This window comes from Callithrix jacchus, chromosome 14 (genome assembly GCF_049354715.1).
Source record: "Callithrix jacchus isolate 240 chromosome 14, calJac240_pri, whole genome shotgun sequence".
Lineage (NCBI taxonomy): Eukaryota > Metazoa > Chordata > Mammalia > Primates > Cebidae > Callithrix > Callithrix jacchus.
Genome location: NC_133515.1, coordinates 76810295 through 76954473, shown reverse-complemented (window position 1 = coordinate 76954473; position 144179 = coordinate 76810295). Strand labels below are relative to the sequence as shown.

The 144179-nt window shown below is 41.8% G+C and overlaps 1 protein-coding gene, 1 long non-coding RNA gene and 1 pseudogene across 6 annotated transcripts; 2 read left to right on the top strand and 1 right to left on the bottom strand.

The window, feature by feature from the left end:
- Positions 1-35660: 35660 nt before the first annotated feature.
- On the bottom strand, positions 35661-44864 carry CYP1B1 (cytochrome P450 family 1 subfamily B member 1). Of its 5 annotated transcripts, none has more exons than XM_035272772.3 (3): positions 43741-44864; positions 42308-43351; positions 35661-39319 (listed from the first exon to the last, which is right to left on the bottom strand). In XM_035272772.3, exons 2-3 carry the CDS (start codon positions 43348-43350, stop codon positions 38731-38733), a joined length of 1632 nt encoding a protein of 543 aa, XP_035128663.1. In that variant the 5' UTR covers position 43351; positions 43741-44864; the 3' UTR covers positions 35661-38730. The 5 variants fall into 5 exon arrangements, with proteins under 5 accessions (XP_035128663.1, XP_054101007.1, XP_054101008.1 ...); XM_054245032.2 differs by having other exon boundaries at positions 44548-44864; XM_054245033.2 differs by having other exon boundaries at positions 44091-44361.
- On the top strand, positions 42854-142822 carry LOC128929643 (uncharacterized). The gene is made up of 4 exons (XR_013526661.1): positions 42854-43137; positions 62548-62690; positions 102648-102732; positions 142134-142822. It is a non-coding gene; the product is annotated as an uncharacterized LOC128929643 (long non-coding RNA).
- LOC118147573 (U6 spliceosomal RNA) lies at positions 112709-112806 on the top strand (annotated as a pseudogene).
- Positions 142823-144179: the final 1357 nt, after the last annotated feature.

Sequence of the window (144179 nt, the reverse complement as noted above, 5' to 3'; positions counted from 1 at the left end):
CTCCCAAGCCTAAACCAGGAGGAAGCCAAAATTATGAATAGACCAATAACAAGGTCTGAAGTTGAGGCAGCAATTAAGAGCCTACCACACGAAAAAAGCCCAGGTCCAGATGGGTTCACAGTCGAATTACACCAGACACACAAAGAGGAATTATGAGCATTCCTTCTGAAACTATTCCAAATAATCCAAAAAGAGGGAATCCTTCCCAAATCATTTTATGAGACGAGCATCATCCTGATACCAAAACCCGACAGAGACTCAACAAGAAAAGAAAACTTCAGGCCAATATCCATGATGAACAGAGATGCAAAAATCTTCAATAAAATACTGGCAAGCTGATCGCAACAGCACATCAAAAGCCTTATCCACCATGATCAAATAGGATTCATCCCAGGGATGCAAGGCTGGTTCAACATATGCAAGTCTATAAATGTAATTCACCACATCAACAGAACCAAAAACAAACACCACACGTTATCTCAATTGATGCAGAGAAAGTCTTTGACAAAGTTCAACAGCCCTTTATGCTAAAAACCCTCAATAAACTCGGTATTGATGGAATGTATCTCAAAATAATAAAAGCTATTTACGACAAACCAACAGCCAATATCATACTGAATGGGCAAAAACTGGAAGAATTCCCTTTGAAATCTGGCACTAGACAAGGATGCCCTCTCTCACCACTCCTATTCAATATAGTACTGGAAGTTCTAGCCAGAGTAATCAGGCAAGAAAAAGAAATAAAGGGTATTCAAATAGGAAAGGAGGAAGTCAAATTGTCTCTATTTGCAGATGACATGATTGTATATCTAGAAGACCCCATCGTCTCAGCCAAAAATTTCCTGAAACTGATAAGCAACTTCAGCAAAGTCTCAGGATACAAAATCAATGTGCAAAAATCACAAGCATTCCTATACACCAATAGACTTAAAGAGAGCCCAATCAAGAATGAACTGCCATTCGTAATTGCTACAAAGAGAATAGAATACCTAGGAATACAACTAACAAGGAACATAAAGTACCTTTTCAAGGAGAACTACAAACCACTGCTCAATGAAATAAGAGAGGACACAAACAGACGGAGAAAGATTCCATGCTCATGGTTAGGAAGAATCAATATTTTGAAAATGGCCATACTGCCCAAAGGAATTTATAGATTCAACACTATCCCCATCAAGCTACCAATGACCCTCTTCACAGAACTGGAGAAGAACCACCCTAAACTTCATATGGAACCAAAAGAGAGTCTGCATAGCCAAGATAATCCTAAGCAGAAAGAACAAAGCTGGAGGCATCATGCTACCTGAATTCAGACTATACTACAAGGCAACAGTAATCAAAACAGCATGGTACTGGTACCAAAACAGAGATATAGACCAATGGAACAGAACAGAGGTCTTGGAAGCAATAACACACATCTACAATCATCTGATCTTTGACAAACCTGACAAAAAAAAAAAAGCAATGGGGAAAGGAGTCCCTGTTTAATAAATGGTGTTGGGAAAACTGGCTAGCCATGTGCAGAAAGCAGAAATTGGACCCCTTCCTGACACCTTACACTAAAATTAACTCCAAATGGATTAAACATTTAAACATAAGACCTAACAACATAAAAGCCCTAGAAGAAAACCTAGGCAAAACCATTCAGGACATAGGAGTAGGCAAGGACTTCATGACAAAAACACCAAAAGCGTTGGCAACAAAAACCAAAATAGACAAATGGGACCTAATTAAACTCCAGAGCTTCTGCACAGCAAAAGAAACAATCATTAGGGTGAACTGGCAACCAACAGAATGGGCAAAATTTTTTGCAATCTACCCATCTGACAAAGGGCTAATATCCAGAATCTACAAAGAACTAAAACAGATTTACAAGAAAAAAACAAACAAGCCAATTCAAAAATGGGCAAAGGATATGAACAGACACTTTACAAAAGAAGACATACATGAGGCCCACAAACATATGAAAAAATGCTCATTACAACTGATCATCAGAGAAATGCAAATCAAAACTACATTGAGATACCATCTCACACCAGTTAGAATGGCGATCATTAAAAAATCTGGAGACAACAGATGCTGGAGAGGATATGGAGAAATAGGAACACTTTTACGCTGCTGGTGGGAGTGTAAATTAGTTCAACCATTGTGGAAGACAGTGTGGTGATTCCTCAAGGACCTAGAAATAGAAATTCCATTTGACTCAGCAATCCCATTACTGGGTATATATCCCAAGGACTATAAATCATTCTACTATAAGGACACATGCACATGAATGTTCATTGCAGCACTGTTTACAATAGCAAAGACCTGGAACCAAACCAAATGCCCATCAATGATAGACTGGACTGGGAAAATATGGCACATATACACCATGGAATATTATGCAGCCATCAAAAATGATGAGTTCGTGTCCTTTGTAGGGACATGGATGAATCTGGAGAACATCATTCTCAGCAAACTGACACAAGAACAGAAAATGAAATACCGCATGTTCTCACTCATAGGTGGGTGATGAACAATGAGAACACATGGACACAGGGAAGGGAGCACCACACACTGGGGTCTATCGGGGGGAATAGGGGAGGGACAGCAGGGGCGGGGAGCTGGGGAGGGATAGCATGGGGAGAAATGCCAGATGTGGGTGAAAGGGAGGAAAGCAGGAAATCACAGTACTATGTGTGTACCTATGCAACTGTCTTGCATGTTCTGCACATGTACCCCCAAACCTAAAATGCAATAAAAAATAAGAAATAAATTAAAAAAGAAACAGCTTTTGGTTTCACTGATTTTCTCTTTTTCTATTGTCTATTCTATTGATTTCCATTCTCAATTTTATTATTTTCTTCCTTCTCCTTACTTTGGGTTTTATTTATACTTCTAATTTCTTAAGGTGGGAGTTGAAGTCATTGATGTAAGACTTTACTTCTCTTCTACTACAAGCATTTAGTGCTATAAATTTCTAAGTACCACTTTAGCAGTATCCTACAAATTTTAATATGTTATGTTTTCATGTTCATTTATTGAAAAATAATTTCTAACTTCCATTTTGCTCTTTTCTTTCATTCATGGGTTATTTAAAAGTCTGTTACCGGCTTTTTTTTTTTCAAGTATCTTTCTGTAATTGATTTCTAATTTAATTTCATTGTGGTCAGCAAACAGTTTGTATGACTTGAATCTGTTCAGACTTGTTAAGACTTGTTCCGTGGCCCAGCATATGTTCTATTTTGGTAAACATTCCATGTACACTGAAACAGAATGCATATTCTTTAAAGGTGAATTACATCAAGTGTCTTTCAAGCCCTCTACCTGCTTTGGTCTCCCCATAGTCTGGCTCTGTCTGTCCTCAGCACAAAGAGATTGCTGGACTCCTTTTGTGTTCCTGCTCCATACACTAATGTGGAAGCTCTCTTGAAGCAGTAAGCTGGGGCAATTGGGAGGTTTATCTTGTTTGTTACCCATCTCTCAAGGGCTCACTGTACTTTCTTTCTTGCTGTCTGATATCTTGAAAACCATTGTTTTTATGTTTTGTCTCTGTTTTAGATTTTGAAAGCCAGAAGTTGTAGCTTTTGAAAGTTGTAACTTTGCAGCATTGTAATATTTTAAAAATCTACTCCTCACCACACTTTCCAGTCCTATAAACCATTATTTTATAGATTTTAAAAAAACTTCAAAAGTATTACATTTCTTTTTTAAACAAGTTTTTGTAATGTTTCAAATTCTTCCCCTAGGTTAAAAAAAAGCAAATTGACAGACTTGTATTATGGAATTACTTATTAAATTAAGACTCTGGTTAGAGCCCTGAGAAGACTTTTCATTTTTACATTTTTTAGTAGTAACCTTGTGCTTTGGCAAAAATTGCATGTGGAGAGTTAAATTATACTTTCCCTCCTTCTTGAATACTTTGTGTTTACACAACCCACCTAATTTAAAATTGGGAAACCTAATTGGGAAAATAATTTGCTGAAAATTGCATGTGGAAATGCCACTGGAAATTATTATTACACATGACTGTGGCATTACTAGCTAAGCCCTAAGTGGACAGCTACTCTCAGTCAGGCAGACTGGCCCCACCATGTAGGGTGTGGAATTCATCTGGAGCCCAACATTGACTGTCCTGATCTTTAAAACGTCCCAGTTATAACGACAATGATTTTCCAGCCAAGCCACTAATTCATTTATATATTTTGTCTCTTAGTTTGAAATGCATTTTATTTCCCTTGTGTTCTTCAGTTCTCGGAGCTCAGTGTACTTTGTAATTGTAATTAATCAAACATTTATTGAGCCAAAATTATGGAGACCATCAGAGGCTGATCCAAGTTTCAGGGATCCCAAAGCTTACAAGAGTTGGAGAATCTTTAAGAAAAAGAATACAAAATTACAAACAGAAAATTAAGTATGAAAGTGACTATTGTTTAGAATGCAAAAGACATCATGACAAATTATAAAATTTTCAAAGCTTGCAAATAACCACAGTTACCACATCCAGAAAAATAACATTCTATTATTATTTAATAATTGCATAGTACAATTCTAGAATACTTTTTTCTACATTTTGCCACATACTCTTTGTTCACTTCATCATATGGCATTCATTTTTAATGTCATTTTCTATTGAAAGGATAGAGGATGAAATATTGGTTTTTCCACTAACACAATTAATTGACTTTTTTTATTATTATGGATCATTTAGAAAAGCTCCTCTTAGCCTCACTTCTTGTTAGTAATAGCATGCAGCAACTTCCTCAGCAGCCCGTCTTCCCAGGGTGAGCCCTCCAAGAACTCCAGTCCTTTGAACCCATTGAGCTGGGTGCATCAGATGGCCCTGCTGCAGCCCCTAGTCCAGCTCTGCCCAGCCTCTGCACCTCCAGTGAGAGGTGCCCATCTCACGTCCAATCATGGGTGGGTTCCAGTGAGCCTTGGAGCCTTAGTCATTGTGGGCTCTGAGCAGGGAACCAAGCAAGCCCCTCTTTATATCCTTCAAAGTCAGTGTCTGAAGCTCAATGCAGGCCCCAGAAACAAGCTGTAACTGGAGCCAGCTGCTGTGGAGGTTGGAAACTGCCTGCTGATCATCCCCAGAGCCAAATCTGCCATGGCTTTCTCAAACCACTTTCCTGAGGCTGCGGCTGTTTTTATGTGGGGCAGGGAGGCAAAGAACAGGAGCCTGGGTGGGCACATACCCATGCAAATAAAGTCCTGTGAGTAAGAGCAGACTAACAGCAATATCTTGCCATCTTCTTCCACACTGCCTACAGCAAGGCTTTCGTGTACCCCAGGCTCCCACCCAGCTGCCTTTTCAGCAGATCTCCAGCAACCCCAACTGCACACATACACACTGTCTACATTCCAGGCACACTAGATTGAGTGCTGCCCTTTGCTTAGTTTTTATTCTGCCATCCCCCATGCCCGCTCAGGGAAATCTCCCCTCCCACTCAAGGCCTGCCCAAGAGATGGAAATTTTGCCACAAAACCTTCTGATCTACATAGCCAGTTGTGCTCTCACCCACCCCAATGCCCTGGAGCACTTTTTTGCATCTTTGTTTAGCTTGACTTACCCTAAGATCTTCAGTAAGCTGAGGACAAGGACTTTGTATTATTTACCTTTGTATCTCCTGCCTGGCAGCGTGTGCTCAATTAACATTTGTTAAACCAAATAAAACAACTCAAGAAAAAGAAAAACATTCCATGTGTTCCTAAGTTTCCTTAAAAAAAAAAGTAAAAGTAATTTCTACCCTCAGATGTGATGTGACAAGGAGAAAGTAAAGAAAGACGGAGAGGAGGACTAGGTAGCAGGGTGAGTGGAGGGGAGGGTGGGGCAGGAAGTGGGGAAGCCTAGCAGATCAGGCACAAGAGACAGTGTATTTGTCTGTTTTCATGCTGCTGATAAAGACATACCAGAGACTAGATAATTTATAAAGAAAAAGAAGTTTAATGGATGCACAGTTCCACGTGGCGGGGAGTCCTCATAGTCATGGCAGAAGGTGGAAGGCAAAAGGCACATCTTACTTGGTGGCAAGCAAGAGAGAATGAGAGCAAAGCAAAAGGGGTTTTCCCTTATAAAGTCATCAGATCTCGTGAGACTTATTCACTACAGTGAGAACCTTATGGGGGAACCTACCCCATGATTCATTTATCTCCTGCCAGGTTTCTCCCACAACATGTGGGAATTATGGGAGCTAAATTCAAGATGAAATTTGGGTGAGGACACAGCCAAGCCATATCAGTGAGTCTGTGACAATGCCAGTGCCAACCTTAGACCAAATTCATGATGTTCTTTTACTCCCCCGCAAAATGGTGCAGATCTGTGCACATTCTACTTTATGTTTTACTGCCACAGCCTTCGTTGCCTGGAGTACAGACCACATATGAACGGTAATCATTGTATCATTTCTATGACCCAGTTGCTTTCTTTTGTCTTGAAATTATAATTCTTATCCCATTTCTAGGCTTCAGTTCCCAATCTATTGTTTTAATAATAAAGTAACTTCTGCAACACCTCAGTATGAAACTTAAAAAAGATTTAGTGCAGTCACAGAGGATCATTCTTAACAACCTATTAAGGTTGTTGGAATGTATTAAGGTTGTTGGAATTGGAAAAGTAAAAGATGACTGGTGATGTTTATTGCTTTAGAGATCCATTCCATGTAGTGAAAGCGCATATATTTATGTTTATAACATGTTAAAGATTTTCTTTTAAATGCAAAAAGCTCACTTTGTATGAATTTTTATTAAACATTTAATTTTCAGACTTCATTGAAATACATCCAGTATTTCAGTGAAACCTTTTTACTCACTAGGATAGGTTAGGAAAATGATATCACCATCATTTGACCATGGAGAACAGTGGTACAAAGGTTAGATTTTCTGAAGATCACATACTTTGTTCCTGAGATAGTGAAGACCAAGCGGGTGACTGACTTCCGGCTCCGGCCTGTTCAGCAAGGAAACAATCACGTTCAGAGCCATACCACGTCTTAAATTACTTAACACTGAATGTCTTAGGGCCTTCTTCTTTCTTTCCTTTTCCTTTGTTTTCATTTTTCTAAAAACTGCTTAAGGCAGCTAAAAAAGATAGACTTCTAAAAAAAAAATAGACTTCTTAAAATTTGTTTAATTGGCCAAGAACATTCAAGTTTCTCCCATAGGGAGACAAAATGGTTCATTGGAAAGGAAAAAGTAATTTAAGATGGGCCTTGGATAGGAAATGTGGTTTCTATATGAGATAAATTCGTGGGAATGGCCTAGAAAGGTGCCTTGTACTACTTAAGGAACCCTTATTTGCACATGAGGCTGGCCATTCCTCCACAAGAAGTTGTTGCTCATAGTCATACTTTTTTTTTTTTTTTTTCAAGAGATGGGCTCTTGCCATGTTGCCCAGGCTGGAGTGCAATGGCTATTCACAGATGCAATCCTAGCTCCCTGCAGCCTTGAACTCCTGGGCTAAGGTGATCCTCCCACCTCAGCCTCCAAGTAGCTGGAACTACAGGTCCCTTTCCCACCTCCCAGCCTCCCCCACCAGGGCTTTGTTTCCTCTTTTATTTCAATGTAATGATGTGAATTATCACTTTTACAGAACTGTAATTTACATTTCATAAAGTAGTTGAGATTATGATCTACCTAACCATCACAAATCCCCTCCCCTAAACTTGAACTCTTCCATTTGTCTCCCTGAACTGGCCAGAGAAATCTGGGGGTGAGAAGAAAGTTTATCTGGGGTTTTCTACATCTACTCAAGTAAGTATTAGGGACTATTACTAACACCTGGCTTCTTTACAAAGAGGCTAACTCACTGGAGGTGCAGAAGCAGTAGCTGCACGTCCTCTTTTGACCTCCCTTCTCAAGGCTGGCATGCTTCCTGAGCAGATGCCTTCCTTGGGACGCCTGGAACCCATGAGGAATTCAGTGACCTAATACTCCCAGAACACAATAGTAAGACCCCAACTTAAGTTTCTTGTCCAAGGAAGAAGCCCATAACTGAGTCAGGTCTCAAAAGAATCATACAACAAAGCAGATTGTGCACAACAGTGGCCCTGCCTGTAACACTTAGCCTCAGTCTTCTTAAAAAAAAAAAAAAAAAAAATGAGTGCTCACTCTCTCTCACTGGTTTACTTGCCCTGAAAACCATTCATAGAAAGAGTGCCTCGTTTTCTGTTTACATTAACTTTTTTGAGGTATAAATTATAGACAGTGAATTGCACATATTTTACTTTTACAGTTTGATGGGTTTGGACAAATTTAGACACCAGTATAAATTACACATCAAACTCCCTACCACAGTCAAGATATAAAGCATGAACATTACTCCAAAAACTTCCTTTGACTTCCTTCCCACTTGCTTTCCTGCCTACCTGCACCCCAGTCTCAGGCACCCACACATCTGCTTTCTGTCACTATAGCTTATTTTTTACAATACCATATAAATAGAATCGTACAATGTGCACTCTTTTAAGTCTGTCTTCGTTTGCTGCACATTTTTTAGAGATTCATCTATGATGTTGCATGTATCAATAGTTCATTCAATTCTGTTGCTCAGTAGTATTGCATAGCTTGAATATATCATAATTTTATTATAAATTCACCTGTTTGGGGTTTACAGTTTGGCATTATTATGATCAAGTTGACATAAACATTCACATATGGCGTGGGCACAGTGGCTCATGCCTGTAATCCCAGCAGTTTGGGAGGCCAACATGGACGGATCACCTGTGGTCAGGAGTTCAAGAACAGCATGGCCAACATGATGAAACTCTTGTCTCTACAAAAATACAAAAATTAACTGGGCATGATGGTGGGTGCCTATAATCTCAGCTACTCAAGGGACTGAGGCAGGAGAATCGGGAAGCAGAGGTTGCAGTGAGCCAAGATCATGCCACTGCACTATAGCCTGGGCAACAGAGTGTGACTCTGTCTCAAAAAGAAAAAAAATTCACATATCATTCTTTCTGCAGACATATTTTTAATTTGGGTTGGGGTGGGGGAGGGGGAACATAAAAACCCTGAAGTGGCATTGTTGTGTCACATGGTAAGTATACCTTAGCTTTATAATAAACTGCCAAACTGCTGTACCATTTAACATTTCCATTGAAAATATATGAGAGTTTTAGTTGCTCCATATTCTCATCAACACTCGCTATGGCCAGTATTAGTCTTTAATTTTAGCCATTCTAGCAAATATATAGTAGTATCTCATTGTAGTGGTGTGGTTTATTCATACTTCCCTGACCAGTGATGTCAAGCATCCTTTCATGTGCTCATTGAGTTTCAGTGACACCAAATGTGATAATTCTACAACCAAAAGCACCTTTGTCAGTTGCTAGTAGATTTTTACTTTCTCTTTCTTTCCTTAACACTGGCAGTATGTAAACTAGCTAAAAGTAGCTCTCCTTTCCTTCCCATCCAAGGGTGAAATCATCAAAACAGACCTTCAGAAACCCCCTCTGTAGAAATTCAAGCAGGTAGATTGAGCCTGTGGTCTCAGAACATTGTTGATGGAAGGGACATGTCCTTCCTCTCTCATTCTGCTGTACTTAAATAAACTTCAATCAGTCATGAGTTCTGTGACCTTTCACAATACTGTCTATGTCTCTTACATTGTAATCCAATTCTATGTTTTTGAATTGTTATCTATTCCATATGGACACATATTTATTCCCCATATATATTAAAACACTACATCTGATCTTGCTTCTGTGTTTTCATAGGGCTAAATAAATACTTTTAAAGTTGAATTGAATTCACAATATGCGTTGTATAATTAAGAGAGAGAGAATTTGAGATGAAATTTACTCTAGATTTCAGATGAGTTATTTCATGGGAATCCAACTTTCCCTGTCCAGGAGTTCATGAGATTCCTCCCCAAACCTCCTGCTCTTTCTGACAATGTAAAACAAACCACAGTTAGTCTGGGAATTATCTTTACAGAATATATCAGCATATTATTTTGAGTTTTTTCACTGCATGTATCAATCTACCAAGAACTCATGTCTTGGTTCAGTAAAAATTTGTAGAAAGCCAGCCATCCCATAAAAAGAATCCACTGATGTTTATCCCTCCAGCTAAATTTTCCTTTTTTGTAACTACAAAGAATATTAGCATTTCTCTACTTTTCAGATCATCTCCTCAGAATTTTCTAGCAGTAGCCTCGACAGGAAGTCACCATGGTGCTGAGACAAGGGAGTGTGTCTTAAGGAGGTCTGGTTTCTTCCCACACTTTGACTGCTCTGCCTGTAGACATGTCAGCTCTTACCCTACTTCTTCCGAGAAGAGCGTCCTTCAGCCATGACACTCAACTTGTGTAAGGATGATCCAGAGAGGCTGGTCCCAGGCCACATAGGCTCACCCTCTACTACTATCTTGGACGTATTTAGATTCCTGCATAATGGGGAGATCAGGAGGGCTAGGGGAGCCCAGTTACAGCCTCTTTATTGGAACTGTCTGGCATAGAGGAAGACATTCAGAGGGCCATAAACATCAGACTTTTTCAGAGGCAAACAGGTGAACTTCCCGTGACTTATTCTCAGTTAACCAACCTGCAACCAACTGATAAGATAAACAATATCCCTAATGCTGATTCTAAAGCATTCAAGATCCTGAAGTATCTTCCACATTATCAAAAATGTGGAAGATACCATTGTATGTGGTAAACAATGATATTTTAACTTAAAAAATTTATTATAATGCTCTAAACCCATAGTCTCCAAACTTTCTTATTGTATGCTTGAATCAGTTTTTTAAATTGGCATCCCCTAATATATTTATATTTATTTATAAATTATACATATTAATACCCTACCAAAATGTTTATAATAAAACATACACAAATATAAAACATTTTGGGCCAGGCGCGGTGACTCAAGCCTGTAATCCCAGCACTTTGGGAGGCCGAGGCAGGTGGATCATGAGGTCAAGAGATCGAGACCATCCTGATCAACATGGTGAAACCCCGTCTCTACTAAAAATATAAAAAATTAGCTGGGCACATGCCTTGTAATCCCAGCTACTCAGGAGGCTGAGGCAGGAGAATTGCCTGAACCCAGGAGGCGGAGGTTGCGGTGAGCTGAGATCGCACCATTGTACTCCAGCCTGGGTAACAAGAGGGAAACTCCATCTCAAAAAAAAAAAATAAATTTTAAAGGGCAATAATATGTTTTATTGACTTTAAAATTTCCTAAAGTAGAAATAAAGGAATACTGTTTTATTATGAAAAAAGCATTTTAGGCCAAGCACGGTGGCTCATGCCTGTAATCCCAGCACTTTGGGAGGCCATGGCAGGCAGATCACAAGGTCAGGAGATCGAGACCATCCTGGCTAACATGGTGAAACACCATCTCTACTAAAAAAAAAATACAAAAAATTAGCTGGGCGTGGTGGCGCACACCTGTAGTCCCAGCTACTCAGGAGGCTGGGGCAGGGGAATCACTTGAACCCAGGAAGCAGAGATTGCAGTGAGCCAGGATCATGCCACTGCACTCCAGCCTGACAACAGAGCAAGATTCCATCTAAGAAAAAAAAAGTTTTTTATCTGAGCATTATGCCTACTAACAACGTATTTAGAAGCATTTATGCTGAAGTAAGGACAGGAAAAATGACACTACCACTACTATCATTTAATATTGTTCTAGATATACTAGCTCTAATTAGAAAAGACAAATAAATTAGAATATTTGAAAGTATTAACAGAGTATGGTAAGTATCATTTATGTTGGCAAATAAACTCACATGCATGAAAAACCTGAAAGAACTAACTGCAAAATGATCTCCCACAATAAAAGAATTAATATATAGAAATCAATAGCCATGACAAATATAGATGACTGCCAGTTAGAAGATATACCTCATTTACCCTAACAGCAAAACAAGACGAAATATCTAGGAATAAACATTAGAATCATGCCTGATAAGCAAGCAGAAATTGAAGGAACCCCAAGGGTTTGAACAAATAAAAAGACATATTACATTTTGATTAGGAAGACAGCATGCTAAAATTATCCAATATCCTTCAATTAATCTACAAATTTGATATAATTCCAATACAGGTACCAACAAGATTCTTTTTATGGTCTAAGGTTTAAATGGAAAATCAAACAACTAAGAGTAGTTGTGAAAATTCTGAAAAAGTCAAGCAATGAGGGGCAACGATACCTACCAGATATGAAAAAATACATAAAGCTATCATACTCAAAAAATATCATGAATGGACAAATCAGTGAAATAGAATAGAAAGTTCATAAATACATCCTATTACACATAAAAATGTGTATGATAAAAGGGGCATGTGAAATAAGTTATTCAGTAATTGAGTCCCTGGAAGATAAGGAGGGTAGGAAACAGATGGGATAGGCTATGAATTATTAAGCAACTGGCTTACATTTAGTTTAACCAACAAGATGCAAGAGCATCTTAGTTTTCTCTTAGCACCATGATGTCTGCAAATCTACTTACAAGCAATAATTCTGTCTTTCCCAACATTACATTCCAAGCATTCACAACTGTATCTGGACACAGTAAGTCTACTGTGGTACCAAACAGTAATTACTCTGTAGAGGTAATAGATGCACACACTATTTAGCTCTGAATACCACAGCAGGGAAAGGTATGCCAACTAGGAAGTAAATACTAACTCAGGAAAAATCAGGATAAGAAGAAAAAAAAGATGAGAAGAACAGAATAGACTCACTGGGCACATACTCATGGGAACCTTGTTGATGTTACCTAACTTGAAGATAAAGAAAGAGGTGCCTATGATATAGAATCATGAAGATCTCGTCTCAGTGAGATCCATGATGTGCCACCCAGGAGTGTCCATCACCTGCAGGAGCACTGCACCAGGAGCCCAAAGGTATGGCTCTGTGTAGTCTCAAGCAAGCCATGTGCCCATGATGAGAATGCTTCTTCCTGCTGTGCCCAGTTACAGGATTTATATAAGAATGACATGAAATGACAAATGTGAGTATACAGCTCTGATCAGTGGTATCCAAATAAAGAAGAATTGTTAGCTTTGAGTTGAGCCTTGTTTGTAACATGCACTCACTTCACTGTTGTTGACTTTTACGTTCACAGGAGTCCTGCATGATATAGACTATGCATATCTAGCAAGAGTCCACATGCCCTTCACCAAGGGAAATTAAGCTGGGAGCCATGGCATGATCAGCATCTCCTTGCTGCCTTGTCCAATTGCAGGTCTTGGGAAGGTGAATTTACCTTGTGAATCTTCTGCTTCATTTATATTCATCTTAGTAGGCAGTGATGGGTCATGGGGAATCTGATGAAAGACAGAGCTCAAGCCAGAACACGACAGCAGTGAAGCCTTTCTTACGTGCTGAACTCACATCAAAGCTCTGTTCTTCTGTGATGACACATGTAACTCTTTAGCCAGTCTGATGATAACACATCCAGAGACAGACCCTCGAGTTCCTACAGGGGAAAAAACAGAGCCAGAGATATGCTGTACTGAGCTGGTAAATACAGTGTTCTTTCTGTTAAAATCAGATGGGAAAGTAACTAGGCAAAAATCCAGTGTGCTGGCTACAATGCAAAGATGACCAGGGCTGTCTCAGGTATCTTGGTGGCTTTATTGCCTATTTCTGGGAAAAGAGTAGGTAGGAATAAAGAGCAAAGAACATGAGAAAATATGCTGGTTTGTCACTGCAGTCCATTTATTTCCTAGAAATTTTGGCTTTTAGGGAAAGGTAGCATGATATTAAAAAAAAAAAAAAAAAAAAAAGGTACTGGACTCTTAACCCCATTTAAATCCAGACCTGACACTTTGCTACCTGGATGCACTTAGGCAAGTGACCTAGGCTTTCTAAGCTTCAGTTTCCTCATCTGTAAAATGAGGATAAAGTTTTCTACTCTGCAAGATTTTGTAAAAGAGATGAAATAAATAGACATAAAGCAATTGACACATAAATATGGAAACGATTTCTCAACTTTCCTCTTCTGGGACAAGAGACTCTTTCAGCTATTTAAATTCTCCCCAGACTTTTCCAAGTTGCTTTTTATCCTCATACCCTAGCCACAACACAAAAGCTGCCCACACGCAAGAACTTGGTAAATGCTTGCTGACTATTCCCCTAGATTCTGCTTGTTTAATAAACATCTGCAGAAACAGGCTCAGCAGTGGGCTCACTGTGGAGAATCCCATCAGTGTGTAGCAACACCAGAGGAACCTTATGCAAGTCCCAGGAGAGAGGAGCTGTCATTCAAGTCATCACACAGCAAACTGCCCCCTCACATGCTGCACACCCATTAGATGGTGACTCCGTTTTGTTTTTTTTACTTGATTGAAATCTTACAACATAGTTGAGAATCTGGTGATACGTCCCTGAATTCCCATTTTTAGTGTGATAGTGTGTTCAGCTTCCTATTGGCTATTGGTAGCTTGAAAGAAATTCAAGGAAGGAAACCCACAGACTGCTTATAGAGGATACTGCGTGAGCTTTACCCACTTTGGCTTTTTTAATCCTCTCCACAATGTCATGATGCCCGTTTTACAAGTGATGAAACGCAAGCCTCCTGAGGTTAAGTAGCTCACGCGGCGCCACGGCGAGCGACTGCATGAGTTGAATCACATCCAGATAGTTCAGAATGAGAATTTTAAGAAAAGATAAACATGTAATACTCTCGAAACTCGGTGTTCTGTAGCCTCGGTGTTCTGCAAAAGCCTCTGGGGCTCCTGCCACCTTCCTTCCCTCTTCTCACCTCCATTCTCCCCTTTCCCCAACCTTTTCTTTCCCCCGTTTCCCCCCATCTAGACCACAGAAAAGCACTTCCAGGCTCCATTTCAGCCAGCAAAAATCTCAAGCCCAGCGGAGGGCTTTGGGGACTTTCCACTGGAGGCTCTTCGGCTTAGACACAGCGGCCTCTCCTGGAGGGAGCGCAGCGTCCCCGGGGCGCAAGGGGGACGCGGTCAAGCGAGGGCGGACGCTGACTGCTAGTCTGTGTGTGCAGTACTTTGTCTTTCTCTCCCTTGGGGTGTTTTTGGGATTCCCCAACAATTAAATAAGCTGAGTTCTGCGTTACTGGTTCAGTTATCTCGATACAAAGCGGAAAGTGCCAGGAGGAAAACTGATGCCCCGTATTGAGCAAGCTGTTTTCTGGGAAACTCTGAACTGTCTCCTGCACGGTTCAGGCCCGGTTACCGCTGCCTGCAACCCCCGCCGGGGAGAGCCCGCTGCGCCGGGAGCTAAAACCTCAGTTTTTGAAGGTGTAGTTTGCACTCTTGCGTGTTGCTGAGCTATGCTAGCGCCAAGCCAACCACGCATTATCAACCTCTATTCACAGCATCTAGAATAAAACCTGCCACCTGGCAGGCACCCAGTAAAAGCCTTTTGGAATCAGAATGGAAGGTGCGTTGATTACACTGGGTACTTCTCACAGTCCACAGGGTTGGGACTGGCAAGTACAAGTATTCCGGCATTAGTAAGAGCAGAGACATTCTGGGCTGGCCAGATCTGATCCTGGGGAGGACAACTGGGTCATTTCTTGGCATCTCCCATCCCATCCCTGCCCTGAGAGGTTCCTCCACTTTCAGCACTCGGAGGGCCAGGCTAGTGGTTCCCATAGAGGTGTACCGCCTGGCAGCCAAACAGGGAAGGGAGTTCCCTTCTGCCCAGTTTTGATTTGAGCTTTGCAAGTGACAATGAATAATATTTTTCGAGCAACAGTTTAAAAGCCAGATGGTATACACACATACACACTGATTATATGTTCAAGTATTGATTATATATTTATATAATTTTAACTATAATCATATGGATTAGCTTTAATCCATATGATTATCCTAAAACCATTTAGTCACTTGGGATTGTCCTTATTTTGCAAATGAGAAAACTATGGCTCAGAGAGAATAAGGAACTTGCCTAACTTCACACAACCAGTGAGTCAGAGAAACGGATTCTAACTCACACTTGGCTGGTCCCAAAGCCCATAGATTAGCCTCAGATGGAAGCCAACATACAGTTTTTTCAGTTTTTCTTGGGCACTCCCAGGCACTCCATTTTCTTACTTCTCAGAAGTCACTGACCCTTCTTTTATTTAAGGAACACAGTCCCTGCTATCTACGGCCCTTGCTTCTCTGGGAAAATACAAAAGGTTCTGATATATCATTTCTGCTTTGATGGGAACATTCACCCTCACCCTGATTTTTGTCATTTTTCTGCCTTTTCACTGCTGTCGTTAAGTAGAAGGCCCTAAGAAGAAGGCCCTGACTCCAGTTGGAGAGAAATTAGGTTTGAGAACAGAAGAAGGAATATCTCACTCCCTTGCCAGAAAATTATCCAATGTCTGAGGTTGCAGAATGGGTTCCCTGAAGGAAGCGAAGGTGTGCATGGGGTCAGAAGGAACAGAGGGAAAGGGTGCCAGGCTAGCCCTGCCCTCCCATGAATCTTAACTTTTCCAGTGTCACCATCTGACCCAGGATGTCAAGAATCAGATCGTGCTATAAGGATCAAATGAAACAGTAAGCACGAAAGTACCCAGCACAGTGTCTGACAAATGCATGCTATGTTCCCTACCTGCCCCTTCCTACTACTTTTTAGCATCTCCTCCTCTTTGATTTTCTCCTGTTTTCTTCTAGAAGTTGTATAGTTTTGAATTTTACATTTAAATCCATGATGCATTTTAAGTCAATGTTTGTGAATGGTGTAAGGTCCGTGTTACATTCATTATTACTTTTTTGCGTATGGACATCCAATTTTTCTAATACTATTTGTTAAAAGGCCAGTCTTTATTGAATTGCCTTTCATTATTTGTCAAAGATCAGTTGACTGTATTTGTGTGTCTATTTCTAAATTTTCTTTCCTCTTTTATTGATTTATGTATCTATTCTTTTATCAATACCATGCTGTCTTTATAACGGTATAGCTGTATAGTTAGTTTTAGCTATGGTCTGACTGTTGGCATCCCCCTAAGATTCACATGCTGGAACTTAATGCCTGATGTGATGGTATTAAGAAGTGGGGCCTTTGGAGAGTCATTAAGTCATGAGGGTTCTACTCTCATGAATAGGATTAGTGCCCTTATTAAAGCAAGCTCCTTTGTACCTCCACTATGTAAGGCCAAGGCAAGAAGGTGCCATCTATGAAGGAGAGCACGTCCCCACCAGACACCAAATCTTCTGGTACCTCGATCTTGGACTTCCCAGCCTCCAGAACTGTAGACAATAAGTTAATGTTGTTTATAAATTATTAGTCTAAGGTATTTTATTATAATAGCCAAGCACACTAAGACCGTCCTAAAGTCAGGTAATTTTAGTTCTTAACATCATTCTTCAGTATTGTATTGGCTATTCTGGGTCTTTTACCTTTCCACATAAACTTTAGAATCAGAATGTCATTATCTTAAAAATAGTTTGCCTAGATTTGGAGTGGAATAGTATTAAATCTACAGATCAAGTTAGGAAGAATTAACATCTTAACACTATTGAGTCTTTTAATCTATGAACATGGGATATCTCTTCATTTATTTAGATTTTTTCTTTCATCAGAGTTTTGTACTTTTGCACCTATAGATTGTGTACCTATTTTGTTAGATTTTTACCTAGTTATTTCATTTTTGTACCACTGGAAATGCTATTGTGTTTTTAATTTCAAATTCCAATTGTTAATTACAAGTATATAGGAAAGCAATTGACTTTTGTATATTAACCTGTATCCTGCTATAATTGTTTATTTGTTGCAGGAGTTTTTGGTCCATTTTGGGGGGGTTTCTACATAGACTAACTTCTCCAGTTTCACTGTCTGATCTAGGATGTCAAGGATCAGGCCTTGCTATAAGAATTAAATGAGACAGTAAACACTAAGGTACCCAGAAAAGTGTCTGACAAATGAACACTGTATCTATTATCTGCCCCCCTCCTTCTACTACTTCTTAGCATCTATTCCTCCTTGATTTTTTCCCGTTTTCTTTTAGAAGTTTTATAGTTTCAAATTTCGCATTTATGTCCATGATGCATTAGAGTCAGATATGCCATCTACAAAGACAGTTTTATTTCTTCCTTCCTCATTTTTGGTTTTGTTTATTTGTTTTTTTGACATATTGTACTAAGCAGGACTTCCAATATGATGTTGAATAAGACTGGTGAGAGGATACATATATGCTTTTTTCCCAATATTGGAGAGAAAGTACCCAGTTTCTTACCATTAACTATGATGTTAACTGTAGGCCTTTTGTAGATCTTTATCAAGATGAGAAAATTTATCCTTTTTCCTGAGAGCTTCTGCTGAGAGATTTTATCATGAATGGGTGTTGGATTTTGTCAGATGGCTTTTTGGCATTGATTGATATGATTATATGAATTTTTCTTTTTAGTGTATTAATGTGGTGGATTGTATTAATTACTTTTTAAATGTAAATCAAGCCTTGCAAACTTTGAATAAACTTCACTTGGCCACAGAGTATGGTTGTAGTTGTTTTTATACAGTGTTAGATTCAATATGTTTATATCTTTTTAAGGATATTTTATCATTTTCATAAAGGATATTAATTTGTTGTTTTTCTTTCTTGTACTATCTATGTCTGACTTTGATACTTGGAAATTCTGGCGTCATAGAATAAGTTAGGAAGTGTTGCTTCTGTATTCTACAAAAGATTGTATAAAATTGGTATAATTTTTTTTCTTTGAATGTTTGGTAGATTTAACCAGAGAAACTATCTGAGTCTGCTTCTGTCTGCTTCGGAAGGTTATTTATTATTTATTGCATTTCTCTAGTAAATATAGGCCTACTTAAATTATTTATTTCTCTTTGTGTGTGTTTTGATAGTTTGTGTTTTTCAAAGAATTGGTCCAGTTCATCTAAGTTATCAAATGTGTAGGCAGAAAGCTATTTATTCATTTCTTTGCTGTCCTTTAAATGCCTCTCGATCAGTACTGATAAACCCTCCTCAATCTCTGATATTAGTTATTTGTATCTTCTCTGATTTTTCTCTTGGTGAACCTGGCCAGAGAGGTATCAATCTTACTGATCTTTTCCAAAAAACAACACACAGACACACACACACCAACACTAGGTTTTGGTTTAATTCATTTTCTCTATTTTTTTCAACACCAGTATTTGTTTCTACTCATTATTATTATTATTTCTTCTGTTTTCTTTGGGTTTCTATTGCTTTTCTTTCTCTAGTGTCATAAGGTGGAAGCTTAGATTGCTGATTTTAGATCTTTATTCTCTTGTAATATATGCATTCAGTGCTATAAATTTCCCTCTAAGCACAGTTTTCACTGCATCCCACAAGTTTTGATTAATTTATTTTCATTTCATTTTTGATTAATTTTATTTTCATTTCATTTAATATTATTTTCATTTCATTCTTCTTGGAGAATTAATCCCTTTAAAATAATTTAGTTCAAAATACTTAAAAATTTCTCTTGAGATGTCTTCTTTAATTACTTTGTTATTTATTATAATTACTTTGTTATTTATAAATGTTTAATTTATTCCTAAATATTTGGGATTATCCAGTTATCTCTCTGTTATTCATTTTTAGCTTCATTCCATTATGGTCTGTGAATATGCTTGTATGGTTTAAAATTTTTTTTTTTTTGAGACAGAGTTTCGCTCCCGTTACCCAGGCTGGAGTGCAATGGCGCAATCTCGGCTCACCGCAACCTCCGCCTCCTGGGTTCAAGCAATTCTCCCGCCTCAACCTCCCGAGTAGCTGGGATTACAGGCACGCGCCACCATGCCCAGCCAATTTTTTGTATTTTTAGTAGAGACGGGGTTTCACCATGTTGATCAGGATGGTCTCGATCTCTTGACCTCGTGATCCACCCGCCTCGGCCTCCCAAAGTGCTGGGATTTAAAATTTTTTAATTTGTTCAGGTATATTGTATGGCCTAGAGTGTGGTCTCTTTCAGTGAATGTTCCATATGACCTAGAGAATAATGTATATTCTGCTGTATTGGATGGAGAATTCTATATCATTTATACCAAGATGATTGCCAGTGCTGTTTCAAGTCAGCTATATCCCCCACCCCTTCCTTATGTGGTTCACTGCACTTGTGGGGGACAGAAATTTAGTCTACTATTTCTTACCAAAAATACTCTGCTCACTTTCATTTTAATTAGAAAATTCATTGAAATGAAGGGTTGAGGTTAGCCAAATGTACTGATAACCTGAGATGTAACACAACTTCCTTTCACTGAGATAAAAGTTTCAGATCTATATTCTGATCTCCATTTCTCCTTCTTTGGCAAATACGTTTGTGTGAAATGAGATGCTAGGATATATAGGAGGCAGTAACTGGCTTTGCTACAATCCTCCCCGCCTGGGACTCCTGTATGTGCTACATTTTCTTACACTCCTTCTTCCTAAAGGTAGAGTGAAATAATTGGGTCCATTTTGGTTTGAGTGTATACAGCAGGTGCTAAAACATAAACCAATAACACGCCAGGGATCAGGGCCCTAGAAGAACACCAGGCTTTGCTGAAGTGGCTACTTCTTGGGCAGGACTTTACAAATTTCTATTTGTTCCCATTCCCTGTCCCCTCTGTGGCCCCCAAAGGAGAAAGGTAAACAGCTGCCAGGGAGTTCAGGAAGCTTTCAGTATTACCTGGGGCTTCATGCTCCAGAGAGGGGCACAGGAAAACCACTGTGTCCTAGAAATTACCTGGCATGTGAACTGGCCCTGCCATTCTCCTCTACAGCAGGCCCAGAGCTGATCTGTAAAAGTGTGAATCTAGACTACATCTGTAAACAGAAATCTGAGGACTGAGAGTGGAGTCAACACATCTGGAAAACAACCTCCAACAAACGATAGAATCACCAGGTAGTCAGGGATCCTTCCCAGTGAAATCTGCTACCTTAGGGACTGATCTACAGAAGAAGCGAGTCACAGAAACATCTGGCCTTCACCATCCCACATGGATGATACAGAAGGGATGGGGATTATTAGCACTGTTGCAACTTAGATGCAGGAAGAAGTACAAATCTATGAGTTGGCAAACCTGAGTTCCATATGCAGTCGCACAAAAGATTTTATATATGGCTTTCATTGATTGACTAACTCATGATGATCATTTCACAAACAGGGACTGAGTACCTGCTTACTGTTAGACTTGGTATTTGGTGATAGGGCTGTAAGATGAATTAAACTTAGCCAGTGCTATTTAGGAGCATGCTTGTTGACATTTTAAATCATTCTGTTTATTTTCTAGTCTATAAAATATGGAAAATATAATCCCATTTGTTTCCCAGGAAGCTGGTTACCAAACAATTCTGGTTCCCTCATAGTTTGAGGGATTGTTTCTTATTACACGGTCACCTAGGATGGAGCAAGTCAAACCTGGAAAATCTACATCATTAGGAGCCTTCCCCCTCCATGGAGGAGAAAGAAAAGGGAGTAGGAGGAAGGAAAGGAAGTAGGAAGGAAAGTTAGGGTCATCAGTCAGAGACCCAGCAAGAGCAACAAAGCTGTCACGGTGGACTGGACCATTCCACTATGAATGGGAAAGAGGAAGATCAAATGGACACCCAGAGGCCCTGTCCTGTGTTCTCAGAGATGACAGCCCAGGCTTCTCACAGACATTCCAATCCCTGCTAAGACCGAAATGTGAAGGCTGTCGAAGTGATGATTTAATTCTGTTTTGTATTACCATTTATTACACATTTATCTCAAACACTGTATTTTCATATCCTCAGTCAAAGACTATGGTTTTGTGATTTAAATATCATTTTTAAATTTTTTTTTTTAAGATGGGGTTTCACTGTGTTGGTCAAGGTGCTCTTGAACTCCCGACCTCAGGTGATCCACCCACCTTGGCCTTCAAAGTGCTTGGATTACAGGCATAAGCCACCACGCCCAGCTCATTTTTAAATGTTTTATTTCACCTTAGAGACAAGGTCTCACTCTGTCACCTAGCCTGGAGTGCAGTAGTGTAATCACAGCTTACTGCAGCCTCAAACTCCAGGGCTCAAGCAGTCCTCCTGTTTCAGCTTCTCAGGTAGCTAGGACTATAGGTTCATGCCACCATGCCACCATGCCACCATGCCCAGCTAATTTTTTATTTTGTAGAGATGGAGTCTTACTATGTTGCCAGACTAGTCTCAAACTCCTGGCCTCAAGTGATCCTCCCACATCAGCCTCCCAAAATGCTAGGATTATAGGTGATTACAAGATTAGTGGTGGTTCACACATTTTTTTTGTCATCTTGCTTCCCAGCCCTGTGCCTAATACTATCAATAATTATTATTGTTACAGCTAATCATTGCTGCACGCTTACTTTATTAGAAGTACTATGCTTAAGCTAATAGCGTGTGTTATTAACTTGAATATTCACAACAATCAATGGATTTGGCACCTTATTTATCTCTATTTTACACATGAGGGAATATCCACTTGAAGAGGTTCACTTGCACAAATTCACACATTTCTACAAATTGGCAGAGAGAGGATTTGAACTCAAGATTTGAGAAAGGTTTTAAGCCTACATTATGTGAACTCTGTGAGACCTCGCACCGTGGCCCCACCTGACGTGCCTCCCCTCCTCTCATGCCTTCTCCGGGACTTCACTCCTACAACCAACTTCTTTCTGTCCTGCCTCATCCTTTTTTCTCTCCCTGCTGCACCAATCTCACCAGTGTACACACATGCCTAAGTATCCCCTATTTTGAAAAAAAAGGAAATACCTACCCTAATCATATTCCCACATATAGCCCCAATTTCTCTGATTCTCCTCTTGTGTTCCTAAAAAAGCAAAGAATGTCATTAGCCCATTATATGTTTTTCAGGTCTCAGACATTTTTGCAGAGCCTTAAAAAGCCCATAGGGGCTATGTGCTGCCAGGCTGGGATGCAATATAGTTTTAGTTGGGCAGAAGAGCTGACCTAGATATTATACCATGGTTCAGTTTCCGATAGAGCTCCTAAGAACATAGAGTCGAGAGAAAACACGATTCTGCATGAACACATATATTAATATAAGAAAAAAGAGCAATCTCGCTATATGGTTTTAGCAATTAACCTCATCTATTGAATTTATTTAATAACAGTATTCTATTGAATTGTTGTGATTTATGTTGTAATCTACAGGAGATATGTAAAGATAAAAGTAGGCAACAAATATAAAAAGACTTTTAAGAATTAGGCATACTCTCAGAAAAGAAGATACAAATTAAAAGACATGAATTTAAGAAACTGAAACAGGTCCTTAATTTTTGGTGAATATGCTGATAATTTTTATTTACTATTTTCTTTCTAAACTACTCTAACAGAAGCATTAGAATTTGAAATAGAATTGTAGTTCCTTTTTTTTTCTTTTTTTTTTTTTGTTTTGAGATGCAGTCTCACTGTCGCCCAGGCTGGAGTGCAGTAGCACGATCTCCACTCACTGCAACCTCCGCCTCCCAGGTTCAAGCGATTCTCTTGCCTCAGCCTCCCAGGTAGCTGGGATTACAGGCGTGCATTACCATGCCCAGCTAATTTATTTTGTATTTTTAGCAGAGACAGGGTTTTACCATGTTGGCCAGGCTGGCCTCAAACTCCTGACCTCAGGTGATCCGCCTACCTCGACCTACCAAAGTGCTGGGATTACAGGCATGAGCCACCACACCTGGCTGAATTGTAATTCTTTATGTGAATCCAGCTTCCTAGGTATGAGAGAGATTCATTGGATTTTAGAACTCAAGCTGGGCAAGAATGGGTGATGCCTGAGTCAGACGTGATAAAAGAGAGAAGGCACCACACGAAGAAGGAGCACGAGCAATCCTTTGCTCTTGTGAATCTTCCACCCAGAAAAATTACCTGGAAAGTGTCATGAAGGGCACATTATGTACAAGTGCTAGAATCTGAGTTGTGGAGAAGGAAGAGCAAGTTGTAACATGGCCTAGTGGGGCTGGCTGTGCCCGAGGAATGAGCCTTTTTAGGAAAGACATCACTGACACCAGTGACAAGGATTAAGCTAGACTTGAGGGCATGAAACCTCAATAACTCAGGCTTCATTAATCTGGAATTGATGCAATTAGACTGAGTCTGCCAACCCTTTCTTCAGAGTCATGCAAATTCACCATAAAAACAAAACTGTAAAAGGAGTGTTTAGGACATAGAATAGCCCTCATATTCAACTGAAATGTGTCTGGAAGCACTTGTGAATGGTGATCGAATTTTAAATTCCCTCTGTACAACGCAATCAGGTGGAAGGAAAAATTTTGAGTGACCTTTCTTTTTTTAAATTTTTTATCGATTCATATTTGTAAAAATTTATGGGGTACATCTGATATTCTGATACATGTATACAATATGTAATGATCAATTCAGGGTATTTATGATATCCAATCACCTTCACCCTATATACACAGCTGACCCATCTGTTAAAATGTCTTTGGACTTCAGAACCAGAAAAAGAAAATTCTTAATCAGTTGTGTCCTATAAAGGAGGAAATTAGTTGTCTCACCTTGGAGGAAAATCAGAAGTGTAGGGAGCTCTAAGTTGGTTTACTTAATGGCTTGATGACCCCATCAAGGACAAGATCTTGGCATCTTTTCATACAGTCATTTTTGAAGTATCAGCGTGGTCCTCAGGTTAGCACCCTTCATGACTACAAGATCACTGCAGGAGTCAAATCTAGACACAATAGCATGTCTCTTACTTGTGTGTGTGTCTTTTTAAAGAACAATGAAAACCTTAAAGCAGCCCTTCAATAGACCTTCCCCTTGCAACTCATCAGCCAGAATAGATTACATGCCCCTGTCTAGGCCAGTTACTGCAAGGGGGGTAGGAATTTTATGATTGATTTAGGCTAGTCAGGATTTACTCTGAGCCAAGACAGAATTCCCTGGAGACTGGATAACTGGAGAAAAATCAAGGTTCCGTTAACAAGTAGGGTGATGGATATTGGGTAGACATTAATAGTGCTTGCCACGCTCCCCCATTGCAACACACATAAAAATACACACATGCACTGCATGCAAACACATATGTGTTCTCTTCATCTCACCTGGATCATTGCCACTCCCAAGCACATCATATTCATTCATTCAACAGATATTTTATGACTGAGTACATATGAGGGGGCAGCACTGTGCCATGCACCAGGGATCTGGCGGGGAGCAAGCCCTTTCATCACTGAGGGCCTTGTCCAGGATCCTCTCATCCTCTACCCCTGGTATTGTGTCTCTCTAGTCAACCCCTAAGCATGTCAGCCAAGCTCATAGGGCATCTCCTCTATGGAGCCTTTCCTAGCCCTCATGTCCACACAATCTCTAGGGGAATTACATATTTCTTAATCTTTGTTACCAAAGCACCTCATACACCACTTGTTACAACTTCAATCACACTGTGTTGGGGCGTGCCAGTGTGTCTCCTCAGACAGGGAATGAACACCTCTGAATCAAGACATTTATTTATTTTCATAACAATTTTATCTTAGAATAGTATCTAGTAGTGCTTATCAATGCTTATAGACATAATAGATGCTGAATAACTGATAGTCTGGATGATCTGAATGTACATAAAACTATATTATACTTGATTACATGCTCTGCATATAAGAACATATGATAATTCTCCCAAACTTATTTCAGGGTGTCTCATGTGACTAGATAAGAGGATGAATTTTGTTTGATTAGTTGCATTATCTTAGGCTACGTGTAAGAATTGTGAAACTATGACATACCCCTAAATGATGCAAAATGATGGAGACCCAATTAGGAAGAAGAAAATAATTAAGCAATGGCTTTGAGTCCTGAAATGACAACATTTTTTCAATTTTTTTTTTAGTTATATTATTATACTGCATGGGTCTGAATTTTTCCTTTCGTTTAATTGCGTTCTCTACACTGTGCTAAAATACCTCCACTTGCAAAATGGAATACTGCCTTTGTGAAAAACGCCTTTGATCTGTTTCTGCTTCCTAGTGTCTTATTTGCGGCCTTGGCTTTGTGGGTTGATGTCTGTCTGTGAAGCAGTATCAGCTATCAAGAGCTGTAGCACAGTCCAGCATCGTTTAAAATGGAGGTGGAAATGATGCACATAGAAGTGATTTGCCAGCCATAAAGGGCTTCAGAAACGTGAAGAGGTTGTTACAATTATTAGTTGGTGCTGTGAGAAGTAGATGGTGCAGACCAGGATTGGCAAACTTTTCCTGTAAAGAGCCAGGTAGTAAATATTTTAGGCTTTGCCGGCCATATTTTTTACAAATACCCAACTCTGCTGCTATAGTACAAAAGCTGCCATAGGCACTAAGGGAGTCAAATGAGTATGGCTGTGTTCTAACATAACTTTCTTTATGTATACTACAATTTGGATTTCATAAAATGTTCATAGTCATAAAATGCTTTTCCTCTTTTGATTTCTTTCTAATATTTAAAAGTGTAAAAATAATTCATAACTCTCAAACTACGGAAAACGGGTGGTGGCCCAGATTTGGACCATGTGCCCTAGTTTGCTGACCTCTGCTGTAAACCACAGGAGATTCATCTTACCAAGATGCTGGTAGCCAGTGGAGCCTAATGCCCAAATCACTTTATTTGAGTTGATTTAGATCTATGTCCCCGTACAAAATGATGGTGACCCAATTAGGAAGAAGAAAATGATTAAGCAAGGGCTTTAAGTCCTGCAATTACAAGCTTTTTCCAAATCTCATGTTCAGTAATAATCCCCAGTGTTGGTGGTGGAGCACGGTGGGAGGTGATTGGATCATGGAGTGGAGTTCTCATGCATAGTTCAGTACCATCCCTCTTGATACTGTACAGTGAGTGGGTTCTCAAGAGATCTGGTTGTTGAAAAGCATGTAGCACCTTCCCCCGCTCTCTTCCCTCTGCTTTAGCCGTGTAAGACATGCCTGCTTCCCCTTTGCTTTCTGCCATGATTGTAAGTTTCTTGAGTCCTCCCCAGAAGCAGACGCTGCTGCTATACTTTCTGTACAGCCTGCAGAACTGTGAGCCAATTAAACCTCTTTGCTATATAAATTACCCAGTCTCAGGTATTTCTTTATAGGAGTGTGAGAACGCACTAATACAGAGCCCATTGAGGCTATCTGAACAGTATCAGAGTAACTACCCAGGAAAATGTCTGACTCATAATAGCAGCATTAAAAAGCTACATTAACTCTTGGAAATTTAATTTTTTTCTTTGGAAATAATTGTGCTCCTCGCATGTTCTTTTGACCTGAGTTTATTTTCCACTGAAGATGTTGGCTCCTCTGCCTGTGGGGAAAAGACAGGTCCATATGAGTCAGCCTGTGGGCTACGGAAAGGAGTGAAGGAGCCCAGGAAGGAAAGTTTCAGGTATCTGAAAAGTCACATTCGATCACTCATTATCCATCGACATAGCTCTTTAGGTCAAGCCTTCAAGCTTTGCCTTGCAGGAATAAGCAGCATGAGGGGAAGACTCTCTCTGAACTTTAATTCCTAGCCTTGGAAGGGAAGGCTTGGAGAAGCAATCATCCAAATTCTGTTAGCCCCCAGGAGCTTTTCTCAGCTCTGCTCAGGCAGGGGGCATCAGGACCAGAAGTGTTTGTTTCTGCAAGTGTGGGGGCTGCTTGTCCCAAGGCAATAATGAGGGAGAAGCAACTGCAGAGCCCATGGAACATAGGAAACCATAGCTTTGGATTTCCTTGTTTGGAGTTAACTTTTGCACCAGAATATAACCTTATGTGGATTCTCTTCTTTACTCACATCAAGGTGTTGAGTTTTCTGAACTTCAGAACTGAGGTTATGGGCAGTTTTCTGTTTCAGACCTACCTCCTCCAAGAAGCCTTTTTAAAATTCCCTGTCCTGAACTGGAAAATGCACATCTCTCATTTCCTTGAAGCACGTTATGGAAACTACCTGAAGACCCTTTGTATGTATCTTTATATTATATTTATCTTCACACTCACATACTCAGAGGCAGGGCCCCTGAATCCTCCCTATTTCTCATGATTCTTATCATGGTGTTTTACCAAAGTAGTAATAAATAGTTATCAATTGAATAAAAGTGAAACATCCAATCAATTGAAATTGATTCAATTATAGCAGCACTGTCCGATAGAACTTCCCACTATGATGGAAGCCTTTTATATCTTTGCCTCTCACAACAGTAGCCACTATCCACATGTGGCTTCCGAGCACCTGAAATAAGGCTGGTGTGAATAAGAAATTGATTTTTAAATTTTGTTTAATTAATTTAAATTTAAATAGCCACATATGACTAGTGACTACTACATTGTACAGCACAGGTCAACAGGACAATAAACAGCTGGTTTAACTAATTTCTTCTTGTGAGTAGATTGTTTATTTGGGCAATGATCATACCATCGGAACTTAAAATATAATGCAAACCAGTGGTTGGATATTATGTAGAAAATCCGGCAAGATGATTGGATATTCCACTTTCCAAGGAATGTAAAAATGTCCACCCCTGTGGAGTTTATATCCTGGGGACTGGAGTGGGGATGGAGACAGACAGTAAACCATCATTAAAATTTAAAGGTTATTATATTAACAGGGAATAAATGTTTTATGTGTTGGGGGCATAGGGAACAGAAAAAGTAGAGCAAGGTAGGCATGTTGAGAGAGCTTATGGAGGCAGGCTAAGTATTAAACAGTGTGATCGGAGGAGGCTTCATTGAAGAGATGACAGATGAACTCAAACTAGGTGAATGTAGGGACTTGGGCAAAGAAAATGAGAAAGGTGCTGATCTCCGCAGAGCCAAGGGCAGACCTGTATCATGACCTAAACTCCCCTACACTCTGTCAGAAAGAAAATAAGCCCTGGCGGGGCACTGAAGAAGAACAGTTATTTTGTTTTTTATTAACAAAGCCTTGATAGATGTTTCCAGACCATCTCTTTAAGTTAGAAATCAAAACAAGACAGCAAGCAGGCTTGCCCTGTTTTTACGGCAATAGGTTCCTGGGAAACACACAGTGAAAAGTCGACCTTACTCTTCCACCGTTTTGTCCAGCCTGTGTTTCCCCACTTTTTTCCTCAATGTCAGTGCCAACTTCTAAGAATGCCAACTGGATTTGCTTGGGGGCTGTGGAAATTGCAGAAGCAGAGTCTTAAATTTAAATACTGATCGCTGGGATATGTAGTAAGAGAACAGAGGTGGCCCTTTGGCCTTCCTGAATGTGAATGGGGAGAGTGACAGGAGGTGCAGGAAAGGCAAGCTCAGAGCATCCTGGGATTCACAAACACCCACCAGATCCAGTGGACACCGGCAGCTTTCAGTAATGTGGGTATGGGAGCTGGGTGGTGCTCTCAAAGCTGATGTGACCTGATTGTGGGGTCCAAAGGCCTAGGCAATAGCCAAGGGCTGTGGGGTTAAACAAGAAAGCTAGAGACAGCCAGAAAAGCATGCTGAGTACACAGTACAACATCAGGGGATAGGAGATCCCCCAAACTGAACACGAGGCTGCCTGCTTTTCTCTGCAATCCCACTGAGATGAGGGTGGAAATCCTTTTCAATCAGATGTAATAAAACTTTGACTCAAAGGCTAGACATAGTCTATAAAATGTTCCAGAAGGAGTTCCAGTAAGTGCTTAAAAGAATCAATGTGGAGTCCTTTGGTGCACATAAAATTAAAGAATCAGCAGGCTATTTTAAATTATATGTAAAGGCATTGTTGAAAAGTATGTTCATTCCAAGAATCTGTTCTCTGGTTATTCTTTTTTTTTTTTTTTTTTTTTCTTTGAGTTGGAGTCTTGCTCTGTCACCAGGCTGGAGTACAATGGTGTCATCTCAGGTCACTGCAACCTCTGCCTCCCGGGTTCAAGTGATTCTCCTGCCTCAGCCTCCTCAGCAGCGGAGACTACAGGTGTGCACCACCATGCCTGGCTAATTTTTGTATTTTTAGTAAAGACAAGGTTTCACCATGATGGCCAGGATGGTCTCAATCTTTTGACCTTGTGATCCGCTCACCTCAGCCTCCCAACATGCTGGGATTACAAGCGTGAGCCACTGTGCATGGCCTCTCTGGTTATTCTTTTTTTTTTTTTGAGACGGAGTTTCGCTCTCCTTACCCAGGCTGGAGTGCAATGGCGCGATCTCGGCTCACAGCAACCTCCACCTCCTGGGTTCAGGCAATTCTCCTGCCTCAGCCTCCCGAGTAGTTGGGATTACAGGCATGCGCCACCATGCCCAGCTAATTTTTTGTATTTTTAGTGGAGACGGGGGTTTCACCATGTTGACCAGGATGGTCTCGATCTCTTGACCTCCTGATCCACCCGCCTCAGCCTCCCAAAGTGCTGGGATTACAGGCTTGAGCCACCGCGCCTGGCCTGGTTATTCTTTAAGAGCAAATGAGTAGTCAGGGAAGCCTTTCTGAAGGAGGCAATACCAAGGAGTGGGCATTAAGTATAAAGTTCCTCTTACATCCTCCCCATGTGAAGGAAATACAGACGCTGAGTTATCAGATTTGCTTCAGTGCTCCAGGGGGAACATAACAGGGAGTGAGCTTGGGAGTCATTGGCAGGAAATGGTCTGGACCCACCAATGCCATCGACCAAGCCTGAAGCCAGTGCTGATTATGGGCCTGTGTCATCTGCCATGGAGTGTGCTGAGATTATTTTACTTCAGACTGCCCTGATTTTGTGACCATAAAAATCAATTTAATGAATTGCAACCAGCTTTTTCTTTCAGGTAATTATATTATCTGATAACTCAGTGCCTGTATTTCCTTCACATGGTGAGGATATAAGAGGAAGCTTGTCCTTAATGCCCACTCCTTGGTATTCCCTCCTTCAGAAAGGCTTCCCTGGCTACTCAGTCTACACATTCTAAACAGTGCCCCTCACACACAGCACACACACACAACCATACACACACACCACTTTGTTTTGTCTCTACAGCACTTACTGAAACCTCATTTTCTCTCCTCCCACACCCATCCCGCTAGAATATCAGCTCCATGAGGTCAGGGCCTGGGTGCCTTGTTCATTATTATATCATCAGTGCCCCAATAGTGTCTGCCAACCAATAGGTGATCAATTAACACTTAAGGCATTGAATTAAAATTGCCTCAGCTGGGAGGTTCCAACTCTTGCTCATTCCAAAGGCTGATGGTCTGCTTCCTGTTCTGCCTGTGAATCTGGCACCACCCTTACCTCCCCTGCAAGGACTTCAGCACAGGCCATGATCCTTGTTCACACATCCGGGCTTGACCTTCTTTTATCAGTGTTGCCGTCCTATTTCCTTGTCTGCCAGCAGCTGCCGTGCTACCTGCCAACTTCAGTTCAGCTTCACTTATGCTCATTTCACCAACTCCCCTTTAACATTTTTTTCAACCACTTTTCATCATTTTTTCGTGTAGTTGTATGAATTTTAACATATGTATACATCCATGCAACCACTGCCACAATAAGAAAACCCCTAAAACTCCACCAGGCTATCCCTTTGTGGTCATACCCTCCCTCCCCCTTAACCCTCCACAACCACTGATCTACTCTCCATCATGACACTTTTGTCTCTCACAGGCTGTGGTAGCAATGGAATTGTACAGTGTGTAACCTTTTGAGGCTGATTTCTTTCACTCAACATAATTCCCTTGAGACCCATTCAAGTTGTTGTGTGTATCAGTGGTTCATTTTTTTTTAATTGCTGAGTAGTATTCCTTTGTGTGGATGTAGCAGATTTTGTATAACTCTTTGAACTAATTGGAAGGAAATTCAGGTTGTTTTCAGTTTGAGGTCGTGATGAGTGCAGCTGCTGTACACATTCATGTATAGCTTTAGTGTGAATGTGTTCTCATTTCTCTCAGATGAATATCCAGGAGTGGCATCATATCGTAGCATTTTGCACTCCCACAAGCAATGGATGAAGGTTCTAGAAGGTTCACATCCTCCCCAGTACTTGGTATATATTATCAGTTTTGTCATTTCTTAAAAAATTCACACACTATGATAGGTTCGTAGTAATATTTCATTGTGTTGCATTTTCAGGAAAAAAATTAAAAAATAAATTATATCACAGAAAACAATAGTGAATCCTGTTTGTGTATGTGTGTATATGTATGAAATACACACAATCACATGCATAGATATATACTAAAGCATGTAAAATATATTTCATACTGTGAGGTTATGGTTTAAAAAACTTGAAAGCTATTGAGTTGGTGTTTCTGCTTTCTTCATAGTGACTAAGCAGAAACCTAAAAACCTTGAATAAGCTCAATTTACAAGCAAGGAAAAGAAACTGAGATTAGACTTCAAGGGTACCAATTGAAAACTGAGTCACAGGGAAGGTGAAGAGATCATCAGCTCTGAGAAGCAGGCTCGACAGAACTCACTCCACTTTTTTCACTCATGCTTCTGTATATACAATACGGTTCCATAACAAAATTGTTGGGACTTAGTCCCTGCTTTTCAGTGAATATACAATCTAATAGAGGAGATACGATGTAAACACAAGTATGGCTAAGGGAAGTATTGAAAAATTAGTGTAAATGTCTTTTTCCTCATTAAAAAAAATTCTATGTAATGCACCTCTCTCCCAAGAGAACATATTTCATTAAAAAATAAAGAGGTCATGGCCAGATGCAGTGGCTCACACCTGTAATCCCAACACTTTGGGAGGCTGAGGCCGGCAGATCACCTGAGGTCAGGAGTTCAAGACCAGCCTGACCAACATGGAGAAACCCCATCTCTACTTAAAATACAAAATTAGGTAGGCGTGGTGGTGCATGCCTGTAATCCCAGCTACTCAGGAGGCTGAGGCAGGAGAACCGCTTGAACCTGGGAGGCGGAGGTTGCAGTGAGCCGAGATTGTGCCATTGCACTCCAGCCTGGGCAACAAGAGGAAAACTACATCTCAAAAAAAATAAATAAAATAAAATAAAGAGGTCAAGCCATGTGTTGGTGGGGAGGTGGGTACAACTTCCCCTGATGCACAGCTGATAGGAGGGTGGACAGATTCGGCATTCTGGAGAAAATGCAATATTTAAATTGCATACACACTCACTTGCTGACCCAACACTTTTAATCATGGGTATGGCATACATTACAAAGTTTGCATAGGTCTGCAAGGAAACACATACCAAGCTGTTCCTTGCTCCATCATTTAGGGATCCTTGTTGGAGCCAGGGCCATCCACAGACTGGTCCAGTTTCCTGGGACGTGGCCTGTCTGTCTGATAGTGGCATATCACACTAGGTGTTGGTACAAGTGGCTCATCAGAACCCTTCCACCTCTCTGTAGAACATGCAGTTCTCATAAAGGATCCTCATGAAGTTGGAAGTTATCCAGGTATCTATTCCCAAGAGAGTGGATAGAGAAAATGTGGTGGATGAGTACCACAGAATACTAGGCAGCAGTTAGGAGCTATGGAATTACACAGGGATGGAGCTCAAAAATACTATGCTGAGAAAATATTAATCAACAGGATGAGATATGTACAACACTTACATAAAGCAAATCATTTATACGCAAAACAATATTACAAATGTTGCTGGAACTGCAAGCAAAAAGTGCTGTAATACTTATCCATTGAGAGAGAGAAACAAACGTAAAGAAATAGGAATAAATTAAAAAAAAGAAAAAGAGGCTGGCTGATTTTTCAGGCTTGCTCAGTGACTGTTAGCTCTGACCCAAAAGGATCTTAGACCTGATAGGCTTCTGCTGTATGACATTGTCCCACCTAAGGGGCCTCAAATGATTCAAAACTAGTTCTGGTAGGTCCAGTCAATTCTGTTTGCAAAGGCAAACTTCCCATCAAAAGGCCTGTTTCATGCCTTGGTTCTTGTCTCTCACTCTGGCCAGCGCTCACAGGCTCTGAGAGACAGAGGGTTCTGATGAGCCACTTGCACCAGCACCTAGTGTGATGTGCCGCTATCAGACAGACAGGCCATGTCCCAGGAAATTGGACCAGCCTATGGAGGGCCCTGGCTCCAACAAGGATCCTTGGTCCACACAGGTTCTAGGACAGAAGTTTTAGGATTATAAGACAAAGCATGACTGTTTGGTTGGTTTTTGGCTTTGCTTAAGGAACGGTGTAAAAGAGCTTTTCTCAGAAGAGAGCAGTGTGGTGAAGACTCCCGCACAATGTCAGTTACTCCGACTGTGGTGTGGTGGAATGTGCCTTAGACAAAGGAAGTAAATCGCTGGCGAAACTCCCAGGATCTTATGGCCTAAAAAAAAAAATAGATGTACTATCCTGTAAATCCAAGCACAGGCACATTAGGAAGGGACAAACTGGGGTACAAAGACAATGGGCTTTGAATTAGTTCATCTCCAGGGAAAATCTGGATGAGAATACTTCTAACTATATAATTTTGGCCCATTACTTTATCACATCCCTCAGAAGACTATTGTGCAATAGTGCATCAGAGAGTTTAGCACAGTGACGCAAAAAGCGTACATGCTCAACACATTTTAGTTCCATTTCTTCCCTGCATACCTGACACTTGTTGAAAAGTGTGTGTGAAGAACACAGCATGCGTCCTCAAAGCCTGTATGTAGCTTAGCAGAGGGGCTACAAGCATGAGCTGTTACCTATAGCGTGTCCATATCTATGTAAACTAGATTATTTTCCTTCACAATTTCAGGTTAAAAATAATTGCTTTTGAATGTATTTGAATATATTTAATCTTTTTTTCTCCTTTCCTTTTCTTTTTCTGAGATTTATTAGTTAACAGACTGAAACTGGAGAGCAGAAAGCATGTGAGAGTTACTGAGCCAAGGAGAGTTAACAGCCAGTTAACTTCTGTTGCACTTATGCAGAAAAATAGACTGGCTTTGAGGTTGAAGAAACAACCTCTGTAAGTTTCCAACAACCACGCCTGTCTTACTTATGTCCAAAGCTGCATTCATTTCCCACTCTGTTCTCCGGTCTTGTACTCTATTGGATTGATTGGGTAGAATCCAATTCTGCTAGACAGTTTTGCAGAAACTGGCCCCAATTATAATTATTTAAAGGAATCTTTTTCGCGTGAAAATATTTCCTTCACTTATTCTGAACTGTCCCGACATTTCCAAGATCCTACTGTTATCCATATGGAAAACCAGTGAATATTCTCTTAAACCGCCCCATAGCCATAACTTCTGGCTGCTAAAGTGAAGTTCCCAAGCCAAAGTATCAATGCCATTGTGTGCAATTTTTACTGCATTTCCTGTTTTCACAGTTAAAGGAGCTGTAGTCTGGAAGATAAGGAGCCTTTGGTACTGCACAGCCCTGTCATCTGTGAGTGCGGGGAGTGAAGGCCTGAAGACTTGTGACCTAGGCCCTGTGAAGTCAAGTCTTTTTGCCAAGTAAAAAGATCAGCAATAAAATATTTCCACATAGTACATGACAGAATACTTGTACCCATCTTATTTTATTGGACATTAATTGTACCTATTAAGGCACATATCCCTTTAAAAAATGATGGAAGAAAATATTCAGAGAAAGGACTGGTGTGTAGCTGAGGAGGAAAAATGTGTACTGCATTCTTTAGACAAAGCAGAAATCGATCAGCAACTTGAAGTCTCAAGCTATTCAATCTTTCAACATTGCAAATTAATTCTCATTTGGCTCGATTGTTTGCATTGAAATTTAACTTCTCTGTTGGTTCTTACAAATTCAAAAATACAAAGATTCGAGATTTGGTTGGTGAAAACCTACAGGAAAAAAAAAAGCATGCGGCCTCAGCCTGAAATGTAGAATGGACAAATAAAATGAATGTTTTATTGGAATAATCCATAGTGATAGTTGAAATAAAGTGACGCATTAGACTATATTTGCTACAGCATAAAATGAAACTTCATAACAAGATTATGAAAGTGATTTTTATTATTATTGTGGTAATGGTGTCCCAGTATAAGTAAAGAGATACGATTTTTTTTTCATTTGGTAGAGCGAACAGTAAAAGCTACATGTAAATGTGTCACCAGAATGTATTTTGGTTACAACTATGTATTGTCATTATTATGTGCATGCTAAAAGCATTCATGATAAAGTACAAAAATAAGAAAAGGTTAAATAAGAAGGTATCCTTAAGTTTTAAACAAGTATACCTTTTAATCACACAGTTGTATCACAGCTGAAAACACACATATTAATATATACTGCTATGCAACTATTTGATCTAATATAGATCTAGTATGAAAATATTAAGGCTGTAGTAATACTTCACAGGTAAAGGCTAAGTTCTGGGACATGAAAGCTTTTAGCAAATTCAGAAGATAAACCTGAGACATCTTTTTGTTTTGGAAAAAAGCAATTTTCTTACAAAATCAAAGCTTTGACATACAAATCAGGCATTTAATAAACATTATACTTTATTGCAATAACCTGGAGTGAAACATCTGACTTTAACGGTCATCAGCAAATACATTCTGTCTCTGGTAGAAATACAATGAGGCTTTCTGATTAAAGCAGTAATCTGATTACTGCAGTCTCCAAATTCAGTTATTTTTATTCTTTTTTTGTCTTCTTTTCCTTCCTTTAACTAGGGTGTAAACATATTAAATAAGCCAGGTAACCTCCAAGCACCTTACTTTATTCTATATAAACTCAGCTTTCCCTTTGCTGCAAGCATCAGATGACGACTGAGCCTACGTACATAAAAACAGATTACAGCGCATCTGGACCTGGTTGATGTAATGAGGCATCCAGATTGGTACATGATTATTTTTGCTGCTACACATTTCTCAATCTAAAAAAAATAGGCTACAACGGCCCAAGTTCACTGTCTCAGCCTTGCTGGGGTATAATATTTTGGAATGGCAAGTGTCAAAAAATTTAAATGTATTGGGGAAGTCTGATTTCAATAGTTGACTTTAAAGCTTTGAAAAATACTGGCACAATTTTTTATATTCAAGAAGTACAGCTATGAAATTTTATAATATTTCAAACCACAAAACAGATCTGCTATGTTGTAGATTTTTTAACAGCCTATTTGAGATTTAACTCTGCTACGCCAAATATCTTTTTTCTAAATGCTCATGCTTCGAATTTTGTGCTCCAAATTAATTAATTTGGAATGAGTGGGAAAATGTTTAGCCATCTTTCCTTCTTTTCAGTCTTTCTGTCTTTTCTTTTGCCATGCCCCCAACACACACACAAAACTATCATAAACTCCCTTTCTTTAAATTTTGGTATAGAGATTACAAAAAGCTAAATAAAATTTAATAAGCACTTAGGAAACTGTAAAACTTCCTCTGGAAGTTTAATTGCAATGAAATTTAAAACTTGAAACTTCACTTTTCTAAATGTTTTCAGGTTGTTACATAAACCAAACACATACATTTCATTTGCCCTTTATGCTTTCCCAGCTACCAAAGTAATTGCCATCTTAGAAAACACGACTGACCTTATCTCTACTGTCTTTTCCAAACAGCTTCCAAGACTATCTTCTGATTCTGACTTTCCAAAAAGCAGACATTAATGTTAACTTTCAAAAAAACCATCTAGAAAAGAGACTTGGTCAGTGTAATGAGAGTTCCGTCCCCAACTCTTGCCACCTCGTAAAAAGAACATCCAGAAAATTCATATTTTTCATTATTAATTGGACAGACACATCTTAGATTTCTCTGCCTTCCATGGGGTAATGGTCAGATTTCCACTAACTTCAACTGGAACTTAATAATCAGAATAGCTTTAAAATTAAGTTAAAATGTAAACATGCCATGAATTTGGAATTTTAGCATATTAATTAGGTCATTTTCAAATAGAGATTCTGTATTATAAATAGAATTTCAATAAAGACTTTATAAAAATAAGAACATATCTTAGGATATAATGTTGAGATTTGCCAAAACTTGTGTGAAGAAAAGAGACTACTTAGTTTTCATGTCAAAAATAGGCGGTTGATTTAATCAAGCTCATTTTTAGCTCACTTGGTTGCATTGGTTGTACTTTTCAATTTGCAATAATATACAAGACATATATTATTCAACCTTTTCCTGAACAAGATAATACTAATATATGGCTTATGGACAGTTAAGTAATATATTACATACTATTTGGTGACTTTTTTTTTTTTAACCTATGAGACTTACTGAAGTCTGTACATTGCAGTCACATAATTTAAAGCTTGGCCGGGCTAGTAATCTTTTTGTTTTCTTTGCTCATAATTGAAAATCTATACTTTGGCAAGCAAGAGAGGTACAACGTCAGCTCAGAGTTTTACAATTTAACAATGTATACTTTAAAATTCATGATAAATCGTGGAACCCCACTATACTCACTAATTCAACTACTGATTTCTTTTTGAGCAACTGCCTTTATGATTTATGCTTAAAAGTGAGGAAGTATACCAGTAGGCAAAAGGATAAATCCACCCATAAATACTAGACCTAAGTTATTTTCCTGAAAAGGTGAGAAGAGAATTTCTGCTCTTTATCTTTTCCCTTAGCACCTTCAATCACATACCTTACACTGAAATTACTTGTCTCTGTCTCTTCAACAATATATTCTGAAACTTTGTTTAATACACTTTTTGTCTATTTCTGCATATGGGAGACCAATCTTGAATTCACACCAAAAATGGCATGGTTACCAAAATAGTCTGTGTAAGTGTTTGGGTTTGTTTGTCTATGTGTACGTTTTAACGCGAAAAATATTACCTTCAGAAATAAGCAAGATGCATTATATGTATAATAATTCCTTGGGCTCTTTAAGTCTTTGACTCAAAAAAATCTCCCAGAAGTTCCTGCAGAGGCCACTACTCATGAAGAACCACTGGGTATGGGGCACACCTCGCCTGGATGGGCAGCTGATTTATGCTCACCTTAGAGGCTAATTGAGAGGCAGCACAAAGAGGAACTAGAAAAAAACTGAATTTTACTCCTCATCTCCCAAGATGTGAGTATTTCTAAAATTTCAGCTTGCCTGTGGCTTCTTATTGGCAAATTTCCTCGGCTTGTAACTTTTGGACAGCACTATCAAGGATCTCCATGGACTCTCTGAGAGTGACATTGACTTTAAATGACTTGGGTTTAATGGTCAGACCATAACTGAAATTCATTTTCGCAGGCTCATTTGGGTTGGCCCTGAAATTGCACTGGTGGGCCAGGATGGAGATGAAGAGAAAAAGCTGCATCTTAGAAAGTTCTTCACCGATGCACCGCCTTTTGCCCACTGAAAAAATCATCACTCTGCTGGTTAGGTCCTTGTTGATGAAGCCGTCCTTGTCCAAGAATCGAGCTGGATCAAAGTTCTCTGGGTTGGGCCACTTCACTGGGTCATGATTCACAGACCACTGGTTAACAAAAATCACCGTGTCCTTGGGAATGTGGTAGCCCAAGAGAGAGGTGTTTGCAGCGGTGGCATGAGGAATGGTGACAGGCACAAAGCTGGAGAAGCGCATGGCTTCATAAAGGAAGGCCATGACATAGTGCAGGTTGGGCTGGTCATCCATGCAAGGCAGACGGTCCCTCCCCACGACCTGATCCAATTCTGCCTGCACTTGAGCCTGTACATCAGGATACCTGTTTGGTGTTTAATATGGAGGGAGAAAAGCAAGTGAGCAAAATTAATTCTTCTATCATCTAGAAAGCACATTATAATTTATTTGAATTCTACTTTTCCTTAAACAGGCTATCTAGCTCAGTGACTAAATTAATATTTCTGGGGAAAAAAATCTAAAACAGCTTCCTCATTTCTCACTAAGTTACAAGATGGACTTTAGGAATTATAGCTCCTGTGATAGGCCTTGAATGGCTAAAACTCTCTTTCCCATTATGAGTCAAAAAACTCTAAGTTTTCCCAGCCTAAAAAAGCACAATAGTAGATAAGGGCAATTTTCTACTGGGTACTGCAGGGACAGTGCTTATAGCCCACAACTCTTTTTAGGGGCCCATGAAAATAAGTCTTTTACAATCTTCAGACCTAAAAAAAACTCACTTATAGGTAGAAGAAAGTCTTTTCATACATCATTTTAATGTATTCCTCTTTATATATTAAGGTAGTCATAAAATTTAATTTTTAACTTTTTGTATGGTATAAGGAGTCTACAAAGGCAAAAGCACCCAGGACCCACAAAAGTTAAAATGTGGCTCTGAAAGATAAATTTTTTTCTCCCTCATTTCCCTGCAAAATTCCAACAGATGTGCAGTTCTCATTTCATACAAAGATAATTGGTGTCCTGACGGATAAAGCTACATACTGTATTTTTTCAATTTAAAAGCCAATTCCCAATGTTTGTAAAATCATGGTACAAACTGTAATACTTATTCACTGTTGATGATATAAACTGGTACAATCATTTTTAAAAAACAAAATCTTAGTACAAGTGAAGAGCCATAAAAGTAACCTCTTCCTGCCTCATTTTAAACCCAGAAATCCATGCCCAGAAATGTATTTTCAGAAAATAATTTAAGAGGTACAAAAATAAGTAACCACAACAGGACCTAAAATTCTAAAAATTAGCCAGGCATGGTAGTACACACCTGTAGACCCAGCTACCTAGCAGACTGCGGCAGAATTGCTTGAGCCCGGGAGTTTGGGACCAGCCTGGGCAATGTAGTGGGACCCTGTCTCTAAGTAAGTAAATCCATAAAATTAAAATTAAAATATTAAAAGTGCCATCAAGGCCAATGACCAATGTTAAAGTTCAATAAGTGCTGATACATTATCATGGCAAAATACTATGTAGCCATCAAAAATTACCAAAATAAATATTAAAAGACTAGAAATGTCCACTACCTTAATTCAGAAGTCAAAAAACATTTAACTGATTATTTGCAACTCCAAAAAAAAAAACCATATAAACATATGTGATGAAATGGAGAGTTATTTTAAAAATTCATTCTTCAACATCATATTGCAGGAGTCTGCCAACTTTTTTCATAGAGACATGTATGGTGGGGAGAGCCAGATAGTATGTATTTTAGACTTTGTGGACTGAACCCTCTTTGTTGCCGTACTCCGCTCTTCCCCGTGTTACAGAGCAAATGCAGCCATAGAAAATGTATAGATGAATGGGTATGACTGCTTCAGCAAAATGCATATGCAAAAACAGACTGTGTAATTTGCCAAGCCCTGTCATACTGTCTTTTCACTAAAAAGAAAAAAAAATCAGCATATTGAATTGAAAGTGACCCCCAAATGGTTTTATTTCTTTTTGCAGCCTAATTGGAGCGCTCGGAGAACTATTGTGGTTCTAATGAAAAAGAAAGCCTATTTCAAAAGATAAAATGCCTATGTGGGGACGCAAAAAACCTGTGGATCGTGTTCTGGAATTTTCTTTTCCCCGATCTCTGGTTGACTTTTCTTTATTCAATTTCTGCCTCTGCCTTACCCACCATGTATGTTTCTATGATTGTAATACTAAAAAGTCATTTTAAGTATACAGAAACTTTAAATTTGTGAAAATAGCTGTACAGTGTCTAAGAATACAGATTACAGTGGATTGTAATAAGAAGAGTCATTCTCTCCCAAACACTGTACTGTGGCGCCTGCAGATTTAGCATCTCCAATTGCTCACTTGCGCGCCAAGAAATGACACAATCAGGATTTCTGGTCTCTTAGGCAATCAAGATTTGCCTTGCAAAACATTTGCCCTTAGGGGTAATGTTTCCAGAGTAAAGACAGACTGCCAAGTTAAATATGGATTTCAGATCAACAAGGGTTAATCTTTTAGTGCAAGTATTCCCCTGTAAAACTTACTTTTCTTTTGCTAAATTTGGCAACCCGACACCAGGGACCCGTGGAATCGGTGCGATCGGAGCTTAATAGAGACCAAGGTGGCCATAAGGGGGTCCGCTAACAGCAGGGTCCGGAGAGGTCTGCAGGCGCCTCCTGAATACCCCATCTGCCTCTCTGGATGCTACTCTGCACTCGTAAAAGTGATTGCTTCTTGTTTTCTACCCCAGCATTTCTCAAACTCCTAGCGCGGATGTTTTATAAACCTAGCACTGCCCGCTAGTTGTGGCCGCCTTCCGAAAGCTTCTGTGCGGGTTACCCGTCGGCTGGCCCGGCCTCCGTGGGCTTCCTTGGCCTGGAACAAAGCCCAGACGGGCAGCAGCCTGCTTTCAGCGCCCAGGCTGGATGGCCTCGGATCCACACCGAGGACTAGCCCAGAGGCTGCTGTGTTTAACATATTTGCAGTGTTACCCTTTCTTTCGGAACTATTCCATTTCTGCTTCTACTGCTCCAGGGAGAGAGATACAGGGTTCATCTCCAGGCACTTAAAAACTCTTGTTTTGAAAATGTGTTCTTACTGGAAAGCAGGGGAAGGGAGGATAGAGACAAGATCAAAGATGCCAAGAGGTCGGGGTACCGCTGGGTGGGGTGCGCGCGCGTGTCTCAGCCCTCACTGTGAGTCCCCTGGCTTTCTCTTTCCCGACGCGCGATCTTGGTTTTGAGGGGTGGGGACCTGGAGCGAAACCCCAAACCCGGCGCGCTGCTTGCGAACTCAGCATTTTGACCTTTTTCAGAGGAGAAAAGACCTGACCCACACCTCCCGGAGGCTTTACCTGGTGAAGAGGAGGAGCAGCCACTGCAGCGCGGTGGACAGGGTATCCTGGCTGGCGCCGAAGATGTCAGTGACAGTGGCCGGTACGTCCGCCAAATCCAGCCGCGCGCCATCATCGTCGGAGTCCCCGGTCGCCTTCTTTTCCGCAGAGAGTATGAAGGCGTCCATCATGTCGCGGGGGGTGGCCCCGGGCCGAAGGCTTTCGCGGTGCCTCAAGAACTTGTCCAGGACAAAGTTGCTGAAGTTGCGGTTGAGCTGCTCGAATTCGCGGAAGGCGGTGCGCACTGGGTTGGGGAAGCGCTGCAGCCAGGGCATCACATCCACCAGGCTGCCCGCGCCCACCGTGCGCCCGAACTCATCATTGTGGCTGAGCAGCTCACGGAACTCGGGGTCGTCGTGGCTGTAGCGGCAGCCGAAGCACACGGCGCTCATGACATTGGCCACGGCCACGATGGTCAGCGGCCTCGGGTCGAGGAAGGCGCCGTCCGCGCTGCCGCGCACCAGCAGCGCCACTAGCTCGCGCGCTTCGCTCAGCACGTGGCCCTCCAGGACTTGGCGGCTGCGCGGCTGGCGCGTGGAGAAGGCGCGCATCGTGCTGTGGGCTGCGCGCCGCTGCACCTTCCAGTGCTCGGAGTAGTGGCCGAAAGCCATGCTGCGGCCCCCGGATACCACGCGGAAGGAGGCGAAGGACGGCCGATCGGCGAAGGCCGCGCCTTGCTGCAGCAGGGCCTGATGGATGGCGCGCTCGCCATTCAGAACCACTATGGGGCAGCTGCCCAGGCGGATCTGGAAGACATCGCCATAGCGCCGCGCCAGGCGAGCGAACGAGAGGTGAGCCGCCTGGCCCACAGCCGCAGCATTTCCGATCAGTGGCCACGCGAACGGCCCCGGGGGCGCGAACCCGAGCGGCCGCCTCCGCTGCCTCAGCAGCCACTGGCCCGCATGCACAAAGGCTAGCACCGACAGGAGTAGCAGGAGCGTGGTCTGCTGAACGGACAGCGGGTTTAGCGGCCAAGGGTCGTTCGGGCTGAGGCTGGTGGCCATGCTGGGGACAGAGAGGAGAAGGCGTGACACTCAGGTGTGCAGAGACAGGAGCGGGCGTCCCACCCCTCTATATCAGCCTTGGGCGACTGAGTGCCACTGTGTGAAGAGGTCGGAGCTGACTCTCTGGAGAAGTGGCCAAAGACGCCCTTTCCCATCCCCAACCCAGTCACCCTTGGAGAAGAGAAAGGGCGTGTTTCCACTTCCCAGTGACCCAGCGCCAACTCTTCCCCTCCCCGCCAGGCGCGTAACGGTTCCTGCAATTTGGGGACAGCGCCGCGGTCATCGAGGCGGCGGTGCTTGATTTCCTTTAAAGTGCCTACCACTCCACCCCCTACCTGCAAGAAGCCATCTGAAGGGGTCGTGGGACAGCGGCTCCGCAGAGAGACTGACCTGCGGGAAGGTGCAGTTTCCAGTGGCGCGGGACAGCCGGCTCCGAGAAGGGGCTGGGACCTTTGCCTAGGGCAAGACGTCAACAGGAACCCGCAGGCCCGCCCTGGACACCTGCTCCCCGAACTGGGAGCTTTAAATCCCACTTGAGTCTCTTGGCGTTGTCAGAGCCAGGAGGGAGTGGATTGGGATGGGGACGGAGAAAGGTGCTTCTCTCCCCGAGCCCCGCTGCACTTGGGGACCTGCAAAGTAGGGGTTTCCTCACAGCGCGGGGATCAAGACTGGGGATCGGTGAGGGGCATCAATACCCATACCCTTGCGGCTCTCACAGCTGGCGTCGCAGAGGTGCTTACTTCCACTCCGGAGTCAAAGCGCGCCATCCCGGTTTTTAAGTACTGGGTAGAGAGCAGCCCGACCTGGCAAGGCGGGGCCTGCGGGGGCGGGGCGCGCCGCAATCTAAGCCACTTTGACCCAACTCGTCGGGGCGCACCCGCCGGCCTCGGACCTCTACCCGGAGGCTTTCATGGGAGCGGAGGTGTCCACGTTTCATTGTATGGTAACCTCTCTTCATCACAGCCACCTCCAATCGAGGCCGCACGGTGGCCCCAGAACCGCGCTCGGGACAACCTTCCCCTGCCGCTGCCCTACACGTGGGAGCGCGCCCCGCCCCGAGCGCACGACCTCCCTTCCCTCTCGGCGACTTGAACTTGCTTCCCGGAAAGCTAGGGTAGTAGCAGCGGTTAGCCTCACAGCACCCCTGGTTTGTTGTTGTTTACATTTTATCTTAGTTTGTTGCAAACAAATTCCCACCTCCGTGGAGCCTCTTTAGCGTGCAAAGTTTTTTTCCAATTCTTGCGGCGAGATCACGAATCCCTGAAAGTAGCCGCTCCTCAGCCCCCGGGCCCCGACAGTCTTTGGGCACACAAAGGCTCCTGGGGCGCAGCTGGCCGAGAAGTTTCCCGGGTAGAGACCACTCCTGGTGGCGCCGCCCGCTGGAGGGCGCGGGGCCGCCGAGGCTGCGACGGAAGCGGGGAGCCGAGCTGGGGCGACCTGGTGGGGGTGGGCTGGGGGAGCAAGCGGGGCGGGACCCGAGCGGGGCGGAGAGTGGCTGGAGGAGGCAAATCTCCGCGAGCTGCGAACTTTCGGGTTGAAAAGTTTCCGCAGTCGCCTCCCCCTTGCGTGCGGAGCTGGGCTTTGCGTGCATGGTTTCTGGAACGTCGGCTTCAGTCATATCCCTGGGCGCTGCCGGCGGCCGCCCCTCCCGTGCTTCTCACGGCACCTGACTGGCGGAGGCGGCGGCAGAGGGTGGGGTACTGGCCGCCACCACCCTTGGCGTGGGGTGCCGGCAGCCGCCACCCTCGGCTGCGCACGCACAGTCGCGCCTGCAGGGCCAGCAAAGCGGACGCTCGGGCCACCACCTTCTCGAAGGCCGAGCGGGGGCACGCATCGCGACCTCGCCGCGCATCCGTGGCTCTGTGGTCCTCCTAGGCGCAGGTGCGGTCGCGAAGGGGACGCTCGGGCCTAGGTGGCTTCCCCGACCCGGTGCGCTCTTTCCTACAAGCTGGTGCATAAGGATTTTCAAGAAAGCTGAAAGAACAAGGTCTTCACGAGGCGGGGAGGAGGGGGAATTCGAGGGAAGAGGTGGGATGTGTCTAGTACAATTCCAGGTAGGAATTGTACCTCCTAGCTTCATCAAAGGATAAGTATAAAAGTTGTGGGTTCACCACGGACAACACAGCACTTTGAGCTCCACCCGCATAGGGAATCTCGTGCTATTATTGACCCTTTACAAATGAATAAACTGAGCTTCAGAGAGGTTACGTGACTTAACCCAGGTCACGCAGCCATCAAGAAATGGAGCCAGGACTTGAAGCCACGAAGTCCCACTCCAGATCCTTCATATAAGTTTATACGGAAGAAAATTCCAGATAAGAGGCCCCAGATGCCTTCTTTCCTGCCTCCCTTAAAAAAAAAAAAAAAAATTCACCTAGGACCGGCCGCAGGGCTCACGCCTGTAATCCCAACACTTTGGAAGGCCCAGACATGCGGATCACTTGAGGTCAGCATTTCGAGACCAGCTTGGCCAACTTGTTGAAACCCCGTCTCTACTAAAAATACGAAAGTTAGACGGGTGTGGTGGCACGTGCCTGTGGTCCCAGCTACTCCGGGGCGTAGGCAGGAGAATTGCTTGAACCTGGGAGATAGAGGTTGCAGTGAGCAGAGATTGCACCACTGCACTACAGCCTGGGTGGCAGAGTGAGACGCTGTCTCAAAAAAAAAAAAAATCAGCTGCAAGAAATGTTTAATTATTGCTTTTGTTTTCATGATTGAGAATTCTGATAGTATCAGAGAAGAAATAGTATGCTAACCCTTTGCAATTAAATTGGTCAGGAGGGAGGCCGGTGGACTGTGTGTCTCATAGCTGACCCGGGAATGCTTGATTAAGTTGTAAAGAAACACAAAGAAGTGTCTGAAGAGAATCTGACTTCTTGAGAGATTGAAGCCAGCAATAAATTTTCTGACCTGATGAGGAAATAAATGTCTTTCTGTGATGGCTTTTTTGTTTGTTTGTTTTTTAGACAGAGTCTCACTCTGTCGCCCGGGCTGGAGTGCAACGTCAAGATCTCCGCTCACTGCAACCTCTGCCTTGTGGATTCAAGTGATTCTCCTGCCTCCTGAGTACCTGGGATTACCACCAGGCCCGGCTAATTTTTTTTTTTTTAGGTAGTAACGGGGTTTCACCACATTTGCCAGGCTGGTCTCAATCTCCTGACCTTGTGATCCACCCACCTCAGCCTCCCAAAGTGCTGGGATTACAGGCGTGAGCCACCTTGCCCAGCCTATGGTGGCTTTTATTTGGTATCTTTTGAAAAGTTTTCTGGAAATGATTTCACACACTGATGGGGAACTCAGTGATGGAGTTTTAGTTTCTGAGCAGTTGCATTGGTTTAATAATAAGCTGAGATGGTCTACATGGCCTTTGAAATGAGTTTCATAGCAACTTTAGCAAGACCCTTGCCTAATAATTCAAGACTCTGGTGCATGCCTCAGTCTCTCATAGATTTTAATTTGGTAGACAGGAATTATCTATGAGCTAATGCCAATTCTGAGCTGTTGACATTCCTGAAATCCTTTATCACAATATCTCTGCCAGAAAGAATGGAAGTTACCTTTAAGTAAGTTCCTGTATTTAAAAAGTATAAAACGAGATTGTTCCTAAGACCTCCTGTCCAACTCCTCAATAATGCCATCTAGTTTTTAGATCAACTAGATGCGTGCTTTCCTGCCATCACAGATAGATCAGATATATCCTCCAAGCTGCAGTTCCTTAGGCTCAGCTCTTTTTCCAGGACATGACTCAAAAATCAGAGGAACCAGGTCGGTAAGTGCTGTCGGAAAGATAAGCGCTTATCAGTTGTGGCAAACGAAAATGACTGGCTATGGTATCACTTCCTGCAGAATCTTCAAGCATGGGGTTCTTAGGGCTTTATGGTGCAAATTTCATTGAACATCCCATCTGGTACCCTGAGGAGGACTTTGGATAAATCCAGAGCAGCCTGTGGCTACCCCTGATCCAGCTCAAGGCAGAGCCCTCCCTCTACTGAGAATCTACACAGGCTCTTTAATTATCATGACAACTTCTCAACCAAAGCAGGGACCTAAAGCCCAGGAATCTCCTTTCAATCAACAAAGAATATGGGCATTTTGCCCTCCCAAATCTCAAACTTGAATTGTCTGTTGCAAATAACTTTTAAAAAGAACAGCTAAGCTAGAGGGATAGTTTAAAGTAGAGGTTTAAAATATCTTATCTTGTATTGATTCCAAGGAACAACTTAAGCTTGTTTAAGCAGGACAGGAATGCACTGGCCCATGTGCAGAGAAGGATAACTGTGATGCTTCACAGGGTGCAGGGATCCAGGCTGCTCTACTAGCTCTCTGCCTATGCTGGTCTTTGCTTGGGCTTTCGCTCTCTGCAAGGTGGGGGGCTGGCCTTAGGCAGCCTAAAATTAACAAATCAAAGAGAAAGAGGACAGTTCTCCTCCAGGGTCTTAGAAGGACTCCAGTGGGCCAGACTGGCATCGGGTTTTACCCTGTGACCAAGGGCTTGTTCTGTCATCAGAACGAAAGAGATGGCGGAACACACTAAGAAGCCAGAGCCAACCCAGTGCACTCCATGTATACATGTCTGCCTATTGCTTTCCTTGGGTTGCAGGATAACCCAAGGAAACCCAAAGCCATTATTGTTGTTATTATTTTAAATCAGCAGATCCATGCGTTGCTCTTAGAGCCAGTAGCCCGGAAAGCTCTGCCCTTCTGCATCAGGCTGGAAGTGAGTTTTCTTCATGGTTGTCTTCTCTAGCGTGACCCCTGCATCAGTTTTGTGGGTTACCCATATGGGTAAACTGTGCTTTTCCAATCCCCTCCAAATACGCATATCCACATGTGCTGAGGAGAGTGGAGGAGAAGTAGTCGTCTCTAGTAAACCCTTGACATTTGGGTGGGCAGGATTCAGTAATCAGGCACATGCTGGTAGGCAATAGGAGCAGAAATAAAGAGACACATCAAATGGCTGAGGGCGTGGTAGAGGGAGGAGCTGTAGGATAATGCATACCATGTGCTGGACCATGAAAGGAATCTTAGGAATTGATACCAAAACCCTGCGCCTCACCTGAAATGCTCCACTTCCTTCCTCCTGGTAATACACCAGCAGAGAACCACAGAGTTGATAAGAAGATATTTTATCTAATCTCAGAAGCCATCATTTGTAGGATGTACCCTTATTTTTATGTACTAATATAAAGAAAGGAAGCTACCAATTAGAATTGCATCATGGACTGTAAGATACATCCAGATTTCAGAGATGTTAAAATGTAAAGTAGAAGGTATGATTTGGAGCTGACAAGCATTATACAGGCCAGCAAGGATTCTCTCTTTGTATTAAGCACTTTCCAGGTTTCTTGGATGTAGTGATTAGGACCAAGGGTATTGGCTACCAAAGCCATTCCCATTTCTATTAGTGTTATTTCATGTAGACAATTGATTTTTTCTCAATTCCATGTAAAGTTTGGTGAGAAGCTGTTTTAAAAGATTCTGCTATTTTTATTGACCTAAATTAATCTAAGAAAATATATCACTTGCTAAGTAGATGCAGCTTAAAACAAGTTTCCTATTCATGCTCCCCTTCCAAGCTGGTTGCCCATAAGCTCTTTCTGGTAAAAGCTACATGTATTGTAGTTTCTCACCAGAATGCATCCTTAAGTATTTAGAGGTAAAGGAGTGTAATATCTTCCACTTACTCTCAAATGACTCAAGGAAAAAAGAGAGGGGTAGGGGGAGAAGGAGAGGGAGAAAGAGGAGAATAAGAAAGTAAATGTGGTAAATGTTGATTGGAGGATCTAGATAAATGGGCGTCTTTGTGATTTCTTGAAACTCTTCTGTAATTATATCAAAATTAAAAGTTAAATATAAGAACATAAAAAACTATCTTCCCAGCATTTTGATCTCACGTTGCCTTCTTCGCTTCTGTTGATGGTTTCTTGTAAGCAAGGTCAGTGGAAAGAAAGTGGGATTGGTCTGCAGTTCAGGGTGCTCCATCTTATATGTCATTCCTGGAGTTCAGGACTAATAAAAAGTTTGTGCTGGATTGTGATCATTTTCCTCAGCACTGTGGATTATAACCTGTACCTTCTCTGCTGTCTTTGTTTTTTGAATGGTTTGAGTATATCTTGTCTCTTTTATCTTAGGCTTTCTTCAATTCCTTTTGAAAACAGAAGAAATATAACATAAAGCAGTGTCATGCCCTTAGTTCTACTGTGCTCCTGTTTTAAGGACATAAGCTACTCAGGGCTCCATGTGCTTCATAAATGCAGCAAATGGTGCTATGCTTTAATGTTTCTTCCCAGCAACATTCCCAGTTCTTTCTTTCCTTTGGTTTGCTTCCTTCTGCGCTTTTCCTTCCCTTTGCTTCATCCTTCTTTCTTCTCTCTCATTCTGTCTCTCATTTTCCCTTCTCTAAGTCCACTCCTCCCTTCCTCACCCTCATTCCCTCAAGACCTCCACTCTTGCCTCCACCCCCCTTTCTCTGTTCTACTATCTCCCTTCCTGTCTTCATTCTCTCTCTCACAGAAGATTAAAGAGTAAGGACAGGGGAAAAGAGTGAAGGAAATAAGTGGGAGCAGAGAGATACAGCAACTAAGAAAAAGAAAAAGGAACAAAATATCCAGCCCTGGGGCTAAAAGATAGTCATGGTGATCAGGCATTTTGTCTGGGTTCTCAGCAGCGCACCTACCTTTCCTGCTCAATGTTTGAGCATGTGCCTCTGCTGCTTAATATTTGTGGGGTGAAGCTCCTACCGACTCAGCACAGTGACGATTCCATACGAAGGGAAGGGATGCCAAGGTCTGTGGTTGCTTTTGCACATTTGTTCTTTGGGCTTCTACTACCACCTGCTCCAGTTCCTGAAATAGACTTTTCTTCTTCCTCTTCCTCCTCCTCCTCCTCCTCTTCTTCTTCCTCTTCTTCTTCCTCCTCCTCCTCCTCTTCTTCTTCCTCTTCTTCTTCTTCTTCGAGTTTTGCTCTGTCCATCTCAACTCACTGCAGCCTCCACCTCCCATGTTCAAGCGAGTCTCCTGCCTCAGCCTCCCAAGTAGCTGGGAATACAGGGGCGCACCATCATGCCTGGCTAATTTTTGTATTTTTAGTAAAGACTGGGTTTCACCATGTTGGCCAAGCTGGTCTCAAACTCCTGACCTCAGGTGATCCACCCACTTCAGCCTCCCAAAGTGCTGGAATTACAGGCATGAGCACCACACCCAGCCTGCAATCAATTTTTCTTACAATGAAAGAGGGAGCCTCGTGTCCCCGACTTTAGTCAACAGGGAAACACTTCACTTTCCTAATTATTTGACCAAGCACAGAAAATCTTTAGGCAGATGATGAAAATCTTTAGGTTTTCATTATTATCTTTATTTTCTACAAATAAATATTTACCAGATTATCAAGAAAATACATAAAACAACAAATAAAGCACACCACACCAAAAGAATGTACATTTGGGCTCAGCTAGATCACAGTATCTAGCCATGGATGTGCTGACTGATACAGCCTCCAGGTTTTTGGATAGTTCGCATCCAGATTCTAGTCTTTTTTTTTTTTTTTTTTTTTTTCTCCACTCACCTCTTAGTTTTTAGCATTAGATCTGCATTCCCTCACAGATTTTTTTTCTCTTTCCACAAGGGGACAAAAATTCCGGTTGAAAACTCTGGGTGTATCCAGGGTTTGAGAAAGTAATTGATAGTTAAATAACTTAAGTGGTTAGTCCTCCCCCGCATAATCCCAAAGGAGAACTCAAGGCTAGATAATTACACCTCAGCTTTTTTGACCACTGACTCCCAACAGGATTTTTCCCTTCTACTATTGAAATGATCATTTCTCAACTGTGGTCTGTTCTACTGTTTGACTGCTTTGGTTAGAAAGCTCTGATGCTAGGAGGTTCTTCCCAATATTAAGAAAAAAAAAATCTGTAGTGAACTTCCTTGCCTTTGGAGTGGCACAAAATATGACTCATTCTCCTTTCATGTCACATATTTGAAGATGGAATTGTGCTGCTTCTGAGCCATCCTTCCACCAATTAAAACTGCCCCAGTTCCTTATCTGTACCTTCCGGACACAATGTACTTTTTCAGTATGTCCTTCTGAGTATGGACCTGAAGCTGAACATAATGTCCCAAAGATGACATCCTGTCTAGCCCAGAGGGGTGTGGTTACTTCCCATTAGGCATAGTGTTTCAATGCAAACAAAGTTTGTGGCCTGTTTTAAAATATCTGCATCCCACGGGTAAAATATCTATATTCTACTAAGATTGTGATCTACAATAATCTTCACCCTTTAATATAGGACTTGGTAGCTGGCTGTGTCTTTAGTTGCACTTGTATCATTGATTTTTCAAAAAAAGAACTACGTATCAGGTTTTACATTTATTTCTATTAAATGAATCTTGTGGCTTTAGGATGCCATTCTAGCCTACAGAGGCCATGTTGATACTCCCAGGAGCAGAGGCTAGAACAGGACAGGAAGATTATCCATGGAAAGCATATCTGTGGCCAGGTGACCCCTGGCACAGTCTGGACTACTGCTAGGCAAAAATCTTTGGACTGTGCTTTATGTTATATAGTCACATTATTATACATCCAGAATATTATGCATATTAAATTATTTTTCTGTTTTGGCCAGATATTTGTCACTACACGCATAGTAACATAAATAGATTCTTGTTGCAAGAGAGCCAATCAGTACATAAGAATATGCAGAAAAATAAGAAAACTCACACTCCCACCTCTTCCCAGAGTAACCATGGGTACCATGTGCCTTCTATTTATGTACATGCATATGGTTGTACTTATATATAGATAGATAGGTCTACGTCATGATATTAGACTACTGCATGGTATGACCATGACATTATTATTATCATTACTATTATTATTTTGAGACAGGATCTTGCTCTGTCCCCCAGGCTGGAATGCACTGGTGTGATTTTGGCTCACTGTAACCTCCACTTCCCAGACTCAAGCAATCCTCCTGCCTCAGCCTTCCAAGTAGCTGGGATCATAGGCTCATGCCAGCATGCCCAGCTGATTTTTGAATATTTTGTACAGATGGGGTTTTGCCATGTTGTCCAGGCTGGTCTCAAACTCTTGGACTCAAGCCATCTCCCTACCTCAGCCTCCAAAGTGCTGGGATTATAGGAGTGAGCCACTGCTCCTGGCCAACATTATTTATAAAACCATCAACGGTGACTTAGATGGTTATTTGTGTTGTTCTCAACTCTATTATTTCGGACTCCACTGCAGTGATTTCACTTTTCTATGCAATTCTGAATCCATTTGCAAATGTTCCCCCAGTATTGATTCTCAGTAGAAATACATGAGCCGTGGGGCTATATGCTTATATGCTATCTCCCCAGTGTCTTCTCAAAAGGTGTGCCAGTCCCTCCCTATACATCTTGGCTTTGTACCAAGTAGAATGTGCCCAACTACTTTTCCTTCTATAAAGGATGGTTACATTGACTTAGCCTTGTCGATATGGAACAAAACAAACAAAACAAAAATATTACTTGTCTTTCAGACCTATTCTTTATTTTAAAGAATATGTATGCTGCATTCAGACCATCTCTCCCTGATAATTAGGGAAATCCCCAGATGAAAGCCCATAAAACGTTAAAAGGGGGAAATTCTGCATCTCCACATCCCTATGGAACACGTCACAGAAGCCAGGATTGGAGAGCCAGTTCCACACACCTCCATATCCCCTCTGAGATGAATGGCAATTCTTTACATGCCCTGGGCACAGGCCCAAATGCCTTCCAGGCTTGTCTAATCCTCCAGAGGAGATTAAAGGCAATACAGCCAGCATATCCAATCATTAGGAATTTGGCTTCTGGGGCCAGGCACTCTTGGGCGTGAGTGCCAGCTCTCTTATTTATAAGCTGTAACCTTGGCCATGTTATTTAACCCTTCTGAGCCTGACTTTCCTCACTCCTACAAGACAGGTAATATACCAACCACAGAGGGTGATTTTGAGGATTAAATGAGATATTGATTGTAAGGAAACCAGTAACATAGTTGATGGCAAAGTGAGCACCCAGTAACAGTTAATCATTCTCATTACTACTACTATTTACTAAGTCCTTATTTCTGTCCAGTAAAATCCAAGTCATGGCAAGGACTTGAACCTCACAGGAATAAAACATGGCCCACTTGGTTCAGCGTGATGGCTCCCAGGGTGGTGTGCCATTACCCACCTGCAAATTCCTGACAGCCCAAGGTGACACCAGTCATTTCCTCCTTGCCTTCCTCAGGCAGCATATTGAGTGGCTGCTAGCATCACTCCAGAGCCAGATAATCTGAATCCAAATCTAACTCTCCTACCTATAACTGAGTGATTTCCATGCTAGAAATCGCTTCTCTGGGTCCAGCTTACACTTAAGTGAATGAAGATGTAAAATGCAGATGATGCAGAGTTATGGTGAGGACCGAGTGAACTAATACATGTAAAGCTTTTAGAAGGGTGCCTGGCACATGGTGGGTTCTCAGGCATCATTAGCTGTTTTCATTATTCTGTGGAAGGCCATTTGCTGCTGCCTTAAAAAGGCTGATCTCACAGAACCATCTGCTCTTGGCAGAAGAGCTCAGCACCAATAGCCAATTTGTGTTTCCTTCCAACTCCCAGATGGCAGCGCTGCAGCACTTTCTCCTCACCTCATTTCACCTCATTCAGACGCACTCCACATCAGGACCCTTAGGCAGTGCAGAGACAGTTCTTTAGGCAGAGGGATACCACGTTCCCAAAAGAGCCTGCTGAGGCCATGGAGGGCCCCTTCCTCCAAGCTAGGCTTTCGGCCAGTCCCTCCTTGGCTTTTATGGATGCTCTGTAGCCCTGTGGCAATTAGGTTCCAGGACAACACTCATACCATTTCCTGCCAAGGAGAGTTCAGAAAACTCCACACCATGCAGTGCAATTGGGAGAAAACTCAAGGGAGAGCGCTGTCGTGGGACCTCCCAGTGGTGATTTGTACAAATGAAGCAATGCTATCCAGCTTCCCAGAAGACACCGCCTTTTTTCTCTTACATTACAGCTCTGAGTCAAAGTGTACTGTGGCCTCGGACCCGGGGCATATGGCCCATCTGACAGCTACACTGAGGGAAGCTGAGCCTGCTTCTGAAGCCTGTACCAGAAGGCAGAAAGGGAGACTCCCAGCTCTCCCTTCTTAAAAGCCAGAGAGGAAATTGTCCCAAATGCTCTTCAGTCCAAAATGGAAAGTTAGATTCAATGGCCTGTACTCTGCTGCCAGCTAACCTCCGTTTTTCCTTTTCCCATTGTGCTGAGTTCAGTCACTGGTGGGTCATGCATTTTAAGGGTTTGAATGCAGAAGAAAGGAGGGCTTCTCAGTTTCTGAGCCTTGAGAAGGTGACACTGTGGCCTCCAACCAGCAGCCATGCCCCCAGGCACCTCGCTCACTTGCACTATTTCAGGGACTTCCTGGTGCAGTAAGGATGTGACTGAGCCCTGAGCCCCCAGGCTACCAGCCACACCCAGGGGCTAAGGGGTAAAATGGGAATCCTATTCCACAGCAGCGACATAGAAGGGACTCAGGGCTGGTGAGAACCCATATTTCTGCTCTCTTTTACTCTGGACTCTGAACATAATACCTGAGTCTCCCTGAAGCAAATCAGAGAGGTGAAAAGCAACTTATATGTTGTTTTTTTTTTGAGACTGGTCTCTCCATGTTGCCCAGGCTGGTCCTGAACTTCTGGGTTCAAGGGATCCTCCTGCCTCAGCCTCATCAGTAACACATATAATTCAACAAGGAATAAACACACCAACAATTTCGAGCACCACAATTGGAGCACTGTGCCCTGCTAAATGTGAGGAGCATTCGCCTCTCTGATGTTATAATCATAAGACCCGGGCCTGTGGCTTAAGCTCCTCTGTTCACTTAGAGTCTCCCACACCACCAAACAAGTCTGGAGACAGAGAAAGATGCTAATATTTCCCCTAAGTGCCAGGCACTGTTTTCTATTCTTTACATTGACCGTTTCATTTATTTCTTCCAATCATCCTAAATATATTGGTATATTTAGCCTGCTTTATATATAAAGGGATTAAGGCTCAGAGACGGTAAACTATTTGCCAAATGTCACAGAGGTTGCAAGGGAGAGGGGTCAGGATTCAGGTCTGCAGGCTGCAAAGCCCATCTATAGGACACCAGTACGCATTTGTTGACTTACTGCTTATCATCCTAAGTCTTACAGAAGCCCCGGCCCTCTAACTACACTAACTGTAGAAGTCTCTAGCACTGTTATTCCTACTAAGGACCTGGGCTGCCCCAGTGCTATAAGCTCCCTCCAGGAGCCCAGGACCACAACAGGCAAAGCCATCTGTTTCCAGAGTCTGATGCAATTCACACCCTTCTCCTCCCCTCCTGCTGCGGAATATCTTTGGTATCTGCCCAGCGATTTAATCTCCACAATTTACAGTCAAATCTTGGGAGGGCTTAGAAAATCTTCATTTAACACAGTGGCTGGAACATGCAGAGAGTTGGCATGCAGCCTCCACATGGGCTTCATGACTAAATCTGCTACACTCAAACCCATTATATTGAAATTACCATAAAATTCACACTATTCCAATCCTCAGAAATGATAGTTTTATTTAGAAGTGAGCAAAAGCAATGATTTCATAGGCCCCAGTGCCAAAATCTTAGCTGAATGTTTCTCAAATGTTTTGTTTTCAGAACCTTTTCATACTGATAAAAATTATCGTAGAGTCCAAAGAACTATTGTTTAGCTAAGTATCTATCAATATTTACAATTTTAGAAATTAAAGCTGAAAATTATAAAATATTTATTTGTTAGTACATTAAAAATAATAAACCTAACACATGTTAACATAAATATTTTATGGAAAATCACTAGTTTCCAAAATCACAAACATTTAGTCAGAGTGGGCAGTTTTAAAAAATATTGTTCCAAATCTCTTTAATTTACAGTGTTACAGAAGACAGCAGGTGACTCACATCTGTTTCTGCAGAGAGACCCCTGGTAAACTTGTAAGCGAATAAGAGTTAGAAAGGCAAAGAGTATTTTATTCCCACGGCTGTAATGTGAATTTCCTGGAAAGGGTCTCAGGGGCCACTCTCCACGGGGTCCCTGGACCACACTTTGAGAACCATTGTTTAAGCTTAAGAGTGTGATTATTTATTTATTTATTTTGTGAATGTCTCTTCATTCAAGAAAAATCTAAATGGGCTATTGTCTTGGCATAGGAAGTTGGTGAGGGTGGGGTAGGTTTCAGAAAAATAATGTCCCAGTTACCAATTTAAAGCGAATAGCCTCCTTGAGACCACTGTGGGCACACCGGAACTCCGCTGCAGCCCTCTAAGCTGTTGCAGAGCTGCCACCACCAGGTGTCTGGCTAGAAAGATGTCATCTCCCCATGACAGCCACCTGCCCAGATGATGTACTTTGGCCCCAGGAAGCAGGAGGAAGAAGAGACAGACGGAATGATGCCCACATCCCTGCTGCCAGGAGACCAGATGATGCCTGGTCAGGAAGCTGGGAGGGCCCAGCTCAGTGGAATAAGCATATGGGTCCTGCTCAGGTGTGAAGCCAGGAGGGCATCTGAGCTACAACCTGAAATCAAAGCCCAAGATTGAGCCACAGTCTGAATTTTTTGGATGGCAGTTCTGCCAATTAAACCGATGGTAACAATAATAATATACTGCTGATAATGTAAAAACTGCTTTATATGGAGAATTTTGAGCCAGGCAGCGTGCCAAGCACTTCACAGAAATCATTTCACTAATCCCACACAACCAACCCTTTGAGATAACCGTTACCCTAATCCCTTTTTTACAGACAAATAAAGCAAGGCAGGAAGAGTTGCAGTTATCAATCAAGGTCACACACACTACGTCTGTTGAGCCGAAATTTGAATTCACTTCCACCAGGCTGCAAAAACTCTCTTCCGCTTCCCAGCCGCACCAGCTAGGCAAACTCCTGCCAGAGGAAATCTCACCATTGGAGTGCAACAGGCGTAGATTTCTCCTACTTATGCAGGGGAAGCTGAAGTCACAGCAAAGGGAATACTACTGTGTCCCATGGAAAGAAAGATGAAGACAGAGTGGACACTCCATTCCTAATCCCATCAGGCATCTGGAGGATTCAGGACTGACTTGTACTGGGGACATCACAAAACTTAGGGAGGTGGGGAGCTGAGGTGACAGTCTCAGTACACGGCCCCCAAGCTTTCAGATCCTCTCCTGCACCCCTCCCCACCTAGCTCTGCACTTGGCATTGTTGCTGCCAGCAAGAAAGTTTGAGATCTTCAACCCCCACCCCCGAAAAAAAACCCTCCACTCTCTGCCCTGTAAGCACTACCATCCCTTCAAAGTTTGGACCCACGTGGGGTCCTTTGGAGCCCTGCTCCCTAGAGGATCACCTGGCACAGGGCCACCTCCACATCCCACCCCTTCTGAGCTCAGCCTCCCAGAGGTGTAAACTTCTTACAAACACACACTATCACCCAATTCCCTGGAAAAACAAACAGGGCAATTGTGTGAGAATTCCATTCCAAGGCATCCTCCCTTCTCTGTAACCAGAGGCTCCAGGGAGTTCAGCTTCGCACGAGCTTTTAATTTGCGTGCAGACAAGCACAAAAGGCCCAACCGGATATACCTGTTATTTCCCAATGACCTGAGAGCCCGAAGTTTATGTTAAGCCCTGGGTTATGGCACCGCTTGCACGCAAGGCTCTGCGGCTCCCGCAGGCAATTGAGAGGTAGTGGTGTACAGGACAGAGGAACAACTCTGAAGTGACAGCACATAATTTAATTCCCCCTAAGCTTTCCAAGCATGCAGACTGTTCCTTTTTTGTCAGCATATAACCTAAGTGATTTGTTCTACTCAGGCAAGAAATGTCTAATTTAAACCACATTGCAGCTAAGCCCTTAGTGAAGAAAGAGAACTCCTTGCTTGGGGCTTAGCTGTGCGTGGTTAGGCTGGTAGCAGCTGAGGCAAAGCGGATCCCTTTCAGCCCCTGTATTTCTTACCTAGGTCATGACTGGAGATACGTGGGTTGGGGGGCTCTAATCACCACACTCACTCTTCTGTCTCATGCTCCATCCCTCGTGAATGGGTTTAGTTTTAGTAAGAATGTTTACAGGAGAATGTTGGCTCCGTCCAGGGTTTGAGTCCCATCTGAGCCACCAGGAGCTGGGTGACTTCAGGCAAACCTCTTAAACTCTAACCATTGTTTTTTCTTCTCTGAGAAATAGGACAAGTCGATGGTGGGGAAGGGGGGTGGTGCACAGATTGACACATTTTCATGGCAAGTGACCTGGCTTAGGGAGTAAGAGATCTGTGCTCCAGCCTGGCTCTGTTCCTAGCTAGCAGTGGATTTGCAGCAAGGAACTTTTCTCTGGGCCTCAATTTCCTCATTTATAAAATAAGTAGGCTGGATGAAATGGTCTTTAAAGTTCCTTCAGCTATAAAATACTCTGTATGTCTTAAATCACTTGGAGTTTGACAAAATAATAATAATAGTTACATTATTATTATATTATATATAATATTATATTATTATTTATTGTTTATTAATATATTATTTATATTATATTATTATTATATTATTATTATTACTGTGATTTCTTCCTACAATCCCAAAGATTTCACTAGCCGTGCAAATCTTAAAATTTTTCTTTAAAAGTACTTTTATTGGCCTAACTGACATGAAACAAAGAAGGATTCTAGGCCCTGAGATGGTAAGATTTGGGGTGGAGGTTCTGTGTCTGTCTCCTTCCCCATAGAATTACCAAATTTCCCATCTAGCTCTGCCAGACTGCTGAATGGTCTCTAAGTAAGTACAGCCTACATTTCAAGGCTGTTTCCTCAGCCAAAAATGCCCCTTCTCGTTGTCTGCTGTGAAACTCCCTTCCTCTTACCCTCCTCTTTCCATTATGGGACTGTGTTCTCTTCTGGGCTCCCTTGAGGACTTCACACTATTATTCCATTGACTTCATGTTGTTATTTTTGGTTTTGTATTCAGTATGTCTTTGCTCAACTAGACCCTCAGGATCTCCATCACCTGTACCACCCAGCCTCTCCTTCCCAGCCTTCCCCAGCACCTGGTATACATTCATGGAAGAATTAACTTTTGAACCCTGTGGATTTCATCACAATAATGCTGCATGGGTTTAGGATAGACATTCACAATCTGAGATGAGCAGCGCTAACCCCCATCCCTAAAGGAAACCTAGTAAGGGTGGTGATTAGAGACATTTTGAATGATTACTTCAGGAAAGGATCAAATTCATTGAAAAGCTGCTATCTTAGTGAAGATGTAACTATGAAAAGACATAAAAGACAAAATCCTAATAACTGTATATTTGCAAGTGCCTTTTTTTAAGAATAGGAATCATCTCACCAGAGTATTTGAGGAAGGATGTGTGTGGTTGTTTGCATGTCGCTGCCAATAGTTAAGAATGTTTCATTCTTCTGGGATCACTAAGCCTAAGAGGATAATTTGAGGTTACTCTTGGGGAGGAAAGGACACTTATGTTGGGAATTCAATCGATGGTAGTTAAGTGTCCTTTTTGTTTAATAATTGGGGTAAGTATGACAAATATACAACATTCCCAGGGAGTGAGGAGAGAGGCTAAAGAAGACAGATGAGCAAAATAGGCTTGATTGAGAAAAGCAGAATTTCTACTACCAGTGACAATTGTGGGAGCAGCGTTCCTGTAATGGAGGGGAAATGAATAAAATCTGAGGTCCCAGCTCAACAGGGACCTTTCTCCTGCTAGCCAGCTGGAAGGCAGGCTTGAAAAAAAAAAAAAAAAAAAAGGAAGCACGGGGAAGGATGTTTTTTTTAATAAGTCATCTCGGAAATGATCATGAACACAGTAAAGCTGGTTTTCAAAAAAGGAAAGTGAGAAAAGAAGTGGTAGCTTGAAGCTGGTCATTGACGAAGAGAGAAAACTTCTGAACCTCCCAAGAGGGTGTACCTGGTTTGAGTGGGCAGGACTCCAAAGCCTTTAGGATCGATGGACCAGAACAGAGAAATGAAAGTGCAACAAGAACAACTTTGCGGAAAAGGCAGGAGCAGGGTAGGAAGCAAAAAGGGTGTGTACTTTTCCTTTCTGATCTGAGAAAGGGAAATTTTGTGCTGGGAAGAGTTATGTGGGAGGAGGAAGGAAAGGCGCCAGGAATTCCCGGAAGGTATGTGATGTGTGACCTTATAATCTCCTGCAACAATTTCTACACTGATTGGGACACCCTGTGTGTAAGCATCCCTTCACCTCTGCTCTAAAAATGCCATTAGGTAAATATCTGTTTTATTAACATTTTTAGAAATTAGCCTGGTTTACAGAATTCCACAAAACAATTCGCAGTAATGCTAAAATGTATGTGATACCAGGAGAAGCAGTGCCTTATCTGAATTCCCAGGGCACTGAAGGCACTGCTTTGGATTTAAAATCTTTCCTTAGTGATCTTAAACATAATGAAACAGGAGAGAACGTTGATCTCAGAGTAGGAATTGCACCAACCACAGCCTTAATGCCCAGCAGGCTTAGTTCGCTGGAATAATTAGCTTAGGAAATGCATGATTCAAGATGTCCACACAGTGGCCCCCACAAAGTCTGAAGTGGAAACAAAGAAAAAACCAGAGAGCCTTTTGTACAAGGAAACCAACTGTGTTTACATGCAAAAGATCCATCTCCTGTATCTACCTAAAAGCAATGACTCTAGGGGGGTGGAATAATTTATACATGTGTAAAAACATTTATTTTTCTATGTATTTAGTTCAAGTGTGTGTTAAAATATCTGTAAACAACTCCAGACCCCCTCCCCATCTTTTAATCCTAAAGGCAGTGTTACACAGACGTCCAAATGTTTTGAGAGGACAATCTTAAATATACAAAAGGTTTCCTAATTTATCACCATATGCTTGCTGGAAACCAACAGTGCTGAGTTGGGTAATATTCTTTTAACTCTGATTGAATTATACGTTAATTCGTTGTGGTGGTCTTCGATTTCAGACACTTTTAGCAAATTACGGAGGAAAAGCAAGATGGTATGATTCATGACCTATCACAGCAGCAAACTCACTTAAAATTGGGAAAATAAGCCATTCCTAATTGTACTTAAGTAAGGAAATAGCTCATTTATGAATCTAAGAAGATTAAAGAATATGGCTTTAGTGTGTTTGTTTAGAATCTATGCCAAAAATTTTTTTAGAATCACAAATCTGGTTTTTTTCTTTTCCTTAAAAAAACTTTAATAAAGCCAAATATTTAAAAAGAAAAAGAAAGAGAGAAAGAGAGGAAAGAAAGAAAGAAAGAAAGAAAGAAAGAAAGAAAGAAAGAAAGAAAGAAAGAGAAAAGAAAGAGGAGGGGAAGGAAGGAAGAAAAGAAGGAGGCAAGCAAGGAAGGAAGGAAGGAAAAAGAAAGAAAGTTTCACATGCAGTTTCAGCACTAAGGGATCCTGACAAGTAATTCACCTCTGCTTTGAATGTGGGGTTTTACACTGTATGATATGTACCTTTGGGGTGGGTCTTTTTTAAACCATCATTGCATTATTGGGGTTTTATGTGATTTAATATATAAAAAGTGAGGCTATTCACTAGCTAGTTGTTTGGGTTTACGTAAAGTTCAATCTCCACAGGTTAGCTCAAGAGATCTTTTTAAAATGAAATTTCAAGCATGTTGCTTGAAAATCTTTAACGTGTTCTCAATTAATTTGCAATAAACTCCGGCCCCCCTCCTGTTGCACACACAATCTATACCCTTCCTGCCTTTTGCATGCACTGCTCTCCAGCCACCCTGGTCTCCTGGCTGTGCCTCCAATGTCAGAGTGATTTCTGGGCTTGCCTTTTTTTTTTTTTTTTTTTTTTTTTTTGCCTGGAATGTTCTTCCCTGAAGAACTTTCAAATGACTGCTTTCTTCATCTGTCTCCTCTTGGAGCATCATTCCCTGACCTTCCTTTCTAGGGCAGGTCTAGAATTCAGCCCATTGCTGTTATCCAGTCAGTCTCTCTGGCATCCATCACAAGCAATCTGCTTATCTTGTTTTTGGTGAGTTTATATCTGTTTCTACCACTAGATTATAAATTCTTCCTGGATAAAGACCTAGTTTACCTTATTCACCATTCTCTTCCCTTAGTGCCTGGCATGTAGTAGGTGTTCGATAAATGTGTATTGAAAGAATGGATGAGTGATATGACATTGATCTACATCTGTTTTTCTTTTCAGGCTATCTTTATCAAGTTTTGGTATTGATCTTATGGGTCAGTTCCTGAGAAGGAGAGAAGTCCTTGAGTTGTTGGGTAAATGTGGTTCAAGTAAGATGCTGAACGGTGCCAGCCATGTAGACTCCGCCACAGTGAAGGAGGAAGGTAGAGAAAAATGGGTTCCAACATGTGTGTATGTGGGGGTGGGAGGGGTGTGTTGCTTGGGGGTGGACAGATAATGGTGGTGTGCTCTATGCCTTTTTTTTTTTTCAGGTATGAAACCAGGACATCAGCTGAGCATATAAGAGGGGAAAGAGGTGCAGGGGGTTAAGGCAAAATGAAAAGATTTAGAATTATCTTAAAAGAGTAGGAAAGCAAATCATGTAGAGATGTATAATATGGTTGCAGTGTTCAGATTCCATTTGAGTTTTGTCATCATGAACTTGAATTGAGACAGCTGGAATTTGGAATTTCCCTAACACTTGAGGTGGGAACCTAAATTGTTAACCACTTTTATAAAGGCAATGTCCCTTGATCAAGCAATCCTAGTCTAAAAACTTATCCTAAAGACAATTGGACAAGTTTGAGAAAATGTACATACAAAGTTGTTTAACAAAATATTTTATTATAATTGATAGCAAATAAATGGAAAGTATCTAAATATTCAGCAATATGGGATTGGATAAATTCTGAAACATACAATGGGATATTTGGCAGCTATTAAAGACTGTCTATATTCACTGATATGATGAATAAGCATGATGACGTATTGAGTGAAAAAGAATGCAGTTTTCAAACCAGCACATAGCGTAAAACCCTTTTTTAAAAGTCATTTACTTATGTATTTTAGCACAAAGCCATGGAAGGATGTTCACCAAAGTGTCAAATCCTCTCATCTGCTTCTATGTATCTTTTTGAATTGGGCAACATGTTCTATAATAAGTATTTGAAAACAGAATAAACTGAGAAAAAAATTTAATTAGATCCCATTTGTTAGTTTTTGCTTTTGTTATTATTGCTTTTGGTGTCTTTGTCATGAAATCTTTGCCAGTTCCTATGTCCAGAATGGTATTGCTTAGGTTGTCTTCCAGGGTTTTTATAATTTTCAGTTTTATACTTAAGTCTTTAATTCATCTTGGATTGATTTTTGTATTTGGCGTATATACAATCTTCTACATATGGCTAGCTAGTTGTCCCAGCACCATTTATTGAATAAGGTGTCCTTTTCCCATTGCTTGTTTTTGTCAGTTCTGTTGAAGATCAGCTGATTGCAGGTGTGCAGGCTTATTTCTGGGCTCTCTATTCTGTTCCATTGGTCTATGTATCTCTTTTTGTACAGGTACCATGCAGTTGTGATTACGGTAGCCCTGCAGTATAGTTTGACATGATGCCTCCAGCTTTGTTCTTTTTGCAAATGATTGCCTTGGCTATTTGGGCTCTTTTTTGATTCCATATGAATTTTAAAATAGTTTTTCTTTCTAGTTCTGTGAAGAATATCACTGATGGTTTGATAGGAATAGCACTGAATCTGTAAATTGCTTTGGACAGTATGGCCATTTTAATGATATTGATTCTCCCTATCCATGAGCATGGAATGTTTTTCCATTTGTTTGTGTCATATCCGATTCCTTTGAGAAGTGTTTTATAATTCTCATTGTAGAGATCTTTCACCTCCCTGTTTAGCTGTATTCCCGGGTGTTTTATTCTTCTTGTGGCAATTGTGAATGGAATTGCATTCCTGATTTGGCTCTCAGCCTGGCTGTTGTTGATGTATAGAAATACCAGTAATTTTTATGCATTGATTTTGTATCATGAAACTTTGCTGAAGTTGTTTATCAGCTAGGCTCTAATTAAACTTAAGAGCTTCTTCACAGCAAGAGAAACTATCAACAGAGTTAACAATGACCTGGCCAGGCACAGTGCCTCACGCCTATAATCCCAGCACTTTGGGAGGCCAAGGCAGGTGGATCACGAGGTCAAGAGATCTAGACCATCCTGGTCAACAAGGTGAAACCCCGTCTCTACTAAAAATACAAAAATTAGCTGGGCATGGTGGTGCGCACCTGTAGTCCCAGCTACTCGGGAGGCTGAGGCAAGAGAATTGCTTGAACCCAGGAGGCGGTGGTTGCGGTGAGCCCAGATCATGCCATTGCACTCCAGCCTGGGTAACAACAGCGAAACTCCATCTCAAACAAACAAACAAACAAACAAACAAAAAAACCAATGACCTACAGAATGGAAGAAAATATTTGAAAACTATACATCTGACAAAGTTCTAATATCCAGCATCTATAAGGAACCTAAATTTACAAGAAAACGACAAACAACCCCATTAAAAAGTGGGCAAAGGATATGAGAACACACTTTTCAAAAGAAGACATACATGTGGCCAACAAGCAGATGAGAAAAACTCAGTATCACTGATCATTAGAGAAATACATATCAAAACCACAGTGAGATACCATCTCACACCAGTCAGAATTGCAACTATTACAAAGTCAAAAAATAACAGATGCTGGTGTGTTTGTGGAGAAAAGGGAATGCTTATACACTGTTAGTGGGAGTGTAAATTAGTTCAACCATTGCGGAAAGTAGTATGGCAATTCCTTAAAGAGCTAAAAACAAAACTGCCATTTGACCCAGCAATCCCATTACTGGGTATATACCCAAAGGAATATAAATTCTTCTATTATAAAGACACAGGCACACATGTTTATTACAGAACTATTCATAATAGCAAAGACATGGAATCAACCTAAATGCCCATGAGTGGCAGATCAAATTAAGAAAATGTGATACATATATATTGTGGAATACTATGCTGCCTTAAAAAAGAACCAGATCATGTGCTTTGCAGAAATAAGAATGGAGCTGATGGCTAGTATCCTTAGTAAACTAACTCAGGAGCGAAAATCAAATACCTCATGTTCTCACTTATAAGTGGGAGCTAAATGATGAGAACACATGGACACAAAGAGGGGAGCAACAGACATTGGGGCCTATTTGAGGGTGAAGGGTAGGAGAAAGGTGAGGATCAGAAGATGTAACTTGGGTACTAGGCTTAGTACTTGGGTGATGAAATAATCTGTACAGCAAACCCCCATGACACAAGTTTACCCATGTAACAAACTTGCACATATACTCCTGAACCAAAAATAAAAGTTAAAAAAAAAAAGACCCATCTGTGTAGTGTGCTCTCCCCCACCCCAGTTTGGTTTATTCTCCTTATCCATTGCATGCATTAACCCTTTAGAACTGCCAATGTCCTGAAGACCCTGACAGATCAGCTAGCAGGGTTACTGCAGGGCTCAGTGCGGCGATGTGGAGGCCTCCTCCAGCAATCCTGAAGCTGAAAGAGAATATCCACCTCCCCTATGCATAAGGAGTAGATTTGGGGGTGCTATTGAAGGTCTTTCTCCCATTTTGTTGGTAGTCGTAGCAATGCATTGATTAGCAGGAGAGGTTTCCTCTTAATCAGCCAGAAAACTAACACTTATGGAGTTCCTGCTATACACCAGCACTGTGCAGAGTGCTTTACATTTAAAAAATAAATCTGTTTAATCTTCACAATAATTCTACAACCAAAAAAGTTGTTATCTCCATTTTATAGATAAGAAAAAAATAAGGCCCAATGAAATGAAAGCACTTGCATAGCACACAGGAGGAAAGAGTGGAGAATCTAAACTTAAGTTTACAGCATACTGTTTTCAAGGCAAAACTACTTTCAAATTAAAATAAGATTCTTTCTTTCCCCAGTCTCCTCCAGCTAGCTTTTCATCCATGTGGATTTGTCAGGAGACAAGGAAATCAAATATCCAGCAATGTGTAGCTAGTGTTTAACAATCACATCATTACAAATGAAAAAATGTTTGAAGCTTGTCAGATCACCATTGTATGAAATATTCCCCACTTGGGACCATACAGCTCTGTATTTTTCTGATTGGTTAAAATATTTAGGATCTAGTCTATCCCAGAGACCCAGACATGTGTATTCTGTTATTCTTTTGTACCCTGTATTATTGCTTCACCAAGAGTATACTCCGGGTGATTTTTTTGTGTGTGTCCTTAATTTTGTCATTTTGTGATCTTTAATAACATCAGTTAACAATAATATTACTAAACTGTCCACTACAGTGTGTGTTTGTGAGTGCTGGCAATGGTTTAGCAGAATAGAATGAGTTAGATTCCCAACTGTGGTAGACCACGGAGTAGCAAACAGAGCACCGAAACTCTGCATCCTAATTCTTGATTTCTGGCAGTGATACCTGCCCATTCCATTACATAAGGTAAAGTGGCAGAAGATCAGGGAGACCCCTTTGGCTGTAAGATATTTTATAACTTGTTAAATAAGGGGACAATGCTTTATTTTGGGCAGGTCATTCAATCTCTTTAACGTATTAGGTAGGGACCATGGGCTAAGCTGTGACCACCCAAAACTCCTAAGTTGAACCCCAGATACCTCAGAAAGTAACTGTATTTAGATATGGAGTCTTTAAAGAGGTAATTAAGTTAAAATGAGGTTATTAGGGAGGGCTCTAATCTAATATGACTGATATTCTTATAAGAAGATTGAGGAAGATAGATGTGCACAGAGCAAAGACCATGTGAAGACACAAAGAAAACAGCCAAGGAGAGAGTCCCAGAGGACATTGTGATCTCTGACTTCCGGCTTCCAGAATTGTGAGAAAATGAACTTATATCATTTAAGCCACCAGTCTGTTGTACTTTGCTATGGTAGCCTGAACGGGCCAATACAGTAGGGTTCCCTGGAAAAGACTTTCTGATGGGGACTTGCATGCAAGAAGATTAACGGGGAGAGCTCGCAAAAGCAACCCCCAGACGGAGCGAGGGAGGAAAGTAGAATCGTGCAGGGAGAAAAGCTGCCCTCTGATGCAGTTGCTACAGGGTTCTCAGCTGATCCAGCAGGGTTTTCTGCATCTGGGATGGCCCCACAGAGTTGTCTGGATCAAAGCAGGGCCCAGGGGGAGATAATCTTGGGTAAGGCAGCTTCTTCCAGTGGAGGGAATTCCCAGTGAGGGACTCAGTTGTGGTTGTCTGCGGCGGGCACCAGACAGCTGGGGAGTGAGTTTCCCCTCCCTAACGAGGGGTCTGGATGACACACAAAGGCATCCCTTGCAGACCTGAAGCTCCTTGTATGCAGACCAGGATAAGCATAATGTCTGTGGTACATTTCCCTGCAGGCAGCAATGAGGAGCTAATGAGATAATGGATATGCAAACGCTTTGCTAACTGTAAAGACTATCAATACATTGTTATTCATCCTTATCTGTTATTTGTTGCTATCCTGTCCTTTCAGCTTCCCCAGGCTGGAATTATCACATTTTCTCTTTCCCTAGCTTTATTGGGGTCAGTGTCACAGGGAAAAAATAAGAAGAAAAATCAGAGTGGAATTCTAAAAAAGAAGGGTCCTGTGCTTTTCTGCCTAAAATATGTACAATCCTCAGTTGGCACTGTCAGGACTGGGGACCTCCTTCATCCATAAGTGGCTCTCCCACCCCTCGAGAACCTCTGTGTGAGGTGGACTTTAAGGTCAGGAGAATGAGGAAGCTGTGAAGGTCTTGGCCATCTTTCTTTCCTTATCTCTACTGAGACAGGGCTCCAGACACGGACCCATAAATCACCTTGAAGTTAAATGGCGCGGGGGGGGGGGGGGGGGGGGGGGGGCGAGAAAAGCCCTCTCAGGCAACAGCATTTCACAGCAGCAACAGGAAGTTGTAGGGAAAAGAGAAAAGTCGAAACCCAAGTGAAAATCTGAGTCACGGTTCAGAGAGGCCACAAATACCTTCCTTAGGAAGAGCCAGAAGAGAGAACACAGAGAAAGCAGAGTATTTTTTTTTTTGAACTTTTTAAAGGAGAATTTGTTTTTAATCCTGTGAAGCTAGTAAACATCTCTTTAAAGAATGTGTGTGGTCACACAGTTGAAGGGCTAGAAAATTACCTCCTCACAGCCCAGATGGTTATAAATGGGAGCAGTTGGGAGGAGGGTGAGTTAAAGGTCCCCACTCACACTACAGGACCCCACTTTTACGGCGGCTTTCCTCTGCCACTAACTCAGGAAGCGTGAGGGCGGCCTCTCATACACAGGGAGTTCTTGGAGGCTGACTTCAGGCACTCCAGAAAGAGGTGTCTGTGTTTTCCTAAGGGCTGAAGTTCACTCTACCTCCTCCTCTTTATTAAGATTTTCTAAACCAGGCAGGAATTGATATAGGAGTTAAAAATAAATTACTTAGGTAGATAGTGAGGGTACAGAAGTCCTGGGTAAGGTTTTCCTTTTAATAAAAAACAGCCCCAAATAGTTTTCCTTTCTAACGAAGAGCAGCCTGTGAAATCAAGCTGCAGACGTAGATGCCGGCAGACGAATACTACCTGGGGCTAGGTATGTTCAAAATGGCAGCTCCATCTCTTTGTTGTTGTTGTTGTTGTTATGTTTCGTTTTGTTTGAGACAGAGTCTCACTCTGTCACCCAGGCTGGCATACAATGGCGTCATCTGAGCTCACTGCAACCTCCGCCTCCCGGGTTCAAGCGATTCTCCTGCCTCAGCTTCCAGAGTAGCTGAGATTACAGGCATGTGCCACCAAGCCTGGCTAATTTTGCATTTTTAGTAGAGACGGGGTTTCTCCATGTTGATCAGGTTGGTCTCAAACTGGTGACCTCAGGGGATCCGCTCACCTTGGCCTTCCAAAATTTTGGGATTACAGGCGTGAGCCACCATGCCCCGCCCATCTTCCCTTTCTGTTTGCCAGCCATGGGTTCAGTAAGGAGCAGACAAGATGGCCGTGGTCATGTGGAAAACCCATTACATAAGATTAGGGTGGGGTGGCCAGTCTTCCCCCAGCTATGTAAACATCACACATGACCTAACCAATCTGCGGGCCCTATATAAATCAGACACGCCTCCTCAAGCCTGCTTAAAATCTGGTAAACTCCCGGGGCCAGTCCTCCCCTTTCAGAAACCCCTCTTTCACTAGAAGAGAGCTTGCTGTTCTCCTTTCTCTTTCTTCTGTTTGTTAAACCTCTGCCGCTAAACAATCTCTGCATGTCCCTGTCCTAAATTTCCTTGGCGCCAGGTGACGAACCCTGGGTTTAAACCAGACAACAAAGCTACTTCAGAATGACACAACAGCAGGCATGGGGATTTCTGGCAAACAACAAACCACAAACGAACTCAGAGAGATTAGAAAACAAATCCAATCCACGGGGTGAGGTGGCTCACGCCTGTAATCGCAACACTTTGGGAGCCCAAGGCAGGCAGATCACCTGAGGTCAGGAGTTTGAGACCAGCCTGACCAACGTGGAGAAACCCCGTCTCTACTAAAAATACAAAATTAGCCAGGCTTGGTGGCACATGCATGTAATCTCAGCTACTTGGGAGGCTGAGGCAGGAGAATTGCTTGAACCTGGGAGACAGGTTGCAGTGAGTCTAGATCGCGCTACTAAACTCCAACCTGGGCGACAAGAGCGAAACTCCATCTCAGAAAAGAAATCCATCCAGAGGAGGAGGAGAGGAGAAAAGGGCCTCTCTTCCCAGAAATACAGGAGAGATAGAACACAGGCAGCCCTGTTCTGGGCCTGCCCCATTCTCCAGTAAAATACCGTCCCAGTGTGGTGGGACTTTTCGCATTGTAGGGCCCAAATAGAGATCCAGGCATTTTTTTACACCATGAACCGAAGTTCTGAGTAAATGAATTTATCTTGATTGTAGTTAAAGTGTCTGGTTGGGCATATCCAAACATGGAATACTATATCAACAGTAAAAATCCAGGAAACGGCCAGGTGCGGTGGCTCCCGTCTGTAATCCCAGCACTTTTCCGATCTGCTGAAAGGTGGGCAGATCACCTGAGGTCAGGAGTTGGAGACGAGAATCTCTACTAAAAACACAAAAATTAAATGGGTGTGGTGGCAGGAGCCTGTAATTTCAGCTATTCTGGAGGCTGAGGCAAGAGAATTGCTTGAACCTGGGAGGTGGAGGTTGCAGTGAGCCAAGATTGGGCCATTGCACTCCAGCCTGGGTGACAGAGCAAGATGCTGAATTTAAAAAAAAAAAAAAAAAAAAAAGGCCCAGGCATAGTAGGTCACACCTGTAATCTCAGCACTTTGGAAGGCCAAGGAGGGAAGATCTCCTGAGGTCCGGAGTTCAAGACCAGCCTGACCAAGATGGAGAAATCCTGTCTCTATACTAAAAATACAAAATTAGCCAGGCATGGTGGCGCATGCCTGTAATCCCAGCTACTCAGGAGGCTGAGGCAGGAGAATCGCTTCAACCCGGGAGGTGGAGGTTGCGGTGGGCTGAGATCACGCCATTGCACTCCAGCCTGGGCAACAAGAGTGAAACTCCCTCTCAGGAAAAAAAAAAAGCAGAAACGTGGGGAAATGTTCAGCATATCTTCGGAACTTAAAATAGGTTAGTAGTGCATTGTTAGCATAAATAAAACAGTATATTGAGTGTGATTCCTACTGAAAACAAAATAAAGAACACTCAGTCTGCCAAGTTCAAAGACCAGAGTGCCAGATGCAAAATGTTAAATGTTTCTCTCTGTGATGGGATTACTTTTTTCTTTGTACTTTTCTGCATTTCCTGATTATTTTTTCTACAGTAATCATGTTTCTACTATAATCTGAGAAATAAAACATAAGAAAATTTAGTCAGATGAGTTGTTCCATGACTGATTATTTCTTCACAAACAGATGCTCCTCAACTGTTAATGGGGTTTTTTTCCTACAAACCCATTGTAAGTTGAAAATATCGTACGTCAAAAATGCACTTTATACACCTGACCTACTGAACATCATAGCTTAGCCTCGCCTACTTAACCATGTTCGAAACACTTACATTAGCCTACAGTTGAGCAAAGTCATCTTATGTAATTTAATGAATACTATACCGAAAGTGAACACTAAATGGTTGTATGGCTCCTTGAGGTATGGTTTCTACGAATTCATATTGCCTTTGTGCCATCATACAGTCGAGACATTGTAAAGTCAAACCATCGTGAGTCAGGGATCATCTGTACATTCATACACGGTATAAATACATGGGTGTGTATGTGTGTGTGCATGTAAATGTGTGTGTCAAAGCTCCTGAGTACTTCTTCTTTCCCAGCTAGGAGCCTCTTTGCCTTGCTGAGCTCTCGAATCTTCTGTCTCTGCACAACAGATTTCTGGAAAGACAATGTCTTGGTACAGCACCCCCAGCCTTCCACCAAGGGATTCCAGCAGATGTTCACTCCCAGCTCAGCTTGGATAGGACCACCAGGGACCCTGCCTTTGGTCTCCACAGTCACTTCCTGGGGTAAGATTGGAGAGGGTAGGAGCACCATGGTTTGCTGACCTCCAGCTCTGCTTGTATTGCCTTTGGCAGAAGGGCTCCCAAGTGGTGCCTACATTCTGTAGACTTTAGAGAGAACACCACCTCCAGAGAGCTGAACCCAAAAACTAATGAGCTCCAAAAACACGAAAAAGGACAGACCCTGCCAGACAAGCACCTTAGGCTGTTGGCACCCAGCTGAGGGAGGAAACTGGTACCAGCGGCCTGATGCTGCAGCTTTTTTATTCTCCCCTGGTCACTGTCAGAGGTCTGGATTTCTTCTGACATAAACAGCTTCCTTTCCTCAAAGGATAGTGGCATTCTTTTTCCTTTCTCCCTCCCTCCCTCCCTCCCTCCCTCCCCTCCCTCCCTCCCTCCCTCCTTCCCCTCCTTCCCTCCCTCCCTCCCCTCCTTCCCTCCCTCCCTCCTTCCTTCCTTCCTTCTTTCTTTTGATGGAGTTTTGCTCTTATTGCTCAGGCTGGAGTGCAATGGCACAATCTCAGCTCACTGCAACCTCCGCCTCCCGGGTTGAAGCAATTCTCTTGCCTCAGCCTCCCAAGTACCTGGGATTACAGGCATGTGCCACCACGCCTGGCTAATTTTGTATTTTTAGTAGACACAGGGTTTCTCCAAGTTGGTCAGGCTGGTCTTGAACACCTGACCTCAGGTGATCCACCCACCTCAGCCTCCCAAAAGTGCTGGGATTATAGGCATGAGCCACCATGCCTGGTCATCCTTTTTATTTTCTAAGCATTAAAAGGCAGTTTAAACAGAACAGTGTGTTAGGCAAACATTTATATTGTTCCTTGCCTTTTCCTTTTGTGTCTGGTAGAACTTCTCCGTTCTATTGTTATTCTCTTTGTAGAAGCCCATACATTCTTAGCTGCCAGGGCATGTCTCTGGAAGCATTACCACATACCTGTGAATGATTAATAAGCTGTGTTTGGTTAATAAGCAACATTCAGCTATCATATTAATCACAGATTTTTTAGAGTTAGACACAGCCAGTGACAATTTAGTGACACTGGGTCACCTTAGCTTTTTTGAGCATTAGCTCAGAAGACAGAGTGAATGCTGCCAGATGTCACCAAAAAAAAAAAAAAAAACAAACCTAACTGGGTTCCCAGAGAGGACCTGGAGGACACAAATGCGCACACACACACGAGCAAGAGATACACCTTCGTTTCCTATGTCACCTGCACCGTCACCTCCAGAGACCCCATGCTTCCTCTTCATAGTTATGACTTTCCCCAACTCTTCAAGTGTCTAGAAAAGCACATTTCCTGACCCAAAAATTTGGGTTCAGTTGATTGGCCATGAGTCCCAAGTTACGAATGCCCTGGAAAAGTTAGAGAAGATGGGCTTCCTGATATTGAGGCATTGGCAGCATTCCACATAGGCTGTATTTGTTCAGCCAAATTGAATAACTTACTCTATGCTCAGTACCTCCAAGGACTAGGGTTACAAAGAATAACACCCCCAGTCCTCATGGGCCTTCACTGGTGTGCAAGGTTCCTCTGGGCAGGAACTCCATTTTGACTTGTGCAGGTTGCAAGTGGAGGGTCGCCCATGCTCAGCTGGGATGATGGTTTCTCTATTCAAGCCCTTCCTAGCACAGTGTATCTTTTCTGATTTAGCATTCCTAGAGCTCTTCCTCAAGAAGCAATTGCAATTCTTGCTCTCAGTTCCTTCAGCTAGAGAAGAGAGGTCCTTGCGTTGGCCCTCTTCAGATCCTCTTGTTGAGCTCAGTCCAAGAGGGCGCCTGGCTTCTCTGTTCACATAGAACCTTCTTTGGATCAGGCCAAACGTTCCTCTTCCAGCTCTCAAACTGGATCTTCCCTCTCTCAAGGACTGGCTACCTCTCACGGCCCTTTTGTTCATCTCCTCATTGCTCAAAGTCAGTGGCTTTGCAAACATCTTTTACATTTTTCCTCACTGTGGTTTCTCTATTGTAAATGAAGATCCAGAAATGTCTTAATTTATCTTTAATGCATATTATATAGAAGGCTATTCCTGTCTTCAGTATAAGGACAATACACCTAGATCATTCCACCTACAAACGCTGACCTTACAAAAGAGCAGTGGGTGGGGACAGGTGGGTGAAGGTCCTAACCCAGGGCCTCTGTGTGCTGGGAAGTCACAGTTTTTCTTTTCTTTTCTTTTACTTTAAGTTCTGGGATATATGCGCAGGACATGCAGGTTTGTTGCATAGGTATACATGTGCCATGGTGGTTTGCCGCACCCATCAGCCCATCATCTAGGTTTTAAGCCCCACATGCATTAGGTATTTGTCCTAATGCTCTCCCTCCCCTTGTTCCCCAACCCAACTGGCCCTGGTGCATGATGTTCCTCTCCCTGTGTCCATTTGTTCTCATTGTTCAACTCTCACTTATGAGTGAGAACATGCAGTGCTTGGTTTTCTGTTCCTGTGTTAGTTTGCTGAGAATGATGGCTTCTAGTTTCATCTATGTACCTGCAATGGACATGAACTCATACTTTTTTATGGTTGCATAGTATTCCATAGTGTATATGTGCCACATTTTCTTTATCCATCTATCATTGATGAACATTTCGGTTGGTTCTAAGTCTTTACTATTGTAAATAGTGCTGCAATAAACATACATGTGCATGTATCTTTATAGTAGAATTATTTATAATCCTTTAGGTATATAACCAGTCATGGGATTGCTGGATCAAATGGTATTTCTGGTTCTAGATTTTAGAGAAATCACCACACTGTCTTCCACAATGGTCGAGCTAATTTACACTCCCGCCAACAGTGTAAAAACATTCTTATTTCTCCACAGTCTTGTCAACATCTGTTGTTTCCTGACTTTTTAATAATAACCATTCTAACTGGAGTGAGATAGTATCTCATTGTGGTTTTGATTTGCATTTCTGTAATGACCAGTGATGATGATGATGATGATGATGATGAGCTTTTTGTCATACATTTATTGGTCACATAAATGTCTTGTTTGGAGAAGTGTCTGTTCATATCCTTTGCCCACTTTTTGATGGGATTGCTTTTTTTTTTCCTGTAAATTTGTTTTAAGTTCTTAGTAGATTCTGGATATTAGCTCTTTGTCAGATGGATAGACTGCAAACATTTTCTTCCATTCTATAGTTTGCCTGTTCATTCTGATGATAGTTTCTTTTGCAGTGCAGAAGCTCTTTAATTAGATCCCATTTGTCAATTTTGGCTTTTGTTGCAATTACTTTTGGTGTTCTAGTCATGAAGTCTTTGCCCATGCCTATGTTCTGAATAGTATTGCCTAGGTTTTCTTCTAGAGTTTTTATGGTTTTGGGTTTTACATTTAAGACTTTAATCCATGTTGAGTTAATTTTTGTATAAGGTGTAAGGGATCCAGTTTCTGTTTTCTGCATATGGCTAGTCAGTTTTCCCAGCGCTATTTATTAAATAGCCACCTCAGCCAGCAAGGGCACCGGTCTTCACCTTCATTGTGCCACGGCAGCTTTCGTGCAAGCCCCCGACTCGCGCACGTGTTAGACTCCTTGGTCTGTGTTTCAAGACGGGTCGGGTGGGTAGCCAACATCGCCGCCGACCCCGTGCGCTCGCTTCGCCATTCCCCATTACTTGTTTGTGTCAGGTTTGTTGAATATCAGATGGTTGTAGATGTGTGGTGTTATTTCTCAGGTCTGTTCTGTTTCATTGGTCTATATATCTGTTTTGGTATGAGTATCATGCTGTTTTGGTTACTGCAGCCTTGTAGTATAGTTTGAAGTCAGGTAGCATGGTGCCTCCAGCTTTCTTCTTTTTGCTTAGGATTGTCTTGGCTATACTGGCTTTTTTTGGTTCCATATGAAATTTAAAGTAGTTTTTTTTCTAATTTTGCAAAGAAAGTCACTGGTAGTTTGATGAGAATAGCATTGAATCTATAAATTACTTTGGGCAGTATGGCCATTTTCAGGGTAGTGATTCTTCCTATCCATGAGCATGGAATGGTTTTCCATTTGTTTGTGTCCTCTCTTATTTCCTTGAGCAGTGGTTTGTAGTTCTTGAAAATGTCCTTCTCAGCCCCTGTAAGTTGTATTCCTAGGTATTTTATCCTCTTTGCAGCAATTGTGAATGAGAGTTCACTCATGATTTGGCTCTCTGCTTGTTTATTGTTGGTGTATAGGAATGCTTGTGATTTCTGCACGTTGATTTTGTATCCTGAGGAAGTCAGTTTTTCTATGTGCAGTTCCAAAGCCTCTGAAGAATGATTAATGCAGCAAATTACTTTCTCTTTTGAAGATTAAAAAGATACTCCTTTTTAGCAAGATCAGAGTTAACAAATTGCTGGCCCCATACCCTTTTCTACCCATGTGGAGTCCTCACCTTGCATTATAAAGGGCAGTTAGGGCCAGGCACAGTGGCTCAAGCTTGTAATCCCAGCACTTTGGGAGGCCAAGGCGGGCAGATCACAATGTCAGGAGATTGAGACCAACCTGGCTAACACAGTGAAACCCCATCTCTACTAAAAATACAAAAAATTAGCTGGGCGTTGTGGCGCGTGCCTGTAGTCCCAGCTACTTGGGAGGCAGGAGGATCGTTTGTACCCAAGAGGCAGAGGTTGCAGTGAGCTAAGATTGCTCCACTGCACTCCAGCCTGGGTGACAGAGCAAGAGTCTGTCTAAAAAAAAAAAAAGACAGTTAACCTGTGACAAAGAAGCAGCCACTGCCAGGAAGAAATGCCCTCGTGCCTTCGCCCTTCTTGTCCTGCTGCCTTCTTCCTAAGTCAGCACTCCTCTCTTCCCTTTCCACATGCTTCCTCTTCCTCCTCTTAGGAAAAATATAATATTGGATTGGCTGCGTCTCATGCATCTGAGGTTCTAACCGTAGCTTCATTACTACCAGTCTGCGTGCCTTGGGGAATGCTGCTTACCCTCTTTGAGACCCAGTTTCTTCATTATAAGATAATGAACTTGCTAGTTGAGCTCCGTGACTTCTTTCTACTTAAACATTCTGTGATGCTGTGTTCTTAGACTTTTATACCTTACTATGTAATAAGTCTCTCTTAAGGTATTTGTATATTAAATTTTAAATCTCATTGTGGAATGAACAGATCTATCTCTAGTTGCAGAATCCCAAACTTTAGCAGAAGGTGTAGGGAGAGCCAAAGAGGAAGAAAGGGGCTCCCCAAATCCGTATATCTCATCTTGTTCTGGAACTGCCAGCTGTCAGGCAATCAACTTGCTTAACTGGCTTTCTTCTGGAGCCCAGATTTGTTTTTCCTTGCTCTCTTAATCTCTGTTTACTATTTTCTAGAGCAATTACTTTAGAGAGAAACCCTCTTTCTATTGTATTTAAATCCACCCCCAAAATATAATTTATTATCTTATGAAGTTTTGAAATGGAAGGTTTTCCCCGGAAGTAGCCAGGCATTGTGCAAAGTCACATCCATTTTGAAAACCAAAGCAGCTGTAACAAATAAGAGACGACAAACACCATTGTGTAATTTAGTTCTTCATATCAGTTTGTCATTCTGACTCCTTTCTATTTAACTAGATGCTTTGCCAGACTTTGTAATCTAACCATGTGAAGGGCAGTGAATAAAGGATTAACAAAACCCTTTCCACTTTTCCGTGAGCATTTGATTTCTGGCTAACTTCCTAGCTCTGTTCCCATGGAAACCTGATAAAGGAAAGTACAGATGGGCCCTGATTGGTAAATCATATCTGGATTGGGACAACTATAAATACCAGAGAAGAAGTCATATCTTTTGAGTTTCCCTATGTGCAGTGACCCTTGTAACTGGCATGACCTTGAGAAGACCATGAAAGTTATGGCCAGGGAGTTCCTCCAAATGACATTAGCTGCTGTGAAATACAGGGCCTGTGATACAGCGTAGCTTCCACACCCCCCTGATGTGAGCCTCATTTCTTCACAACTCAGTCCACATGGGGGCCAAAGAGAATAGCTTCTGCCCAGCATGTGGATGGCTTTGTGATCTGCTACTAGGTCCTGCAGAAGAGGAAGGTTGGATGTGCCCTACTGACATGCTCTGCTTCCTGGCCTATGAATCTTCTGGGTCGACTACTGTCCAGTGTGGCCCCTGGCAGTCTTGTAGAGCCTTACGAGACCTCCTGGTAGGTCTTGTGGATGGAGGTTTTTGCTTTTAGTGGTTTGAATGAAAAGTGCATTTGCCTGTGAAGCTGTGAGCATGAGACAATAGTCCACTCACATAGTTCTCATTAATTGCTAGTTTTTCTTTACAAATTAAAAAATAATTTTGAAATGAAAAATTGGCAGGTCCCACTTGAGAATATTCTGCTAAGTGAAATAAGCCAGTCACAAAAAGACAAATACTTTTTTCCACTTCTATGAGGCACCTAGAACAGTCAAATTCATAGAAGCGGAAAGTATAATACTGTTTGCCAGGTGCTGGAAGAGGAGGGAATGGAGAGTTGTTGTTTAATAGATGCAGAGTTCCAGCTTTGCAAGACGGAAAGGGTTCTGGAGACCGGTTGCACAACAATGTGAATGCACTTAATGCTACAGATTGTACACTTGGTTTAAAAACTGCACACTTGCAAAATGGTTAACATGGCAAACTTTATAGCTATTGTACCATACATTTTAAAAAATTTAATTGACAGGTTCCTCTAAACATCACACTTAAATCATGTTTTCAATAAGCAGACTAATTCTAAGTGTTTCCAAATTTCCTTCTAAGAAATATAGGAAGATTTTGTGTTACTTTTCCATTTTCATCTTCCAACTATGGTTAAAAACCACTTCTATTCACTTCTTACCACTTGATGGGTTGACAGTTTCAGCCATCAGCCACTGCAGGCCCCCACTTCATTTAGCTACCGTGCCCCTCACTAACACAAGATCGCCGTCTAGGGGCCAATTGTAGAACTACCGGCTACTCAGAGAAGGAAGCCAGGCTCCCTTTCCCGCATCCCACTCCCTGAACAGAAAGAGCAACTAAAAAGGGAGGCAAGAGTTCTAAGCACCGTCTTTTTTTTCACCAGTACAGTTTCCAAGATCTAGCTGCTATGAAAATAAAGATCTCCCAGTATTTATAGTACTTGAGGTTAGAACAGTCTTGTAGGTAGAGTACTAACATATTGCTGATAAAACTTTGGATGCTGAATCCTTGCTTATTCTCTTAATATAACATCTTCTGTGCGAATAAGGCTAAAATTCTTGCATACACTCTTGTACCCACTTAGGAATGTAATAGAGAAGTTTGGGAGAGTGACTGAATGCTTCTGCTTTCGGCAAATTTGCCACAAAATCATATTATGCAATCGAGGGGGTCACAGAACTTATAACTTAAGAGCTTTAGAGACCCATGGTCTCTAGCAGACCCTTTGACAGTCTGATAAAAATTAGAGGTTTACATACCATAAAATGCTATTTTGCACAAAGCTTTGAATACCATTTTAAAAGTTCATCATAGATGAAGAATTCCAGCTCAAATCCTACCCCATAATTTGGAAGTGAAGTTTCTGAGAAACATCATATGTGAAGCAGCAGCTGAGAAGAGAGGACTGGGAGTCAGGACTGGATGCTGGGAAGACACGTGGTGCCACAGACAGCATGATGTTGGGTTGGAACTAGCCTGGACAAACCCATTCCCCACAGTGCACATGTGCTCCAGGGAGTAGCTTGCTGGGGAAGAGAGCAGCGAATTGCCCACCAGAGGCCTAGCTGTCCTGGGAGAATCAGCCATGGTGGAACAAGAGTTTTCTTCAGGCTAGAGAGGGAGAAGAATATGAGTAGGTGGCAATCTAGGGACAGCCAAAAGGAACCTGTTCAATGACTCATAGGCTGAGTGGAGACGAGGTTGGGGGGGAGTCTGACAGCAGCCTGGAGTGTGAAGAAGTAAGAAGAAATAATAATTGAAGTAGCAGAAGGTAACAGGGGGTGTAGACCAAGAGCAAAGGCACTGCAGAGAGAAATCTGGATTATTTGTGAGTCCCCCCCCTCTGCAGGGACTTCTAGAAAGAAATCACTAGGGAGGTCTAAAAGACTAGACTTCCAATGTGGTGATAGGACCATTGCTCTTTGAGTTCTTGCTACAAATGGGGAGCTTTGATTTACCAGGAAACAAAGGGTTCAGAGAACCAATTGTGATATATTTTGGCTTAAATCCTCCTGTGCCAGTGAAATATGTGAGGAGTCAAACTGTGTGCCAGGTAAGTCTCATGCAGGTGCTGCCTGGGGAGTGCCCAGCTGTCAGGGGCTTTCATCATATCTTTCTGAAAGTCAGTTTCCTCATCTATAAAATGGGATTAGGACTTATTGAGCATGATGGTTCCTTCCAACTTGAAAAATCTTCTGATTCTATGACCAAATTGGAAGGCCTGGGTTGGGCTCTCTTAGTTCTGCATATTTAAATGAGTCATTTCTGAATTGTTGCTGTGAGTCCTATCCTTTTCATTCAGATAGTCCCTTGAGGCATCATTTTTTTTTTCAAAATTGGGAAAGAGAATGATACAAGAAGTTGGAAGAAAAAAATTTACTATAATTAAGAAAATTAAATAGATCATGCTCAGAACTGGGGTTATAAATTAAAGTTAACTGATTCCAAGAGTGTATGTCATCAGAATTGGGTCTCATAACTGGAAATTTCGAGGCAGGGCAAGCTTGAAGTTAGCCTAATCCAGTAGTTCCAATCCTATTTCCTTAGGATTCTCAGCTCTGCTTCGTCTGTGTTCAGTTTCTCAGGATGGGGAATAACATGGCTGTTGCAATAATAAGGCCAAGCTTGACAACGTCCAGAGAGAGAGACTCTCTTCTCCCTCCTACGGCTCTCTCTTAAATGTGGAGAATTTTCCGGACGCCCCAGCAAACTTCCCCATAAATCTTATTAAACCTAATTGGTCCACATGCCTATTCCTGAACCTCTCACCGGCAGGGAGATGAGATTATACTTAGACAATATAGGCCTACCCTGGCTGTACAAAGACTGCAATGGGGAAGGGGTGAATATCCGGAAAAAAAAAAATCAGGGTTTGTTGGAATGAAGTGAAGAATGGCTGCCGGGCAGACAGTCAGTGGTACCTTGTCAGAATCAGCTGTTGAAAGGCAGTGGGGTGTATGATCAGACTCTTATTTAACAGATAGAGTAGTTAGGCTCAAGGTCACACAGTTGAGTTAGACCAAGGGACAGAGACGTTTCTACTCAAAACCTGAGGCTTCTCTATGTACATTCCAAAAGGTTTAAATTTTGGCTTATCTTTTTACCCAGAAAGTCTACTTCTGAGAATTATTATAAGTATATAATGAATGGGAATAAAGAGTTAGAAACAATCAATTTTTTTTTTTTTTTGAGATGGAGTGTCGCTCTTGTTACCCAGGCTGGAGTGCAATGGCGCGATCTCGGCTCACTGCAACCTCCGCCTCCTGAGTTCAAGCAATTCTCCTGCCTCAGCCTCCCAAGTAGCTGGGACTACAGGCGCGCACCACCATGCCCAGCTAATTTTTGTATTTTTAGTAGAGATGGGGTTTCACCATGTTGCCCAGGATGGTCTCGATCTCTTGACCTCGTGATCCACCTGCCTTGGCCTCCCAAAGTGCTGGGATTATAGGCATGAGCCACCGCGCCCAGCCAACAATCATTTTTATCCAGGTATATTTTTGTGAAAAAAAAAAAATGGTAACAACCTGAAAGTCTAATAACATGCAATTAGTGAAATCAATGATGGTACATACATACAACAGAACACTCTGCAGCCATTACAACTATACTGTAGAAGAAAAGGCAACGGCCTGGAAAAGCATTCATAATATATTATTACATAAAGAGGAGGCTACAAAACTGTGTCAAACAAAACAGATCTAGATAAATAAAGAGATGTATGCAGCAACATTTTACCTGTAGTGTTCCCTGTGTGATGGAATTGTAGATGATTTTAATGTCTTAGTTTGTGCTTCTCTCTATTTTTTTGGATTTCTTTGGTGAGAATATATAATAAAGAATATCTCTGGTGAAAACATTGCAATCAGAAAAAATGTCTGTGTAACCATTTTTAAAAATCAATTCATTCTATTTTCACTAAGAACACTGATTTTCAGACATAGCTATAGGTACCGTAGAGTTCCATGTGGAATTTCTAGAAATACAGTCAGGAGTTCATGGTAATAGCCTCCTCAAGGCCTGTCCTTCATGCCTGTGAATTCCTAGGGAAGTTTCTGACCTCGACTGCTGTCAAAGAGGGGTCCCTGTTTCCAGGGCAATGTTAGTGAGGTACAGTATGTGCGTTGAGAACCATGTAGAGAACAGGAAACTACAGATTCTTTTTAAGACACTTATTAGAATAGTTCTTTCTAAAGTTTAAGTCCCTGGCACATATTTGGTGCCTAATAAATATTGGCTAAATAAAGAGATGTTAGGTAAAGAAAAACTATTAGAAAATTTTAAACAGGGAAATGACCAGTGTTTCCTCAGCACAACACCTTCTACAAATTACACTAGGAGTAGAAAACAAGGTGGTGGCTCATGCCTGTAATCCCAGCACTTTGGGAGACTGAGGTGAGTGGATCACCTGATGTCAGGAGTTTGAAACCAGCCTGGACAACATGGTGAAACCCTGTCTCTATTAAAAATACAAAAATTAGCTGGGTACCTGTAATCCCAGCTACTCGGGAGGCTGAGGCAGGAGAATTGCTTGAATCTGAGAGGTGGAGGTTGCAGTGAGCCAAGATCGTGCCACTGCACTCCAGCCTGGGAAACAAGAGCAAAACTCTGTCTCAAAAAAAAAAAAAAAAAAAGTAGAAAACAGAACGACTCTCATGTACTCCCCTTTTTCTGGAATTGCTCCTGGATCTCCTGACCACCCAAGTCTGGCAGAGTTCTCCTACCTTTATCCCAGTTGTCATAGATGTCAGGCACTTTCTCTTCTGCTGACCTTCTGGCTCCTGGTGATCCTGTCTTCTTCACAGATGGAAAATACCCAGGAAACAGTATAACCAAAAAAAAAAAAAAAAAAAAAAAATCACAGTTTTCTGCTTCAAAGCAATCACCAAAGTTAAAAGCCCAATGCCTGAAAGAATTTAAGGACCAAAGTTATTCAGGTCAGAAGCTAAAAGGAGGTGACCTACCCTCTGCCCACAGACCCCAGGCTTCAAATAGGTAAAGGTTGGAGGCACCAGGCCCTGAGCAAGCATCATCAAAATCCAACCCCAGTGCTCGCTCTGCTTTGAAGACAAACAGTGCTCCTAATTAGAAACAGCTTCATCCTCAAGCCCAATGCCCATGCTTCCCTTCCAATTATTTTCAGAAACATCATAAAGAATCGTTAATGGCAATGTGAAATATGCTGGGTTGTTTTTTAAAAGAATTTGTCCACTCTTATGAGTTCAGTTTGATATGAAGAATCCGCTTATTCCTAAGAGATTTTTGGAGCAGGAGAGGGACTCAAGATAAGCATATGTTTGACTTGAAATTCTGATCACCAGAAATACACCACGTATTTGGTAAGCATAAAGAACACGCATCTTATAAAAATGTTGAAGAAGCATCTTACAAAATTGTTAACCAAATGTTCCAAAGGATCTAGATCGTGAGTTTTAGTTCTGAACTATGTGCTGGTCAGACTACTTGGGAATATATTGTTCACTTCTGGAAACCACATCTGGAAAGGGACCAATTCAAGAAACCCCAGAGAATGGGAAGAGCACAACCAGGATAGACTGTAGACTTATTTAGGGCAGCGTCTCTATCACGCCTTTGCTCACCCTGGCACAGCGCTTTATACATAGACTGTGACTTAAGATATTTGTTGAATGAATTAATGATAAGTAATTCATATGTTCTGCATAATTGTTGAAGGGAGTATAGTTGGTTAACTCAGAGAATGAAAGATACAGAGGACATGACAGCTCATAGCACATACCTAAAGGGGTATCAGAGAGAAGAGGGAAAAGATGTATTCTCTCTTGGTCTTTGGATCAGATTGAGGACTATTTAGAGAAAGCTACAGGAAAAGCAGCTTTGACCCAGGGTTATTATTAATTTGTGTATCCACCATACATAACTGTGTGAGGCTTGGGTACATTCTCACACTCAAACTTTAATTTGAGCATTAAAGGGATATGGAAAGAGAAATTTGGGCTTGTGGCCAGATTAATAAGTTGTTCAAGAAATCTTTACTGAGATGGTGTCAGAGGATGCTGAGAAGCAGGGTGAATAAGTAACCAAAAAGACAGGGCTTCTTCCCCTTTGAAGCTTGTAGTCTATTCAGAAATGCAGACGAGTCAGCAGGTAATCACTGTGTGCACAGGTGAGATGGACTTTGATAAGGGAAGTTTGGGCACCTCCTGCAGTGGGTGCTCCGGCATCCCAGGGGGCTTAGATGAAGCAAAAATGGGGAATGTGATGGTGGGGGGGTGATCCAGCATGCATACGAGCTCTATGGCAGGAGATAATGACACTTTGGAGAACCCTCCACAGTCCTTAAACCAGCCACACTTCCCACTTCCAGTTCTACCCTCTCTTGGCTTAGGAAATATTCTCCCCTTTTTACCCTGCAAAGTAACCTTGGTGGCTGAATTTTGCTTTTCAGGTTCTCATTGCTAAGGCTTATTTTGAGGCTCAGTGACCATCTCATTCCTACTGCTGGCCCACAGTAGGGAATCAGACCTTTAGCAGACACAGATCTCTTCAAATACAGAGTGAACTTGGGACAGCTAATCATCTGGGTCAAGATGAACACTCCACGAGGGACAGCACAGAATATACCCAAACTGAGAGCCACAAGTGAGTGAAACTGTACTCAAGCTGACAATACTGACATTCAAAAGGCAACAGGATAATGAGAATGCTCTGGAATTAGAGGGTAGTGATGGTCACACAACCTTGTGAATGTACCACTGCACACCTTAACATGGTGAATTTTATAATAAGTAAATTACATCTCAATAACATTAAGAAACAAACAAAAAAAGCAAAAGGAGATGGTTGCCGGAGGAGGCTGAGCTTAAAGACCCCTGGTTACACTTTCTGTTTTCCTTGTATTTACTGAAAGGAGGATTTGTCTTCTTGAGACAAATAGTTTTTTCATCTTCAGAAATTCCTGACAAGCTACAACCCTGTCAAGGCATGAAAAATTTGATTAGTGCTGACTTGGTACACAGTCTATTAATTAGTACCTAAATAATTACATGTTGCCTCTGTGGCATGATTTATAATTGTATGCATGCTTTGATCTTTCTCATTGCAGGCAGCACTGACGAGTGAAGGAACATTTGGGAGGATCAGAAGCTTGGTGCTGATTTTGTCACATTAACCAGTACCTTGATGACTTCCAGGGAATCCCCAAACCCTGGGTTTCTGTTTTCTCAACTCTAGCATGAGAGGCTAGACTCACCTGGTTTAGTTTGTCTCCATGATGGTTTAGTTCATCTCCATGATTCTGTGAATTTCAGATGTTGAACATCTTCAGAACAGCCCTGAAAGATGAACAGGCAGGAGTTATTGTCTATATTTTATCTATGAGGAAACTAAGGACCTAGAAATTTAAAGAGCTCATTAGCTTTGGAACCAGTATCAGAAATGAGTTCCTCAGAATTCTAGTCCCAAACTCATAGCATGAGAGAAATGTGGACCTTTCGTTCCAGGAGTTTATCATCTAATTGGTATTTAGCTGGTACAGGATTAAGGCAAGATTACAGGTTCTTGAGAAACATAAGCAACAGAGACAAGAACATCAGAAAGGGCTGGTGTGACTTGGGTCATGTCTGCTGATGGAGGTGATATCAGGAGAGGTTGTTTGCTGAGAAGTTTGCAATCCCTAGAGCCCAAGTGGGTGTTGCCAGGAAACCCTGAGTTTTCCAACTTGGCAATCAGTGCACAACCGAGTTATTAGAGGAAATTGCCCAGTTCTTTGGCAATTGTATGTGGTATAAATATGGTTTTGAAATTCTATATCTTAGCTTAGCGAAAGGTGGAAACATTTTGGAATCCATGGATTTGGGAGATCTGCTGCCATTGCTATTATAATTACTTTTAGCAGAAGTGTACACTATGACATTAAATTGCTCAAAAAGATTCAATTTTCTAATCTTTGAGACTTCTTAAAAAGGAATGAACCCCAAGTAGAGTGAAAGTGGATTTCAAAAAGCAGTTTATTCTGAATGAAAAAAGAATCATTCTTGGCTCTACCTCTGACAAACTGGCTGTGTGTCCCCAGAAAATTCACGTAATGTCTCAGATCCTCAACTTCAACTGCAAATAAAGGTGTTAGAGGAGATCATCTTTAAAGGCCAGCTCAGCTCTAACATACTATGATTGGATACCACATACTGTTCCACGTTCTTTTCTCTAACTCTTAGGGATTGCTGCTCTTCCAGCCTTTACAAATATAACCTTTCATTGTCACACTCATTCTTCCTTGTCCTAAAAACAGGCCCAGGCATAGCCTGGGGCCACTCCTGAGAGCTATAGCAGGTGGCACCTAGTGTCTCAACAGTAACTATCTACACTCCTAGGGAAAGTTATCTCACAGAAGTGTAGAGAGGCTGACCTCGCCTAGAAAGACAATAATGTATAATGATTGAAAGAAAGCATAGGCTCTAAAGTCAGCCAGACCTGGATGAATCTGCCACCTACTAGAGACCTTGGGCAAGCAAGTTTGCCATGCCTGGTACCTAGTGAGTGTTGTGGGCCTCTATTCTGGAGGGACAGCAGGGTCTTATGAAACCAGCATGAGATGGTAAATGCTTTGCAGGCTGGATTTTTAACAGGAAATGCCACCCCTGTTTTCTCCAACATCTCTGGCAAAATTGCTAACCCAAAGGTACCAGGCCCAGCTAGTCATGAAGGGGAGAGAAGTCATCTCCATCCAAGAGAAAATCATTTGATGTTTAAAGGAGCGGTTTAGATTGTTATGAAGGAACAGAGGGAGAGAAGAGGCAAAGACAGAGAAAGGGATGGACGAGAATAAAGAAAAGAGAGAAAGCAGTAGGAGACAAATGAGAAGGTCAAAGCTGATAATTTTCACTTCATGATAAAAGGAATTTCTAAGCAAATTCTAACCATTTTATCAAGAAGACGAAACAAATTCACTAACATATTTCCACTTAAAGAAATGCATGGGCATTTTCTTTGCAAGTGGAGTTTGTTTAAAAATTAGGTATTGAATGCTTTATGCTTTTTAAAAAAATCTCGATTGATTCTGGACATGCACATTCCAGTTGATAGACAGATCAAAGAGTCTTTGATTTTCTTACTGGTAACTTGGCACCAGTTACCAGTGGCTTCATATGAATCTATCGACTGCTGTGGGATGGCAGAGCAGCTAAGAGTGCAAGACTAGTCTACACAGGCCTGCAGCTGCCACATTCTGATGCATCAAAGCCACAGCAAGTTCCTAAAACATGGGCTCCAGATCTAGATGCTTTCGGTTCAAATTTTTACTCCATTATTTCTTAGATGGCAATTAAGACTTATGACAATTAGACTTATGGCAATTATTTACTACTTGAAAGCTTAGTTTCCACATCTGTAAAATAGGGCTAATGATAGTACTTGCTTCATAAGCTTGATGATTAAATGAAATAATAATTGGATGAGATAACGCATTTAGCTCAATACTCACCCATAAACAATTTTTTTTTTTTATGAGATGAAGCCTCACTGTTCCCCAGGCTGGAGTACAGTGGTGTGATCTCGGCTCACTGAAATCTCTGCCTCCCGGATGCAAGCAATTCTCTTGCCTCAGTCTACTGAAAAGCTGGGATTACAGGCACATGCCACCATGCCCAGCTAATTTTTTAAAATTTTTAGTAAGGATGGGGTTTCACCATGTTGGCCAGGCTGGTCTTGAACTCCTGGCCTCAAGTAATCCCCCCATCTTGGCCTCCCAAAGTGCTGGAATTACAGGCATGAGCCACCACACCAATTTTTAATACTTACTCAATTACTATGTTCTTTTTCTAGGAACTGTGGAATGTAGAACCCTATGATTCCCCCCAAGTTCAAAGATATAGGCAAGTAAGTATAATATAAGTGTGGATACAGATTTTGTAGGCTATATGTCATGGCCTCTGTCCCATATCAATTTAATACTTATTTTCCAATGTGATACCCTGAAATCCCAGAAGAGAAAAATTAAAAACATGATAAAAACTATCAAAGGTATATTCATTCAGCCACGCAAATTGTAAAATCATAGAAATCATTCTATTTGGTCACAATTTAAAAGAAGAAATTTACTATAAGAAAAATAAACACACACACAAAAACACATTGAATGCCACCTGAAGAAGAATCACCAATCCAACTATTTTACCCTGCCCACCTTCACCATGTTTTTCACAATTGCCAATAAAAAGTAGTTACCATTTATTGTACCAGACAGTGAGGTAAGTGCTTTATAAACCCTGTCTCATTTAACTGTCCCCAGAGCCCTATGAGTAGGTATGTTAGTGCCATGCCCATGTCATGAATGAGGAGATATGCCTGGCCAGAGAGGCAAGTTGGGATTCACACACGGCAGACTTGCTCCAGGGCCTGTGTTCTCAACACTGCATGGTGCTGCTTCTGATCTGGGTTGTCAAATCTCAGCACCCAGCACTCCTGGCTTGGGTAGAAGGGAATGGGCCCAGAGGTGCTGAGAATGGATCTCATGTCCACCTGGGGGCAAAGTTGGAACAGAAAGTACATGGAGAGCCTGGGCTAAGAGGGAAGCTGCCATGATGAAAACCAAACTCAACCAGTAAGAGGAGTAAACTATAAATATAAATCTCAGTTATGTGATTATGCCACCCCATAGGTGATTCCAGTAGTTAACTTAGAGCTATCAAAGATATATGGTACTCTGTATATACTTGAATCCACTTCCCCAGCTTGACACTCCAAGGAGTCAGTTGTTCTCTAGGCCAGATTATTTCCCCACAAACATTGCAATATGCCCAGTCTTCTCATTATATAAGATCTCTATTATATGGGGGACCTTATGTAATTTCATCATATGGATGAAAAATGGATTATTTTGCCATTTGGCTTTTCTCTCTAAGATTCAAAGTGCTTTTATTTATAGACTTTCACGATCTAACCAATTCACCCGAGAAGTAGGAAGAGGGCAGCTTTTTTATTTTCAAATTGTGGACTGAGAAATTGAGATATGCAGAAAGAAATAAAGCTGTTCTGCAATTTGGAAAGCCATCTGTGATGCTATAAAAATGTCTCACTGTACTCTTGACCATATAAATCACTATTTTTATTGCCTTCTCTCTGGATGAGATGTGGCTTAATTTGAGAGAGCTGTTTATCATTTGGCAAGCTAAAGGATCCTAATTTCAAGTCTCCATTCTAGTGGGTGGTAAGAATAAAGGGAATTTTCTTTAGGGGAAGAGGAAATGATAAGAATGGGAAGGAAACAGACCTAAAAAAATCGAGTTTGAAGCCTTTTGGATAATTATGGATTTAATTTGCCCAAGCATGGGTGTGGGATCACATGGAGTGTGTTTGAATTCTAAGCCACCATTATGATCACTACTTAATGTTTCTTTCTACCACTCCCTTTCTACAGTGAGTACATGACTAAGATGACAACAGCTTAAATGAGTTAGTGCATGATATGGTTTGGCTCTGTGTCCCCACCCAAATCTCATGTTGAATTGTAATCGTAAGTGTTGGACATGGGGCTTAGTGGGAGATGATTGGATCATGAGGGTGATTTCTAGTGGTTTAGCACCATCCCCATGGTGCTGCCTCATAATAAAGTTCTCAGGAGATCTGGTTGTTTGAAAGTATGTAGCACTTCCCCACCCTTCTCCTGCTGGCCATGTGAATGTGTGCCTGTTTCTCCTTTACCTTCTGCCATGATTGTAAGTTTCCTGAGACTGCCCCAAAAGCAGAAGCCTGTACAGCCCACAGAACTGTGAGCTGATTAAACATCTTTTCTTTATAAGTTACCCAGTCTCAGGTACTTCTTTATAGCAATGCAAGAACAGACTAATGCAGAAAATTTGTACCAGAGAAGTGAGGCATTGCTATAAAGAAGCCTGAAAATGTGGAAGCAGCTTTGAAACTAAATAATGGGCAGAGGTCGGAACAGTTTGGAAAGCTCAGAAGAAGACAGGAAGATGAGGAAATGTTTGGAACTTCCTAGAGACTTGTTTAATGGATTTGACCAAAATGTTCATAGTGATATGGACAGAGATGCCCAGGCTGATGAGGTCTCAGACAGAGATGAGGAACTTATTGGGAACTGGAATAAAGATCACTCTTGCTATGCTTTAGCAAAGAGACTGGTGGAATTGTGCTCCTGCTCTGGGGATCTGTTGAACTTTGACCTTCAGAGAAATGATTTAGGGTATCTGGCAGAAGAAATTTCTAAGCATCAAAGTGTTCAAGATGTGGTCTGGCTGCTTCCAAAAGCCGAACTCATCTGCATAAACAAAGAAATGACCTGAAACTGGAACTTATGACTGAAACTGGAAAAAAGGAGACAAAGCATAAAACATTAGAAAATATGTAGCCTGCCCATGTGGTAGAAAAGAAAACCCCATTTTGGGGGTAGAAATTCAAGCCTGATATAGAAATTTGCATAAGTAAATAGGAGCCAGATGTTAATAGCCAAGACAATAAGGAAAATGCCTATGAGACATTTCAGAGACCTTTGGGGAAGCCCCTCCTATCACAGGCCTGGAGGCCTACAAGGGAAAAATGGTTTCATGAAGCCAGGCCCAGGGCCCTGCTGCTTTGTACAGCCTTGGGTCATGACACTCTGCATTCCACCTGCTCCAGCTCCAGCTGTGGCTAAAAGGGCCCCAGATATGTCTCATACTGCTGCTCTAGAAGGTGCAAGACACAAGCCTTGGTGGCTTCCACGTGGTGTTAAACTTGCAAGTACACAGAGGTAAAAGTTGAGGCTTGGGAACCTCCAACTAGATTTCAGAGGATGTATGGAAAGGCCTGGATGTCCAAAAAGAAGTCTCCTACAGGGGCAGAGCCTTCATGGAGAATATCTAATAGGGCAGTGCAAAGGGGAAATGTGAGGTTGGAGCCCCCACCCAGAGTCCCCACTGGGACACTGCCTAGTAGAGTTGTGAGAAGAAGATCATCATCCTTCAGACTTCAGAATGATAAATCTACTGACAGCTTGCACCATGTAGCTGGAAAAGCCACAGGTACTCAATATCAGTTCATGAAAGCAACCACAGGGGATGTACCCTACAAAGCCACAGAAACAGAGCTGCCCAGAACCTTGGGAGCCCACCCCTTGCATCAGTGTGGCCTGGATGTGAGACACAGAGTCAAAGAAAATTATTTTGGACAAGATTTAATGACTGCCCTGCTGGGTTTCGGACTTGCATGGGGCCTGTAGCCCCTTTGTTTCGGCTGAGTTCTCCTTTCTGGAAAGGGAATATTTACCCAATGCCTGTACCTCTACTGTATCTTGAAAGTAACTAATTTGTTTTCGATTTTACAAGCTCATAGGTGGAAGGGACTTGCCTTGACTCAGATGAGACTTTGGACTTGGACTTTTGAGTTAATTCTGGAATGAGTTAAGACTTTGAGGGACTGTTGAGAAGGGATTATTGTATTTTACAAAGTGAGAGGATATGAGATTTGGGAAGGGTGGAATAATATGGTTGGGTTCTGTGTCCCTACCCAAATCTCATGTTGAATTGTGATTCCAAGTGTTGTAAGTGGGGCTTGGTGGGAGGTGATTGGATCATAGGGATAGTTTCTAATAGTTTAACACCATTCATCCAATGCTGTCTCATGATAGAGTTCTCAGAAAATCTGGTTGTTTGAAAGTGTGTAGCATCTCTATCACCTGTTTCCCCTTCACCTTCTGCCATGATTGTAAGTTTCCTGAGGCCTCCATAGAAGCAGAAGCCTGTTCAGCCCACAGAACCATGAGCTGATTAAACATCTTTTCTTTGGAAATTACCCAGTCTCGAATAAGCTGAGGAAGACGGTGCTGTAGGACCAACTCAGGATTGCAGCTCCCAGTTAATCTGCAGAGGGTGAGTGGATGCCACATTTCCATACGGATATTTATTGTCCACAGACTAGGAGATTCCCAGGTGTAAGAGCCCCACGGGCCACCAGCGCGGCAGTTTGGGCCGGCGCGGCTGTTTGGGCCGGCACGACTGTTTGGGCTGAGGCTGCAGTGCAGCGACACTCTGTACAAAATACACTGGTTTGGTTGCCCTGTTAAACCAGCAATTGGCAATTTTGGAAGGCAGATTAGCACATTCATCTGATTAAATGGGACTTAAACAGAAAGCCAGGCCAGGAGATTCCCAGGCAGCAACGTGGTTTGAGCCAGCGCAGTGGGTCGCTGCACAGGAAATCACACAGATCCCAGCGCCCTTGCAGTAGGTGACTGGAACACCTGGGAGAGAGTCATCCGTTCAACTTTAAAAAAAAAAAAAAAAAAAGGGCTCTGAGGCAGGGAGCCAGGTGATCAGGCTCAGCGGGTCCCACCCCCACAAAAACAAACAAAACAGCAATTGGAAATGCTCGGGGTTGAGAGTTTCATGGCAAGCACAGGTGAACCCAGGACAGTGCAGCTCAGTGGGGGAGGGGAGTCCACCATTACTGAGGTACGCGACCCCTACAGAGGTATGCTGCCATTGCTGACGCAGCCTGCCATTGCCAAGGCAACCCGCCATAACAGAGAGAGTCTGCCACTACAGAGGCAGGCTACCATCGCCACTGCAGTTCTAACCACACCCATATAAACAGGGCTAGAGGGAATTACACATGGCAGCAGGGTGGAGCCCACGACAGCAGGGCGGAGCCCACAGCAACAGGGCGGAGCCCATGGCAGCTCATGATAGCCACTACAGGCAGGCAGTGACTAGACTGCCTCCTCGCTGGGCAGGAAAGTGCAACGGATACTCATAAATAAAGCCCTAACTCCCTGAGACAGAGCACCTGAGGAAAAAAAAAAGGGGGCTTTATGAGTTCTGCTGCAGCACACTTAAATGTACCTGCCTAGCAGCCCTGAATGAACAACGGAGCTCACAGCTCAGCACTAGAGCTCCTATAAAGTACAGGCTGTCTCCTCAAGCAGCTCCCTGACCTTTGTATATCCAAAGAGTCACCTCACAAAGGACTGATCAGACTGACATTTGGCAGGCATCATTCAGGGACAAAGATAGCAGAAGGAGAATCTGGTAGCAACCCTCATGGTTCTGCAGCTGCTACAGGAGTTCCCCAGGCAAGCAGGGCCTGGAGTGGACCTCAGCAGTCCTACAGCAGTGGGGCCAGACTGTTAGAAGGAAAACTAAGAAACAGAAATACTTCATCATCAACAATCTGGACATCCACTCAGAGACCCAATTGGAAAATAAGCAACCACTCAAACAACAGGTGGATAAATCCACAAAGATGGGAAGAACCCAGCGCAAAAAGGAGGAAAACACCCAAAACCAGAACACCTCGCCTCCTACAAAGGACCAAAACTCCTCACCAGCAAGGGAACAAAGCTGGACGGAGAATGAGTGTGATGAAATGACGGAATCAGACTTCAGAAGGTGGGTAATGAGAAACTTCTGTGAGCTAAAAGAACATGTTCTTTTTTTTTTTTTTTAAAGAAAGGAAAAAAAAGGAGTGAAGGAGAGGAAGAAAGAGGAAGAAAAAGAGGGAGAGAGAACCGGAATATAGCTGTATTCTAAAAATGGGTATTAATAATGGCCAACCAATATTTTGTGTATTTAATATGGAGAATGTATATTTTGTGTATTTAAAATGGAGAGCTCTATAAATGTTTATTGAGTTTACTTGTTCCAAATCTGAGTTCAAGTCCTGGATATCTTTATTAATTTTCTGTCTCGTGAGTCTAAATCTCTTTATGAGTCTTATGTATCTGGGTGTTAGGATCATTAGCTCTTATTGTTGCATTGATCCTTTTACCACTATATCTTTGTTGCTTTGAAATCTATTTTATCAGATGCGAGAATTGCAACTCCTGCTTTTTACTTATTTATTTATTTTTGCTCCCCATTTGGTTGGTAAATCTTTCTCCATCCCTTTGTTTTAAGACTTTGTGTATCTTTGGATGTGAAATGGGTCTGGATGTGGCATACCATTAGGTTTTGGCTGTATCTTTTGATTGGGGGATTTAGTCGACTTAAATTTAGGGTTACTGCCATTTGATGTTAACTGGCTATTTTATCCATTCATTGATGTAAATTCTTCATGTTGATGCTTGTTGATATTGATGCTCTTTACTTTTTGGTATATTTTTAGAAAGGCTAATACTGGTTGTTCCTTTCTATGTATAATGCTTCTTTCAGAAGCTCTTGTAAAGCCAGCCTGGTGGTAATAAAATCTCTGAGTACTTGCTTGTTCATAAAAGATTTTATTTTTCCTTCAATTGTGAAGCTTAGTTTGGCAGGATATGAAATTCTGGGCTGAAAGTTCTGTTCTTTAAGGATGTTGAATATCGGTCCCCACTCTCTTCTGGCTTGCAGGGTTTCTGCTGAGAGATTTGCTGTAAGTCTGATAGGCTTCCCTTTGTGGGTAACCTGACCTTTCTCTCTGGCTGCCCTTAGTATTTTCTCCTTTGTTTCAACCCTGGTGAGTCCAATGATTATGTGTCTTGGGGTTGCTCTTCTTGAAGAATATCTTTGTGGTGTTCTCTGAATTACCTGGGGTTGACTATTGTCCTGCTTTGCTAGATTCAGAAAGTTTTCCTGAATAATATCCTGAAGACAAGAATAGAGAAAAAAGGATAAAAAGGAATGAGCAAAGTCTCCAAGAAATATGGGACTATTTGAAAAGACCTAATTTATGTTTGATAGGTGTACCTGAATACAACGAAGAGAATGAATCCAAGCTGGAAAATACTCTTCAAGATAAAAGAACATGTTCTAAATCAATGCAAAGAAACTAAGAACCTTGAAAAAAGATTTGAAAAAAGATTTGAGGAAATGATAACAAGAATGGACAACTTAGAGAGGAATATGAGTGAATGGAAGGAGCTGAAAAACACAACACGAGAACTTCACAAAGCATGCACAAGTTTCAACAGCCAAATTGACCAAGCAGAAGAAAGGATTTCAGAAGTCGAAGATCAACTCAATGAAATAAAACAAGAAGCCAAGATTAGAGAAAAAAGTGCAAAAAGGAATAAACAACGTCTCCAAGAAATGTGGAATTATGTGAAGAGACCTAATCTATGTTTGATAGGTGTACCTGAATGTGACAAAGAGAATGAATCCAAGCTGGAAAATACTCTTCAGGATATTATCCAGGAAAATTTCCCCAACCTAGCAAGGCAGGCCAATATTCAAGTCCAGGAAATACAGAGAACACCACAAAGATATTCCACAAGAAGAGCAACCCCAAGGCACATAATCGTCAGATTCACCAGGGTCGAAATGAAGGAGAAAATGCTAAGGGCAGCCAGAGAGAAAGGTCGAGTCACCAACAAAGGGAAGCCCATCAGACTCATAGCAGATCTCTTGGCAGAAACCCTACAAGCCAAAAGAGAGTGAGGGGCCAATATTCAACACCCTTAAAGAAAAGAACTTTCAATCCAGAATTTCATATCCAGCCAAAGTGAGCTTCATAAGTGAAGGAAAAATAAAATCCTTTGCAAACAAGCAAGTACTCAGAGATTTTGTCAGCACCAGGCCTGCTTTACAAGAGCTCCTGAAAGAGGCACCACACATAGAAAGGAACAACCAGTACCAGCCATTCCAAAAACATACCAAATGCTAAAGAGCATTAATAAAATGAAGAATCTGCATCAACTAATGGGCAAAACAGCCAGCTAGCATCAAAATGGCAGTAGCAAATTCACACATAACAATATTAACCCTAAATGTAAATGGGCTAAATGCACCAATCAAAAGACACAGACTGGCAAATTGGATAAAAAGCCAAAACCCATCGGTGTGCTGTATCCAGGAAACCCATCTCACATGCAAGGATACACAAAGGCTCAAAATAAAGGGATGGAGGAAGACTTACCAAGCAAATGGAGAGCAAAAAAAAGCAGGAGTTGCAATTCTCATCTCAGATAAAATAGATTTTAAAGCAACAAAGATCAAAAGAGACAAAGAAGGACATTACATAATGGTAAAAGGATCAATATAACAAGAAGAGCTAACGATCCTAAATATATATGGACCCAATACAGGAGCACCCAGATATATAAGGAAAGTTCTTAATGACTTACAAAGAGACTTAGACTCCCACACAATAATAGTGGGAGACTTCAACACTCCACTGTCAATATTAGACAGATCAACTAGACAGAAAATTAACAAGGATATACAGGGCTTGAACTCAGACCTGGAACAAGCAAACATGATAGACATGTACAGAACCCTCCACCCCAAATCCACAGAATATACATTCTTCTCAGCACCACATCACACCTACTCTAAAATTGACCACGTAATTGGAAGTAAAGCACTCCTCAGCAAATGCAAAACAACTGACATAATAACAAACAGTCTCTCAGACCATAGTGCAATCAAGTTAGAACTCAGAATTCAGAAACTAACTCAGAACTGCACAGCTTCATGGAAACTGAACAACTGGCTCTTGAATGTTGACTGGATAAACAATGAAATGAAGGCAGAAATAAAGAAGTTCTTCGAAACCAATGAGAATGAAGACACAACATACCAGAATCTCTGGGACACATTTAAAGCAGTCTCTAGAGGAAAATATATAGCAATAAGTGCCCACATGAGAAGAGTGGAGAGATCCAAAATTGACACCCTATCGTCAAAATTGAAAGAGCTAGAGGAGCAAGATCAAAAAAACTCAAAACCTAGCAGAAGACAATAAATAACTAAGATCAGAGCAGAACTGAAGGAGATAGAGACACGAAAAACCCTTCAAAAATCAATAAATCCAAGAGCTGGTTTTTTGAAAAGATCAACAAAATAGACAGACCACTAGCTAGACTGATAAAAAAGAAAAGAGAGAATAACCAAATAGATGCAATAAAAAATGATAAAGGGGAAATCACCACAGACTCCACAGAAATTCAAACTATCATCAGAGAATATTACAAACAACTCTAGGCACATAAACTAGTAAACCTGGAAGAAATTGATAAATTCCTGGACACTTGTGTCCTCCCAAGCCTAAACCAGGAGGAAGCTGAAACTATGAATAAACCAATAATAAGGTCAGAAGTTGAGGCAGCAATTAAGAGCCTACCACACACAAAAAGCCGAGGTCCAGATGAGTTCACAGCCTAATTCTACCAGACACACAAAGAGGAGCTGGTACCATTCCTTCTAAAACTATTTCAAACAATCCAAAAAGAGGGAATACTTCCCAAATCATTTTATGAGACCAACATCATCCTGATACCAAAACCCAGCAGAGACTCAACAAGAAAAGAAAACTTTAGGCCAATATCCATGATGAATATAGATGCAAAAATCTTCAATAAAATACTAGCAAGCTGATTGCAACAGCACATCAAAAAGCTTATCCATCATGATCAAGTAGGATTCATCCCGGGGATGCAAGGCTGGTTCAACATAAGCAAGTCTATAAATGTAATTCACCACATCAACAGAACCAAAAACCAAAACCACATGGTTATCTCAATTGATGCAGAGAAGGCCCTTGACAAAATTCAACAGCCCTTTATGCTAAAAACCCTCAATAAACTCGGTATTGATGGAACATATCTCAAAATAATAAAAGCTATTTATGACAAACCAACAGCCAATATCATACTGAATGGGCAAAAACTGGAAGCATTCCCTTTGAAATCTGGCACTAGACAAGGATGCCCTCTCTCACCACTCTTATTCAATATAGTACTGGAAGTTCTAGCCAGAGTAATCAGGCAAGAAAAAGAAATAAAGGGTATTCAAATAGAAAAGGAGGAAGCCAAATTGTCTCTATTTGCAGACAACATGATAGTATATCTAGAAGACCAAAACTCCTGAAACTGATAAGCAACTTCAGCAAAGTCTCAGCATATAAAATCAATGTGCAAAAATCACAAGCATTCCTATACAACAGACTTAAAGAGAGCCAAATCAAGAACAAACTGCCATTCACAATGCTACAAAGAGAATAAAATACCTAGGAATACAACTTACAAGGAACATAAGGGACCTCTTCAAGGAGAACTACAAACCACTGCTCAATGAAATAAGAGAGGACACAAACAGATGGAGAAACATTCCATGTTCATGGTTAGGAAGAATCAATATCATGAAGATGGCCATACCGCCCAAAGTAATTTATAGACTCAATGCTATCCCCATCAAGCTACCATTGACTTTCTTCACAGAACTGGAAAAAAACACCTTGAACTTCATATGGAACCAAAAGAGAGCCCGCATAGCCAAGTCAATTCTAAGCAAAAATAACACAGCAGGAGGCATCACACTACTGGACTTCAAACTATACTACAAGGCTACAGTAATCAAAACAGCATGGTAATGGTACCAAAACAGAGATATAGACCAATGGAACAGAACAGAGGCATCGGAGGCAACACAACAAATCTACAACCATACAATCTTTGATAAACCTGACAAAAACAAGCCATGGGGAAAGGACTCCCTGTTTCATAAATGGTGTTGGGAAAACTGGCTAGCCATATACAGAAAGCAGAAACTTGACCCCTTCCTGACACCTTACACTAAATTTAACTCCAGATGGATTAAAGACTTAAACATAAGAACTGGCACCATAAAAATCCTAGAAGAAAATCTAGGCAAAACCATTCAGGACATAGGAGTAGGCAAGGACTTCATGACCAAAACACCAAAAGCATTGGCAACAAAAGCCAAAATAGACAATTGGACCTAATCAAACTCCACAGCTTCTACACAGCAAAAGAAACAGTCACTAGAGTGAATCCACAACCAATAGAATGGGAAAAAATTTTTGCATTTTACCCATCTGACAAAGGGCTGATGTCCAGAATTTACAAAGAACTAAAACAGATTTACAAGAAAAAAACAAACAAGCCAATCCAAAAATGGGCAAAGGATATGAACAGACACTTTACAAAAGAAGACATACATGAGGCCAGCAAACATATGAAAAAATGCTCATCATTACTGATCATTAGAGAGATGCAAATCAAAACCACATTGAGATACCATCTCATGCCAGTTAGAATGGCAATCATTAAAAAATCTGGAGACAACAGATGCTGGAGCAGATGTGGAGAAATAGGAACACTTTCACACTGCTGGTGGGAGTGTAAACTAGTTCAACCATTGTGGAAGACAGTGTGGCGATTCCTCAAGGACCTAGAAATAGAAATTCCATTTGACCTAGCAGTCCCATTACTGGGTATATATCCAAAGGACTATAAATTGTTCTACTATAAGGACACATGCACACGAATGTTCACTGCAGCACTGTTTACAATAGCAAAGGCCTGGAACCAACCCAAATGCCCATCGATGATAGACTGGACTGGGAAAATATGGCACATATACACCATGGAATATTATGCAGCCATCAAAAATGATGAGTTCATGTCCCTACAAGGGACATGGATGAATCTGGAGAACATCATTCTCAGCAAACTGACACAAGAACAGAAAATAAAATACCGCGTATTCTCGCTCATAGGCGGGTGATGAACAATGAGAACACATGGACACAGGGAATGGAACACTACACACTGGGGTCTATTGGGGGGAATAGGGGAGGGACAGTGAGTGGGGGAGCTGGGGAGGGATAGCCTGGGGAGAAATGCCAAATGTGGGTGAAGGGGAGGAAGGCAGCAAAACACACTGCCACGTGTGTACTTATGCAACTATCTTGCATTTTCTGCACATGTACCCCAAAACCTAAAATGCAATAAAAATATATATTTAAAAAAGTCAATATGCCAACTGAAAAATGAGCAGAGGAAGAACTGACAGTTCACAGATAAATTAAAATGGTCAATCATGGCAAATGATGTTCAGTTTCACTAGTAAACAAAGAAATTAAAATAAAATTACATTAAAAAAAAAAGAAAAGAAAGAAATTACCCAGTCTCAGGTAGTTCTTTGTGACAAGGTAAGAATGGACTAATACAGTGCATCACTAGGGTAGCACAATGGAGAGGGCCCCAAAGCAGAGAGATAAACAGCTCATTTTTTTCATCTTTCTCAATACTTCTTGCTCCCTCTCTGTTGTTATCATCCATTTTTCTTTTCATCCCATTTCCTCATTTTTCCCTTTCATTTCCTCTTTTTGGGACAGCAAGAAGTCATGTTCTTGCTGCCAACAGTTACAACATTTTCAGTAGTCATGACAGCCACAAAGCCAGGGCTGGACCTGTCCAGAGGTCTGATCTGCAGCAGGAGGGAGTGTGTAGTGTACAGGGGGTTGATCTGCAGTAGGGGAAGTCTGTAGTGTACAGGGGGTCTCCAGCTGTCACTTAGATCCCATGCTGCCCCTTCACTTTTAATTTTGCTCACAGTGCCTTTTGTCAAAGGCAATTTAAAATTTAGAGATAGTCTCATCTGTCAATCTTTTCTTTACTTTAGGGTTTCCAGGTTTGTGTCTTACTTAGGAGGGGCTTCCCGATGCTGAAATTATTTGTGTAAACAGATATGCCACATTTGCCTAAACAGAAATTTGGGCAAGCTGGCACATTTGAAACAGGGCTGTCTCCTAAACTTCGGGACATGTGGATAGCATGAATATGCTTGAACTCTAAAATTACTTTCTCTGGAAAAGGCCTTCTAGCTCCCTTACTCATTGCCTCTGCCCCCCAGCTCCACCCGAGCAATTTCATCTTAGGGTCGGGGAGCATTCAGTTGCTAGGGCCAGAACCCCACTCAGAGTAACTTAAGTAAGTGGGAACTACTTGCTCATTGATAAGGGAATACTATGAAACCCAGTTTGAGGAATTCCATCTGGGGAACTGAAGGGCTAGAGTCCGGAGCTGCTCTTCCTCCTCCCTTTCTCTGAGTTATCTTTGTGGAGTTATCTGCTCCATCCTCTCCCTCTAGTCCAGCATACTTTGTTACCACATGACCTTAAATGACTGTCTGACTCAGTCCTTAAGCCCACGGACGGAATCTTGTGAGTCTAGCACTCAGACAACAAATGCCCTCAGGCTCTCTGTGCCCCAACTCCAAGTTCTAGATTAAAAGGTCCAATTAGTTAAAGTAGATCATGTCTAAAATGGGTCTATTCTCAATTAAATTATTGGTAAGGGCCATGAGCCACATGATTGCCCCTTGGGGTAGTGGGCAAGGTAAGATTCACAAAGAAGATGTGGTGGGAGGAAATGACCTCTGTAACTCTGTGGTCCGGTTCTCACACACATATTGTGATTTTTGCTCCCCTTCAAGTTTGCCCTTGATGTTGTCTCTAACTGAATTCTGTTTTCTCCCATGGTTAGATTTATACCACATCCAAGACCTTTTAGGGATGTGCCGTAGTCCTGTCCCCTGCGGGAAGCTCTGATCTAAGACTGCACCCTCGTGGAAATTAAGGAGAAGGGGAAAGTCTGGGCTACAGATGGAGAAGGATGAGTCATTCCAGCAGCCATAGCCAAGGGGACTCCTGGAGATGTGGGGACTGTTTATGTAGCCACTCAGTGTCATGGGCCCCCAGTGGGGGTGGGGCGAGGAAGGACATACAAAGGTTGCTCTAGTACATTTCTGGTTTTGCTTCCTACTGTAAATGACTTTTGTCATATGACTGGGGGAGTGTGGTGGTGGCAATAAGCGGAAAAAGCTGAGTCTAAGAGTTGCTTTCTGGATTCTTTTATTAGGGTCAATGTAATCTAAAAAAGTTGACTTTTGAGAAAAGAAATCTTTTCTGTTTTCTACAGCCAGACTAAGGATTTGGTGATGAATGGTAGGTGGGAACATGATGGGACCCTGACTGGTTATATGGCCTCTCTGAGGCTCAATTCTTTTATCTCTAAAAGAGAGAACTGTCTACCCGGTGAGAGAAGATCTCTTGGGAGCCCACTGAACTCTAATGTAATGTTATTATACAGTAAGTTCTCACTTAATGTCATTGATAGGTTCTTGGAAACTACAAGTTGAAGCAAAATGACATATAACAAAAACATTTTTTTCTCATCAATATTATAACAAAATGGTAAAGGAAATGACATTATTTATGGACGCACTGTGTATTGTTTTTGCTTAAAGTCATAGATTCCAAGAACCTACCAATGACATTGAGGACTTACTGTATTAGTATCATTTATAACTACAAAATGACTTAATGTACCACAAAATATGCTGATTTCATGTTAGAGACCAGATAAATACAAATATTTTGTTAAAGTGTCTCTCTTCTTCACTTTACCAACCTTTACCAACCTCCTTCCTCCAGAATATTTATCCAGAATATAAAATGCCTCATCAACATGAGAGAACAGTAGGAAGCACCCATTTGTGGTAATCCTCTGTATGGAGGAGCCCGTTACATAACCACAGAGGCACAAAGCTGCGGTTTTGAGAACATCTTCCCACACCAGTTCTAAGCATTGACCTCGACTACATTAGCTAACACAGGAATCAGCACTAGTGACTTTTGAGCCAACAATCAACCTCTCCTAACACATGATTCTTCTAGAAAAATATGTGAGATTGGAGATTACCTGTGATGGTTTGGATTTAGATTTTGCCTCAAGGTTCAGGCAATGGTAAATAGGCAGGAGTTTAATAGGAATTAAGGTTATTTGATAACTCCTGGGCCACTACGGATAGAAAGGATTGGCAATTTTGTCATTTGGGCTGCCCCTGATTGAAGGCACAGACCTGCTTCATGAAGTGCTGAAACACAAGCACAGGTGCATCAAAGTGAGTGGTAACCAGCTTAATAGTATGGGTTAACCCTAACCAGATTCATTTTATCGGAAACACAAACACGAATCACTTGTTCTTACTTTTATTTTACAGTGGTCTCAAATAGTCAAGATGCCCTGCTGGGAGGAGCTTCTATTCCTGCTCTGTGGAAGAACTGGGCATGCCAGATGCCCAGAAGGTAAGAGGCTCACATTCCAGGTGGATCACTCTGGTTCTTCTCATCAGAATCAACTAGAGAGATGGGCTCCCTCTCCAGCCCTACCCAGAAGCAGTGACCAACCTGAAAGGAAAGATAATCCATTGCCCTCTGGAGAACTGGTCTGACTCTAAATCAGGAGCCTGCAAACTATTTCTATAAAGGGCTGGATAGTACATTTTTTGCCTGTAATGGCCTTCCAGTCTGTCTCAGTTACTCAACTCTGTGATTTTTGAGCAGCCATTGGACAGTATGTAAATGAATGAGCCCAGCCCCATTTGGCCCTCCACCCACAGGCCATAGTTTGCTGACTCCTGCAAGAGTGAAACCCTTTATGAACTAGAGAGTTCCATGCTTGAACATGGGCCCAGAAAATACAGGAAGGCAAATCTCACACATTGGCAGTTGTGTGTCTCCTAAGTGCTTTGTGACGGTGTTGACTTCCAATTCTTAGGAGAGGCCTTGGGCACCAACCATACGCTGACCCAGGAAGAAGAGGACTCTTGGGAGTGAGAGTCAGAGAATGAGTACCAGGTGCCCTTCAGAGCCCTCAGCCTTCAGACTGACACAACAACAGATCATAGTCTCCTAAGTTCTCTGGCTTAAAGCATGGGAGCCACACTTACCCTGCCAGGCTGGAACCCCAGTTCTTGGATGGGGCTAGCAGCAGCCATGCAGAATGGGCATGTGGGTAGTATAGGAGAAAGAATGCTAGGTGGCACTTGGTCGGCAACTTGCAATATCATATTTCTCAATTGTATCACCAAATGTGTATTATCGTCCTGTCTTACAGAGAGGAAATATGAGCCTCTCCTGCCAAATAGAAAGTTTCAGGCGGCAGAAGGATGACCTTGGCAGACAGGGAGGTATCCTTTTCTTGCGCCTTCCTTCAATCTGCCTGACCCCGGCTCTGCTCGGCAGTGACCCATGCTCCCCTGACCACTTGTCTCCAGCAGAGCTGTGATTTATCCACCTTGCTCCATCTGGGACCTGCACCCAGGCCACTTTCCTCACTCCATCCTGGGCTGGCAAAACTACCCCATTTGGAGCTTCTTCTCCAGGGTTTCAACCAAGTTTAGAAAAGCAACAAAACAGCCAGCGTGCAGCCTATCCTTTTAAAGAATGTCTTTGAAGCTACCATGTTCTTAAACATTTTCAGCATGTTTTTCAATCTTTTCATTATTACTATAGGGAACACTCTGAAACTAAGGCTATGGTTATAAGGAACTCAGAATCACCATCCCCCAGTATGGTTCCATTTCCAAACAAGTTCAAGAAACAGAATCCAGGCAAGTAGCATGTGAACAATGCCAAAAGATGCAACCAATACAGTGAAACTTTGTAGTGTTAGAGAGATGAAGGAGGTTGGAAATTACCCTCTTAAGTTCGTTCTTTCATTGTTATTTATTTTTAAAGTACTGCTTGTGCAGAACCCAAGGACAGCTACACATTTACTGCATATTTATATTTACTGCCTCCTGAGACATTAAATGTAAACGGCTGCAGCAGGGTCTTGGTAACTGTCCAGCGGAAGCACAAATTAGAAAAAATACAAAATAAGCTTCCCTGAGCCCATGAATTCACCATATCATGAATATGTAAGATACATTAATTAGTTCATTAATAGGCTCCAAGACATTGCAGATGCTGGGTGTGTGGGCAGGCACCACTGACGCAAAAGTTAATGTGTGTGGGACACTTTGCCAAACTCTGGGGCCTGTGTGGGTTGAGGCACATATGTTGGGGCCTCCATCAGGGCTGGTTGGAGGCCTGGGCAGGACACAGTGGTCTGGGGCTGAGGAGTACAACATACAGCTCCACAGGGGCCTCGGATTTTAGCATGTGTGCAGGTTAGTATATTTGGGCAGTGTGTGTCTGCTCTTAGAGTCTTCCACAGATGATAACCTGGAGTCCCCAAGGAATAGGGTGATGCCAGCATGGAGGAGCCAAAAATGCTAATCTGCCTTCAAAATTCAGCATACACTGGGGATATCATGATTCTAAGCAGAAGAGCTAAAAGAAATGCAGTTCATCCAGGCATGGAGTTCAAGTGCCTTGTCCCAGGACCCATGTAGCATTGACACTTTCCTGAGCTCCTTTAAGTGATGCAATTATCAAGCCTCTTTTGAAGATCTTTTTAAAATACCTTTTCTTCTTGCATTTTTTAAGGAAACATAAGCTCTTGGGCGAACTGTTTTATAACAGCAACATTTGCTGTAAGGAGGTGCTCATATTCTCTTAGTGTAATAACACCAAGAAGCTGAAAGGAGTGAGAGATCTCTGTGAGGGAAATGGCTTCACAATATGCTCCTCAGGCTGCCATAGATCTGACATCCCAGAAACATTTGGAAGACAGAATGGAGTTAGATTCCATAACTCAGGCTATGTGGCCTACCTGCTGGGGATGCTATGGTCTTCCCTGCCTCCGCTCACCAAGTTGTGGCAGAAGAGCCCCTTCTCAATTGTTCTGGGTCTGATTAACCTTGGTATGTTAGAAGGCAAGGGGTTATCGAAGGCCAGGATGTTCTTTGCTGTCTCTCATCATGCTGTAGTTGTTGAAGACTGGATTACCAACCGAGATTTCAGACAGGTTACAGAATGTCCTTTCTGGTTCTCCAATGGAGTCTCTTACTTGATGGGTAGCTGAGAAAGAAGGAGGCAAGGGGGCTTTAGTTCTTCTAGAAATCTTGATTCTTCAGAGTTGATTGATTCATCTCTTTCCTGGAGTCAGGGACAGGCAAATTCGCAATTTTACTCAATGCTGACAAATTCCAATAGAGGTAAATAGCTCAAAACTGGCCGGTACTCTGAGCTAGGACCTGATGAAGGAAAGAGATACAGAAGGAAAACAGTGTCCTACCACAAAGCAGCAAAGACACATTGCCTTGGTGTCAACACACTTATATTTCAAGCTTGGTTCTGCCATTTACGATAAGTGACTTACTGCTAATTGTTAACTTCTCTGAGTCTCAATTTGCTCATCTATAAAAACAATGCCTGCTCCTCAGTGTTGCAGCGAGGGCTTACTATGCAGTGAGCAGCAGGCAGCTAGACATAGTAGGTGGTAGGTGCAAAGTAGCTGCTGTTGGGATGCTTAGGTTTCACTGTTTCAGCACTCATCTAGAACTGATACGCTGTTAGATCTATTTGACCATCCTGTGAACAAAAGATACATTGCTTCCTAGGAGTATTTTATTTTTCTAAGCCAAACACTTGGTGCATAGGAACCTACCACTTGCATTTAGTTTTCTTATTTTGCATAAAAATAAACTGAAAAACCGGTGCTTTTTGTGGCCAAATTTAATCCTCAAACCTCTTTTTCAAATGCTCTTTGTGTATTTTCTTTCCTTTTTGGAAAATTCCTTTTGGTATTTAGGAAAATGTTTAATTTTGTTCTAATGGTTACCTTTGTAGTACTCTTTATTATGTTTTTAAAAATTTTTTCAATCTTTTACTCTCTGTCAGTTTTAAGTGGTATCTTTTGACTTCCTATTACTTCTGGTGTAAACTCAATAATCTTATTCTACTTTCTTTTTTCTTACCCACTTCTCCCATTTAAAAACTTGCATTAATTCTATTCTGTCAGAAAATACAATGTTTAACTACCTATCTTATACCCTATCTCCAGCCTTGTATTAGTCCTAGAGCTATATATGAAATGCTCACCTTCAATCCTCCCACTGAAATGTCCCCAGTCAGCTCTTAGTTGAATAAAGCAAAATTAATTCTGCAGTGGATTCGTCAGGAAGAGCATGTGGGCACAGTATTCTTGAGTTCTTGGATCTTCAAAACCGTTTTTCTACATTGTTAATATTTGAAGAACAGCTTGGCTAGATATAAAGTTCTTGACTTGCATTTTCTCAAGTTTCTCAAAGTTCTGTTTCACTCACGTCTTGCTTTACATGTGGCTGAGAAATCCAATGTCAGTCTAATCCTCTTCACCTTTCCAGCTATTTTATGTTTCCTCCAAAAGGCCATATGAATTATTTTCTTTCTCTTTAAAGCTTAACAGTTCTACCAGGATATAGCTCTGATATGATTATGCCAGGTCAACTACTTCAAGGGAACGCTTTCACTTATAGATTCAGTTTTTGATTTATTTCCAGAAAGTTTCCTTTGATTACAATTTTACATACTAATTATATTCTGTTGTTTTGTGTCCTTGTTCAAGAACTCCAGTTGGACATCCGTGGCCAGTCTTCCACTTCAATCACTTTCCTCTGGTCTTTTTTACTTCTTTCTTTACCTCCCTTTTGCTCTCTTGTTGTTTTCCTGTTGGTCTTCAATGCCTTTTAGCAAATTTCCCTTTAAATTTATTCTCCCTTGGGCCTCATAATTTTGTCTACATTTCTGGTATGAATTTGCCGTTTTCTTTGATATTCTTGCTATGTTCAATAACTATCATTACATTTCTTCCTCTTTTTTTTCTTAATTCATTTGTGTTGCTGGGTTTTATATTTCTGATTCAAAGTGTTTTCTTTTTATATATCTCCAAATTCTATTTTGAAGAAAATTAATTTTTGTGGGAGTATTATGTTACAATCTTCCTCAGCTTCATGGTTCCCTCCACCTGCCCCTGCCCCTGCCCCTGAGGTGAGGGAGTATTTTTTTCAGCTGAATTACCTCGTTTCACTTTTTAACAACAATTTTATCTGGATATGATTGCTGTGTTTCTATATATCTTCATTCTGTGGAGAGAGTGCTTCATGTGACAGCAGCATCTCCTCTCAGTTCTGCCCTTTTCTGTGAAGGTTTTTTTTAATGGAAGATGTTGATGGTGAGATTAGGAAGAAAATGAAAGGGGCTACTCTTATCTTTTTTCCTAGAAACATTAATTTGATCCTTTTCTTTCCTTCTTTCCTTTCATGGCTATCTCACCAAGGAATACCACCACTTTGGCATATTTCATTCTTAAGAATCAGTGCTTCTCCCGGGCTGCCACTTCTGGGCCTCACTCATTTCCAAATCTTTTCCTGCAGCTCTGAACTGCCAAGTTCCAAATTGCACAGAGCATTTCTTAACTTGGTTGGGCTTTCTTTTGAGAGTGTCCATACCTTATGTAAGCCCTTAATGCCCCTCTACTATTTTCGATACCATTATTTAATACTTCCCTACTTCACTTTCCATACCCACAGGCTTGAAGCAGTAGGCAAAAGGTAACTGTTAGAATGTGGTTCATTTTTCTACTTGCTGATAATTTAAAGCTTGTAGTATTCTCCAATTCTTCGTAATGCTAAAGCCATAATGCTATTTTCTATTTTCACTCTACTTATTTTCAGGGTTTTGTAAGTTGTACGGGGAGATTTGGAGTCAAGCAGCTGCCATCATTTTCCATTCCTGTTTTGTGTTCACTGAATTTCTTGGATTCGCATGTTGATATTTTTCAACAAATTTGGAAAAAATTTTGACTGCATATTTCTTCAAAACATTTTTTTATTTCTACCTGTCTTCTTTTTTATCTTGAATCTCTCTCTCTTCTTTTTCTGGGGATTTTAATTACATTTATATTTGAACCCTTAATACTTTCACAGATAACAGAGATGACTTCTCTAGCCTTTTTTCTCTTAGCTTTCATTTGGATACTTTCTACTGTTCTGACTTCAAGTTCACTGATCCTTCCTTTTGCAATGTTCGCTCTGCTGCTAAGCCCATCCAGTGAACTTTTTATTTTAGATATTTTATTATTACTATAATTTTCATTTCTCTACTGATATTATCTATTTGTTTACTCATTATATTTATCTTTTAATTTGAACCTTTATACATATGCATAATGGCTGTTTTAAAGTCTTTGTCTATTAATTCCAACATCTCTGGGTCTGTTCCTATTTCTTGTCAATTTTTTTCCAGGATATAGGTAACATTTGCTACTACTTCACATGTCTAGTAATTTCTAATTGTGTGCTGGATACTGTAGATTCTTGGAAACTTCCTTCTCTTGGCTTCTGTGACACAATGATCTTCAGGTTTTCCTACTACTACTTTGGGATTCTAGCCATCTTATTTAACACTCGTTATCCTCTACTTTGTGATTTTTGAATTGCAAAAATTGTGATTTTTGAATGTCAGAGATCCTCATGGCTCAATCTCATATTTTATCTTTTCTCACACTATATTTTCTCTTTAGCCAGTCTCATCTACACCCTCTGCTTTAATCACCACCTATACACTGATGATTCAAAACTGTATAAATTCAGCTGAGACCTCTTCTCTGACTTACTCGACTAATCACTACTTGTTTCAATAACACATCCACTTCAATATGTCCAGAATCAATATTGTGATTTCTCTGGCCTGCCAACATGTGCGCACACACACACACACACACACACACACAATATGAAATAGGGAACTTCTTCCAGTGATATAAATTTCACTGAATTATACCACCACCACTTCAATTATGCACACTTGAAATATAGGCACCTTGACAACTCTCTCCCTCATCCCCCATATACATTCCATCTTGAAATTTTGTTGATTTTATATTTCCACTTATCTTCATTGCCATCTCTCTCTGCCACTACCCAGTTTTTAGCTCCCACCATCTCTCACTTGCATTATGAAATAGCTCCAAATTTATTGTGCACATCTAATCTTGCCCTGCTACAATCCGTTCTCCAAATCATTGCCAGGATTATATTTTTGTAATGCATATCTAATAATGCAAATCTGATTCACTCTCTCTCTCTCTCTTTCTCTCTCTCTGTATTTCTGTGTGTGTGTGTGTGTGTGTGTGTTCCTCTCTCTCTCTTTCTCTCTCTCTCTCTCTCTCTTTCTCTCTCTCTCTCTCTCTCCACACGCGCACACACACACACACACACAGTTTTAAAGTGGGCTACCATTGTTGTCCACTGCTTTTTGGGTGAAAATAAAAATCCTTAACATGGGCTGGTCCCTACCTAACTCATGCTTCCATGTTTTCCTTGCTCTCTCCCATCCCTCTCTGTTGTCCTGGTCCTATCTGTTCTGGATTTCCTGAAGCATATCTGCCTCTGGTCTTTGCCTGTGCTATTCCATCTGTATTAAATGCTCACTCCTCTCCTTATCACCTCCTCCAGATCTGAAATCAATTGTCCTTTTCTGGGGAAAGCATTCCCTGAACCCCTTGGCCAGTCAATCTCACACTTATGCTCACATTGGCACAATGTATTTCTCATTTGTAGTCCCTATAATGTTTGTAATTTCACATTTATTTCCATGATTCTTTCATTCATGTATGACACCCCTACTGAATTTTAACTGTTGTGAAATCAAGAATTGTGTCTGTTTTGGCACACTCATATTTCCAGTATCAATCATAGTGTAGGTGTTCAATGAATATTTATTGAATCAGTGAATAATGAATAAAAGGTATTCTTCCATGTTTCTGTTTTATACTCACACTTAGCTCTCACTCTACCTTTCTAACAAATGGCCTAAGCACAGGAGGATGCTGAAAGGGCTGTTAAGGCAGCAAGAAAATCAAGTAACACAGAAGCAGAGTCAGTTGGCTCCTTGCCCTTAGAATTCTCAGAAGAATTTTTTGCCTCTGCCTTCAAAATGAAACTGTAATATTAAAACTGATCTTGTGGTCCCTGGAAGATGAACTACAAACCATCATCAAAAAATATCTAATGTTGGAGCTGGTGGCTGCCTTTGTCCTTCCCATCTGTAAGCCATGAAAAGGAATCAAAATAATTCTGTCATCAAGGGCATCACAAATCCTGGGTCTTCACCCGATTCTTAATGCTTCATGTCTAGCACGAGCACTTTCATTTTCTAGGGATTCCATACTATACTGTCTGGCCCCTGGCAGGGCTGGGATATAGTTATCTTGGTGGAATAGGGTCAGCATTTGTAAGAGCGGCACTTACAAATATTGTCGGGCACTGTAGTGAAAAGAGTAAGCCTGGGGAAGTGAGGGTAGTTACCAAGACCAACTCTGAAGCAATGACGGGTGACCAGAAGTGAGTCAATGTCAGAAATTTCTACAGCGACGGAGATAGCTTATAAAGGTGAAGATCCAGTAAATAGTCTGGGGTTAAAAAACTCAAGTGAGGGAGGGTACAAAAGATGATGCCGATGTCAGGGGCAGAAAGATATCAGCAGGCAAGTAAGGCCGAGGACGCACCCATCTGGACAAGACCGAATCGCTTCGGTAATTGGCTTTCTTGGTTTTAGTCATTTTTATCTATTCCTGATGCTCATGTGATATTTTCTCTTTCTGTTTCTTGGGTGAGTTTTAGTATCTCAAACACATGCAAGTAGAAAGACAGAAGTTCTTAGGTAGTTTTTTTAGTAATAGAAGTTCTTAGATTTTTTTTTTTAAGGGAGAAAGTACTGAGAAAAAATCATCGTTCCTTATACAAAGGCCTTCATTCCTCACAAACATAGAATTTTCAGTCAAGAACTTGGTCCTTCAAAAAAGAAAAGGAAAGAAAAGAGAGCATGAGCTCTATCCCTCTTTTGACTAAATACTGCCACTGACTCCTGTTTGTGCTAAAGGCTGTCTCTTGTTCCACATGTCAAATGCATACTTGTAAAAACGCCACTTGGCTCCTTGGATTCCCCAGTCTTAGCAGAAAAACAAAATGGTCAATAATTTATTTTTACATTCAAACTGAACTGAACATTTTTTGGTGATCCAACCCCACAGATGCAAAGTGAAAGAGTTCCAGAAAAGCCAGTGAGAGCCATGAGATTACAAGTCTGTTAGCACATTTCTTTCAAGGCTTACAGAATCCCAAGTCTTGCCTTGCTTCAGGAAAAAGAACTGGTTGACACTTGAGAGGTTTCAAGTCACAAGAAGCTGAGGCCTATTGTGAGAAGCGTACGGGCAGTGGGGCCAGGTCACATACTGCGCGTCACCCACTTCCTGCCTCACCGCCCACCCTGAGATGTCTGCTGGGTGGGAGGAGGCTCATTGCCAGAGAACAGTCTGGTGTTTTCTGTTTCTGCTGCAGGAAGTCCCCCTTCTTCTGCCACCCCTGCAGCGCTTCAGCCTGGAAACAACTTTCAGAGAGGAGAAGGGAAACAAAGCTTTCAAAAGCAGACGCCTATGGTGGGGTTTGAAGGGAGGGGCTCCTTGTTCAAGCATTTCTCGCCCAGACTTGAAAGGACACTTCAGATTCGTTCATTTTAGGGTTGATGCTTCTTCAGTCATTAAGAAGCCACTAAGAAAACTGACCCTGGGAAGACAAATTCCTGAAGCTGAGTCAGATACAGCCAGCTCTTACCACACCATCTGACCCTCGGTCCCCTCTGACCTCATCTCTTCCCACCTCCTCTCCATCTGACTTAGCAGTGGCCACACTGACCTCCCTGTGATTCAAGAACAGTTCCTACCTCAGGCCTTGGGGCCCCTTGTTTTTACCCCACATACCTGTGTGGCTTCCTCCCACTGCTTCCAAGGTTCTGCTCAGAGGGCATCCTGTCAGACTGGTCTTTCCGGGACACCCATCCTGATTATTATACATTTCCCCTGTTTCTTTTTTTTTTTTTTTTGAGATGGAGTCTCGCTCTGTTGCCCAGGCAGGAGTGCAGTGGTGTGATGTCAGCTCATTGCAACTTCCGCCTCCTGGGTTCAAGTGATTCTCCTGCCTCAGCCTCATGAGTGGCTGGGACTACAGGCACCTGCCACAATGCCCAGCTAATTTTTTGTATTTTAGTAGAGACAGGGTTTCACTGTGTTGCCCAGGCTTGTCTTGAACTCCTGAGCTCAGGCAATCCACCCGCCTCAGCCTCCCAAAGTGCTAGGATTACAGGTGTGAGCCACCACACCCGGCCCCTATTTCATTTTCCTTCGTGGCACCTTTTACCACCTGATAACGTTCAATGGCACCTTTTACCACCTGAAAACATTCAAACTTGATTTGTTTGCAATAGTCTTGCCTGACTAGAATGTAAGATCCATGAATGAGAAGAGACTTTCTGCTCTACCCTTGGCACATAGTGGGTGTTCAAAAAATATTCAATGGCTTACTTCGGCAGCACATGTACTAAAATGGGAATGGCACAGAGAACATTAGCACGGCCCCTTCTCAAGGATGAAATTATGCAGCATTCCATAATCTCGAGAAATGCAAATCAAAACCATAATGAGATACCATCTCACACCAGTAGAATGGCTATTACTAAAAAGACAGAAGGTAATAGATGCTGATGAGGCTGCAGAGAGAAGGAAATGCTTATACACTATTAGTGGATACATAAACTAGTTCAGCCACTGTGGAAAACAGTTTGGAGATTTCTCAAGGAACTCAAAATAGAACAATCTTACTGCTGAGTATATACCCAAAGGAAAAGAATTCATTCTGTCTTAAAGACCCATGTTCACTGCAGCACCATTCTCAAAAGCAAGGACATGGAATCAACCCAAGAGCCCATCAACAGTGGACTGGATAGAGAAAATGAGGTATAAATATACCATGGAATATTATGCAGCCATAAAAAAGAATGAAATCATGTCCTTTCAGCAACATGGATGGAGCTGGAGGGTATTATCTTAAATGACCTAATGTAAGAAACTAAAACAAAATATTTGAAGAAAGAAGGAAGGAGAGAGAGATGGAGGAAAACTAAAGGAAGAGTCACGGCCCTGAGAGAATACAGCACAGGCTGGGGGTGAGATAAGGAGTGAGATGGGGGCTGAGTGACATCTCTGAAACTAGACATGGAAGGCCCCAAAAGAAATGTTCCTACTTCATCTTTCCCTGTGCCTGGGATAATTTACTCCTGGATGGTAAAGATATGACTTGGTTTCAACTGTGTTGAATTAACCTGGGCGATGTTACAAGCTGGCATTGCTTTGGAAGCTTGACCTTGGTTTCAAATGGGATCTTGTACATTGCTCAATGACCAAGTCACAAAGTTGCATAACGATATTGACCCACAGTCATGTTATTGTGGAGATGGCAATGACTGGCCAAAACCAGGTGTTCTCCTTACATTTCTGCCCAGCTGATACTCTCAGAGAGCTCCTCGCCACGAAAACCAAGTCACTGTCCCAGTGCCAGAGGCCAGGACAATTATGGGGCTTTCCCAACTGTGTGTTCTTGCTGCCAATCAGCTCCCAGGCCTAGGCTTCTGAGAAAGAGGCTACGTACACAAGTTGCAGAGCTCTCCTCCCCTTATGCCCTCTCCCCTTCCCCAAACCCACAGTAGCCTTTGCCATAGAGCGTATTCTTTTGACCTGTTCTGGTCTGCTAGCCTAAGTATTCTCCAGCCCCTTTAAGAAGGTAACTCTTCCCTGACCCTCAGTCTGAGGTCTAGAGGCCCTTCTGCTTTGTCTCACAGGCATCTGCCCTCCTCCCCTCATCCCCTAGAACAGCACAGCAGCAGCCGGTGCTGCCTCTGAAGCCCTCTCCCAATGTTAGCTAATGGGAACCGCATGGACTCCTGTCTGCCGTACAAACGGAACAGAATTTTCCTTCAGAGCCAAATCCAGCAAAATCCACAGTGATTTTCAGTCTCATGACACATTCTGATCTCTTCTCTTGCCCACTTTTGGTGCTGCAGAGTGGATCACCTTGCCTTATACCCAAGTCATTATTAAAATGTATCGAAAAGAGAGAGAATTTAAAAAAAAACACTGAAAAATCACCTTGCAATTGTATACCTCAGAAGGCCTTTGACCTAATAATAATGTGTAACATTAAGGCAAATAACCAAAACAACTAAATTTTTCCATTTATTTCCTTTAGTGGGCTCAGTTGCAGATATATGAATCTGACCAGGGTCCTGATCACTCCCTGCTCCCAAAGACCACCCCTTGAGCCTGTAAGATCCAAAGCCAACCCAGTGGATTAATGTACAGGTCTATGCTAAGCCAGAAAGACATGGTCTCCTATGAGATGCCAGGAAAGTACCTAGGGCTTCCCTGGGCTCACCCCCTGGGTAAGCCATAGCTTGGCCTGGCCTTTTAGACATTGTGCAAGACCAGCTTCTGTGATCTCTGTAGGCCCTGAAGTCCAGACATTGTAACCAACACTGACCTAGATCCAGTGCCAGCATGACAAGAAGTCCCCTCAGATTCAACCTTTACATGAAAAGTAGCTTTGAAATGACCAATCCACATTTGTTTGTTTGTTTCTGCTTTCCACAGACCTTTCCTGTCTGTAACACCAACCTCCTCTTCTTGGCTCATCAGAACATTCATTCTATGTGATGAAATAAAGTGTTGCCCAATTATAGAATCACAAATAAAGCCAATTAATGTTTTTCATATATGTTTTAAAGTTTTTATTGATACATAATAATTATACATATTTATGAGGTATGTGTGATGTCTTGATACAGCCATAGAATGTGTAATGATCAAATCAGGATATTTAGGATATCCATCACCTTGAACATTTATCATTTATTTGAGCTAAGAACATTTCAAATCTTCTCTTCTAGCTATTTTAAAATACACAATATATTTTTGTTAACTATATCACCCTACTGTACTACTGAATGCTAGCACTTACTCTGTTTATCTAACTGTATGTCTGTACCCATTAACCAACCTCTCTTCATCCCACACACCCTTCATAGCCTCTGGTAGCTACCATTCTTTTCTCTACCTCCATGAAATCCATCTTTTTAGCTCCCACATATGAGTGAGAACATGCAATGTTTGTCCTTCAGTGCCTGGCTGATTTTACTTAACAAAATGTCCTTCAGTTCTATACATGTTCCTGCAAATGACAGAATTTCATTCTTTTTTATGGCTTAATAGTATTCCATTGTGTATACATGTATACTACATTTGCTTTATTCATTCATCTGTTGATGGACAATTAGATTAATATCGTATCTTGGCTATTATGAATAGTGGTGCAATAAACATGGGAGTACAGGTATCCCTTTGAAATATTGATTTTTTTTCCTTTGAATAAATACCCAGTAGTGGGATTTCTGGGTCGTATGGTAGTTCTATTTTAAATTTTTTAAGAAACCTCCATAGTGTTTTCCATAATGGCTGTACTGATAAATGAATTTAATAAGGTTGCAGAATATAAAATCAGTATACATAAATCAGTAATATTTCTATATACCAATAATTAACTTGCTGAAGAAGAAATCAAGAAAGTAATCTCATTTAAAACAGCTATAAAAATTGTCTAGGAATAAATTTAATCAAATTGAATAAATTCCTTCTGATGAAAGAAATTGAAGAAGACACAAATAGAAAGACATTCTATTTTGAAAGACATTCTATTTAGAATAGAATAGAAAGACATTTCTATTCTATTCTAATCCATGCTCATGAATTGAAAGAATTAATATTGTTAAAATGACCATACTACCCAAAGTAATCTATGGATTCAATCTCTATCAAAATACCAATAACATTCTTCACAGAAATAGAAAAATAATCCTAAAGCTTATATGGAACTACAAAACACCCCAAATAGCCAACCAATACTGAGTAGAAAGAACAAAGTGGTAGGCATCACACAATCTGACTTCAAAATATATTACAAAGCTACAGTAACCAAAATGGCATGATATTTGGTATAAAAACACTCACACAGACCAGTGAAACAGAATAGAGAATCCAGAAATAAATCCACATAGTTATAGCAAACTATTTTCAACAAAGGTGCCCAGAACATACATTGGGGAAAAAATACTCTCTTCAATATTGGTGTTGAAAAAACTGGATATCCATATGCAGAAGAATTAAATTGGATCCCTATTACACCACATACAAAAATCAACACGAAATAGATTAAAGACGTAAGTGTAAGATCTGATACTATAACACTACTAGAGGAAAACATAGGAGAAATGCTTCAGGACATTGGTCTAGGCAAAGATTTTATGGCCTAGAACTCAAAAGCACAGGCAACAATTAAGATCTTTAAAGGAAATTTGTTGTGGTTTTGTCTTAGGACATTAGCAATACAAGTGAATTTAGAACCATTTGCCTGATCACTTACCATAGAATTAACTACCTTCAAAATGTGTAATGACTTCACCACTTAATCCCTTACCATTTTGTTATAGTCAGGAATCCTGCGGGCCAGGTATTCAATAAGGACACAGTAGAAGTGGGGCTTTCACCCTGAGTGAGAAATGGTAAGCAGACAAGGGAGAACAGGAGAGCAATTAAGAGTCTTGCAAACGTTGCAAAAATCTAGACTTGGAGGGCAATTACTACCAATTATAAGAAGTGGTCAGGTTCCAAATGTCTTCAAAGGCAGAGCCAACAGGATTTGCTGGTGTATTGCATGTATGGTTGTGAAAGAAATAATGACATCAAACATGACTCCAAAGTCTTTGGCCTGATAAGCTGTAAGTTGCCATTCTACGACGGAAGAGACTGTACCTCAAGCAGGTTCTGGAGGGAATTTCAATTCCAGTCATCTTAAAGTGAGATGTCTGCTTACATTCCAAATGGAAAAATAAAGTGGGAAACTGGATATACAGAACTGAAATCAAAGAAGTTCAAACTGGTAATATACATTTCAAGTCCTCAGCATAAAGATGGAATTTAGAGACATGTAACAGAATGAGATCACCAAGGAATCAGTGTAAGCAAAGAAGAGGCTGAAGAATGGAATACTGAGGCACTCCAGTGTCAGAACAAGACATGAGAAAAGTGGATTGAGAAACATGGCCTCCTGGAAGCTGAATGAAGAGAGTCTTCCCAGAAAGAGTGAATGATTGCTATATCAGCATGCCCAGGAGTGGGGTAGGATGAGGACTGAGAAGAGAGAGAGCCCTGATTTATAGAGTTTGCCAATTTCTCTGATGAAAATACTCCCACCAGTTGATTTCAAGCTGTTAATGTGATGTCACTGAATACGGAGTTTAGAAGAGATGCACACAGTTGGCCCTCAGGAGACACTGCAAGCTGATCTCAGCATACCCCTGACAGCTAATGGTATCGATTGCCTTACCAGTCTTTGGCGTCCAAGAGGAAGCTGTTCAAGCAAGTGTGAACCCGGCATGGCTGAATCTCTGTCATCTGGACAGGGCCAAGCAACATTTATTTTCAATATGGCAGGCTGGTAACTTTCTCAGAGGGCAGCCCAAGCTGGGCTGGGCAAGAGGGGCTCAGAAAAGGATGTCATGGTCCTTGCAGCCAGACTCATGAGAGGGTCTGACTAGAGAAATTTAAGTCTCAGACGGACTGACTAAGCAAGTACACTAAAGTAATCTGGACACTTTAACAATGAAAAGCATAAGACTCTCTTTCAAAGAGTTGTTAAAATAAAAGCTGATGAGAAACCCTCTTGGAAAACAAGTCTCCAGGCTTCTGGGAACCCTGTTTTCCAAATCTTTCTGTTAGCATTCCTGCCCACATCCTGGCAATTCTCCATGTTCTCTCAGACTCCAAACCATACTTAACACTTTTCCTACTACCTAGGCCTTATCTTGACTGGCCTGATGACTGATACCATTTGGTTCCAGCCACTTAATTCCCAGCAGCCCGAAATGGTCACATGCCTAAAGCAAACTACCATCAGACTAGGAGGAACATCAGCCTGTTTAAATTGTGGGCTCTGCCTTTCCTTTACACATAGGAAGAATTTCCCAAGGAGGTTTTTTTCTCTCTCTCTCTTTGGAAGTCTTTAAATGTGAGATTTTCATTTTTCATAAAATAATAATTAACAAACATACATTGATTACCTATTGAATGCAATGTACCATACAGGATTCTATAAAACATGCCAAGAATAATTAGGTGTCTACTTACAATGTGGTTGGGAAATTTGGCATTTTCCTAGGGAAAAAAAAAAGTTCATTCTGACCGATGTGAGAGCCCAGTGAATGTCTCAGAAACCAGGTACTGGAGGACAGTGAGACACAGGAAGCCCACAAAGCTGCACTCTGCAGGAAAGATCAAAGGAAAGGGAAAGGAACCTCTTATTTGCTTATCACCTCTCTGTCCTGGAATTGTTTTAGATACTACATCTGTTTAATTACATCTCAATACTTCCTATCACTGTAAAAAAGGATTTTCATACTTCTCTGAAAACGAGTGTCATTCATCTTTACAAATGAGTCACAGAGTGGTAAAGCACTTAACCAAAATCCACAGAGCCAGTCAGTGGCAGAAGTAGGACCCCAACCAAGGAAAAAATTTCCAAAGTCCTATGTTTAACTACCACTTCACATTGCTTCCTGTAGACTGCAGAGTCAGTCAAATTGTGCCACCCCTCTCCCCAAAGATATTCCAAGTCCTAAAGCCCTGTACCTGAATGGGATCCTAGTTGGAAATAGTCTTTGCAGTTATAATTAAGTTAAGTGTTTTGAGATGATATTATCCATGAGGTAGGGGCTGGGCTGGGGAGCCAAATCGAATGACTGGCATCTTTAGAAGAGAAGGGAAAACAGACCCAGAGACCCAAAGGGAGGCCCCAAAGGCGAAGGCAGCCATCAGAGTTCTGCAACCCCAAGCCAAAAACACCAAGGATTCCCAGCACCCAGCAGAAACCTGGAGAGGGCTGTGGAATGAATTCTCCTTTAAGCCTTCAGTATGAACCAACCCTGCCAACACCTTGATTTTGAGACTTTTGGCCTTCTCAACTGTGAGAGAGTAAGTTTCTGTTGCTTTAAGCCACCAAGTTGTGGTGATTTATTATGGCTACCCTGGGAAACGAATACAGACAGTCAGGATGAAGGCAGTCTGCACAGAGACATGGAGGAAGAGAGAGAAGAAAAGATCATGAAATGTGACTTCTGAAGCTGAGTCAAACTCAGGTTCCTGGGAAGAGGGAGTAGTCTTCTTTTTGGTGCCCAGTGGCAAGTCCCAAACTTCTGTGTCTTGGTTTGATTCCAAATGGTGCATCATAAACTATTCAGTTTGATTCTGTATGCTAACATCTGGTCAGTTTCCTCAGTGTACTGGTTTCACTGTTTCTGTTGACGGTGGCAACTGTTTGGGCAAGTTTGAGCTACACAGACAGTTCCTGGCATACTTGTCCTTAAATATCAGAGAACATCGAGTCATCCAGGTGCATCTTTATGAGCACACTGAAGAGAAAAACTTCTATGAAATAAAACTGGTGTCACTGGCAATGCCTACCCCTGGTCAAAGGTAACTTCCTCCATAGCTCTTGGTGGTAACTAGTTCTATTTTTATATGCAGGCATTGGATAAAATGCAACTATCCTAAGAGCATTCAGCTATCATCACCTATTAACATGTCAGTTCTGAGGGAGGCAGCTCTCTGGGGATTTATTGTGGAATGAGAGAGGAAAGAAAACTTTATAGTCAAAGCAAAATGCAAAGAGATCTATTTGAGAATCCTGGGATGCCTCAAGGAATTGAGGAACAGACTGAAATGAGTTGGCAAGGAATGAGAATAAATCATGCTTATGTCCAATTTCTTGTGTTTTGCTGTTCAAGAACAAAAAGGGGCCACTTACTGAATTCCCTTTAGAGCTTGCTAAGAGCTTGTTAAGAGCATTACTAAGAGCAATGTACCCCATTAGGTGGGTACTAGAGCTATAAGGATGACTGGGTTCATCTGCTCATAACATAAGAAGGCAAACTCTGGGGGCTGGGGGAGATATGTGTTGTGAGTGAGAGCACAGGAAAGAAAAATGATGCCGCACCCCTCAGCTTCTGGGAGGTGACCCCATCAAGAGTGCAGTGGAATTTTTAATGTTGAGAACTACATGAAGTTCTGTAACCAAGTACCCCCATTTTTCTAAGAGATAGAGAATGAATTATTTTTTATTTTCTCTTTCCCCCCTTTTCCCTGTTCCCCACTTCCTACTTAGCTCTTTAGAAATGCAATGATAACATTTTACCTTCCCTTCGCTAGACATCCCCTACAGGGCAAGCTTCTCTGACTACGTGCTTATTTAAAAGCTCCATGACAGAACTCTGTCCTACCAGATTTCCTCAAAAGCCAACAGTCAGTTTCCACCCTAAAGTATACCCACTGTGAAACGCTGTCACACCTGGAGACTATCTTGGACAAGGCCACTTTACAACTTAGTTCAGCCCGAGATGGCACCAGTTTGACCACCTGGTAGACAAGGCATGAAGTGAGTCATGCGGACCCCCACCTGTTCACGCCCTCCCTTGCATGACAAGTTCCCTTTTAAAAGTTACTGCTTTCTGCTCTAAAAGCAAAGTGGCACCCATAAGGCAGGCAGCCTGGACTTCTTCCCCTAAGATAGCTTTGCAATAAAAAATCACATTCCTTATACCAGACTTCGCTCTTTTTCTTTTTTTTTTTTTTTTTAAGGTGGAGGTTTCACCATGTTGGTCAGGCTGGTCTTGAACTCCCGACCTCAGGTGATCCGCCCGCCTTGGCCTCCAAAGTGCTTGGATTACAGGCGTGAGCCACCACGCCCGGCCAATCAGACTTCGCTCTTGTTAACTGGACTATGCAGGTGGCAAGCGACTGAACCTGTATTTTGTTTACAGATCTACTGAGAGGAAGCCAGGGACACCAATAGCAGACTAAGAGTTGTCTGGTTGCTCAGAGCTCTACACACAGATCAGGTATTTGCCAGCGGAGGAAAAGTGTGGTATCTTTACACAGACCAGGGCTCACTGGCATATATTTTGCCATTTCCAGGGAAAGGAAGCTTCTAGCTCCTGGGGAAGGAGGCTTCTGGCTCCTAGAGAAATGGCAGAAACTTGATGAATAGAGGATTGGTGAAATCTTTTGGTTTATGTGGCCAGATGGTACAAGGTTTTATGAGGAAGAAAAGCGCACAGTATCTTTCTTCACTCTTTTGGGTTTGGGGAACAAAAAAAAAAAATCATAAAATCCAGAGAGTGGGCAGAGGACAGGATGCCAGGGAACTCAGGGGAAGGGCTCTTCTCAGGTCGGAGCTTCCCTGTTTTCTGCGCATTTATCCCAGCTGAACTCTTCCACGGTAGTGCTTCTGGCCTCCTCCAAGCCTACCCTCCCTACCTCTCCACATCCTGGGCAAAGGTTCCGTGTGAAGAAGCCCAGATGGAAAAACGTTGGAGGAGTTTTTCTTCATCACTTCAGGCAGGAAGAAAATGGCAAATGGAGACAATGATTTGCTGAATTCTGTCTCCTAGGACTCCTACTTCTTGCTCAGTTTTCATTATTTCAGGATGAAAATTGCTTTTAGGCCTAAGAAACTCAGCTAACTGGACAATTTTTCAGGTCTCTTTTGAGAAGTAGGCATAGCCTTGGGAGAACAGTTTTCATCCTCTCAGCACTCTCATTCCATCTCAGATAAAAATATATTAAGAAAATGAAGCCAACTGAAGCAGAGGTCAGGAGTGAAAGAATAGTTAAGGTAAGAGCTTCAGCAACAGCAGCTGGCCCCAGGCACTGGCGACTGGTAAAGGAAACTTTGGGCAGAAGAGTCTGAGATGAATGGGATGTTAGTGAGAGGAGCTGAGCCTGCCACATAGCCAAATTTTGCAGGAGGGAAAAAGAGAAATGGGAAATTAATTATAATAAATTCCTCCCAAAACCCTGAGATTTGGAGACAACGCATAGGCTACTCAGAGGCTATCCTAATTCTGCAAGATCTTAGAGAGCTTCTTATGCACAAAGGAAGGTACGAGAACCTTTGCCAAGCATATGGAATTGCCAACTTCAAAGAACTTACTTGTGAGCCTCCTGGAGACGGTTATATGGACACAGATGGTGGGTTTGTTTCCTGGTTTAATAAGGAGTAAACCTATATTTCTTTGGTTCTCTCACTCGTCTCTACTCGCTGCTGATATTTCCCTTGGCAGAAAATGAGTTCACTGACCAAGCCAAATGCAAGCAATAAATCTGCTGGTACTTTGTATTGTATTAACTCCAGCGAGGAGTTAGAAGACCTCAAGACAAACATGCCTCTCATGATACTGGAGGTTCGCTGTTTGAAGGGCAGACCAAACCCTGGAAGAGTCTAGATATGAGGGTCAGAGGCTGAGAAAGGGTATTGGGTTTGGGAGTGACTCCAGTTTCGCTTTTGGCCACCCTTCTCAGAGGATGGTGGGCAGATCAGCAAAACCATTCTGGAGGGGAAGCCAAAAAAAAATTAAGATTCCAGGAAGGCTGAAAATGAAGAAGGCATTTTCTAATAAAGTGAACAGGATCGAGAGGCTGCCAAATGCAGCTCACTCCAACCCCTTTTATTGGCAGTGAAGCAAGTCAAATACTTGCTAGGAACACTAGTCCTTTCTTAGAAGTGGCTCTTGTTGAAAAATACATCCTGTACTTTGCTAAGTGATCTGTCCCTGAAGAACACTATGAGTAAAAGAAACTCTAGCTGTGACTTTGGCCAAGTCAGGTGGTCTTGCTGCTGACAAGGGGCTGAATCCCGAGCATTCTCTTTCATACAGAAAATAAAATGGATGAGGGGAGAAGGTATAGGATAATCTCTGGGCAGGTCCCTCCTCTCTAAACCTAGCCTGAAATAGGCTTTCACCTCTGTGCTATTTATACTAAAACTGAATTGGCCTTAGGGATGGGATGTAAGGTAATCAGGATTCCCTATTACCTGACAATTTTGAACCCAAAGTATTCCTTTGTGGACACAAATGGGTATGGTGGAGTCAAATGCATTCAATGAATTCTTCCCTTATTGTTTTAATCAAAGCACAGATTTTAGCACAGACTCATGTGACAAACAAATTATTGAAAAACTACTGTGATACACATTTAATGAGATGACATACAGGGTTTCTGGGGCTTGTCCTGGACTGCTGAAGTGGTCTCCAGGGATGCTTAGATGAAGGACACGGGAAGTGAGACATGTGGATTGAATTGCCCCTCAACCACAAAGCCCTGGACAAACTGGTTGCCACCAGGACCCTAGAGAACAATCCCAATCTAAGCCACACTTTCTCTTGTTGTTCTCCTATCTCCATTTCCAAACTCCTACCCAACCTTTTGCTGCCTTGCCATCTAAGTCTACTGTAAAAATGCAACATTTCTCTTTTTTCCTCTCTATCCCAGGAAAAATTTCTATTCCCAGAATATTGATCTCAATCTGCTAAGAATATTATGTTCCAATGTAAAGCAACTCATTTTAAATACAGAGCTCAACTCAAAAAAATTTCCAATGATAAGGCTGATAAACTGAAAAACCAAGGTACAGAAGTGACCTGGTACGTTTTGGGGCAACTTTTCCTCTGTGCTTAACAAGAGAAATGAAAATCAGATGGATTTCCACTGAAAATTTCCTATCACGATTTCATATGATTGATCTAATATCCAGCTTTCCCCAGGAGCCAGTGAATTATATATCCAGCTGTGGACACTGAAAACACCACAAGGCTGCTCATGCTAGGCACCTGCTATAGAGAAAGACCTTTTGTATTTGGGAGGAAGAGCAGAAGACTTGTTTGTAAAACAGCATGGTGTGATGCTCTTTTCTGAGCAGTTTTCCCTTACTCTCTCCGTCTTGCCTGAGTTGGAGGCTGTCTCTTCTCAACGACTCTAGGAGACACACCTTTGGGCTATCTTCATAAATCTTTTGCTATGAGTCAGGACTTAAGTCTTTGGGTTTTCACTCATGCCATTTAGGATACTGAAAATAAGGGCGCACTTTTCAGACATTCTGTCTTACACCTGTAGGTCACAAGTCTTTCACGCCTAAGGTGCTTTGTTACGATCTATATGGTTTGCTGTAATATATCTCTCATTCCATTGAACTCTATTCTCTAAAAACTTGACATGGAGTATATGTCAATTACAAACCACAGCAGAATTTAACAACAAAAAACTTCTAGGCAGGAATGTTACAGCCCATCTTCAGTTCTGAAGGAAGGCTGGGATAGTTCATAAAATAATTCTATCTGATTTGTTTCTATGAGAATCTGTGTTTAAGGTATTTTCAGGAGAGAGGAATACACTTACTTGCTCTAAGGCCACACATCTTAAACCGAGACACATGTACTGTGGGAGTTTGCAGCTGGAGTTTTGAGCCGAATTTTGTGTTTAAAATGAGTTGCTTTACATTGGACCCTAATATCTTCAGTGGATTGAGATCAACATTCCAGGAATTGAAATTTTGTCTTGGATGGAGAAGAGAAAGGAGGAATGTTGCATTTTGCAGTAGACGCAGATGGACTAGGCAGAGATGGGGGAGGTCTTCTGAAAGGAAGGCAGTGAACAGCTGGGGAGGGGTTCGGAAATGGAGGTAGGGGACCAACAAGAGAAAAGGTGGCCTACACTGAGATTTTTCTAGCTGAAGTATAAATCTGTTACATCTTTTTATACTGAAACAAAACACAGATATAAATAGAACTTCATCTGGCAATGGCCTCATGAGTGTTTAGCAAAGCTGCTTTGTTCTGAGGCTGTTTTCTTCAGGCATGGCCTTGGGCTCCTCATCTCATTCCCTCAAGCCCCACCCTCTCTCAACTTGAAAGCCTTTGTCAGCTTAAAAAATACCCTTTAATAAACCTAATAGCAAACATTAACAGGAAGCAAAAAATCCAGATCTCAATTACGGCATGAATAATTGCAAAAGGTCTAACTAAAGCCACCCAGCCACAGTGTGGCTTCCTATGTACATAAGTATTCTTGCTTCCTAAGAAAAGGATTATCCTATACCCCATTCTCAGCACCAGTCATTCACGTACTGGACAGACCTTAGTCTTAGAACTAGCATGCCTGGAATGGGCTCTTACCCTCTGTTGGCCTCAGCTATGGAAGTAAAAAAAAAGCATTAAACTAGGGACTCACTGAGGGCCCTCCCAACTCTAGCTCTCTGCAATTCTCCATGCAGCATTAAGGAATTTCAAAAAATATCTTCCTGTGTTTGCTGTTAGTATCTTTCTGATTTCTCCAACTTTCCCTGAGGCGGGGGCAAGGGTAGCAAAGAAACTTGGTGTTGATCTATAGAGAGAGCACCTCCTCAATTAGAGATACTGAGCCAAGGGGTTTGTGTGACCTTTGGAACTCAACCACAAAGCCCTGGACAAACTGGTTGCCACCAGGACCCTAGAGAACAATCCCAATCTAAGCCACACTTTCTCTTGTTGTTTTCCTATCTCCATTTCCGAACCTCTCCCCAACCATTTGCTGCCTTGCCATCTAAGTCTACTGTAAAAATGCAACATTTCTCCTTTTTCCTCTCTGTCTCAGGCAAAATTTCTACTCCAAGAAAGTTGATCTCAATCTGCTAAGAATATAATGTTCCAATGTAAAGCAACTCATTTTAAATACAAAGCTCAACTCAAAAAAAAACCTCCTATGATCTACTGAAAAGGAAGATATTTTTGAATAAGAGACTTCCTTCAGATGAAATCAGTGTAATTAATTCAAATCCCATCCATCCTCTCTTTACATACTCAAACTTTGCAGCAGAAAATTTCTACTCTTATAGAGATAATATAGATTAGCCAAGCAGAGAAAACCTTTCAGTCATAGAAGAAAGAAGGTCTCTGCTATCACCTAATAATAGCTCTGGAGGTACTCTCTCCAAGATCACAGAGCTTGTCAGCATAAGTCATAAAGGAGCTGTTTGCATGGGGTAAAGGGACCCAGAGTGCCACCTGGTGTGGTCCAACTTAAGAACCTAGGTGCGAAGCATGGGAAGCCAGGGGATGTCATGAGAACAAAGGTAGAGAGACACAGTTTGTCTAATTCTTGGGTTTGCTTGGAGTCAGCTCTGCACATCAAAATATTCCCTTTCGCCAATTTTCTAGGCTTGGCTTGACTCCACTTGGACTCCGGTTAGATTTTAGTTATCATCCCTGCTTCCTTTTTGGGAGCCTTTTTTTTTCCTCTTGGGAGCTTTATTTACACTAGGGAGAACATAATGCAGTCATCATGTTGATTCATTTTCACAAATACTTATTAAATGTCTGCTATTTGCCGGCTCCATGGAAGGGCCAGAGTGACATGTGATGCATGATCTCTGACTTAAAGGAACTTGAAAGTAACCTGTGCCCTATCTTAGTTACCAACAGGAAATTATTTTGGAGGTTCTGGGAGAAAAAATCTATTAGGTTGGCGCAAATGTAATTGCTATTAATGGCAAAAACTGCAATTACATTTGCACCAACCTAACACTCCTGACACCTGAGAGCCAATTGCCAATCATTCCAGGATACGCTGTATGCACTTTGCTTTCTCACTGCAATCTTCTTTAAACATTCATCTATCTCTTGATTTCCATTTAACAGAAACTGTGACAGCAGCATTAGCAGCTCATGGTGGTGGAAGACCTCCTGATTCCAGATATTTTCCAGAGTGGCCCACTACTGTTTGGCTCTGTTGAGGAGCATGTGGAAATTCAAAGGCATGCTCTCTTATAGAGAAGAATTTGTTAGCAAAAACATCACCCATTTGCTGCAGATTTGTAAACTGAGGTAGGCTTGTCTTTCTCAACACATTAAAAACTGGTCAAAAGCTTCACTGGTTAATTAGGTTAGTGACATGGTTTGGCTGTGTCCCCACCCAAATCTCATCTTGAATTGTAGCTCCCCTAATCCCTAGATATCATGGGAGGGACCCAGTGGTAGGTAACTGAATCACAGTGGCAGTTTTTTCCCATGCTGTTCTCATAATAGTAAGTCTGATGAGATCTGATTGTTTTATAAGGGGCAGTTCCCCTGTACATGCTCTCTTGCCTATCTCCATGTAAGACATGCCTTTGCTCCTCCTTTGCCTTCTGCCATGATTTTGAGGCTTCCCCAGCTACTCAATCACACAGTTTTAATGAAACTGTGAGTCCCTCAAACTTCTTTTTCTTCTTCTTTTTTTTTTTTTGTGACAGAATCTTGCCCTGTCACCCAGGCTGGAGTGCAATGGTGTGACCTCAGCTTACTGCAACCTCTGCCTCCTGGGTTCAAGTGATTCTCTTGCCTCAGCCACCGAAGTAGCTAGGATTACAGGTACCCGACACCACACCCAGCTAATTTTTGTATTTGCAGTAGAGACAGGGTTTCACCATTTCAGCCAGGAGGTCTCGAACTCCTGACCTCATGATCCACCCACCTCAGCCTCCCAAAGTGCTGGGATTACAGATGTGAGCTACTGTGCCCAGCACTCTTTTTCTTTATAAATTACCCAGCCTTGGGTATTTCTTCATAGCAGTATGAAAATGGACTAATACAATTAGTTGCAGAATTAGGTTAATCACCTCCTCATCGAATGTGCCTTCATCACATATATATATATAAATGATATATAGAATACTTCATCATATAAAAATGATATATAGTATATATACATATGATGGTTTGTGTACCTTCCTTGAGCATATGGGCAACAGGAGAACGCTAGCAATGGGTGCAAAGGGGCCTCCTTTGCTGTTCCATGATGGTGCTCCCTCAGGTCCCTCTTTGTCTCTCCTCTCCAGTCCCTGACTCTGTGCCTGGACTCAGGCCCTCATCTTCTTTTTCTTGGATTACCTATTTCAAAAGCCTCCAAGCCTATCTGCTGCAAATCCAGTCTGTTTACAATTTACATTTGACCGTGTTTCTTCCCTGCCTCAGAGCCCCCTGAGGCTCCCCATTCCCTAGAAGAGAACATCTGAGAAGCCTTATAAAGTGCTGTCTGCCTCTTCAGTATCACCTCTGCCAGCCTGCTGCCTTGCAGATGGGCAAGACATCCCTCACACACCACACTGCTGTTCACCTTTGTGGCTTTGCAACTGCTGTTGCCTTTGGCCCTCTGCCTCTGCTTCATTTGGCTCACTCTACTCATCCATGAAGGCTTGGCCAAGGGACTTCCCTGGCTGATTGCTCCCAAAATACCCTGTGATGGCTATCAGTATGCTTCCATGAGGTATTATAACTATGCAGTGGCTCTCTCCTCGACACGGACCATGAGATCCTAGAGGACAGGGAATGGGTATTAGTCATCACATCCCCAACCTCAAGGACAGTGATTTTTCCCCCCAGGGGATATTTGGCCATGTCTGGAGACTTTTTGGTTGTCATAATTGCACGGGGGTACTACTAATACCAAGTAAGTAGAGTCCAGGGATGCTGTTAAACAGCCTCTGATGCACAGGACAGCCTTCATAACAAAATATTATCTGGCTCCAAAGTGTCAATAGAAACCTTGATCTAGGACAACGACTACAAACTTAATGTTGCCTAATGAACAATAAAAAGTGAATATGTTTTACCGAACCAAACCCTGCCCTTAAGTAAGGTTCATGTGACAACTGTTGGATCGTGAGAAGGAATTCAAGTAAATGTATTCCTTCTTTAGAACAAGTAATGGCGTGAGCCTGGTCTTTCATTGTGGATTTAAGTTTGGCTCCATTTAACAAGGTATTTCACGTATCAACTGAGCAACTAGGAATAATATTCTGAAGGCTAGTCTCTCCACAGAATAAGAATTCCTACACTGTTAATAAAATCAGAATGTCAGAAATAAAATAGGTGTTAGAAATCATCCAACTCGAGCTACTGATTTTACAAATGAAAACTCCAGGTCCTGCGTGATAAAGTAACTCCCCAGGAACAGCTAGCTAGGAATGACAGCGTCTGCGGCCAGTGGAAAGAGAGCTTGTGTTATGCCTTCACCAGAACTGAATGAGGGAACCACTAGGTCCATCTCTGGGATCTTAAAAGAGATTGGGTCAGGGCTAGGGGTTTGTGTGGTTAGAATTGCTCCTTTAAGAGACAGGAGAAGAGAGAAATAGAGATAGCTAGGAGATAGGCTTTATTACATGCCTTGGTTTCTTTCTTGAACATTTGGGCCTTTCCTCACATCTCATGGCTACTGAGTTTGAGGACTGCCTGGTACCAAAGTTTGTACCTTGATACTTCAGATCACACCATTCAAACCTTTCCACCTTCTTGCATCTCTCACTGGAAACACTGTTCAAACTTTGGGCAAGACAATTCTTGTTTGCAGAGTTGACTGTTTGGAATACCTGGCCTTTGCTCACTGAATATCTGTTGCATCTCCAGACATGATTATTAGAAAACAACCAAGGACATTTTCAAATGCCACCTAGGAGGGTGGTACCACCTCGTTTTCCTGTCCCTTCAATTGAGGACCACCAAAGACCAATCGACAGGGTTGCATTTATGTTGAGCAAACTGCATCTTGGTCAGGACAAGAAAGCAATCAGAACAATGGATGAGAATGGTCTTAATGACCACCTTCACCAAAATGACCTGTGTTGTCTGTGAAAAATAAGATTCTCAGGCTCCACCCTAAGGGAGTAGGATGTAAGAATATACATTTTTAATAGTCTCACCAGGTGATTCTCATGCACACTAAAAGTTTGAGAACCTTTGCCTTAGCAGTAGCACTCAAACCTGGCTCATATGAGAATTAATGTTTAAAACTGCCATTGTTCAAGCCCTACTCTCAAAGATCCTCAGTTTCAACTACAGTGAAGTCCTAGAATTACATGTTTTAAAACCTGCCTAGGTAATTCTAATATTTATCCAAAGCTAAGAAACACTATCATTATGAAATCTTACCAGGCAAGAGAAAACTACAAATTAATCCCCCCATTTTCGGGTTAAATGCAAAAAACTTTAAACAATGATTTTCAACCTTGGCTACACCCCTAATGAGAATTGTAAAATCCTGGTGTCATACTTTATGCCATTGACATAAGAATCTTCTGAGCGAGGACCCAGGCTTCAGTGTTTTCTAAAGCTCCCAGTTTACTCTAATGTGCAGCCAAGTTTGAGAATCATGGATTCCGAATATTTTCCTGAATTCTCCCATAATCCTCTGCTCTTGACTTTTATCTTTCCTCCAATCCCCTAGTTCAAAAGTTTGAGGTTGTAGGGGTCAGGGCAAGAATAGTAAAGGGAAAAAGGACAAAATTCAATCCTCTTTTCTCCACTTAACCCCTGACCACCACTGACTCTACACTCTGGGAGTAAAGTGCTGCAGAGAAAGCTCTAGACCTATCGTTACATATTTCCAAGAGGAAGATCCTTGGACCAGAATCAAGTTTGCTTTTTAGCCTGATTCTTCCCTGAGGTTTCTAAATATTGTTCCAGCATAGGAATTTCAGCTTTTATTCTTTTACAACTTTTCATTTATATGGCATGCATGGGTCAAAGAAGCAATGGAAAGTTGGAAACCACTGCCCTCTAATTAGCAGATGTCTCAGTGGCTAACATTATTTGCCAGTAGCAGTTCCAGCACAGCATCGGGAATGTTAATTACTGTCAACAGTCCTCAAGCCTGTTTTCATAACTGATAATGATTGTTAATACGTCATCACTGAAGTTAGACTCAGAAAAGTCTTCTGTCCTAGGACTGTTAAATGTCATGGAAGAATGACCCCCAAATTTGTCTTTGGGTGAATAAAGTTCAATGTGACCAGCAGGGTGCAGTGGCATGTGCCACTGCACTTTTAATTTTTTGAGATGGAGTTTCGCTCTTGCTACCCAGGCTGGAGTACAATGGTGCGATCTCAGCTCACTGCAACCTCTGCCTCCTGGGTTCAAGCAATTCTCCTGCCTCAGCCTCCCGAGTAGCTGGGACTACAGGCGTGTGCCACCATGCCCAGCTAATTTTTGTATTTTTAGTAGAGACGGGTTTCACCATGTTGACCAGGATGGTCTCGATCTCTTGACCTCGTGACCCACCCTCCTTGACCTCCCAAAGTGCTGGGATTATAGGCGTGAGCCACAGTACCCTGCCCATGCCACCACACTTTGAGAGGCTGAGGCAGGTGGATCACCTGAGGTCAGGAGTTCAAGACCAGCCTGGCCAACATAGTGAAACCCTGTCTCCACTAAAAATACAAAAATTAGCTGGGCGTGGTGGCGCACACCTGTAGTCCCAGCTACTCAGGAGGCTGAGGCAGGAGAATTGCTTGAACCCAGGAGGTGGAGGTTGCAGTGAGCTGAGATCACACCATTGTACTCCAGCCTGAGTGACGGAGCAAGACTCTGTCTCAAAAAAAAAAAAAAAAAAAAAAAAAGTTAATATGACCTTTTAAAAATAAATGTTAAATCTGACCCCGGTTGCTAAAGGTAGAAGAATAACATGAGATTTGAGATGAAGCCAGTTCCTCTTTGACTGTTTCAACCCTATATGTAGTCACATCAAATGCCCCCCATTTCTTCTGGCTCCAGCCCCATCTTGTTGCTGCTTCCTTGAGACTTGAGGAAAGATTATTCTTTGTTCTGTTTTAGGCCAGATCCCAGATGCTGTCTAAGTCTGGAGTGTTACGGCTCCTAGTGTTAGGTTCTTTCAGCACGCACCACACACGCACATGTTTTCTCTAAGGCGCATCATTGGCAATGGGCTGGTGGACCCTGATGTCGAGTTGAGGGTCACCAGTACATGTTCCCCATCCCCAATGATCAGTAGTCCTGCCCTGCCACATGGACTCAGTTAGGGCTGGATTTGACCATCAGACAGTTAAATAAATCAGAACTGCAAATCCATCAAGATCCTTTCTCCTTACATGAACTTAGGTCTGCAAATGTGGTGAGGGTTGGGGGAAGAACACAGCCTGATGACATAGAACAATAGCATCTATGCCCCAAATCAAAAGTGCCCTCCAGTGGGTGGATGCTTACCTTAAAACTGCAAGCCCTGAAAGGACCACTCAAGTATTTCTTCCCAGATTTCCAGACATTTTCCACCTGAAATAGCCTCTTAGAACTTAAAATGGGAACGTCAAAGACATTAATGTCTCATTCCTAGCAGCTGCCGCTTAATCAGTTATGGTGCTAGACCCCTTACACATGAAATCTTACTCAGTCCTCACACAACCCACAGAGGGGGACACAATACCACCATTCCCACTTAACAGAGGAAGAAATGTGCTCAAGTTGGGATGTGTGAGTATATCATTAAGAGTGTGTCTGGATTCAGAACTGCACACTGTACCTGCTATGCTTTATTGCATTAACTGCTGCTGCTGCTCTGACCTGGGCTGACCTTGCAGTGAGTCTTGAGAAACCCCTCGTCATGTTTCTGTGCTTTCTTCACAGTTTCCATCACCATTTTCTTGATCTTCTCACTCTTACAGCCCTGGTCCCATTCTCTCTGAGATGGGAGAGGCCTTTGCCAACCAGCCTCTCTGCTCTTTAATCAGATCCTAAACATGGTGTCTTTGTTTTCTAGTCTTTCTGTGGTGCCCTTGTATCATGAATGTAAAAGTTAAGCTTCCAGATCTCTCACAGATACCCACTTTTCTCCTCCCTGTGCTTCTCTTAACTTATTTCCCTAACCACAAATATGGAACAAGTTCTCTAGAAGTTGAGTCAGAAGAATTTTTTTGGTAACAAGGACATTGAAAGGGGATAGGTCTACTAAATGTCTTGTGTTAGTCAGGGTTCTCCAGAGAAACAGAGAAATGTGTATATATACATATATATGTATCAGGAGATTGTTATGGGAATGGACTCATGCAATTACAGAAGTCAAGAAGTCCCATAATATGCCACTGCAAGCTGGTGACCCAAAATGGGTGTCATTCAGTTGGAGTCCTAAAGCCTGAGAACTGGGGTGGGAAGATTTTGGATTCAGCCACGAGTCAAGTGTACCAGTGGACTTTTCAGTTACATGAGAAAATGCATTGTCTTTTTTTTTAAGCAGTTGTGTTCTTTTTCTGTCACTTGCAGGGGAAGGTTCTTAAAGACTACAGCACTCTTCCCATGGATCATTGGCTGGTTCCTCATGCAAAAGTGTTGTCCAGATGCTGTGTGGGACAGATGAACCCAAAAGCATTTCCTCCCTAATATGCACTCCTACACCCAGAATCTTGTCTATGCATGAGAAACAGCTTTGTAAATAGTAAACTAGGTGTCAATATGAAGTCACATTCCTATGACTCGGTGTGAACTGACCTTGATATGAAAGCTCACTGAGTGAAGACAGAGAATGTAGGAGGCTCTGGGTACGGGTTCCTGAGGCGTGCTCAAATGGGTGTTAAGAGAAGAGGCTGGAATAGGGGAAGAGAGAAGGAATTGATCGATGTTAAAATGAACATATTAATTTTGCCTGTGGCCATGTTTCCATTAATTGGCTTTTGGATCTGAACCAAGAATAGCAAAGTTGAAAACCTAATAAAAACAAAACCCATGAAGAGAAGAAAAATTTTCATAATAGCTCAAGTGAGAGTACTGGTGTGAGCTAATCCAATTTGAAGTATAAACAAAGAAATTGCTTCACGCAATGAGACTGACTTATTCTGTTTCAGAACTAAATGCCATGAAGTAGAGGGTAGGTCAGGGAATCTGGCCTAAATATACGGGGGGCTGGGGAGATGGAGGTTAGTTATTCCATTGGAGGACAGAAGAAAAATGAACAAGAAGTTCTTCTATGGTAACTAACCATAAGGCTTTGAAAAAAGAGGTATTCAAATAGCATTTAATCCACAATGCATGTTATGAGAGTCTATGGGGAGATACAGAATTTAAAAGCTCACTATAAATGCCAAATTTTATTTTATTTTCTACTTATGGTTGATAGATGTGACTTTTCAAGGCCAGGCATATTAATTGGCTTTTAGACATTAACCACTGTAAAGGAGGGAACATTTTAAAACTTTCCTTTAAAATAGTGGTTTCCATCATTTTTCATGTTATTATGCACACAGAAAATGACAATCTTATGGCACTACAGTAAATGGACTAGGTCATTTGAGGCAGAACTTGCTGTCCTGGACTACCCCAAATCCACCTAGGCTCCCCAAAGACTGAGGAATACCTATTTAGCATACAAGTGAGCTGGACCCACTAGTTAAGAAGCCCAGTCAAAGACTCTCTCTGAGGCAAAACCTATACTGAGGTCATTTGGGGAAAAGAACAAAGCACTGAACTAGAGGGCAAAGACCAATATTTTGATTCTAGCTCTACCAAGTATAGGACATCGGACTAGGCACTTAACCTCAGTGAGCCTCAGTCTGCTTATGTACAAAACAGAATAAAAGATTTCTTACATTTCCTACCTTACAAGGTCACTATGAGAATCAAGAGTACCGTGTTCATAAACATCCTGTGCAACCATAGAGTGCTATAGAAATGTGTGGCCTGATGGCAATAATGGGTATGATGACTTTTTTCTCCCCAGCCCTACCTCTATTTAGACCATCCTTCCTTTCAAGAGTCCCCTGCAATGGACAGGAGTTGACACCAAGGAGAACAATACAGCTGCTGAATCTCAAGTGGCTAGGAGCACAGTGTGTGGGAAGTTATTCTGCAGCTGCATTTTTGAGTTGGGCCAAAGAGCTAGTGGGTTTTTGGCTTCCCAAGTACCTCTGTTGAAACTCCCTGGGGAATTTTCCTTTATGAAATTTCCAGCAATTGGAGATCTCACTGGGTTGGTGAATGGAAGTCTAAAAGGCTCCCTAGTGGATGAAAAAATGTGTTTGAAGTCTGCTGGGAAGAGCTGTAGGAGGGAGTCAAGAGTTCTTTCATGACTCCTACGGTGCATTGACAGAAGCTGTCCCTACCACCGTTGACTGCCAATTATTTTTGTCTCCAGAGCCAAAGAAAATTTATTTGAAGTGAGCCCTTTGAATTTGACCCATCTTTCACTAGGATCCACAGATGGTGAAATATTAATGAACAGGTGGGTTGTACGATATTCCAAGATTGCATTAGAATTGACCTTTTTAGGCTAAATTATTAACCCCAGAGTTGCTGACATATATTTTCATATGATTAGCAAACCCAAAAGCCTTAATATCAACACAGACTACTTTCAGAACTATCAAACACAACATCTACTTTGCTGGGAATAGAATACTAGGTAAAGGAATTGAGATCTCACATAATACTCCTCTGAAAATAGGAACAGCTAACTTTGTAATGGATTGCCAGCAAAAGCTGTGACAATACTTACTCTGGACGTCTCTAAATTTCTTTTCAACCTGAAAAGCATGTTTCATGATATTCACTGGAGTAAGAGGGGATGGAAGAGGTAGAATAGTTCCTTAAGTCACATCTCTAAATAGAACAAATCTTGGGATCCCCCAAAGTTCAGTCTATGTATGGAATTACCTTTAAAGAGGCAATATCTACTGGCTAAATGATAGCTAAAATTGTTCCAGTCATGACTTGGACCTCTCAAAGATCATTATTTAAGTAATGCTTCTATTCTTTTCTTCCTGTTCAGTGTTTCCTGAACTTCCCCTGTATGGATGCTCTTGCTTACCTAAGCCTTTTCTTCAGCCTCTTCTCCATACCTGGACAATTCAATACACTGCATGACCTTGCTTAGATTTTGATTTGAGCAAACCAACTTTTTTTCTTCTTCTTTCTTCCTTCTCCTTCTCTTCCTCCTCCTGCTCCTCCTCTTCCTCCTTTTTCACCTTTCCTTCCTCTTCCTCCTCTTCATTCTTCCCCTTCCCTTTTCCCTTCCCTCCTCCTCCATCTTTCTTCTTCCTTCTTTGAGACAGCATCTCTCTCTGTTACCCAGGATGAATGCAGTGGCACGATCATAGCTCACTGCAGCCTCAATCTCCCGAGCTCAAGTGATTCTCCCGCCTCAATCTCCCCAAGTAGCTGGTACCACAGGCACTCAATACCACGCCTAATTAATTTTTATGTTTTTTCTAGAGACAAGGTTTCACCATGTTGCCTAGGCTGATCTAAAACTTCTGAGCTCAAAAGTGATCTGCCTGCCTTGGCCTCCCAAAGTACTGGGATTACAGGCATGAGCCACTGCACCTGGCCTCAAATCATCTTCAGTGCAACACTTTGAAGACAATGCAGGAAATCTGAGTTTGGAGCATGTATTAGATGATATCAATAACTTATTGTTAGTTTTGATAGGTGTGATTAATGGCATTGTGGTTATGTAAGAAAACATCACTATTTTTAGCAAGGAACACTTACATAGAGAAAGGTGAAATGACACAATTCTGGGATTCACTTATCATACATCAGGCAAAATAAAGGAGGAAGGAAGGAAAAATATATGGAAGTAAAAGAAAAATGCTGATAATTCTGGAATTTAAGTGATTGATATTTGAAGTTCAATACTATATTCTCTATTTTTGTATGTGTTTGAAATTTTTCCTATTTTCTAAGAAAATTTTCTTTGATATTTTTTAAAAGAATTTTTAAAATATTTTCAAAAGAGAGAAAGAAGGACTGGCATGGTGGACTACACCTACAATCTCAACAGTTTGAGAGGCCAAGGCAGGCGGATTACTTGAGGTCAGGAGTTTGAGACCATCCTGGCCAACATGATGAAATCCCATCTCTACTAAAAATACAAAAATCAGCCAGGCATTTTTGCACATGCCTGAAGTCCAAGAGACTCTCGAACCCAGGAGGTAGAGGTTGCAGTGAGCTGAGATTGCACCACTGCACTCCAGCCTGGGTGACAGAGCGAGACCTTGTCTCAAAAAAAAAAAAAAAAAAAAAAAGACAGAGAGAAAGAGAAAAGTAAATGCAAATATACTCAGAACATCATACGAAAAGGCAAAACTTAATCAGAGAAATATATTTTAGAACAACAATAAAGGAGAATTTTGTCGATAGATAATAAGAGCAACTTTTTTGAGTGCCATTTATGAAACCGTCAGGTCAGCAGTGTAGTATGAGGTATATTTCAATGCAAAATATTAAAATTATAAAAGCATGATTATGCACACAAACGTTTCAAGCCTTTATAATTTTTAAAGACTTAATGACATAAGCCCATTTATAAAAAATTTTCTGAATTTATATTACAATTTAAACTAGCAATATTCTATTAATTACCTTTTAAAATTCATAAGGAAAGAAGTTGGTTAAAAAAACACTCTTGAACTGAGTAAAAATAGCAGCACAAAGTGAGGTTTAGCTCTGGGGAGAAGGGAAGTTGTGCTAAAACTTTTCAAAGTGGAATTTAACCTCAGACTTTGTCAACATGGCTTTCTGTAAGGATGCATGGCTTTCTGTAAGGATGCATGGCTTTCTGTAAGGATGCATGGCTTTCTTCCCACACTCCTGCTCTGTGGCCAGTGTCTGGAGAAAAGTATTGCTACTCCTAAAGGAGCTTTTGAAAGCAGCATAGTTTATGAAAGAAGCCTCCATTGGAAACCAAAACCTTTCTCAGGGTATTCAAAGAGTTTGAAGAGAACTGATATGTGAAGAAGGAAATCCTTGCATTTGTGATGACATGGATGAACCTGAAAAACGTTATGCTACGTGAGATAAACCAGTCGCAGCAAGACAAATACTGCCTGATCTCATGTATATGTGGAATCTAAAATAGTTAATCTCATAGAAGCAGGGAGTAGGATGGAGGTTGTCAGGGCTGGGGTGTAGAGGAAGTGAGAAGATGTTGGTAAAAGGGTACAAAGCTTCAGCCATGCAAGAGGAGTTAGTTCTGAAGACCTAACATACGGCATTAGGGCAACAGTTAATCATAATGTATTGTAGACTTGAAATTTGCTACAAGGTGTATCTTAAGTGTTTTCACCACAAAAGAAAAGAGGCAACTATGTGAGGTGATGGATAAGTCAACTAGTTTGATTGCAGTGATCATTTTTCAATGTATACATATATCAAAACATCAAGTCATATGTAGGGCTGATGGCCCCACAGGGTCGTGGGGTGAGCCTTATGCTGCGCAGGATCCGAGAAATAAAGAGACAGGACACAGAAGTACAAGAAAAACACAGCTGGGCTAGGGGGGCCACGCCATCTATAAGCAGAGTCAGGCGAGGCCCCGAATGTCCAGAAGCATAAGTATTTATTGTGTATAGGTTAGGGGGCAGGGCAGTGAGTGAAATCATCTTTAAGGATAGTGATAGGGTTGTGAGCAATACAACATGGGGTCCACCCCCATTAGGTCACCTAGGCCAGGAGGTGGACAGTGCACAGCAAGGGGCCCATTCCCATGAAGGCAAGGGCCGTGCGCAGTAAGGGGTCCACCCCCATTAGGTCACCGAGGTTTGAAGGTGGGCCGTGCGTGCTGTGCAATATTTCTATCTATGGTCAAACTACTTCTAAGAAGATTTATAGGAGGATGCTTTAAGTCACATAGCAGTGACAGAGCTGTCAGTGTTACTGCCACATTCTGGCAGCTTCCAATGGTTTCTATGGGAAGATGCGTTTCAAGCAGCACAGTAGCAAGAGCTGATAAAGTTCTCAGTCACCAAGGTGAATTGCCATTCTGAGGACAGCCTTCCACAAGAACTGGAGCAATGTCCTACAACTCCTTTATCAGGAGGAGTGGCTCTCGCCCCAAGCCTGCCATACAGCGGGTATCTTTACGATACTGAACGCTGCCGCCTGGGCCATGGATTCTTGTCCTGGCATAACTGTTTTTCCCTTAAATCATGCTTTGTGCTGTGTCTGCTCTAGGCACTCCTCTGATTATAAGCTGCTTATTCCTTAATTCATGCTCTGTACTGTATCGACTCTAGGCATTCCTCCGATTATGAACTAAGATATAATTATAGGTATATATGTAGGGAAATATTCTTTAGGCACTCATAATATCAACTATTATATGATTATATATTGAGTATTATATAAAGGATTATATAAAAGGAAATAGCTGAGTGGTAACACTATAAAGTGAGATATTCCTCAAGCCCTAACTGTGCCAGGGTTCTGCTTAGCTCTCATTCCTCGGTGCCTATATGGGGGGTTACCCACAGTCATATATGTTAAATATATGCAATTTCTATTTGTCAGTTATCCCCTAATAAAGCTGAAAAAAAGATTTTTTTAATAAGAACTGGGCTGGGTGCAGTGGCTCATGCCTGTAATCCCAGTACTTTGGGAGGCCGAGGTGGGTGGATCACCTGAGGTCAGGAGTTCAAGACCAGCCTGACCAACATGAAGAAACCCTGTCTCTACTGAAAACACAAAATTAGCTGGGCATGGTGCCACATGCCTGTAATCTCAGCTACTCGGGAGGCTGAGGTAGGAGAATTGCTTGAACCCAGAAGGCGGAGGTTGTGGTGAGCTGAGATCGCACCATTGCACTCCAGCCTGGGAAACAAGAGCAAAACTCTGTCTCAAAAAAACAAAAAAAAAATGTGAACTGATGTTTGCATCCAGTTGCTGCTAAAGGCACAAGTTTTCTTTAAAAACTATTCAGTGTTTTCCAGCTCTTACAGACATGCTGGGAAGGAAAAAATGAAAATAAAAACTATTTGAAAAACTTGACCTACCTCATTCTGTGTGAGGTAAGGCCAATGTGCAATCCTGCTTTGCTAATCACTCAGGTAGAGTGCTCAGAGGCTGGGAAACAGGATGGAGTTCAGAGCATTGCTGAGGAAGAATAATTAGATCCTTTCCGTGTCTCATCGCCACAATTTTTTTCCAGCTTTGGCTGTTATTTGAGCAAGACCTTGTGTATCAAACAGTGATCTAGCCAAGTGGCTTAGTGGAGAATTTGCTCAAATTGGTTTTTTAGTATCTTGTTGGCAGAAGGGGAAATGAGTGCTTGAATGTTTTAGCCTTAATGCTGACATGTGGCAACTCGAAGCCAGAGGAATGGAGGTTCCTCCAGCTAGAGAAGTAAGATGAACACAAAGAACCAGGAGGAAAGCAGGTCATCATGTTAGACAGATGCAATTATGTGCAGAGACTTTAAAAGAAGAGAAAAGACATTTAGTCATCAGAGAGCAGCCATTCAAGTTAGACCTCAAAGGACGGGGAGGGTGAATCAAACAGAAGATATAACGTAAGCAAATACACAGAGGCTATACTGTGGAGAGGATGTGGGGGTGAGGGAAGAGGTCCATTTGACTGGCACACAGGGTAAATTTAAGGCAATAGGAGGTCATAAGACTTATGGAAATTTTGGAATTCCAGAATGGAACTGTGAGTTGTTAGGTTGATATTGGGTGGGGGCATTGAGGATTTTTAAGATGTGATCAGAGCTGCTTTGTTGAAGGTAAATCTAGCAGTGGTGAGTCAAATGAAATGGAGTAATGAGAGGACAGATGGGACTAATCACTACCAGTACTGAGTACTTTGCAGGTGCCCCTTCATATACATAATCTGATTGAATTCTCTTAGCAAGAAACATTATTAGCCCACTTTACAGAGATGAAATTGAGGCTTAGGGTGATTAAACAACTTGCCCGAATTCACACAGCTAATGCAGAAGAGACAGTGTCTTAATCTAGACACAAGTACCTGCCCTTAATCACGATGGTTGACTGCCTCTTAACAAAGCTGAAATAGATGGTACGTGACAAGGGTCTGAATTAGGAAGCTGGGGATAGTAATGGAAAAGAGGGATGAAATTTTCTTAGAGGAATGATTGGCAAGACTTCACCAACAACAGCCTATGGAGGTCTGGGATTTGGCATCTAGATGAAAAGAGAATGATACTGTCACTACCCTAAATAAAGAAACCAGAAGAAAGACTTGGTATTGAATAAAAGATGATTAACATACTTTTAGTTATGTTGAGTTTGAAATGCCATTAGTAGGTCCCAGGGAAAATGTCTATCAGGCCATTGGAAATGTAGTTTGGTTGCTAAAGAGGGGAGATGGAGCTAGAAAGAGAAATTGAGGCATCATGTACAAGCAATAGAGAGGCAAATACGCAAGCGAGGGTGGCAGAGGAAAACAATCCCAGGTGTTTCTTTTCTTCTCACTCAACTCAGAATAGAGCTGACTTTTGAGTTTTGTCAGCCACGCACTCTTGAACTGTCTACTCCCATTCAGGAACGAAATGGGAAAACGTAGAACACAACTTTACAAAATAGTCATGTAGAATAATTATTTGACTTCCCATCTCTGGGAAGAAGAGAGGCAGCTTTAGCAGAAATGGGAAGATTCTAAGTAAAATTATTATTAATGTTTTTAAGAGGTGGAGTCTTGCTATGCTCCCCAGGCTGAATTCAAACTCTGGGCACACGCAATCCTCTCACATCAGCCCCGCAAATATCTGGGATACAGGTGTGCATCACTACTCTTGGCTATCTAAGTAAAATCATGAAGGGCAACCCATTCTCTCTTTACTTTCTCTTGCCCTAGAGTAAGACAAGAATGCCAAGGGCTGGTCAGTATCCCAGGGTACCACCACCAGTGCTGGCCAGAGCAGGCTTTAAGAGGCTAACACAGGCCAGAGAGCCTAGGGCCTTGTTTTGGAGGGTGAGGTGAGGCTTAAAGCTGGCAGGATAACTGCCCTCTGAGATTCCCATCTGAGAAGTCAGTCAGTTCTTTACTAACCATTCCAAACAACAGAAAGTGCAGTGGGAGGCAAGATTCCACCGCTGAATTCTTCAGCAGCCCTGCAAATGAATGACATAGTGTCAAATGACATAGTGGGAGGGAAAATGAAGCAATAAACACAGATGGCGTTTGTGCAATCTCATCCGGGTCAAGGAAATCACCTCATCACTCTTCTTTGAGGAACAGATTCCTTCTCTTAGTTTACCATCTTTCTCACTACTTCCCTCGGCTCTATCAAATGTGCATTTTTGTGTCAAATTGCATGTTCATGAGTATATTACATGTTTTTGTTGTGAGTATACAGGGGTTACCATGGGATGACCCCTGTGCTGCAAACTTGGAACCTCAAGAAATTAGATTGCCTTACGAGAATGAATCAGAGAAGAAGTACGGGAAATCACTTTAAATAACAAATGTTTTCCTAGGACAGCAAGATTTGACTGGACCGTGCCTGATGAGATTACGACGTCTAAAGAAAGAACACATCGTGAGAAGGAGATTTCTGCTCAGTTATGAACAAGGCAACCACATTCAATAAATACTTATTGAGTACCTACTGTGTTCCAGCAGTGAGCTCACATTCTAGCAGGAGAGACGGAAAACAAACAAATGCATTTATAATTAGATGTCTGGTTGTGACATGTGTGTCTCCCAGGCAGAAGGTCCACAGAGCAAACAACAGCATCTAGTGAGGCTCAGAGATGTGCTCATTTAAATTCTATGCCAGAGTTGAGAAGCCTGCTTGAATCTAATGTTCCAAGTCTGCATTTCCAGCACTTACTGATGATATTTTGACCTAGCTAATAGCTCTTGGGTTGATTTCTCCTGCGTGACTTTCATGAAGACATAGATAGAGAAAAAAGCAAATATCAAAAGTTCACAGTTCAATGAATTGTCCAAACTGAGCACACCTATGCAGCCAGCATGTCCCTCATGTCCCAAATCCCTCATGTCCCCTTTTACCACTCCTGCCACCAAAATGTAACCACTATCCTGACACCAGCACCATAGATTTGTTTTGCCTTTTTCTGAACTTTATATAGATGGAAATACCGAGTTCATACTCGATACATGCTGCATAGTTTCTTTGATTCAATATTACGTCTGTGGGATATTTTCTGTGTTGTTGTTTGTATTGGTGTTTTGTTCTTTTTTCATTGTCATAGAATTTGGTGTATCACTACATCCCAGTGTATTTTATTTAAATGGACATCAGGGTTATTTCCACTATTCTTTTAACAAATTATTTTTCCGCAGAAATCCGTGAGAAGTGGTTTCTGATGTTTGCAACTAAGAATTCTGCCTGATCCACTTTTATTTAAATTCTAAATTTGTATTGGGTTACCTAGGTTTTTTATTGAAAAATCAAGTGAAAATTTTGGGGGATTTTTGTAGAAATTCTTTATTTTAAACTATGCTTTTGAAGACAGACATTTTCTTCATGAGCTATTTGGCAAAGAATATCTACTTACTCTGTTTCAACAATGAAGCCTAATGATAAAAAATAATATTCCATAAAGATAAAAGCTCTGACTTCCTAGCTTAAATACAGCACTGGAACTATAGCTATAACTTGTGTTCTCTTAAGCTGCTAAACAAGTTGGTTAGGAGCTTTGCTCCTTAGGGTTCAACCAATTGACCGCTTCTGGGCAGTCCCAGTGGTTTTCATCCTGATTGCACAATAGCAGAGGTTTTGAAGTTGTGGCTTTCTCCACATTCCCCATTTCCCTAGCAGCCACTCTCAAGAGCTTTGAAGAGCTCAATTTAAAGACGGTCATATCAGTTATTCATTAATTACTAGGATCTTTTCATTTCTTAAGCATATCGTATCAACACCCCTCGTGTAGGAGTACAGCCTGTCTTAGTGGGGCTGTGGGATAGAAGCACTCTGTCATTTCATCATTTTCCTCTTTGTCCGGGTCATATCAATTGCCAGTGTCTCATTCAAGACCTGACTTTTGAGCAGTGAGATGGACCAGCCAGCAGTCATTCCTCTCGGTGACTCAAGGAGACTGACACTTGTAATAGTGGAAAGGAGTTACTGAGCACTTAGTATGTATGACAGAATTCTTAGTAGGGACACCAGGGATCTGCAGGGCAAGCATGTCCATTTCATTAAAACCAATCTCTCCACTCATGCTCTGGATACCATCTCTTTGTCCTTCCCAAGGACTTTGCTCCTGTAATAAACCCCTCTACCCCTGACATGATCAATTTCTCTCTCTCTCCAGGAAATGTCAGATGTGTTCTGGTGCCTACTTTCAAAAAAAAAAAAATCCCTCACATCATAGCTCCCTCCAGACATAATCCTATTTCTCAACTCTTTGACAGCACGACATCTTGCAAATTGTCTGTAGTCATTGCTCCACTTCCTCATCTCCTTTCTTAGCTCAGCCAATTCTGGTCAGGCCTTCCTTCTCTCCATGCTCCTAAATCTGTTCATATCAAGGTCATGAATAACCTCTTTTTTC

What these genes read in the sequence shown, in the direction of transcription:
- CYP1B1 (XM_017964402.4), bottom strand. An exon ending in CTGCTCCTCCTCTTCACCAG is followed by an intron (nt 39,320 to 42,307) that starts GTAAAGCCTCCG and finishes AACACCAAACAG; the next exon opens with GTATCCTGATGTACAGGCTC.